The 143,664-nt window shown below is 32.5% G+C and overlaps 10 protein-coding genes and 1 pseudogene across 17 annotated transcripts; 6 read left to right on the forward strand and 5 right to left on the reverse strand.

Annotated features, from left to right (window-relative positions):
- Positions 1-4,698: 4,698 nt before the first annotated feature.
- LOC110653736 (eukaryotic translation initiation factor 3 subunit K) lies at positions 4,699-9,269 on the forward strand. Of its 2 annotated transcripts, none has more exons than XM_021809499.2 (8): positions 4,699-5,030; positions 6,475-6,531; positions 6,687-6,737; positions 6,843-6,905; positions 7,191-7,241; positions 7,312-7,378; positions 7,862-7,977; positions 8,872-9,269. In XM_021809499.2, exons 1-8 carry the CDS (start codon positions 4,905-4,907, stop codon positions 9,073-9,075), a joined length of 735 nt encoding a protein of 244 aa, XP_021665191.2. In that variant the 5' UTR covers positions 4,699-4,904; the 3' UTR covers positions 9,076-9,269. The 2 variants fall into 2 exon arrangements, with proteins under 2 accessions (XP_021665191.2, XP_021665192.2); XM_021809500.2 differs by having other exon boundaries at positions 4,705-5,030; positions 7,895-7,977.
- A 4,877-nt stretch (positions 9,270-14,146) lies between these two features.
- On the reverse strand, positions 14,147-27,358 carry LOC110653735 (phosphoinositide phosphatase SAC3). Its single transcript, XM_058129795.1, has 16 exons — positions 26,822-27,358; positions 26,001-26,205; positions 25,748-25,913; positions 24,981-25,203; positions 24,330-24,406; positions 23,159-23,346; positions 22,985-23,082; positions 22,618-22,751; positions 22,376-22,504; positions 21,376-21,739; positions 20,595-20,716; positions 20,247-20,360; positions 19,578-19,769; positions 18,157-18,327; positions 15,193-15,304; positions 14,147-14,876 (listed from the first exon to the last, which is right to left on the reverse strand). Exons 1-16 carry the CDS (start codon positions 26,933-26,935, stop codon positions 14,757-14,759), a joined length of 2,529 nt encoding a protein of 842 aa, XP_057985778.1. The 5' UTR covers positions 26,936-27,358; the 3' UTR covers positions 14,147-14,756.
- A 6,994-nt stretch (positions 27,359-34,352) lies between these two features.
- On the reverse strand, positions 34,353-36,383 carry LOC110636546 (GDSL esterase/lipase 5). The gene is made up of 5 exons (XM_021786299.2): positions 35,915-36,383; positions 35,713-35,831; positions 35,378-35,608; positions 34,902-35,160; positions 34,353-34,810 (listed from the first exon to the last, which is right to left on the reverse strand). Exons 1-5 carry the CDS (start codon positions 36,177-36,179, stop codon positions 34,518-34,520), a joined length of 1,167 nt encoding a protein of 388 aa, XP_021641991.2. The 5' UTR covers positions 36,180-36,383; the 3' UTR covers positions 34,353-34,517.
- Positions 36,384-37,842: 1,459 nt separating this feature from the next.
- Positions 37,843-49,975, forward strand: LOC110636541 (suppressor of mec-8 and unc-52 protein homolog 2-like; annotated as a pseudogene).
- Positions 49,976-50,653: 678 nt separating this feature from the next.
- LOC110636557 (uncharacterized) lies at positions 50,654-54,546 on the forward strand. Of its 4 annotated transcripts, none has more exons than XM_021786313.2 (5): positions 50,654-51,008; positions 51,407-52,316; positions 52,591-52,791; positions 53,122-53,317; positions 54,098-54,546. In XM_021786313.2, exons 2-5 carry the CDS (start codon positions 51,453-51,455, stop codon positions 54,280-54,282), a joined length of 1,446 nt encoding a protein of 481 aa, XP_021642005.2. In that variant the 5' UTR covers positions 50,654-51,008; positions 51,407-51,452; the 3' UTR covers positions 54,283-54,546. The 4 variants fall into 4 exon arrangements, with proteins under 4 accessions (XP_021642005.2, XP_021642006.2, XP_021642007.2 ...); XM_021786314.2 differs by having other exon boundaries at positions 50,654-50,901; positions 51,412-52,316; XM_021786315.2 differs by having other exon boundaries at positions 50,654-50,901; positions 51,439-52,316.
- A 740-nt stretch (positions 54,547-55,286) lies between these two features.
- On the forward strand, positions 55,287-60,237 carry LOC110636559 (uncharacterized). Of its 2 annotated transcripts, none has more exons than XM_058129796.1 (8): positions 55,287-55,425; positions 56,577-57,424; positions 57,636-57,728; positions 57,881-57,976; positions 58,154-58,219; positions 58,923-58,988; positions 59,246-59,314; positions 59,695-60,237. In XM_058129796.1, exons 2-8 carry the CDS (start codon positions 56,669-56,671, stop codon positions 60,121-60,123), a joined length of 1,575 nt encoding a protein of 524 aa, XP_057985779.1. In that variant the 5' UTR covers positions 55,287-55,425; positions 56,577-56,668; the 3' UTR covers positions 60,124-60,237. The 2 variants fall into 2 exon arrangements, with proteins under 2 accessions (XP_057985779.1, XP_057985780.1); XM_058129797.1 differs by lacking the exon at positions 55,287-55,425 and adding an exon at positions 55,495-55,717.
- A 78-nt stretch (positions 60,238-60,315) lies between these two features.
- LOC110636558 (AT-rich interactive domain-containing protein 4) lies at positions 60,316-69,054 on the reverse strand. Its single transcript, XM_021786318.2, has 15 exons — positions 67,810-69,054; positions 67,501-67,692; positions 66,869-66,922; positions 66,632-66,720; positions 65,848-66,121; positions 65,693-65,749; positions 64,771-64,802; positions 64,425-64,560; positions 64,079-64,252; positions 63,081-63,647; positions 62,745-62,882; positions 62,557-62,655; positions 62,194-62,294; positions 61,999-62,089; positions 60,316-60,759 (listed from the first exon to the last, which is right to left on the reverse strand). Exons 1-15 carry the CDS (start codon positions 67,960-67,962, stop codon positions 60,664-60,666), a joined length of 2,253 nt encoding a protein of 750 aa, XP_021642010.2. The 5' UTR covers positions 67,963-69,054; the 3' UTR covers positions 60,316-60,663.
- Positions 69,055-76,275: 7,221 nt separating this feature from the next.
- On the forward strand, positions 76,276-86,716 carry LOC110636560 (1-phosphatidylinositol-3-phosphate 5-kinase FAB1A). Its single transcript, XM_021786320.2, is given in 13 exon segments — positions 76,276-76,568; positions 77,075-77,757; positions 78,105-78,842; positions 79,419-79,572; positions 79,749-80,093; positions 80,529-81,395; positions 81,495-81,826; positions 81,977-82,100; positions 82,183-82,356; positions 83,672-85,198; positions 85,531-85,797; positions 86,158-86,458; positions 86,461-86,716. Coding segments are annotated over 12 exon segments (5,487 nt in total). The 5' UTR covers positions 76,276-76,568; positions 77,075-77,137; the 3' UTR covers positions 86,499-86,716.
- A 446-nt stretch (positions 86,717-87,162) lies between these two features.
- LOC110636561 (conserved oligomeric Golgi complex subunit 3) lies at positions 87,163-96,386 on the reverse strand. The gene is made up of 25 exons (XM_021786322.2): positions 96,230-96,386; positions 95,921-96,004; positions 95,727-95,837; positions 95,532-95,576; positions 95,365-95,439; positions 95,157-95,252; positions 94,621-94,698; positions 93,795-93,880; positions 93,586-93,652; positions 93,402-93,464; positions 93,200-93,301; positions 92,933-93,037; positions 92,752-92,844; positions 92,567-92,655; positions 92,136-92,355; positions 91,402-91,488; positions 90,618-90,734; positions 90,436-90,468; positions 90,241-90,327; positions 90,096-90,158; positions 89,861-89,977; positions 89,306-89,398; positions 88,769-88,894; positions 87,707-87,807; positions 87,163-87,604 (listed from the first exon to the last, which is right to left on the reverse strand). Exons 1-25 carry the CDS (start codon positions 96,311-96,313, stop codon positions 87,475-87,477), a joined length of 2,352 nt encoding a protein of 783 aa, XP_021642014.2. The 5' UTR covers positions 96,314-96,386; the 3' UTR covers positions 87,163-87,474.
- Positions 96,387-96,498: 112 nt separating this feature from the next.
- On the forward strand, positions 96,499-113,396 carry LOC110636562 (uncharacterized). Of its 3 annotated transcripts, XM_021786323.2 has the most exons (10): positions 96,499-96,678; positions 97,888-97,961; positions 98,071-98,178; positions 98,773-98,818; positions 109,735-109,810; positions 110,500-110,857; positions 111,323-111,572; positions 111,827-112,069; positions 112,143-112,259; positions 112,746-113,396. In XM_021786323.2, the coding sequence occupies exons 2-10, from the start codon at positions 97,890-97,892 to the stop codon at positions 113,192-113,194; spliced, it is 1,719 nt and encodes a 572-aa protein (XP_021642015.2). In that variant the 5' UTR covers positions 96,499-96,678; positions 97,888-97,889; the 3' UTR covers positions 113,195-113,396. The 3 variants fall into 3 exon arrangements, with proteins under 3 accessions (XP_021642015.2, XP_057985781.1, XP_021642018.2); XM_058129798.1 differs by lacking the exons at positions 96,499-96,678; positions 98,773-98,818 and having other exon boundaries at positions 97,940-97,961; XM_021786326.2 differs by lacking the exons at positions 96,499-96,678; positions 97,888-97,961; positions 98,071-98,178; positions 98,773-98,818 and adding an exon at positions 108,612-109,123.
- A 6,648-nt stretch (positions 113,397-120,044) lies between these two features.
- On the reverse strand, positions 120,045-123,220 carry LOC110636525 (pectinesterase). Its single transcript, XM_021786265.2, has 3 exons — positions 122,842-123,220; positions 122,056-122,655; positions 120,045-121,067 (listed from the first exon to the last, which is right to left on the reverse strand). Exons 1-3 carry the CDS (start codon positions 123,137-123,139, stop codon positions 120,373-120,375), a joined length of 1,593 nt encoding a protein of 530 aa, XP_021641957.2. The 5' UTR covers positions 123,140-123,220; the 3' UTR covers positions 120,045-120,372.
- Between the last annotated feature and the right edge of the window lie 20,444 nt (positions 123,221-143,664).

The following is a 143,664-nucleotide window of genomic DNA, read 5'->3' on the forward strand; positions in this document are numbered from 1 at the left end:
TTTATATATATATATATATATATATATATATATATTCTCAATAGAGAAATTCATTGATACACTAGCTTTAAAATTAGGGCTCTAAAGAAATAAGGATTAGATCTGTACCCATTAGTTCGTTGGATACAAGAAAGAAGCCCTTCCAAAAAGAAAATATAAAATTCCTAAGCTATAGATATCATTTAGATTTGAAGATCAACAGAACCCAAAGGCAGCCATCTTCTCCAGCTTCAGGCAGTTAACTCCGGCCCCAAGAACAAGGAAACAACAAGAGACCATAGAAAAGAATAGCCAAGGAAGGAGATGGTGGAGCTCTTCGGCAACTTACTCGCGCCATATGGGCCATATCGAGATTCCAACGAGACACCATCTTCATCCAAGTTGCTTCCTCTCGCCAAGCCCTCACCATTGCGAAATCAGCTGCAACTAAACAAAACCATATTTACATTCCCAATTCAGTGGAAGGGAGGGCAGGAGAAGAGTGGTCTTTCCCTGTCCGGATCAGCAGGAGATGACTAACACATAGAAGAGAAGGCCTTAAGCCTTAGATACTGGGAAACGGGGAGACATCTGCAAAACAGAGACGAAAGGAAAAAGACAATATGAGTGTAACTTCTCATATGTGTTAAATGAAATTACAAAATTAAAGCTATTTTAATTTTTTTTTATTAATTATTTAGTAATTTAGTATATTGGGCTTTAAATATTTTCATAATTTCAATTTAAATATAATATTAAAAGATATTTGTTTATCTAATACATAATTTATAACTCTATTTCTTCTATTCCTTTTAAAGTGTTTTTAGATTTTTATACAAAAATTAAAAAAATGATTGGATAATTTATTTTTATAAAAAAATTTATAATTAATTAAAATCTCTTATATTTAATTAAAATAGAGAAAAATAACAATGAAAAGATATATCATATATGCATTAAAGGTAAAAATGGAATAGCGTAAAATTAGAAAAAAAAAATTAATGCTTCTTTAATTTTTTAAAATGATAAATAAAGTGAGATATTTTTTTTAAATATTATTTAAAATGAGATGGATGAAATAAAATAAATTAAAATTTTTTATATAAATTAAAATTAATTTTATATATTTATTATTATATTTATATATAACTCCGCCTAAGTAGCTTGTGCTTAGCCAGTCCCAAGACCGGATAAAGGAGGAGGGTTGCGGTAGGTGACAACCAGCGTAAAAATTTCGTCACACCTTATGATATGAATTCAAATGATATAAACGTTGGGGCGTCCTCTACTCATAACGCGCTACATCGGAGCCTGGGTGTGGTGAGAAATATGTAAGGGTGTAGGGCGTTCACCGAAAGCGATAAGCTATGCCGACGCTCGGGTGTGGTGTTAAGTGAGCAAGGGTTCCCACATCATGGACGGGTGTGGGTAAAGAAGTTAGTCCATAAGACAGATAGTAGAACAAATAGTGGAACAGAACACAAGATAGACATAAAAAATAATAGAATATATCATAAAATGAGACCAATTAGGAAGGAGCAGGATAGGAGGAGGATCAGGGTTGGTACTTGGAATGTTAGATCACTTACAGGAAAATTAATGGAGCTTGTGGATATCTTGAAAAGGAGAATGGTGAATATTGCTTGCATTCAGGAGACTAAATGGGTAGGAGAGAAAAGTAAGGAAGTGAGTAATTCAAGGTACAAACTGTGGTTTACCGAAAAGGAGAGAAACAAGAACGAAGTGGGCATAATCATAAACAGGACATTAAAAGACGCAGTAATAGCTGTGAAAAGAGTAGGAGATAGAATTATACTAGTAAAGCTAGTACTAGAAGGAGAAACAATAAATATAGTTAGTGCTTATGCCCCACAAATATGGCTAGACAGTGAGAGTAAACAAAGGTTTTGGGAAGACATGGATGATTTAATGCAAAGCATACCGAATGAAGAGAATATTTTCATTGGTGGAGATTTGAATGGACATGTAGGAAGTGAAAGACAATGTTATGAGAATGTTCATAGAGGTTTTGGTTTTGGCAGTCGAAATGAGGAGGAAAAAAGTATCCTGGATTTTGCTATGGCATACGACCTAATACTAGCAAATACCTACTTTATAAAAAGAGAGTCACATTTAGTGACTTTCAAAAGTGGGCAACATAGAAGCTAAATCGACTTCCTCTTAACCAGGAAGACAAATAGAGCTCTATGCAAGGATTGCAAGGTCATTCCAGGAGAGGCTTTAACAAGTCAACATCAGTTGGTGGTCTTGGATGTCAAGTTTAGGAACAATTCAAGTAAGGTCAGAAGAAATAGTGTGGCTCGAACAAAGTGGTGGGAGTTCAAAGGAGTAAAGCAAGTGAAGTTCAAAAATGAGCTTCTCGAGTCCGAAGTATGGATGCTGGATATGGAGGCCAATGATATGTGGATACAGATGGCATCAAAGATTAGAGAAGTAGCTAGAAAAGTGCTTGGAGAGTCTAAAGGACATGGACCACCCTCAAAAGAGAGATGGTGGTGGAATGAGGAAGCACAAAAGGCAGTGAAGAGAAAAAGGGAATGGTATAAGAAATTACCTAAATGTGATAATAATGAGGCATATGAACAGTACAAGATAGCAAAGAAATAGGCAAAAAAGGCAGTTAGTCAAGCAATAGCTCAGGCCTTTGAAAAGTTATATGAGAAACTTAGAACTAAAGAAGGAGAGAAAGATATTTATAGATTAGCAAGGAGGAGAGAAAGGAAATGTCAAGATCTGAATCAAGTTAGGTGCATTAAGGATAAAGAAGGAAAAGTGTTGGTGAAAGATGAGGATATTAAAGAAGGATGGAAAAATTATTTTAATGATCTCTTAATAATAGTCAAAATAGTAATAGCGTGAATATAGACTATAGAACAATAGAAAAGAATGTGAATTATACTAGAATGATTAGATCTTTAGAAGTAAAGGAAGCACTTAAGAGAATGAAAGTGGGTAAAGCTTGTGGACCTGATGAAATACCAATTGAAGTGTGGAAGTGTTTGGGAGATATGAGAGTGGCATGGTTAACTAAATTATTTAATAAGATTCTAAACTCAAAGAAAATGCCTGATGCATGGAGGAGGAATATTTTAGTACTTATTTTTAAAAATAAAGGAGATATACAGAGTTGCTCAAACTATAGGGGAATTAAACTCATGAGCCATACTATGAAGTTGTGGGAGAGAGTTGTGGAGCATCGACTACATCATGATACTTCTATCTCTCTCAATCAATTTGGTTTCATGCCCGGTCGTTCAACAATGGAAGCGATCTTTCTTATTAGAAGCTTGATGGAGAAATATAGAGATGTGAAGAAAGATCTACACATTGTTTTTATTGATTTGGAAAAGGCTTATGATAGTGTTCCAAGAGATGTCTTATGGAATATGTTAGAACAAAAGATGGTATCTATTAGGTACATACAAATATTGAAAGATATATATGAAGGAGCAACTACTATTGTGCGCACAGTGGGAGGGGACACAATAGATTTTCCGATCTCAATTGGATTACACCAAGAATCAGCCATAAGCCCTTACCTTTTTACATTAATTTTAGATGAATTGATGAAACATATACAAAAGAGTATTCCTTGATATATGTTGTTTGCGGATGATATTGTTATGATAGATGAGACACGAGAAGGAGTCAATAGAAAGCTAAAGCTTTGGAGAAGTACTCTAGAGTTAAAGGGTTTAAGTTAAGTAGAACGAAGACAGAATACATGCATTACAAGTTCAGTGAAGGCCAAACTGGTGATAGGGAAGGAGTTAGTTTGAATGAAGTGGTATTGTCCCAAAATAATCACTTTAAATATCTAGGCTCAATCCTTCAGGTAGATAGGGGATGTGAGGAGGATGTTAGTCATAGGATTAAAGCCGGATGGTTGAAGTGGAGACATGCCGCGGGAGTTTTATGTGATCGTAAAATTCCCAATAAATTGAAAGGAAAATTTTACCGTACAGCCATACGACCGGCTATATTATATAGTAGTGAGTATTGAGCACTGAAAAAGTCGTATGTGTCTAAGATAAGAGTTGCAGAGATGAAAATTTTAAGGTGGATGAGTGGCCATACTAGACTAGATAAAGTCCGTAATGAGAGTATTAGAAAAAAGGTAGGAGTGATGTCAATTGAAAATAAGTTGAGAGAAGGGAGATTGAGATGGTTTGGTCATGTGAAGCGTAGACATACGGAGGCTCCAGTTAGACAAGTAGAGCACATTAGGTTAGAGGATAGAAAGAAAAAAAGGGATAGACCTACATTGACTTGGAGGAGAGTAGTACAATATGACCTAAAAGTATTACACATTTCTGAGGATTTAACCTAAAATTGTTTAAAGTGGAGAAAGCGAATCCATATAGCCGACCCTAAATCTTTAGGATAAAAGTTTAGTTGAATTGAGTTGAGTTGAGTATTATTATATTTATATATAAAGCCATGGTTAATTTATTTTATTTATAAATCTAACTTTTAATAAATTAATTATAATTCTATATTAAACATTGATGATATCTATAAAAATTATAATCAAAATTAAATAATCATATTTTTAATAAAAAAATAAATATTTATGAATTAAAAATAAATTATAAACGCATATTAAGTAAAAATCTCAAATCCCAATCCTTGAATTTCAAATTTTCTATTTAAATGCAATATAAAATTACAGAATTTTATTTGTTTTAAATTTATGAGGGGCATATATGTCTTTTCGGCATGTTCATCTTAACGCCTTTGCCCTAATCATCCCTGTGACACAGTGAAGCTAAAGCCCTTGTAGTTCTCTCTCCGGCACGCGCAGCTAAAGCTTGGGACTTCGGACGGAGGAGTGTATATTCAAGCGAAAAGCATCCAAGCAAACGAATAGCAGAAGTATCTGAATCATAGAAACGAAAGGCAAAATGGGAAGGGAGAGAGACACTCAAAAGATGCAGCAGCAAGTCTCCTTCACAGTCGAGCAGCTCGTAACCGTCAATCCCTACAATCCAGACATCCTCCCAGATCTCGAAAACTATGTTAATGAACAGGTTTCTTTCTATTTCAATCTCATCATTGCTTGAGTATTGATCGCTATTGCTTCGTGAGGTTTCAAATTGATAAACAATATATAAAATTGATGTTTGGGTTGCTTTCTGTTATCAGTTTGGACGCTGAGAAAAGGAAAGAAAATCGAAAGTTATTTTTTTTTCTTTTCACGTGTATGAACTAAGTTGGGTTTTTCTTTTATGTACTTATCAAGATATGGAAATTTTTAAATTGCAAAAATTATAAGAGTTTTTTGTTAGTTGTAATACCCTTTTTTTTTGCCAATTTACGAAGTGTTACTTGCTCATTTCAGTGTGCGTCCTGATTTATTCTCCATTTTCCCCCGTATTTGGAACGAATGTTTATGATTTGATCTTGATGTTTTGGTTTCAAAGCCTCCCCAGCTGAATTTTGGTTCTATGAAGAGTTGCTTTTGCAACGAAATTACTTGGATAAATTGACTGATGGGCTGAAAATGAGTTTTCACTTTTGGGCTAATATGGTTTTAATATACCGGTGAGCTGGAGCTATGCTGTGGAAGTTTTTTTGTCTTCTTAATCTGTAAACTTCAATCCCTAGCGCCCTGTTTGTACCTACTGATAAGTAGCTCTATTAACCAACAATTGTGAGTGTTCCATTTTCATGCCTTGTAAAATTTAGCTAATTGCGGGGCTGTAATTTACCCTGTGTTTGGATCCTTAATTATGTGAGGAAATTGGAGAGAAATTAAATAAGGGAAATGAAGAGAAAAAAAAAATTACTTTGTATTGTTTGGATAAGTTATTAGAATAAGAGAGAAATACAATTTCTCTCTTAACATAAAAATAAAAGAGAGGAAATAACTATTATATCCTCTCTTTTTCCTTATGTCTATTATGTTGTAGAAGGATATTTCAGTGTTTTACTATAAATTACATCAATTTCTCCTCATTTCTCTCTATTTCCCACCAATTTGGAGAGAAATGTTATGGTTTAATCATAAGGGACTTGAGAAATGAAATTTCTCTTCCTTTCTCTTACTTTCTCTCCTCTATTTAATGTCCAAACAAGAGAATTGAAAGAAATCAAGTTTCTTTTCTTTGTTCTTCATTTCCCTTAATCCAAATAAAGGGTTAATATAAGGGATCATACTTTCATGTCTTCATTTTCTCTAAAGTAGTAACAAATTACAATGACCATTTCATAAGAGATGTTGAAATAGAAATAGTGAAGTTAAGCACTACAAGAAATAACAACCTATTAATTCATAAGAACTAAGAAGGTGGTGTAACGCCATAACCCTAGTGAATTGGAGATATAAGAGAGCACCAAAAGACTAAAACAATGAAAAGAAAACCCTGATTCCCATATTTTTGACAATTGAAGGGGTTAGTGCTTGAATGTTGTTGTTATTGTATTTTACCTGTTTACTAAAATGGCTGGGATTAAAAGGATTTTCTGTATCAGGTTTCGTCAGAAACATACAGTCTGGATGCAAATCTATGCCTTCTTCGCCTCTATCAGGTTTTTTATTTTTATTTTTTGCTCATTAGAGCAATTAAAATTTTCTACATGGTTCAGTTCATCTGTTTCTTTTCCTTATTTTTGGGGTGTTATTGGTTCATTAGTTTCAGTTAGACTTAAATATGTAATTCCTTACTAAATGTTTATTGTTGCAGTTTGAACCAGAGCGACTAAGCACTCAAATTGTTGCTCGCATTTTGGTTAAGGTCTGGTTAAGCCTTTGCTTAAATGCCTTTAAATGCTTTTGCAGCTTAGTGGCCTATAATATCTTTCTAATATTTTTTTTTGTTTTTGTTTTTTATTTTTACCAGGCACTAATGGCAATGCCAGCCCCAGATTTTAGCCTTTGTCTATTTTTAATTCCTGAACGAGTGGTATCATTCTGTTACTTTTGGCACATTGTTATGCATGCATTTAGACATCCAAGATTAAGCATTCTCCATCAAGTAGTACTATAGTTTATTCAATGCAATAGATGTGGACTAATGCAAATGTATGAGTGTGTGGTCTGTTGAGGGCCAGGGGGAGGTAGAAGGGAGAATGTTTTTGGGTTTACCTCACTGATTTATACTGAAAAGTTTTTCCAGTTTTGTGAATAAATTGAACTTATTTATCACTAATTTATACCTGATACGTATTTATCTCTTTTTGTCTGTCAGCAAATGGAGGAACAGTTCAAGACATTGATAGTTCTCTCACATTATTTGGAGGTATATCTCGCTATGTTACTTGACTAGTATGTATGAGGGAAAGAGAAACTTATAAATACTTCATTTGCAGACAGGAAGGTTCCGCCAGTTCTGGGATGAAGCAGCTAAGAGTCGACACATAGTTGAGGCTGTGCCAGGTAAAAAGAATGAATTGTGATAGCTGCTACTGCTCTCACTGGGTACATCTTGGTTTCTGTTGTCCAATTGGACATGTTGTGTTCAAGGATTAATATTTCAGAGAATGATTGTTATATTTATATAGATTACAAAATGTGGAATTTTAAGGGAAAATTGATAAGGTTTTAAGAATGGAGATTTAATGTGGTCGTTAAATTGGCATTGGACTTAAATCATATTTACAATGGAATGCCTTTGGCACACAGAAACAGTAGTGGGCAGATTGGAGCATTCATAATTTCATACGACTGGTATGATTTCTACTTGTATTGATTTAGGTTAGTGTGTGCATTACAGTTGTTGATTAGTGCATGATATAATCCATTCTGTCCTTCAATTAAATAGTTAGGCTTAATTTGCTGTTACTGTCATGCATGTAATTATACAGCTGCTATAGTTGACATTGTCCTGCTTGTCTGTTTTGTTTCGAGTGTATGTTTAAGATGCGCTGTGGCTTACTAGAGGACAGAATGCAGGTTTTGAGCAAGCAATTCAATCGTATGCTATTCATCTGCTTTCCTTGACCTATCAAAAGGTTCCCCGGTCTGTGCTGGCTGAGGTATGCTTCAACTTCATTCTCATGCCATATATATGCTGTGTTACTTTTGATTTCTGTTCTGTATAATGGCCATTCCATGTTTTGCTAGCATCAAGATGCTGGCAGAAATCTGTCTAGTTGAGAAATGCTGAAAATGAGTTGGTTTTCTTTAGAACTTTCCCTGTGCCAACAAAAATTAAATAACAGGATGTAGGTTCAACAGCATGAGCTTTAGTAAATGATATCTCTGATATTTTCAGAGAGTTTTTATTACATAATCAAATATTTTACCTTTGGCCCAATACATATATTGCCCCCATATAACTGAAGAGTCTGGTGGCCCCTAAGCTCTTATTTTGACCTATTAAACACCTCAATGTCTATTTTTGCACCTATTAAACACAAATTTATTTGGTTTTCAGATTATGTTGATATACACACATAAAGACTAAGCAAAAATAACTATAAAAATGTTGACGTAACCCTTTTAGCAATGCTAATGTGGGTAAGAATTGTCATTTGAGAGTGAGAAATATGGTGGAAATGAGTTAAAAAAAAAATTAAGAGAGAGAGAGAGAGGTTAATATTTTTTTATTTTATTAGCATGTGCGAGAAATGAACCAAAAATTTTCTAAATCTAGGATTTATTGTTTTCAGGAATAAAACTATAAGGGTCAAGTAGATCATAATACAAGTAGACTAGAGGGTACCACAACTTTTTTCATTTGAAGCCCAGAGTCAATTTATGTGTTCAGCCTTTTACCTTTCAATGATTATGCATATGGTTTAACCACGGTAAAACAGGATCATGATGCACCTACTCTGCCCTTTTTGTTTAACTTGTGAGACTTTTATATGCATAGATAATAGAAATGCCAGCTATGTGAAACTTCTTTAAACATTGATGTGTAACAGGCCATCAACATTGAAGGTCTTTCGTTGGACAAATTCCTTGAGCAGCAGATGGCCACCTGTGGATGGAGCATAGAGAAGGGGCATGGTAAGGGCCAACTCATTGTCCTTCCCAGCAATGAATTTAACCATCCCGAGCTGAAGAAAAATGCTGCAGATAGTGTACCATTAGAGCACATCACTCGAATCTTCCCCATTCTTGGCTGAACCGTGTAGGGGTAGGAATATTTAAATTTGCTTTATTTTGCTTTGGGTTCTAAGTTACTCGCCGCTCCTAATACTCATATTATTTTACTTGCTGCTTAATTACATTGGGGACTGCAGTAACCTGTTATATTTTTATATTTAAGATCAAATCCAAACACGAGTAGAACTGAGAAACCTGAAAATTGTTATTTCAATGCTTTGTCCATGCGTGTGCTGGGGCATAAAAATGAAAACATTTAGAAATTTTACATCAAAGTGCAAGTAATTATATTCAAAACCCTTCTCTCAATTTTTTTGGTAATTTCTTATGGTACAAACATTTCACCAGTTCAAGTATCCACAGCCAGAGGGTCAAAAGCATTGTCAAAGGTCCCTCAGATGCTAAATGCGCAAGCTTAGCATAGCATATTTGATGGCATGGCAGTATGGAAACTGAACGTCTCACTAGGTAAATGTTTTATTTACCCTTGTAATGGTTTGATTAATCAATGAAAATTGCAATAAACGTCAATAATAATAATCTATATTATATACATGAATGTATGAAGGGAAATATTAGTTTTGTTGAAATTACCTTTTATTTTTAAAATTAATTATAATTATATTTTTATTATTAAAATTAATTTTAAAGTTTTCATAAATTTTAAATGTTATTTATATTTAACTTCAATTAAATATCAAATTTTATAAGATATAATTAATTAAAATATGAAATTAATAAATAAAAAATAAAAATAAAAAATATTATTATCAATTATTGATAAAAATATAAAAAAAAGTACTTATAGCTATAGATAAAAAATTTATTGCAAAAAATGCATATTAAAGAAAATGCTAATCTATAGAAATTCATCACTAATGATATTTAGCAACAAAAATATACCTTTCTAATAATTTTAGTAATTAATGCCTTCTACGCATTATCGATGCTTATCCTTTAATATGCTAAATCTATAATATTCTATATTATTTAATAATTTTTAGCGATAAAATTATTATTAAATATTTAATAATTTTATTTTTTAAAATTATAATAATTAATATAAATTAAAATTTTAATATTATTGTAATAATAATTTTACTTATACTAAAAAATATATTATAATTCATAATATAATAATTCTATAATTATAATCCTATAAATATTATTAATTCATTAAAAATTTATTTTATTTTAAAAAAATTGAAAAGTACACATATATATATATATATATATAGTGTTAACTATATATTAAAAATAAGAATTTAAATTTTTAATTGAATTCAAGTAGATCAACCACATTATTAGTCATAAATTTATAGTCTTTTTAATTATTTATATTGACAAAAATATAACTTTAACTAAACATAAAATTTATTTTTATATATAAACAAACTTTATTTATTTCATTTTCAATAAGAATAAAAATAAATAATTTTATATTTTTAAATTATTTTTTAATATAATAAATTAAAAAATAATTTGTATTAAAAATTTTAATAAAATTATTATAATTGCATTTCAATTTTGACTAATTTAAGTAATAGAATAAAATTAAACTAATTTAGGTAAATAAAATAAAACTAACACTAATTTTATAATTTTAATAAAACCAATTAAAATTTAAATAAAATTAAAAAGTGCTTTGAATTTTTTTAATTAATTAGTCCTATTTTCAATTAATTTTATTCTTAACATTAATAAAATATTATAATTTATAAATATATTAAAAAAATTTTAAAATTACTATTCATAAAAATTATTTAGTTTTTATTTGGATAATTAATTGTTTAAAATAAAAATAAATTTTAATTTTATATTAAAATATAGAAAAAAATTATAATATCTAATTTAAATGCTTATTTATTTTAATTTTTTTTATTTATATAAATTTTTTATTATTATTTAATCACTAAATCACTAAGAAAATCAAAACTTTTATAAATTTTTTCAATTTTACTCAAATATTTTTATTTTATCAATTTTATTTTAAATTTTGACATTAATTTCAATTTTAATAATTAACCTAATTAAATTACTTAATTAATAAAAACAATTCAAATATTTACATACATTATTAATATTAGTCAATTTTTTTATTTTTATAGTAATTTTAGCAATTATTCTCAAATTAATATAAAATATTATTTTAATAAATTTATCTATTATTTTAAAAATTATAATTACATCTATTTTTATTTTATTTTTATTCATACTTTACTTTTAAATATTTTATTTCCTTTTTTTCCCTTAAATTTGAAATAAAATGATAGAAAAAATGTGAATTAAAAGTATAAATAGAAAGAAAGAGAAAAAAAAATAAAAATTTAAATTATAATATTATATATATTATTTATTTATTATTTTTTATCAACATGATGTTTTTGTTAAAATATTAAAATTATTGAATATATTAATAAAACTAAAAGGAGCATCTAAAATTAATAACAAATTAAAAAATTTAAATTATTTTTACTAATTGATGAATTAATTATTTTTAATTAAATTTATTATTAAAATTGAAAACATTTAGAAGGGTTAAATTTTTATAATCAAAATTTTTTTACTAAAATTGATAATTAACTAAATTTTTTTACCTTTTAATTTTATTTAATTATGTGAATATATGAGTATTTAGAGTTATATTAAAGAATAATATTAATATATGATATATAATTATAAAAATATATTTTTAAATTATATAATTTACTTTTCATCAATATATTTAGCATACATATTTCTTTTTTAAATACTTCAATTTTTTTAAATTTTAATTTATCTTACACATATATATATATAACAATAAAAATTTATTCAATCATTAACCTAACTTTTTTTACTTATAGTGTTGTATTCTTTTTAAATAATTAATTAATAAATATAAAAATATGAATAGAAAAATTTAAGAAATGATTAAATTATTTTATAATTTTTTAATTTACAATAAAAATATTAACATATTAAATTATTAATCTTATTATAATCCTTATTTCGAAAAAAAACTTGTTAGATGAAAATCCTAACTCATAACTAATTTTATTAATAGTAAATGGTAATATGTAATTTAAAGATTTAATATTAAAAAAAATTAAATTTTTATAATTACAGCTAATTTTTTAACAATTTTAGTATGATTTTAAAACTTTTTTTTTTAAATTTATAGTTAAAATTGAGTTAAATTAATTAATATAATATAATTTTGATTGTTGATTTCTCTTCTAATCATAATTTTAACTATCAATTTATTTTAATTTTTACTATTTACTAAAAATAATATGTCAAATCAATATATAAAACTAAAGACATAATTATTATCATAATTTTAACTATCAATTTGTTTTAATTTTTACTGTTTATTAAAAATAATATGTCAAATCAATATATAAAATTAAAGACAAGTAAAAAGGATAACATAATTATTATCAAAAGGTAATCATTTATTCTAATATTTTTATTTTTATTATTTAAATTCAATTATTACTTATTTATTTTTTATTTATTTGATTTTATTAGTATTTATATTAAAGTAATAATCTTTAATTTTATAATTATATAAAAAAAATTAATAAAAAATTACATGAAAATAAATTAAATTACAAACAACAGATATAAATATGCATGTTTAAAAAACTAGTAATAATAATAGTGAGAAGGAAACATTCAGATAAATAAAAATATTTTTCATTGCTTATATTATTTATAAAAATACCACTAAAATTATCTATAACGACAGTTTGTCACTAATGTGCCTGTTTGGTGACAATTAATAGGTCATTAATACATATAACATGTCACTAATAGCACAATAAACACATTGCTGATATTTTTAGCAACGAGAGACTTCTTATTATATTTCGTCGCTAATAGCTTTCAACCATAAAATATTCGTCGCTAAATCCCTAAATAAGAAATTTTAATAACAAGTTTACTTTTAAAAAAAAATCTTATTATAATTTTTAATATAGTAATTCTATAACCTTAATCCAATAAGAATTAGTAATTCACTATAATTTAATTTATTGTAATATAAATTAAAAAAAAACTCAAAACACCAATCCTTTCCATTAATTTATTTTTAAAAATTTTTTAAATATTTACATATTTATAATATTAAATTTTATTTTAATTATATATATATATATATATATATATATATATATATATATATATATATATATATATAGTCTATGAATAATTAAATTAGATTAAGAAAAATTTAAAAATAAAAATGAAAACAAAAATAGATGAATAATTATAACAATTATACGATTGTCTTTTTATTTTAGGCTTAGAATGTTAATATAAATTCAGCTAAATATTAGTCTGTATAGACAATGCATCTACATATATATTAATATTAATAAATAGGAATCACAAAACACTTGTAAAAACTCTTTATTTTTTTAATAACAATAATTCAGGTTAAATTTAATAGTCACTATTCTAACAAGTTGTTCTATATTAATATTTTTAAAATTTCTATTTAATATATGTATATATATAAATTATTTTTATAATATTAAAATTTTAATATAATAGAAAATTAAATTAATTATTAAACATTTCTATTATATGAATTCTAATTATTATTATTATTAACATATCCTAATTTGCTTGAAATCTAATTATTGTGATAATTGAACTGAAACCTAACATCCATTACCATATGCCCACTACTATCAATTACAAAGGAGTTTTTTTATGGTAAGAGTTTGCTCCAAAACAGAAAATTTTATTTTCAATAACCACCATTAATATATTTCATAAGTTAATTGATGCAAAAAAAAAAAAATTCTAATTAATGTAAACCACAGGATCAGTAAGAAAAGACCATTATTTTTCATATGGTGAAGAATTTTTAGTTTATCAATATATTGTCAAATTAAAAATAAAAATAAAATATTTAAATCATATGCTGAGAATAAAATTAAATTCAAATTATAATATAATATAAAAAAAATTAAATCAATAGATGTAAATAACGTGAAACGCACGTTATAATAAAAAAAACTAGTAATAATAAAGCTTTGGGCAACTTTGCGAAAAACTTCTATCAATGCTTGAGATTAGGAAAATGAATAATCCTAAAGATGCAAGTAACCAATGAATCGCCCACCGATTTCTCAATAAGCTTCCTGCTGGAAAACCAGAAAATCGAAGCTATAGAATTTGGACGGCTTAAAGACTATGAGTCCTATAGTTAATTATTAGTATCACGCTCCACTTGACCACAGATAAACATTTAAGGGAAATAAAGAATCGATAGCCTGAAATTCTTCTTAAAGGTGGAGCTCTCAAAGAAAAGAGTTGAATATATTTACAGGACTGAAACCTAGGAAACCCATGTACTACTAGAGGAATGAGAAAAGGAAGAGCTCCAAAAAGAATTGTTTTTTTTTTTTTTTTTTTTAACTGTTAGCTATTTACTCTCTGTACTTCGGTATCAGGTTCCATCGAGGTTTCCACGATGGATTCAACGATGTAAGTCACACATGGGGAATGGGAGAATTTCTTCTCGGATGCATTGTTAGGGACAGCCAAAACACCTGCCTCTCTTTTCTCCCTCTGGTCCGGCCATCTCCCCTTGGTCTCACTGTCCTTGTCACCTCTCTCTACATCAATAGATTCAGCATCTTTAGAGCAGGTCGGGTCACTTGGGGAAAGGAATAAATATTGATTCAGGGCCAAAGCGAGCTAAACTTCAATGGCAGAGTGTCTCTCCATTGTTTACCCAGTGCACAAAGCTATCTGAGAATTCCTCGAGGACATTGGAATTCTGAGAACTACCATAGGATAGCACCGTTCCCGTCTGCTGCCTTCCCTACAGAACATTAACATGAAATAAGGTCATACTAACATGTCAAGTGGCTTGATTGAATTTTCTAAGGAAAAACCAAGCAAACAAACAACCAAAATATATGCAAACTTTCTAGTTAGCTGGAAATAAGAAACTGTAAATGGAGTTGATTTTCATTACTGATTTTAATCAGCTTATTGTAACTATCAGTAAAATTTGCATCCTTTGAAAAGGTTCACAATGATTTGTTATGTTCACAATGATTAGTTATGTCTAACTACTAGTTAGTTGATAAAGAACACCATGAGAAGTGCCGGTTGCACAGTTAGAAGGTACTGACCTTCATGCTGGATCCATATTCACTAGTGGATGGGGTCATTTCACTCATTATTCCATTGACAACATTTTCTGATGACATCCCCGCAATTGGTGAGATTGTAAGCACTGATGACCTGCAAAAGTATGAACATTGATGAGGACATTAGAGTTTCCCTTGTTACAATCAACAGAGCAGATCTATGATGTGCTTAATTATCAAAGGGTCAGTGCTTCCTCTAGCTTCCAAATCCAATTAACAGACCAACTTCTGACAGGAAATAAATGTTCATGGCAAAAAAATATGGGGTGATGAAAATTAAAAAAAAAATTCAAATAAACTTTGAAAAGCTAATTTAAAATGCTTTTAGAGAGAAATAGTTTCGTTTAACTCTTTAACAGCTTATTTGGGAAAAAAGGAGAGGAAGGCAAGAAAATGGGAGGAACAAAAATGAACCGTAAAATGTGAAGAAACAAAAAATGGTATTTTCCACCTATTGTTTGGATAGAAAATAAAAAATACAAAAGAAATTTGGTTCGGAGGGGTAAAATTATGTTTTTACTCTTATATTTTTTCTTCTGGAGAAGTCATTAAAAGGATACAATGGGAATTTTATACACCTTCCTCCCATTTTTTATCCATATTTGGAGTGACAATGTTTTGTCGGTCCCATGACTTTTCCTCCCATATTTTTCTTTCCTCCTATTTTTCCTCATCTCAATCAAGTTAGGTGCATTAAGGATAAAAAATGAAAAGTGTTGATGAAAGATGAGGACATTAAAGAAAGATGGAGAAATTATTTTGATGATCTCTTTAATAATTGTCAAAGTGGTAATAGCGTGAATATAGACTATAAAGCAATAGAAAAGAATGTGAATTACACTAGAATGATTAGATCTTCAGAGTAAAAGAAGCACTTAATAGAATGAAAGTGGGTAAAACCTGTGGACCCGATGGAATACCAGTTGAAGTGTGGAAGTGTTTGGGAGATGTGGGAGTGGCATGATTAACTAAATTATTTAATAAGATTATAAACTCAAAGAACATGCTTGAGGAATAGAGAAGTATTTTAGTATCTATTTTTAAAAATAAGGGAAATATACAGAGTTGCTCAAACTATAGGGGAATTAAACTCATGAGTCATACTATAGAATTGTGGAATATCGACTGCGTCATGACACTTATATCTCTCCCAATCAATTTGGACTCATGCCCGGTCATTCAACTATGGAAGCGATCTTTTTCATTAAAAGCTTGATGGAGAAATACAGAGATGGGAAGAAATGGTTTTTATCGATTTGGAGAAGGCTTATGATAGTGTTCCAAGATATGTCTTATGGAGAGTGTTAAAACAAAAGAGGGTATCAATTACGTACATACAAGTGTTAAAAGATACGTACGAAGGAGTAACTACTATTGTGCGCACAATAGGAAGGGACACGAGATTTTCCTATCTCAGTTGGATTACACCAAGGTTCAGCTGTGAACCCTTACCTTTTTACATTAGTTCTAGATGAATTGACGAAACACATACAGGAGAGTATCCCTTTGTGCATGATGTTTGCGGATGATATAGTTCTGATAGATGAGACACGAGAAGGAGTCAATAGAAGCTAGAGCTTTGCAAAAGTACTCTAGAGTCAAAGGGCTTTAAGTTAAATAAAACGAAAACAGAATACATGCATTGCAAGTTCAATGAAGGCCGAACTAGTGATAGGGAAGGAGTTAGTTTGGATGGAGTGGTATTGCCCCAAAGTAATCACTTTAAATATCTTGGCTCAATCCTTCAAGTAGATGGGGGATGTGAGGAAGATGTTAGTCATAGGATTAAAGCTAGATGGTTGAAGTGGAGATGTGCCACGGAAATTTTATGTGATCGCAAGATTCCCAATAAGTTGAAAGGAAAATTTTACCTTACAGCCATACGATCGGTCATGTTATATGGTAGTAAGTGTTGGGCAATGAAGGAGTCGTATGTGTCTAAGATGAGAGTTGCGGATATGAGAATGTTAAGGTGGATGAGTGGCCATACTAAACTAGATAAAATCCGTAATAAGAGTATTAGAGAAAAGGTAAGAGTGATGCCAATTGAGGATAAGTTGAGAGAAGGGAGATTGAGGCGATTTGATTATGTGAAGCGTAGACATATGGAGGCCCCAGTTAGACAAGTAGAGCACATTGGGTTAGAGGATAGAAAGAAAAGAAGGGGTAGACCTAAACTTACTTGAAGGATAATAGTACAACATGACCTAAAAGCATTACACATTTTCAAGGATTTAATCCAAAATTGTTTAGAGTAGAGAAAGAGAATCTATATAGCCGACCCCAATAATTTTTGGGATAAAGGCTTAGTTGAGTTGAGTTCAGTTAAGTTCCAAACAAGAGAAAGGTGAACAATTCTTTCATTTACACTCTGTTTCGTGGAAGATATTTTTCTGAAAAATATTTTTTACATTTTCTAATGTTTAGGCCACTCATAACAATGGGTCAAAAAATATATTACTAGTTAAAGAAAAACTAAACCATTTTCCTTAAAAATGACGTCCTCTTTTCAAAACAAGAAGTCATTTTCTGAACTTCAATAATCTTATTAAAATATGAAAACACTTGTATATGTATAACATAAACACATACTATTAGTTTAATATTGCAACCAAACAACGGAAAATATAAAATATTTTTCATATACAAATTATTTTCCGCGAAATAAACGGAGCCTTTTTTTCCTTTGTCTTTCTTTCCTCCCATTCCCCTCACAAACATAGCATAAAAGCCTATGTGAACCTTGTTTTGATCATCTTGAATATTGTTTCCATCTTAAGGCATTTCACACAATTTAATTCCTCCTTGTACAAAGCCCATTTCTAATTATTTAAACCTTCCCATAAGTACCATGCAGGTATCCTTAAGCTCAGGAGTTTCTTCTGTGGCTTCCAGTAAACTTCAGAGACATGATTATTACGTCCTAGAAAAAGCAAAAGAACATACCTCTCAAATGGCTCTTCTTCGCATGAATTTCCCGAGGAAGACAACCAGCCTAAATCAACAAAATTTGAGCAAATAAATGTGTCTTCAGAGAAGTAAATATGTTCACTTCCAAGGTACTGCTCTCTTTCCACATCCCCTAAGAGTTGTCTTCGAGGCATTGAAGGAGTATACCTATATGAAGAAATTTACTGCTTAATGAGCACAATCAATGGGAATTTACCAGAAACATCCGTAACTAGTATCAGAACAAGTATCCACCCAGTATAACTACAAGTAGAGGCACACGGATCCAATAAACTAGCACAATAAATCTATTGATTAACCATGATAATGGCAAAAAAACAAAATAAACAACTACAGAGAGAAAGCCAGTCTTCAACAAGTAAAATATCTTTAACAAAATGCTATAATCCAACAATATGAACATGACAGGTCAATCCTGGAAACAACCACACTCACCATGCTCAGCAATGTCCAAGGATTATTCCACTTTGCCAAAAAATAAATATACAAAGAACATTGTCAAACCTCTCATAAGTGGAACCAAATTCATCATACGAAAGTGAAATAAGAACAACTTAATGTAATGGAATTTTACAGATGTTAGAAGAAGATTATGTTGACGACGAAAAAAGAAAAACAAATTTTAGGATATCCTTCTCTTGATTAAGACAGAAAAGTACACCAGAAAACATAACTAATCAAGTAAATGCCTCCATCTTGTTGAATATCAGCCAAAAAGGATCCTTGAAGCAAAAGAGGGGAAAAAGGAAGAGCAAAAAAAAAGAGAAAAAAAAAAAAACCTATCCTGTCCTACAGCAATTGCAAAGTGATATTTTGATTCTCAATTACCAGAGCATCCCACAAAATATGCTATATTATAACAAAAATATTTCAATAATCTCTAAAGATCTTTGCCCTTCCAAAATCCATGCATTTAACTTTTAAGTATGTCCTTATTGCATCTAATTTACCCAACTTCCCTAAAAATGCCAAATAAAAAATTACGAACACATAGAAAGCAGATCAATACAGGAAAAAAAACAAGAATGATATACACTCCCCTTTTCAAGCACAAGACATATCAAGGTGCAAGAGATGAAGCTTTTACCAGGCATCTGTGTCTGAAATGTCACAAAATGACTTCACAATAGCTTTCATTATTGTGTCAATGTCATATTATCAAGAACAGGGTTGACAATTATGTTTACAAACAACTTGAACATTTGACTGAAAGAAAGCACAAAACAAGGGAAAAGGTACAAGTGAACATGCACAATAAAACAGCAGATTTCCATCTACCATATCCTAAAGGCTTAGCCATGAAGAGATATAACACAATCATCAGAAAAGGATACTGACACAGCAAGAAAACAATGGCACCAAATTATACAACAAAGACAAAAGTGAAGCAAGAAAACCTTGAATATGATATGTCAATTTCACAAGTTGATATCGCAGGGGATGACTCAGAAAGGACATTTTTTTCCCCTTCCCATTGATCTGGCAAAACTGAATTAGCAAATTTCTCCTGCTTGACATTCGTGGCTGACATAGGTGAATGGCTTTCATGAAGAATATTTCCATCTGACAAGGATCTTTTGAAAAATGACCTAAATGCAAAGAACTTGACAGTCAAAGATAAGCTGCAGCTACAAAAATTTTACATGCAATAAAGAAAGGAAAATCTTCAAACAATAGAAAAAAAAAATACATCTCCAGAGGACTAGTTCCCCCAACGCACACCACCTCCCCAAACCAAAAAATAAAAAATAAAAAATAAAATAAAATAAAATAAACGCACACGCACGCACATGATAATGGTGAATACTGATCGATGTGTGATCTTGTATCATCTGAAGCGCAAATATTAACCGAGATTTATCAAACACTATTCAAAGTCTAATTATTATTCTTGACAATGAAAACATGGAGCATTCAAATGTTAAAAACAACTAGGGCAGACTGAGATAGAGGGTGCATTTCCCAGGAACAGTCAAGCAATGAATGAAGGAGAAATACATTTTTACACGTTTGATTCACCAGGACTAACTTATATAGTTCAAAACTTTGTTCAGCAGGTAAATTACCTTCTATCTTGATCCACATATGTTTGCCCATTCCTTCCTACACTGTAATGCTGGTCTGAATTTAATTCCCAGAGTGCAGGTTTACCCAGTTGTGGCTGGAAGTGCCCCAAGAATCTGCTCAAATTGTCAATACAAGGTCATACATTAATAGGATAATTGCAGCAATTGCTCAAGGATTATCATAATTCAATCATATAAAATGTTCACCTTTTGAAATTACACAAGTCTTAGGTCGAATGGGACTCAAAAGTAAAACTCATATGTAAACAAAACTCATAGGCAGCTTTTCAGTTATCAAAGATGGCTCTTTTTTTTGCTGCAACTAAAACAAGACCAAGCACAACTTACACATTAATTGCATCTTGTTTCTCTGCATCCATGTATGCATTGTTGTAGTAGCGTTGAAGAGTTCTGAAGAACTCCTGGGACTGGGTTGCTGCTTTCCACTGACCCCTTCTCTGAGAGAATATCTATATGGCATGAAGAGTTCAAAATTTTCAGAATGAAGACTCATTAAGGCTCGTTAAGAACTAAGGTGGTGGATAGAATGACCAGTAGAAGTATCAAGTGAAGAGATTCATAAATGGATGCCAAATTACCAACCAAAATTAAACCAATAATCCTAAGTTTACGACCAATCCACAAGCATGGGTAATTTTTTATGCAGAACAGAAGCATTTGTTTGTTAAAGTTGTCATCTCTCTCTCTCTCTCTCTCTCTCTCTCTCTCTCTCTCTCTCTCCACTTATCCAGAAACACAATTCTTTCAATATCCAGTACTCTTTAACTTTTCGTTTCTGCTTAATAACAAGCCATGCCAAGAATCAATTTTCCATGAAGCAATTTGCTATTTAACAAATTTGCAGGAATAGGAGCTAACAAAATTTTTATCAACTCCCCATACTCTTACAATCAGATTATATTCTACTCAAAACCTGGTTTACAAAAAAGCCTAAATCAAAAGATGCATAGTAAATGATGAAAGCAATCAAATATAGAGGAGTACACTAACAATACTTTAAAATTGCTAATATTGTGGCTTATGTCAGAATTACCCTAAACAGGGTGGAACAGAGGCAAATAATTCATATAGCTGAAAAGTTTAGATGAGTTGTGCATGTCATTATCACCTTGTTATGTGCAGCTGACCCACCATATTGATGGGCTAGAGTGTCACCCATCCTTTCATAAAATCTCATCAATTCATCAGCCAGTGGTGCATCAAGGTCTACCTTTGGGGTGTCTGTAAATCCTATAGCATGAAGTTGCTGTCCAAGTGCAGCCAACCCATATGCATATTGTGCAACATTTGTGCGATCGAGACAGTCTATGCAATTGGTCCTGAGCACACCTTGTTGGAACATTGGAGGCTTGATAGAATGATTTCCATTAGCAACATCATTACCTCCGTTAAATTTCCTCTCTACATCATTGGCATCCTCATAATCATTGCTGCCTGTGTTCTGGGGAGATAGGTGGCCATTCTCAGTATTTCTGCATTATATTCACCAGATTATTACCTTTTTTAGAAATAAACTAAAAAACTATGAAAATCTCATCATAATATTCATATATAAAAGGAGATCTACCAAGCACTCATTTGCCCAATGTGAGCACCCAAATGCAGCAATATTAATGTCCCACCATAATGAAACAAGAAATATAGCCTACATTTCCCTAGACAGAAAAAAGAAAGCTGGGAGAGTGAGCACACAAGCAAATGGAGAAACATGCACACATTCACAAATGCACATGTATAGGAACACTCAAATCAAGACAAAACATTCTGTGAAATCTACAGCCTTATATTTTTTTAGAAAGTTCCTTTTAGATACCAACACCACCATTAATCTACAAGGTAAAATAAACTGATAACTTGAGATTCCGGGTTTCAAGCACTCCTGTAGAATGGAGTTGGTAACAAAGGAATAAATCTTCAAGCATCATGACTCATTAGAGCTTAAATTGGGCAAGGGTGGAGCAATATAACAGACAACAAAACAAATATTACATATCATATAGCTAATAGCTTTTGCTCATAATTTGAATTATGACTACAACTGAAACTTCTGAGCCATAAAATATCATGAATGACACAGTAAGTTAAAGAGATTAGGTGAACCAACTTACACAAAGGAAGGCCAAATTGTACATCCTTCAGTTCTCAAGGCAGGTGTTACTTGACAGTAAAAGAAACCTGTCAGTGTCAAAGCAGATGCAGCCACTTTGCCTAGAAGTAACAGAATATTTGTTGCTTTTCTGAGAGGCAACAAAAAAGAAGCAAACCTCTTCCCATAAGAATCAACTTTTCAAAGTGTCAACAAAAAATTAAGAATTTTGGCAAAAAAAATATTCCACACACACAAATTTACCTTCGAGTATGCTTGTGTAGATCCCAGTGAAGGAACCTTAAACGGTTCTCCTCAGACAAGTCTTTATTAATATAATCAATAGCATTAGCAAACTCTGCACGAAGAATTGACTCCCGAGGCTTCTTCTCCTGTGTCTGTTGATTGGAAAATAATGATCTCAAGCAAGGATAAGAAAACAAAAGGAACTCTGATAATAAGAACAGACATTCATAGAAACAATACAAATGCCCTCATTTTCTGATAGTAACAATATTTTCTAAAGATCTGTTTTTGGTTAACACCGGTTTAAGACATTTGAAGCAGCAGCAAAGAAGAACAAAAACAAAAGAAGGGTGAAAAGGGATGCTCAACCAAATAAGAAAATTACCTTAATCAGGTTTAAAATAATGATAGGATTTCCATATCTCTTGACAAGATTTTTGAAATGTAGTCTGGTTGCTTCATAATTTTGGTCCTTCCTTGACACTGAAAGAGACAAGAAGTTGTGTAAAAATAAAATATATAACGCATTACCATGAAATCCACGAGTGCAAAGACATACATATAATATCTGGCTTGAGATTCAAACGTGAGGTTTCCTGTGACCAAAATAGTGGGATAGAACCACGGTTTTGGATAACAGAGCTTATTTGGATGGGAAAACCTTCAGGAACGTCCTCAAATACAATCTGCTCTGTTTCAACATCATTAGCTACCCTGCCATTCTCATTTACACCACGTTTCAAGTACCTAAATTAAAAAGCACCAATGAATAATTCAGAGCATGTGTAGATTTACCTATGAGAATGTCATCACAAATTCAACTTCCAGACAATCAAAGATCCCCAATATTAATAATGCATTCAGAAAAAGTTAACTGCCGAAAAATCCAAATTGAGATTATTATGATATTGAGGAATATGTACTTAAAACATAATAAAAACATTAACAAAAGATTTGAAGCCAATGCAATTTTAAGCAGCTAGCTCCGCACTCCCATTAGCATTATCAGACAGATCAAACTGAATGGTTGGACTTGGACTGACTAACTGAGAGGTTCTGATTGGACCACTCACAGTCAAAAGTTAGTAAAAAACTTGACCCAGCCAGTTTTTCTGACAACCTATACGCTATACCTCACTTTAAACTAGCAGATCCAGCAAAGGTTTTTTTTTTTTTTTTTTAAATTTTAAAGTCCTTTGGGTCAAGACTTTAACCATGAGAAATCCTAAAAATCACATCAAGCAATTTTTTTAATCCTTTACATTGTTATTCCTTTATTTACAATGGCCAAGTCTTGGTAGACAAGGGGCTGCAATAAGGAATAATTATGCTTTGGTCTTTGACAAACCATTTCCTCAAAAACCTCTGGCTGTCAATTAGAAATTTTGAATTTGAACAGAGTAACTTCTCACTTATAATTATTTTCTTTGTTTATGCTTATATGAATAAAAGATATGGTCATATACAATTTCAAAGTAATTTACTTGATTACACATACAATTTCAAAGTAATTTACAAGTTTAGCTGCAGAGTATAATGTGTTTTTAATTTGTTTTATCCAGTTATTGAAATGATTGTTAACCTGAACTATTCTCAACTTTTGGTATTTCCTGCCTTAGTTCAGTTAGCCTGCTGGTACAACAACTAGCACGTTTTCTGAAACATTTTTACAAACCATTTTGTGCTAAGGACAAATGCCTTGGGAAGAAAAACTACATATATTTCCCTACCTGGTACCAGCATAATGGCGTGAACGTCTTGCAATGAGTGTAAGTTTGAAGTCTCGTCCAGATATAGAAAGTGTGGCCTACATTCATATAGTATGAAGCCATTAGTTAAAAATCAAATTATGAAGCCAGTAAAGGACCAAATAACTCTGTATACTATATAGGGGTAAACAAAATTGAAGAAAGTCAGAGTCAATATGCTTCAACATATTTTCATTTTTAATTGATAACAGCACCCCTCTCCCCCCCTCCCACACAAAAAAAAAAAAAAAGAAAAACCAATTGTTTTGCTTACTGCATAACTTACTTTGGAACTAAAATAGTCTGAAAAGAATTATTAGTTTTACGTGAGCATAATAAACCGCACATATTCCAATTTCTCATGGTAAACAGGAAACCTCAATTAAACAATAAAATTACATGATAATAACAACATAACTTCACAGAAATAAAATAAATCAACCAAAAATGAAGGTAATTTTATGTTAATAAACTCAAAATCAAGAAAATTACACTACTTGGCATGTAACCACACCAATTACATGCAAATAGACAAACTAACAAATAAGCAAGCTAACAACAACAACTATGAAGCCAAGAGGGATAAAAACTACAGAGACTAGCTAACTTATCTCCAAAAAACCCATTACACACCTGTTTAAAGAAACCATACACTAATGCAACAGTCCACAGAGTATTTTGAAGGTGATTTCGTATTCCACGGGTTAAGAACTCATTCCATACAAACATTGTCTCATAGAGGACTTGACCTGTTTCTTTATCACACAAGTTCTTTTGAAGACTACGCATAACATGGTATGAGTAGCTAAAGAAGAAGTCCTTTGTCAGGTCCACCATGCAGAGGAGCTTCTTGTATCTAAGTCATTAATGAAATAAAGATAATCAAATGAGAGAGAGAGAGAGAGAGAGAGAGAGAGACATATCTAAACAATCTGGCAGGAAAAATAATAAAAAATTAAAGAACTAAAGAGCTACCACAGAAATAAAGTATTTTTATTCCCCTAAAAAATGCTTATAAAATAACAGTTGGCAAAAGCATCAATATTCTGTTACCTAAATTGAAGAAGTACACAGCATAGCCATGGAAAGAGGTCTGAGCAATTAATTTGATAATTAAACACTGCTGACTTCAGGCATAATATTGTTCATCTAAGTATGTATTGATAAAATTATCACATTAAAACTCGTAAAAGTGCACAAGTATTCTGACGATGAGAAAAGATATAGCAAGTTAATTGCAAGTTTTGTAAGGACTGAAAGAAGCACAGAAAAACAGAATTGGACAACAAACAACCATTTCTACTAAAAACAATGTCCAAAGGATCTTTCCGAGGACTATTTACAGTTTTCTCCACCAGTACAACATCAAAATACATTTTTCTGCAGAATGGACTAGAGACCTGTTCTCATTATTAGAATTAGTGATGTTGGATTGAACAGAAGAATTTGGAAGTGGAATCATCACGCTCTTGGAGACCGCATAAACATTATGACCACATATTGCACCAATCTGTCTTCTTTTTGTAATCAGCAGCATGTAGTATGGCCCCAGAAATTTGATAAAGCCTAAAACCAGAAAATCTAGATGAGTATGGTGATAGTATTGGTAGTCTCAAAAGGTTGAAAAATAAATGCAAACCAAGATCCACATACCAACAATTCCATAACAAGTTGTGACAAACTTTAGCCCACCAGTGACCTTGTTTCCTTCATGTATTCTCCTCAACAGATCAGAACATTCACTCTCTGTATATGTGGTAGAATCTTCACGAATATTTAGCTCAGAAGGGTCCAGTCGGTCAATCTTTAGTACTCTCCAATATGTCCTACTCTTATCCCTCCCTATCATGTAAAATTTCTGAAGCACAAAGAATTGCAAACAAGCATACAAATGAGTGAACATCCCTAGAAATGGTAAGGTATGATAAAAGCAATCAAAGAATTACAACACTATTAAACAAATCAAAGTACCACATCTACAAAAATTCTTGCACTTTAAATAGCACAACCTCAACTAGTCATTCCAAAAAGAGTAAGAAGTTTAATCTTTAGCAAAAGAAACCAGAGTCATCAAAATGTTATATGTTTGAATATATGGCTTTAATCCATTGATTTGATCCTCCACAGCATAAGCTTCTTGCTGTCCACACAGCATTCAATCACTTAATTTGATATTTCAGTAAAATGCAGTAGTAAGTAATCGATTTTTACAGGCAGAATATAGGGTAATGCACTCAACCCACAATAACAATTCCAAAATTTTCTTACCATAGCCAATCAAGCAGAAACACGTAGACACTAATCCAAAAGCTACCACAACCCAGCAATCCAAATGCTTTAAAAAAAAACACCAACTAAAAGCAACTAGCGCAAAAGAAACGAGTCAATTCAATTACAAGCATTACAACACTGGCAATTAGAACAACTTCAACCCAAAAAATATAATCTCAATAAGATCGAAAGGAAATGAATACCGATCGAGTCTCGTAGAGACTGAATTTCTGCATATAGACCTGCTCGGGACGGGACAGCTCATCATGAATGGTGCAAGGAGAGGTAGAAGGACTCCCATTCTCCATAGATGCCATCCCTCTTATCTCTCTTACTCAAAAAAAAATTCTTTCTTGAGTTGAATTGGATCCCTCCCTGAGCCGAGCCCAGGCTCAGGGAATTTATAGCAAGGTCATGCAAAGAAATAAAAAATTAAAAGAGACAACAAATTAAATTATCCTCAAAGACAGAGCTTGGCTGCTTCAAATACAACATCCTTGATTACTCCTCCATTCCAGTTCCTTCTTCCTTTCCATTTACCACCAATCAAACACTCCTCAATTCTGATCTCCAAACAAATCAATCACAGAGATCCAATGATTCAATGATTAGTTTGGCAATATTGACTATAATCAGAGAGGAAGCTGTTGAAAATGGAACCTATATACGGAGGGAAGGAGAAGATGAGCTTAGAAAGAAAAATGAAAAAAAAAAAATTGGGTTTTTGGGAGCTTTCTAGAAAAAAAAAAAAAAAAAAAAAAAAAAAAATATATATATATATATATATATATATTTTATTTTATTTTTTTTTTTTTTTTGCTTTCTTTTCTCTTCGAGTCACAGCTAATTATTGATGATGTTATTGTTTGTGTTAAGATGTGGAAAAGGCAAAAATAAAAGAAATTAAAAAAACAAAAACTCAGATCCAAACAAAAAACCAACGCCACAACTTCGGTGGCCGCTCCATCCACAGATTACCTTATGTCATACAGTGTGCTATTTATATTTAGCATAAATACAGTTTAGTCCTTAAAATTTTGTTATACTTATAATTTAGTCTACATACTTTTAAAATCTAATAATTTAATACTTAATATTTTAATAAACTTATAAATTAATTTTGATCACTAAAATTTCAATAAAATTACTATTAATTTAGGTAAAAATATCAAAACATCCTTAACTTGAAGATAACTTAATTCCTGAAATTTGATTAAACCTATAATTTAATATCTATAGTTTAAAACTAATTAATTTAGTTTTTGATATTTTAAAACTATCATTAATTTCAATTAAATTTAGTAAAAATGACTAAATGTTTTTAATTTTATTTTTACACTCTGTTTATTTCGTAAAAAATAACTTATATACGAGCGTTCTATTTTTTTATAAAATATTTTTTGTTATCTGCTTGTAATGTTAAGCTAATAGTATATATTTATATCATATATGTATAAATATTTTTATATTTTAATAAAATTATTAAAGTTTATAAAATGAAAATGACTTCCTTTTTTGAAAAAAAATTATTTTTTTAAAAAATTAATTAAATTTTTTTTAACTAGAAAAATATTTTTTATTTACCTTTTTCTTAGTGCTTTAAATATAAAAAAATATTATAAAAGAACTTTTTTTTAAAACAAACAAAACCTTAATCCAAAAATAATTTAGTTCTTAAAGTTTTATTTTATTAACATTTTATCATATTTATATACTTTCTTTTTTATATATAACAATATAATATAATATATAAAAATATTATATATATATATATATATAATCATAATAATTGTAATATTTAATGATCAATTTATAAAATATATAAATAATTGTGTAATTAATTAAAATTAATAAAATAAAATATTAAGTATGAAATTATTTTTAAATTGAAAATAAAATTAATAGCATTTTAATATTTTTACTAAAATCAACAACAATTTAATTGAAATTCTAATTACAAGAGTTATTTTATATATTTATTAAAATATCAAGCTACAGAAAATATTTTATTAAAAAATATTTTTTATCACTCGGGACATTTAAGAAAAATAATCAATCAAAAATATTTTTCAACATAAATTATTTTTGAATAAAATATTTTAATTATTTATATTTATATTTATATTTATTATAAAAAATATTATATTATGTTTATTTTATTATTTTAATTAATAAAATGTTAAATTTTCTATAAAAAAAAGTAAATTATTTTTTATTCAAAAAAAAAATTTTTTTTTTTTCAAGAAAAGCAAATTCATTGAAGGCCTATAAAGGCAAGGCAGTTGATGCAAATAAGACTTGAGTCATGGGATTAAACATAAAATTATGGTCCCAAATGACTTTAAAAGTTAATATATGAGCATATTAAATATTGACAACTCTTCTAACAAATTGAAAAATACAACTATCAAAATTAATAACCAAGGTTAAAATATCTTGAATAATTCTCTGTATCTCTTGAGGTATCCTTCTTCCATTAAAAACATCAATAATAATTTTAGAGTCTTCATACTGTAGAATCCCTTATTTTTAGTCTAAAATTGATTCATAATTTTAAAATCAAATCAAATCAAATTAAAATTGATATTTAGAAGAGTCTATTTTAATTCTCTCTTAGCCCGTGAACTAAACCAATCAAATATTGAAAAAAAAAAAAAACGAACATACGGTGCAATTTGAGTGCATCACGTGACACAATTAACAGATGTCACGTGATACACGTGGAGCATGCTACGTAGCGTGTCTCGACATTGACTTAAAGTCATTGCTCGTAATATATATATATATATATATATATATATATATATATATATATATTTTTTTTTTTTTTTTTTTTTTTTTTCTCGAAAGGTTTGCTTTGATGAGATGTGTTGTAAATTTTTAAAGCTAAAAGTGTATTTTTAAGATATTTTAGAGAAGTGACAAAATAGTATATCTCCGTAAATATTCTCATTTTCTATTTCTAAAACACTCTTTCTATATTTCAATATCCTTTTAATTTTTTAGAGTATGTTTAATTTAATTATTAAATATAATTAATAATTATTAATTAATAATTATTATTGTTAATTGATAATTAATAATGGATGATAGTTAATTTATATTAAATATTTAATAAGATTATATTTAATTATTATTATTGATATGTGAAATGGTTAATAAATATATATATTATATAATTTATTTTATTATTGAAATAAATATAAAATTATAAATTTATTATATTATATTATTTATTTTATTATTAAATTAAATATATAATTATTAAATTAATATATTATATTATTTATTATATTTTTAAAATAAATATATAATTATTAATTTATTATATTATATCATTTATTTTGTTATTAAAATAAGAAAATAATTAAATTTTTTAAAAAATAATTAAATAACTTTAAAAATATAGATAAATTGATAAAATAATTATTATTATTGATAAAAAAACTTATAATTAATTTTAAATTTTTAGATATAAATAAATATTTTATATTATTAATAAAAAATATTTTAATAAAGTTAAAATGCGTAAATTAAAATGCTAAAATTATAAATGAAAAATATAAAAGTATTAATAATATTAATTTTCGAGTTAAATAAAAAAGAATAATATAGTCAAAATAAAAAATTAAAATCAAATCAGCTATAGCTATTGAGAAATAGCTCTAAAAAAATAGCTGATACAAACTGCAGCTGATGGATATCATATCAGCTATCTATCAGCTGTCAACTTCATTTTTTTAAATTTAGAAAACACTTTAATTCACCTATTTGGGTATCTATTAGCTATCAGCTACATCTAACAGGTGACACTCCCTTAGTGCTCTAAGTTCTCTAATTCTTTTAATTTTTTGCATTTTTTTTTTTCACATAAAAAAGAAAATTAAAGTTGGAGTTCCTTAATGTGTCATATATGATGATGAGGGTAAAAAATAAAAAAATAAAAAATATATAAATATTCCTTTGATCCTAATTTTCTTCCATATGAATTGATAATCTTATAAATTATTGGAGAGTCAACTCATGGTCTCTATATTTTTATCCAAGAAAGTTAAATTGACCAATCGGTTAACTAACCCATAATAAGGGAGCGAGAGCGAGCAATTTTTAGTTATAAACAAAAATCCAACTGAATAGAATCATTTCAATCTATTTAGTTTTGTTAGTCAATTCAATCGGTTCAATTAATTATTTTTAAAGAAGTTTTTCTATTGTTCAGCCCACTAAGGAGAGAGCAGACTTCGACTTAAATCAAAAAATTAAATTGAATTGAGTCAATTTAATTTAATTATTTTAGTTTTAAAATTTAATCTGTTCAGTTTAATTTATAAATTATAATAATTTCAGTTTATCGGTTTAGTTCGATAATTTTTATAAAAAAAAAAAAGAAAACAAACCGAACAGAAATATATATAAAGGAAATCCTAAGATTTTTTAGTTTTGATTTTTATGTTTTTTTTAATATTTTTATTATTGAGATTTAATGTTGAAAATATGAAATTTTATAAAATTTGATTTGATCGGTTTAAAATCAAATCGAACCGATATTTATCGATTTAGTTTGATTCGATTTGATTTTCTCTTAATAATTGGTTTGATTCAATTTTTAAAATTTTTTATTTTTGATTTTAGGTTTTATCAGCTCGGTTCAGAACCGAACCGACCATTTGCATACCCTTAAGCCCACCAATTCAAATCTAGAACTTAACATTTGAAAGCTCAGACTTTCTAATATATACGAAACTTAAACTGAAATCAACAAATCCATACTAAAATTTAAATCAAATTTAATCGAATTATACAATTTAATTTGATTCAATTTTTTCTCATTACCTAATTTATTTTATTTTTTTAATTTGATTCAATTCAAAATCGAACTGGCAGAACATTTGCCCGTATTAAAACCAGAATCATCGGGGATGAAATATTTGGGAGTCGACCCAAGGCGTTCTGGTCTCAATTTCCTCTTTTTTCCCAAACCGCAACCGTAAGTTTTAGTTTAGAGCCAACTCATATAGTACCGGATCAACAACAAGTCTAAAGATGGCCATCATTTTTTTAATAACTCTCATTATAAATATGATAAATCTGTAAATAGAGAAATTTAGACTTAAACTTATACTCAAGATTAGGAATGGGAACAAAAGGGTACGGAGAAAAACATCATACTCGAATCTAAGTTTAATTAATATTCTCAAAATTTGAGTTTATCTCAAATTCGATTAAAATTTATTATTAACTAATTGAATCCGTGTAAAATCTGATTATTATTACTTGAAAAATATCCGAACCCATTTAATTTTATATATTTTAATTAATAATCTTTATAAAAAATTTATTTTTATTAATAATTTATATTTTAAAAATTTATTAATTTTATAAAATATTTAAATTCTATTTTACATAAAATAAAATCTATACAAATTTATAAATATTATCATAAAAATATATATTTTATATTTAATTAAATATTTATATACACGGGTTTAATACCCAATGTGCAAAATCCGAATCTGTCATTGGTATTATTATTTAAACTCAAATACATCCCAAACCCAATTATTATCACTCAAACTTATCATATTAGGATTTGGTCGAATCGAATACTTACAAAAACCTAACCCATTGTCATTTTTGTTAAGATCTCTAATTTTTGTATTTTTTAAATTAGAAAAATACTAATAGAATGATATGTGTTTTTTTTTTTTTTTGCCCTAAATAATTTAGCTTTGCCTACTGTTTATCTGCATAATATAAATTAGGAGATTTTGAGGCAATTTGTTGGTTCTAACTGGAGCAGCATATTTGGTGAATGGATGAAGGGGAGGTCAGAATGAAGGGCATGCAAAGGAGTTTTTGTACTATGCTAATATTAAGACCTTGTTTCATAATAATTTATAAGGTAATATTAATTTAGTGTTTTGACTTTAGTTTAATTATTATATTTTGTTATTTATACTGTGTGATGGTATAATATTTATACATGTGTTTAAAGATTAAGTGAGCGGTCCATAAAAGTTATATTTTTAATTTTTAAAGGTTGAGAGAGTGTTTTAACTATGATCAACAAGATGATACTATTATTTTTACATTTAACGACTAATCCAATAATTATTTTTATCGAACACTTTTATTTTAAATTATTATAAAAATAGCTAATAATTAATAATTAATATCTAACAATTAACTACTAATAAAATAATTGATAACTATTAAAAATAAGTGATAACTATTAGAACAACTAATATTATTGAACATGGCCTAATACTAATACTAATAATAATTACTAATAAATATATATATATATATATAATTAATAATTTTATTTATAAATTTAATAAAAATAAAATAATTTTAATGATAAATAATTATTAATTAATTTAATCATAAAGTTAAGAGAGAGAAAGAGAAAAAAAAGATAAAATTGTGATTTTATAATTTTGAGAAAGATGAGTAAAATGGTAGCTCCATTTTTTTTTATAACGTATAAACCTATGTTAAAAGGATTTTTATTAAACAGGATTAAATTTAAAGAATTTTAGTAATAAATTAAAGATGAATGGTAAATTTGAAATAACTTTAATCTATAATAAAAATTATCATAAGAATTATTAATGAGTTGATATAAATAATAAAAAATTTTATATCTCTCAAATAAAATTAAATATTTAATTTTTATATTTCTAATATGAACAAAATTAGGTCTGTGTCAATAAATTAAGAGGTACATATAGTTCACTTAAAAAAAATTATCAGCGCATGGGTAGCCACCTGTACCACCACACAGGCATATACCATCCGGTAAGTTAGAGTCGCAAGACATTCCCATATAAACTATATTATATTAGTTCCCCGTTGAGCGCGTGAATAATTATTATTGGTTAGATGACGTCAACGAAATTGACATGTGATCGCACGTGAATTTCTTCATGTTATTTATTAATTTATTTATTATTATTATTATTATTAGAGTGTAGGTTGTGGCCGGTGTTGGTCGAACTAGGGTCAGTGCGGGCTCTGTATCAAACTGAGTGTCTGTTTGTTATTATATTTGAAAGTTTAAAATTATTTTCTAATAAAAATATTATTTTAAATATTATTAAAAAAATAATTAAAAAATTATTTTATTATTTAATATTTTTATAATTAAAATTTATTAAATATAATTTAAAATTATTTTTTAATATTTTATAATTAATATATTTAAAAAATAATTTTTTTAATATCAGTTCTAATAATAATGCTAAGTAAGTCTTAACATTCATTTGGGTTAAGTTTAAAATCTGTTCATCAAAACTAAATTACAGTTTCAATTTCCTTCTAAGCTCTAAATTAAAATTGAATTAGAATCAGTGATTTAAATTAGAGAGCATTATGTGAATCAAATTTCTTTTTTAATTGTAAGTGAAATCATTAAAAATTAAAATTAGAATCTCTATTGAATCAAACTAGAATCGTGACTTACACAGATTTCTGCTAGAAATCAGTCCAGACTGGACCTATGGCCATGGCAAGGTGGGTATGCCATTCAAGGCTTCCAACTTCTAACATTTAACTTTTCTTATTAATTAAATCTGGTACTTTAGTGTAAATTATTAACAAATTTCATAAAATTTTATATTTTAAATAAATATAAGATTACGAAGACTATTGAACATATATGATTTTTTTTAAATTAAATTTGATCTATTATATATTAATATATAAAATATCAATTTCACCTAGATCTCACATGATCTATGATGGATCAAATTTAAGCAAAAATTTTTCATAACAAGCATTCGAGTGCTTGCAAAATTTAGGAATTAGGAAGGCTAATACTGATCATTGCATATCTCACATGTTGAAAAGACAGACTTCTTAATTATTCAGGACATGCATGATCTTCCCAAACTCTCCTTATTGGAAGTGCTCACCATCAGGTGCATCAACTATATCAGCAATGGTTAGCTTTTCCTTGTTGAAGAAGAGATCCTCTAGATTGTAAGGTCCTACAGAGAATGGGGATCCATTCCACAGAGCTTTTGCAAATTGTTCATGGATCCTCTCCGTTGGATGGAAAGAATCCCACCAAACATGCTCGTCAGCATTATTGCATAACTGGAATTCTGTAACTTTCTTGTTGCCTCCGCAGGTTAAGAGACCCCCATAAGGTCCGCTTCCACAACAAGCATTCACTCCATCTTTGAAACCTGAAGAGTGAAGAAAATGCTTTAAAATTGCAGCTAACTAATTCTTTAATTAGTGTCTAACAAATGTTCGATCTTTTTACATATTACATACCATACTTGGAGGGATTCTTTATCCTGTCATCAAGCCAGTTGTAGAAATTGGAGTTGCAGTACTTGAACCCTTTCAATATATATTCAAGGCTTGTCAGGATAGCTTTCAAGGCATTGTTATGTGCCAATGCTAGGGAAGAACCTGCCTCAAAGCAGCCACTTTCACTGGCTTTGGGGTTCATTGCTCTCAAAACTGGCAGGCAACCTAGAGGACACAGGCTTAGAAAGGCAAATTTTCTAGCCCCCCTCTCATACAAGGCCTAGAATAGGAAGGAAAGACAAAAGAAGAGGCTGATCAATTCAAACTTCTTTTTGTTACAATTAACTTGGATTGAAACTCAAATTCGAGACCTTATAGTCCTTGAGATGACTCCAATACCACTGGATTTCAGTGGAGTTGGAACTCCAAACTAATGGTTGATGGATTCATCATTTAGTATGAACTATGATCAGGTTAATTAACGTAAGATTGATTACCTGTATTGCATTGGTCAAATTACCAATGACCATCCCAACGTAGACTTCAGGGATGTAAGTTTCTTGCATTTTTGGATTACCCAAATAACCACCCAAGTAATCATTACTTCCTATGCTGATGAAATAAACTGCTTCTGATATGAGTTCTGTGGCTTGTGCTTCTCCTAGCTTTTCTGTTAATGATTTCTGCACTTCTTCAAAATTTTTTAGCTGCGTTGGAAGATCTATTACCTAATGACAGCATCGAAAATAACAATGTACTCAGAAACTGCCTCTGCATAAATCTTCATCTGCTAGAGGATTTTAGACAATCCACAGACAGAACGAGTGCTTACCAACCCTTGATTAGTCTCGGGGAGAACACCACCACCGGCGGAGGCAAAGTTAGCACCATGTGTGTGATCAGCAGAAGGTTGTAAAAATGGAGGAATTAATGGCAAGTTTGCATAGTCAGCTGTATTAGGCAGTAACAACTCACAATCATTCAATCAACATCACTCAAATGACAAATGATTATCAGTACAGTATGGATCATACCGATATAATCAACTATGACACGGCCGTCGGAGAAGCGTCCGGTGGGTCCTTCAAAGAAGCCATTCTGGCCATAAGGCTTCACATCAGCTTGGTTTTCAGGGATGGTGGTGATGTAATTATTGTTGCCAACATCAACAGAAGAATCACCAAAGATAAACAAGGCACCAGAAGCAGTCTTCCGTGCTGAACTACTAGCAGATGCCCTGAAAGATTGGAGTATTACAAAGACAAAGAAATAACCTATGCAAGAACTGAGCCTAGCCATTGCAAGAACGAAAATGATTGATTCTTGTTCTCCAATTAACCTCCTTATATTGACTTTCAATAGGCGATTCTTTCAATGCAATGCCGCATTATGGTGGGGATATATTGAAAATTAATACTAAATAGATAATTTTGGACTTTTTCTGAGGAAGGATTAGCCGAATGCCGATAGATTATCTTGTAATCATCATCACTTCACCATAGCTATTGGCTTCTTGTTTTAACCAGCCACTAAAAATTAAATCTTGATGAGAGTTCCTAACCATTATTTGTTTACCAACTTGCAGCTGCAAGGATTTACATTGGCCAATGCAAACAGGGTCCACGTCTGGGGATTGCATATTTTATATTGGTCTTCCCTTTCTTGTTCGTCATTAGTGAGATGATTGAGGATGTCACTTCCCATGGCATGTATACACTTTGTTTAGGATTCTATTTTTCCATTTTCAGAGAATTTTGAGTTTTTCCCTTATCTTTCTTTATTTTGATAGTATTAATTGATCTTTTTTAATTTAAATACTTATTTATTATTAATTCAAACTGTAAAAATCTAAATCACACTATTAAGAAAACTATATATTTTTTTTCAAAAATTTTCAATTATTTTAAGAAAATTTATTTTGTAAATTTGTTCCCTGTATCTATATTCTTTTTTTTTTAATTTCTGAATTTTTTTTAATTATTGCTCTTATTATTTGAAAAAATACTTAATACAAAATACTCACTCTGTCCATAAATAATAACTGCATTTAAAGTTTTTACAATAATTAAAAAAATAATTAAATAACTTTATTTTCATAAAAAAATATTAATAATTTACTTAATTACCCTTTTTTGAAAATTTAAAGAAAAAAATATCAATTCAGCTGATTTAATTAAGAAAAAATTAATAATATTAATTTTAAAAAATTATATAAATATTTATTATATTTTATAAAGATAAAATATAAAATTAAAAAAATTAATTATTTTTTTAATTTTTTAAATATAATAAATAATTTTAAATATAATAAAATATTAAATATAATTATTATCTACGAATAAAGAGGGTGTTAAAGAACCTTCTTTCTTTAGCATTAACTCTGTTTCTATTTTTTAGAAAAAGTTGAACTTTTTTTTAATTATCTTTATTCATCTTGATTGGACTGCTTGGATTTTTTAAAGTAAAAAAGTTAATATTAATTAATATCTATTTATAATTAATTAAAACTTTAAAAGTTTAAATGACACCATCAAGAAAAATTTAATGCTTCCGCATCTAGATTTTTTTTAGAATTTTTTAATTTTTTTTTTAAATCATTATGCAAATTTGTCCATTGTATTTATATTATTTTTTAAAACTTTATTTTTTAATTATTATTCTTATTATTTTAAGAAAATATTAATATAAATTATTAAATTTTTTTATTTAATACGTGTATTTTTTTACATGATTAAATCTATTATTTTACATATGATTTATCACAGATTCAATTTATAATATTAATTTTTTAATTAAATTATATACTATTAATAATAAAAAAATTTCTTAAGTTTACTTCTTTTATTTTTTAATATATATATTTCTAATTTAATAAAAATGTCAATATTAACTTCTCATAACTGAACAGGTTTTTTTTTTTTTTTTTTTTTTTTTTTTTTTTTATACACATTGAGTTAATAATATTAAAATGAACTTGGATATCTTGGATCTCCTTCTGCACCTTCCCTTCTCAATCGAAATCCTAATCGAAGGAATTCTCAAATTCTAACGGAACAGATCGTAATTATCATTAGCATCAAATTCTTACAGAAATTCATCAATGACATCGTCAAAACGACATTACAAAGAGAAATTCGCTCGTCGCAAGTAACAAGCCTTGAGTAGTTTGTGCTCTTCAAGTTTCTCTTCTAACAATGGAAATTTTGCAGAGAGGAGAAACCAGAGGAACCAGAGCCACCGAAATATAGGGATCGTGCGAAGGAACGAAGAGAAGACCAAAATCCCGATTATAAGCCCACCGAATTGGGGTCTTTTCACGCAGTTGCTCCTCCAGGTGCAGTTGATCTCCAGTCAGCTGACGCCCACAAGATTTCAATTGAGAAGAGCAAGTACCTTGGAGGTTGGTGTTTTCGTTATCAAATACTTTGCCAATAAATTGCTAGACTGTTTCTGCCTTTTGGTTTTGGTGCTGAGTGCGGAAAGAAATGATGTTCAGGTGATGTGGAACACACCCATTTAGTGAAAGGATTGGATTACGCTTTGCTTAATAAAGTTAGAAGTGAGATTGATAAGAAGCCAGATGCTGCAGATGATGCTGATGGGAAGTCTAGGTAATTGAATTTCTTATAATTAATGAGAACAAAGTTTTGTATTTAGTAGCATTGGGTTTACAATATTATAAAGTGTCTATAAGTTGAGTAAAATAATGAGACTGCACACAAGATTCAATAAAAAAGGATGGTGGATGGAATATTTATGAAGCTAGCCCGTGAGGAAGCGAGCTACTCATCCATTATGATATGGGATAATCATAATATCATAATTCCATCAAATGCATTCTACATCTTTTCTTTAGAACTTATTGAATATAGTTCGATTATATGTATTTTGGTTGCGATAGTTGTTAGCATTCTGTTACAATTTTCAACTTTCAATGGTTTTGCATAACAGTTGTTACATCTTCTAATTTGTCTTACTACTGTATTATCTTCTTTTCAGATTTTAAAATTTTAGTGAGTTGATTTTAGTTTCTTTGGCTGAAAGCTTGATATTTCTTTTTGCCTTTGTTTGCATTAATATTCGCTTTTTATGGTTGATAGAACATCTAAGGAAGACCAACAATTGTCATTTCGCACGGCAACTGCCAAGGTGTGCCAACTTTTTGTGAATATGTGGAGTTATGGAATATATTCATGTTTAAACATAAACAGTGAGAAGTTAGTTTCATGCTTTGCTCAAGTTCCTTACTGAATGTCATATTTCCCTGTTTCAGTCTGTGTACCAATGCAGGGTAAAGCCTCAAGCTATTATCAAGACAAATGAGATGTTTCTTCCTGGTCGAATGGCATTTATTTTTAACATGGTAAGAATTTGCTTGCTTTCCTGTGCTTAATTAATAATTTTGTAGTGGCTGTTCAACTTAGTGTCTGTTATGGAAAGTCAATCACTATATTATTTCTTTGTATATTCTGTATCCTGTACTCCTATTTAAGATTTCTTATTTAGGATTTCTTCCTAATTAGTAGAACACAATTATAGGAATTAATTGTATATATATACCCATGTACAGATTAATTGAAATTAAGGAGAATAATCTCTTTCTACATAGTATCAGAGCAGGTCATCTATCTAGGGTGACTATTTGTTCTCACCACCCAGCTCAGGAGAGACCTTGGCCGCCGATCAGCCGTTTCGACTTCGATCAATATCGCTGGCGTCACCTCAACCCCCTCATTCCACCACTGTGTGCTGTTGCCTGATCCAGTATACCATCAAAGGACTTCTGAGGTTTGGCTCTCAGATCTTATTTCGGTATTTGCTTGATTTGTGATTTTGGGTTATTTTGCTGCTGTAAGCACTTTGGATTAGCATTTTGGTTAGTTTTCTTTATCTCAACAAATGGCAGACAATAAGAATGTTATTTTTGATGTGATTCCGGTGATGACTAAGATCATAGAACACAAACTTAATGGTTCGAATTAACTGGAGTGGAGTAAAACTGTTAGGGTCTATTTGCGTAGCATTGATAAGGATGATCACCTTACTAAAGATCCACCTACGGATGATACACAACAAACTTGGCTAAGGGAGGATGCTCTGTTGTTTTTGCAGCTTCGGAACTCGATTCACAGTGAGGTAATTAGTTTAATTAATCACTATAAATTTGTTAAGGAATTGATGGATTACTTAAATTTTCTGTATTCTGGTAAAGGGAATATCTCCCGTATTTATGATGTTTGTAAGGCATTCTATCGTGCTGAGAAAGAGGATAAGTCTCTCATGGCTTATTTTATTGATTTTAAACGGGTATATGAGGAACTTAATGTATTGTTGCCTTTTAATTCTGATGTGAAAGTTCAGCAGGCCCAACGGGAGTAATTGGCTATTATGAGTTTTCTTGCAGGCCTTCCTTCAGAGTATGAGACTGCTAAATCTCAGATTCTCTCCAGTTCTGAGATTTCCTCTTTGCATAAAACGTTCACACGGGTCCTTCATACAGAGAGTACCCAATCTTCACAGCCTGCCAGTAGTGCTCTTATTAGCCGTAATCCAAGTGGGTTATTGATTCTGATTCGACAGATTACATGACAGGTAATTCTAGTCTTCTATCTGCTTTTCAGACTAATCTCACTTCCTCTATTGTTACTTTAGCTGATGGTTCTACTTCTTGTGTCATGGGTTTTGAAACTGTGAACCCGATTTCGTTAATTTCTTTGTCATCTGTTTTGTGTCTACCAAAATTCTCTTTTATTCTACTTTCTATTAGTAAACTTACTCGTACCTTAAATTGTTCTGTTTCCTTTTTTCTTGACCAGTGTTTGTTTCATGATCTTACGACGAAGCAGATTATTAGTGGAGGATGTGAGTCAGGTGGTCTCTACATTCTGAAAAATCATGTACCGCGATCGCTTGTTTGCTCTAGTAACTTAACGCCTCTTGAAGCTCATTGTAGATTGGGTCATCCTTCTTTGTCTACCATGAAAAAGCTATGTCCTTAGTTTCAGTCTTTATCAGTACTAGAATATGAGTCGTGTCACTTTGTAAAACATCATCATTTGCCTTCTGTGTCTAGAGTCAATAAACGGGCTTCATCCCCTTTTGAGTTAGTTCATTCTGATGTTTGGGATCCTTGTTCTGTTACTTCTAAAACCGGATTTCGTTATTTTGTTACTTTTGTTGATGATTACTCTCGTGTTACCTGGTTATATTTAATGAAGAATCGTTCTGAGTTGTTTTCTATCTTTGGTGCCTTTTGTAATGAAATCAAAACTCAATTTAATATTTCTGTGTGCATGTTAAGAAGTAACAATGCCAAAGAATACTTTTTAGCACAATTTTAGTCTTACATGATACAAAATGGCATTCTTCATCAGTCTTCCTGTGTGGATATCCCATCCCAAAATGGCGTGGCCGAAGAAAAAATCGGCATCTTCTTGAGGCAACTGGTGCTCTTCTTTTTCAGATGAAAGTTCCTAAACACTTTTGGGCAGATGCAGTTTCTACGGCATGTTTTTTTATCAATCGTATGCCGTCTTCTGTCCTTAATGGGGATATTCCTTATACTGCTTTGTTTCCTACAAAATCTTTGTTCCCTGTTGAACCTCGTATTTTTTGTTGTACTTATTTTGTGCTTGATGTTCGTCCACAGGTTACTAAATTGGATCCAAAGTCTCTCAAATGTGTCTTCCTTGGGTACTCCCCGGCTCCAAAAAGGGTACCGCTGTTTCTCTCATACTTTTAATCGTTATCTTATTTCTCAGAGATGTTACATTTTTTGAGTCCACTCTATTTTTTCCTCAATCATCTGTGTATGAGAGTCAGGGAGAGGAGGATAATCTCTTAATATATACTGTCCAACCAATGTCTAGTCCTCTCCTACAGCCTGTTCGTTCTGTCTCTAGACCTACTCGACCTTCCGTTGTTCATGTTTATTTCAGGAGATTGGAGATTCCTGACTCAGATCCTCCACCAGCTACTTCGTTGGGAGATCCTGTACCTCATACTGATCATGATTCTGATCTAGACTTACCCATTGCTTTTCCTAAAGGTAAACGTTCATGTACTTACCCTATCTCTTCTTTTGTTTCTTATAATCAATTGTCTTCTTGTTCTAGGTGTTTTGTTACTTCTTTAGACTCTATTCCTATCCCTAATACTGTTGGTGAGGCACTGTCTCATCTTGGCTGGTGTGCTGCTATGAAAGAGAAAATGGAGACTTTAGATTCTAATGGTATATGAGAACTATTGCCTTTGCCCACTAGTAAGAAAGCTGTTGGTTGCAAATGGGTATTTACAGTAAAGGTAAATCATGATGATTCTGTGGCTAGGTTAAAAGCACGCCTTGTAGCAAAAGGATATGCTCAGACATATGGGGTTGATTACTCTGACACTTTTTCTCCTGTAGCTAAATTTATTTTTGTTCGCTTGTTTATCTCTTTAGCAGCTACATATGATTGGCCCCTGCACTAATTGGATATCAAGAATGCTTTCCTTCATGGTGATCTTCAGGAGGAGGTGTATATGGAGCAACCACCTGGGTTTGTTGTTCAGGGGGAGTTGGGTAAAGTTTGTAGGCTTCGGAAATCTCTCTATGGCTTGAAACAAAGTCCTAGGGCTTGGTTTGGGAGATTCAGTGAAGTAGTACAGGAATTTAGTATGCAAAAGAGTATGTGTGATCAGTCAGTATTTTATAGGCAATCTGAAGCTGGTCTAATTCTCGTGATTGTCTATGTGGATGAAATTTTCATCACTGGGAGTAACTCTGCAGGTATTTCATCTCTTAAAACCTTCCTCCAAACCCAGTTTCGGACCAAAGACTTGGGATTGTTAAAGTATTTCTTGGGTATTGAAGTTATGAAAAGTAATGTTATGGAAAGTCAATTATTATATTATTTCTGTGTATATTCTGTATTCTGTATTCCTATTTGGATTTCTTATTTAGGATTTCTTCCTAATTAGTAGAACACAATTATAGGAATTAATTGTATATATATACCCATGTACAGATTAATTGAAATTAAGGAGAATAATCTCTTTCTACATAGTATCAGAGCAGGTCATCTATCTAGGGTGACTATTTGTTCTCACCACCCAGCTCAGGAGAGACCTTGGCCGCCGATCAGCCGTTTCGACTTCGATCAATATCGCTGGCGTCACCTCAACCCCCTCATTCCACCACTGTGTGCTGTTGCCTGATCCAGTATACCATCAAAGGACTTCTGAGGTTTGGCTCTCAGATCTTATTTCGGTATTTGCTTGATTTGTGATTTTGGGTTATTTTGCTGCTGTAAGCACTTTGGATTAGCATTTTGGTTAGTTTTCTTTATCTCAACAAATGGCAGACAATAAGAATGTTATTTTTGATGTGATTCCGGTGATGACTAAGATCATAGAACACAAACTTAATGGTTCGAATTAACTGGAGTGGAGTAAAACTGTTAGGGTCTATTTGCGTAGCATTGATAAGGATGATCACCTTACTAAAGATCCACCTACGGATGATACACAACAAACTTGGCTAAGGGAGGATGCTCTGTTGTTTTTGCAGCTTCGGAACTCGATTCACAGTGAGGTAATTAGTTTAATTAATCACTATAAATTTGTTAAGGAATTGATGGATTACTTAAATTTTCTGTATTCTGGTAAAGGGAATATCTCCCGTATTTATGATGTTTGTAAGGCATTCTATCGTGCTGAGAAAGAGGATAAGTCTCTCATGGCTTATTTTATTGATTTTAAACGGGTATATGAGGAACTTAATGTATTGTTGCCTTTTAATTCTGATGTGAAAGTTCAGCAGGCCCAACGGGAGTAATTGGCTATTATGAGTTTTCTTGCAGGCCTTCCTTCAGAGTATGAGACTGCTAAATCTCAGATTCTCTCCAGTTCTGAGATTTCCTCTTTGCATAAAACGTTCACACGGGTCCTTCATACAGAGAGTACCCAATCTTCACAGCCTGCCAGTAGTGCTCTTATTAGCCGTAATCCAAGTGGGTTATTGATTCTGATTCGACAGATTACATGACAGGTAATTCTAGTCTTCTATCTGCTTTTCAGTCTAATCTCACTTCCTCTATTGTTACTTTAGCTGATGGTTCTACTTCTTGTGTCATGGGTTTTGAAACTGTGAACCCGATTTCGTTAATTTCTTTGTCATCTGTTTTGTGTCTACCAAAATTCTCTTTTATTCTACTTTCTATTAGTAAACTTACTCGTACCTTAAATTGTTCTGTTTCCTTTTTTCTTGACCAGTGTTTGTTTCATGATCTTACGACGAAGCAGATTATTAGTGGAGGATGTGAGTCAGGTGGTCTCTACATTCTGAAAAATCATGTACCGCGATCGCTTGTTTGCTCTAGTAACTTAACGCCTCTTGAAGCTCATTGTAGATTGGGTCATCCTTCTTTGTCTACCATGAAAAAGCTATGTCCTTAGTTTCAGTCTTTATCAGTACTAGAATATGAGTCGTGTCACTTTGTAAAACATCATCATTTGCCTTCTGTGTCTAGAGTCAATAAACGGGCTTCATCCCCTTTTGAGTTAGTTCATTCTGATGTTTGGGATCCTTGTTCTGTTACTTCTAAAACCGGATTTCGTTATTTTGTTACTTTTGTTGATTACTCTCGTGTTACCTGGTTATATTTAATGAAGAATCGTTCTGAGTTGTTTTCTATCTTTGGTGCCTTTTGTAATGAAATCAAAACTCAATTTAATATTTCTGTGTGCATGTTAAGAAGTAACAATGCCAAAGAATACTTTTTAGCACAATTTTAGTCTTACATGATACAAAATGGCATTCTTCATCAGTCTTCCTGTGTGGATATCCCATCCCAAAATGGCGTGGCCGAAGAAAAAATCGGCATCTTCTTGAGGCAACTGGTGCTCTTCTTTTTCAGATGAAAGTTCCTAAACACTTTTGGGCAGATGCAGTTTCTACGGCATGTTTTTTTATCAATCGTATGCCGTCTTCTGTCCTTAATGGGGATATTCCTTATACTGCTTTGTTTCCTACAAAATCTTTGTTCCCTGTTGAACCTCGTATTTTTTGTTGTACTTATTTTGTGCTTGATGTTCGTCCACAGGTTACTAAATTGGATCCAAAGTCTCTCAAATGTGTCTTCCTTGGGTACTCCCCGGCTCCAAAAAGGGTACCGCTGTTTCTCTCATACTTTTAATCGTTATCTTATTTCTGCAGATGTCACATTTTTTGAGTCCACTCCATTTTTTCCTCCATCATCTGTGTATGAGAGTCAGGGAGAGGAGGATAATCTCTTAATATATACTGTCCAACCAATGTCTAGTCCTCTCCTACAGCCTGTTCGTTCTGTCTCTAGACCTACTCGACCTTCCGTTGTTCATGTTTATTTCAGGAGATTGGAGATTCCTGACTCAGATCCTCCACCAGCTACTTCGTTGGGAGATCCTGTACCTCATACTGATCATGATTCTGATCTAGACTTACCCATTGCTCTTCCTAAAGGTAAACGTTCATGTACTTACCCTATCTCTTCTTTTGTTTCTTATAATCAATTGTCTTCTTGTTCTCGGTGTTTTGTTACTTCTTTAGACTCTGTTCCTATCCCTAATACTGTTGGTGAGGCACTGTCTCATCTTGGCTGGTGTGCTGCTATGAAAGAGAAAATGGAGGCTTTAGATTCTAATGGTATATGAGAACTATTGCCTTTGCCTACTAGTAAGAAACCTGTTGGTTGCAAATGGGTATTTACAGTAAAGGTAAATCATGATGATTCTGTGGCTAGGTTAAAAGCACGCCTTGTAGCAAAAAGATATGCTCAGACATATGGGGTTGATTACTCTGACACTTTTTCTCCTGTAGCTAAATTTACTTCTGTTCGCTTATTTATCTCTTTAGCAGCTACATATGATTGGCCCCTGCACCAATTGGATATCAAGAATGCTTTCCTTCATGGTGATCTTCAGGAGAAGGTGTATATGGAGCTACCATCTGGGTTTGTTGTTCAGGGGAGTTGAGTAAAATTTGTAGGCTTCGGAAATCTCTCTATGGCTTGAAACAAAGTCCTAGGGCTTGGTTTGGGAGATTCAGTAAAGCAGTACAGGAATTTAGTATGCAAAAGAGTGTGTGATCACTCAGTATTTTATAGACAATCTGAGGCTGGTCTAATTCTCGTGATAGTCTATGTGGATGACATTTTCATCACTGGGAGTAACTCTGCAGGTATTTCATCTCTTAAAACCTTCCTCCAAACCCAGTTTCGGACCAAAGACTTGGGATTGTTAAAGTTTTTCTTGGGTATTGAAGTTATGAAAAGTAAGAAGGATATTTTCTTGTCTCAGAGAAAATATGTCCTTGATTTATTGACAGAGACAGGAAATTAGGTGCTAAGCCTTGTAGTGCACCAATAACTCCAAATTTATAACTGTTAGCAGGGAATAATGAGTTGTTTGAAGATCCAGAGAGATACAGGAGATTGGTAGAAAAATTAAACTACCTTACAGTCACTCGTCCTGACATTGCTTATGCCGTTAGTGTGGTAAGTCAGTTTATGTCTTCCCAAACTATTGCTTATTGGGAAGCCTTGGGACAAATCTTGTATTATCTAAAGGGCTCACCAGGAAGAGGTTTGTTATGTGGTAATCATGGGCATTTGAATGTTGAATGTTTTTTAAATGCTGATTGGGCTGGATCTAAGGTTGACAGGAGGTCAACTACTGGTTATTGTGTTTTTGTTGGAGGAAATTTGGTGTCTTGGAGAAGCAAGAAGCAGAGTGTAATTTCTCGATTTAGTGCTGAATCCGAATACAGAGCCATGGCACAATCAGTATGTGAGGTAATGTGGATATTTCAATTACTAGATGAGATAGGTTTTAAGACCTTCCTGCCTGCGAAATTGTGGTTTGATAATCAAGTTGCTCCCCATATTGCTTCTAATCCGGTGTTTCATGAGCGGACCAAACATATTGAGATTGATTGTTACTTTGTTCATGAAAAGATTCAACAACAGATCATCTCAACAGGACACTTCAAAACTGGAGAGCAGTTAGGAGATATTTTCACAAAAGCTCTGAATGGAGCTAGGATTGACTACATTTGTAACAAGTTAGGCATGATTAACATCTATGCTCCAACTTGAGGGGGAGTGTTATGGAAAGTCAATCACTATATTATTTCTTTATGTATTCTGTATTCTGTATTCCTATTTAGGATTTCTTCCTAATTCGTAGAACACAATTATATGAATCAATTGTGTATATATATACTCATGTACAGATTAATTGAAATTAAGGAGAATCATCTCTTTCTACAGTGTCTTTTGTACATCTTGAGGATCTTTCTATTTTTCTGAGTTTTATTTTTCTTTTTTATTGATTTGTATTTGGTTTAATTATTCCAAAAAAATAGTTTCATTGGTACTTACAGCAATATGGTGCAAAACGTTGAGGAGAAAAGATGAAATTTAGGCTCATCATAGGAAATTGCTTTCTGTTGATTTTTTGCCATACCACTTTCCTGTTTACGTACAATTTTTAGTATCATACAACTTGAAGGGCCTAGATAATGAGCTCTTTCTGAGTTGTACTATGAACAAATTAATTTTCCTTGTTTAGGCGTATGGGATCCTATGTGTCTTGGACTTGCAGGTTGTCATTTTAGGTTATAATGGTGGCATTAAATATCCAGTTACTCGGACAAAACAGGGATATTGAACTTTGATTTACTAAATGGATGTAAGAACGGTTGGCAATTCTGATATGCAGCAACATATGACAGATGTATGAATCAACTGTTAGGACTGGTTGTATAGAAGTGCTCGTATTCACTGTGCTCGTTTGATCTACCTCTTACTGTTTAAGGCATCCTTACTCGTGGCTTATCATGTTCTTTTTCCCCCCAATGTTGGGTGCATTTTAGGAGGGTGGATACTCTCATGATATCCCAACTACGTTGCACCGGAGTAAAGCTGATTGTCCAGTGCCAGAGGTTTGTATTTTATTTATGAATTGTAGCAATCTTGTTGAATAAATGTTAGAATATCTTAGTTGAAGTGTGTTTTTGCAGGAAATGGTTACTGTTAGTGTTGATGGATCTGTGCTGGATCGAATTGCTAAAATTATGTCATATCTTCGCCTTGGATCTTCTGGGAAAGTTCTCAAGAAGAAAAAGAAGGAGAAAGATGCAAAAGGTAATTGTCATGTGTTGGACTTTCATATCAGTAGACAGTAGATATACATATTTAGAATGTATTTCTCTTTCTTTTTTCCTTGATAGATTTTATTTTCTTATATAACAAAAAAAGTGTGTACCATCTTGCGGTACTGTAGGATTTTCTCCGATGAAAAATGTTTCACTTGCTAATCCATATTGATTTCACTCTTGCTTTTGTCATTCTTCATCAGATGCATAGTTCAGTGTGGTCAACTTCTTTATATATTCGCTCATTTGCATGACAGATTTTTTTTTTCCTTCTCATCTTTATTTTATCTTCAGGAAAATTTTCATCTGTTAGCAATGAATGTAATGAAGAGGGTAAGCATTCAAAGCGTAAAGGGGCGGTCTCAAACAATGGAACTGAAAGAGAGATTTTGCTACCATCGCCACCACCTCCCAAAAAAAGTCAGCCTGATTCTTGAGAGAAGCAGAGTCCAGCAGTTGCCAGAGAAGAAGAGAATGACATATTTGTGGGAGATGGTGTTGACTATCATGTTCCTGGAAAAGACATGAGCCAGAGCCCTATTTCAGAGGACATGGAAGAGTCTCCTCGAAACAAGGATAGAATTTCTTATTTCAGTGAATCTGTTTATGGTCCAGTCCCTCCTTCTGGACCTTCTCAGGAGCGGCAAGACCTGGTAAGTAGATAGTCTTGAGAGCTACTGGTGTATATAGAAAAGAATATGAAGTATTTGCGACAATAATCAAGTTATAGGAGGATTATGAAATGCTTCAAATTAACCTTTTTAATTTTGAAGTACCTTACTTTCTAGTGCTTATTGCTAAGGTTTGTTCTTTTGTCTTAGTGCATTATTTCATTGGCTGTTGATTTCAGAATGGATATGATGCAATGCAAGCACAAGCACAAGCACAAGCATTGGCAAATGGCTACCAAGGAGAGTGGCAGGATTACCAATATGCTGAGCAATTGGCATACCCTGAACAGTATCTCCAGCAAACAGTGCAGGCCTACGATGTGCAAGCAGCTTCAGACATTGCACGGGACCCACGCTTAATGACTCAAGAGGAGAAGGATCGAGGTTTAGGGTCGGTGTTCAAGCGAGATGATCAGAGGCTTCAACAACTGAGGGAGAAAGATGCCAGAGAAAAGGATCCCAATTTTATTTCTGAGAGTTATTCTGAATGTTACCCTGGGTATCAAGAGTATAATCGTGAGATTGTGGACAGAGATGATGAAGATGACTTATCAAAAATGGATATGGGTGGACGGGTAAGCAATCTATCTCGTAATCATTATCCTTTGCCTTTTGCTAATGAGAGATGAACCTGCTTGATGGTTTTTGAGTAGTCATATATGCCATATTACCATGCACTTTTAATCTCTTGCCATGGACCTGCCATTGGCTGTGTGTGATGTGAATGAAGATTATCTTGGACGAATCTTATACGACCTTGATAAAAGAATGGATAAATTGTGATTTGTCAATTGAAATTTATTAATTGGTATTAATCCAAAAAAGTTAATTGGTAAATTCTAATCATAGTCTAATTACTCTTCAACAGGCAAAAGGTCGTCTTCATCGATGGGACTTTGAGACGGAAGAGGAATGGGCAAAATACAATGAGCAGAAGGAAGCAATGCCAAAAGCTGCATTTCAGTTTGGTGTGAAGATGCAAGACGGTCGGAAGACACGGAAACAAAACAAGGATAAGAAGCTCAATAATGAGTTGCACCAGATTAATAAAATATGGAGAAGGAGAATGGTGATGGCGGCCATTTTGATGATATACAACTTGCTAAGAAGCCACGAGTATAAAGTTTGGAAGTGGATTGACGTACTAAATATTGCACAAACAATTTATTTGACAATACACCTAATTTTGATGCCCAAAATCAAAAGGATTTTTCTTCAATTTCTTCTTTGGTAGGTTTGTTCTACAACCATTATGCCTTTGTAAATGAATGGGAGACAACAAAATATCTTAATTAAAGCATATTAAAAAAATTAATTTAAAATTAAATATGTTAATTAAAGTATATTAAAAATTAATTTAAAATTAAATTTAATATATTTTGTCATGAAAGCTGTAAAATTATAAAATAATTAATTTTAGCAAGCGAACCAAATGATTTTTTTTTAAAGAAAGAACAAAATAAAATTATGACAAAATGTTCAATTCAGCTTTTGTATTCATTTTTAATTTTTTGTTTAATTTACCTCAAAAATTTTAGATTAAATTTAATTTAGCTTAAAAATTAAAGTTTATGAGTAAAATTTATTAATTTTTTAAATTTAAAAATTAAGAAATTTAATTTTTTTTATTTTTAAGTTAAATTAAACTTAAATTAAAATTTTTGAGTTAAATTATATAAAAAATTAAAAATATATTAAATTAAACTTGTCCAACACAGTATAATTGGGTTTTAGAGTTTTAAGAAAATTATACTGTTATAGAGTTTTCGTAAGGTCTTTCCTATCCTTTGTAGCATGTCTCTCTTCCCGCCACAACACGCATCATTTGTCGAGGGCACTATAGTCTTTTTCTTTTACAGTAAGCCGGTCCAGGTGCTGGCCCAAATAATAGCCCATGAAGTGCGAGAGTGCGACCTGGAAGACCTGAGCCTTGCGTGCCTAAAACGTTATCCGCAGTCTCGGTCCTCCTGAGTTGGATCCTAATGCAAGGCCGACGCCAATAGACATCCATCAAAAATATTAATGGGCAAATTCCGTAACGTGTCTCGACTCTGGGTCATCATCTTCGTTTTTCGTTTTGGTGGTGTGTGGAAGAGGTGGTTGTGGTTGTCGTCGTCGTTATCGATTAAACAACCCCAAAATTCAGCTCATATCGAATCTATTGCAGTAGGAGAAGGTATTGTTGTATAATCTCAATTCACGAGTTTTCAATCATTGGATTCTCTTAAAATTTAACTTCGATCTTAAGCTTCCTAATAATAGATGAGATAACCCGGAAGAAAGGTAATCATTTAATTTTGAAAAACCCTAATTAGAGGCGAATTAATGTTATTCATGCTTTGTACTTGTGCAGTTTTGTGAATTAAAAGCTGCTTTTGTTTGTGATTGGGAATCGATTAGCTTGGTTTCTTTCTATTCTCTCTGTGTATTCTTTGTATTAGCTGGCAATTAATCTCATGGTTATGAACCTTTTGAATAGTAGGGGTAACGGTTCTTATCTAATTTGGATTCTTTGTTTTCTGATCGTAATATGCTTATTGGAGTCTTCATAATAAAATCGGTTTCGTTGCCTTCTTTAATCTATCATTATATTTTCTGCTGCTAAATAGTTTAATTTCCTGTCGATTTATTATCTGGTTTTTCCTTTCAAGTCCCTTAAAGGTAAGCTTTGGTGACTGCAGTGCAGCTCTTGTTATTTTGAACTATTGGTCAGGTTTGGTGTAACATATGGCGACTTTTGAAGGAAAAGTTACATTCGCTTCACTTTCTAAGCAAGGAAAGGAGAAAAATCTATACCCTCATGTCGATGAGTATGGTAATTCTGTATGGCCTGCCTCGAAAGGTGTGGCTGGTCACCAATTAGGCTCAAAGTCTGCGAAAGAAGATTTTTCTATCCAGTTTCCATTCGAGTCTGAAGACTTCATTGATGGGGGATATGATTCAAGTGAGGATCCTTGTAATACAATGCAAATAAGTAGGCCTCCAGAAGTCAACTTGAAAAATGTTTTAAGTGGGATAGTTGCAATTTTAACTGGGCGGAACAAAGGCCCAAGTGTTTCCATGCATCAACAACTTCCAAGTTCAAATGTTTCCTTTCTTGGGTCTGCAAAGAATGGGGACACATATTTGCATTCATCGGTTTACATTCCAAGTGCCCCTCCACTTTTGGAACCAAGTGGGATTAACTATAGTGCGTATAAAGAGGTGTTAGAAGCTGAACCCCCTGAGTGGCTACCAGATAGTTCTACTACAGTTTGCATGCAGTGCACTGCACCCTTCACAGCGCTTACCCGTGGAAGGCATCATTGTCGATTTTGTGGTGGGATTTTTTGCAGAGCGTGCTCAAAAGGACGGTGCTTGCTACCCGTGAAGTTTAGGGAGAGGAATCCACAGAGGGTTTGTGATTCCTGCTATGATAGGCTTGATCCCTTACAAGGAATTCTCATCAATACCATTAGCAATGCTGTGCAAGCAGCAAAGCATGATGTGATGGATTGGACATGCACAAGAGGATGGTTGAACCCTCCAGTTGGTTTGTCCATGGAGCATGAGATATACAAAGCATCAAATACATTGAGAAGCTACTCCCAGGTGTGATTCTGTTTTCATCAAGGTTTTCTTTATATTTAATGCATTGCTCTACTGCTCTGTCACAAGTTCAGATTCCTAATTCATGTTTACTTCCCTCTCCCTCCCTCCCTTCTCTTCCCTTCTCCTCCCCCAACAATCCCACACCACCAACACCCCCCCCCCCCCCCCCCCTTCTTTTATGCAAGGATTATCCTGAGCTTCTTCTGCTTTAGAGATGCAGGTATACTTGTTTGTTATATCTGAACAATTTTGTCGACTTATCTGAAATGGGCAGGTTGCTAGATTAAATCCTGAGAGGTCCATACCTCTAGCAGTTCTGAAAGGAGCCAAAGGCTTGGCAATATTAACTGTTGTCAAAGCTGGTGTGTTGGTTGCTTATAAACTTGGTACTGGTTTAGTCATTGCTCGGAGGTCTGGTGGATCATGGTCTGCTCCATCTGCAATATGCTCAGTTGGTTTAGGATGGGGTGCTCAGGTGAAGTTTTACTGCATGAAATTTCTCAATCTTCAACTTTTGATTGATACTACCATATACCTTTTCATATTATACTGAAGTCTTCTTTTAGATAAATGCTACTGTAGCAAAAAAGAAATTCCAGGAAATTTTTGTCCAGGAAACTGAAGGAAAATATTTTTTGTTATCATTTTCTATGATAGAATTAATTAATTCAGTCTCTTCCTTGTGCTAAACTTGATATTCTAAATAATTCAAGATTTTGATATGTTTTTTTAAATGTAAGCTCTTGGTGGTGATGCTATATTCTATTGCATTTGATGAATTTTGTATTCCCTATCCATTTTCCAGATTGGAGGTGAGCTCATGGACTTTATAATTGTCCTCCATGATATGAAAGCTGTGAAGACATTTTGTAGTCGCATGCATTTTTCTCTTGGAGCTGGTTGCAGTGCTGCAGCAGGCCCTATTGGGAGGGTTCTGGAAGCAGATCTTCGGGCTGGAGATAGAGGTTCTGGCATGTGCTATACTTACAGTTGTAGCAAAGGTAGTGTTTGTGTTCTAACCTTTAAATACTAGAAGTACAAACTTCCCTTTATGAAGCTAGTTTTTTGGATGGCACTATTAACCCTAGAAATGTGAAATTCTTTTTAGTGGTACAAAATCTTAATGCTGGGTTTTAATATACTGGTTTCATAGTTGAGTTGCGGAGACTTTGATGTGTAATCTAGGCTTATGTTTCACCATCTATGTTTAGCTACTCTATAGTAAAAATAATAAACAATGTGACAATATCAGTGAAGTTGATTATGATGGATGCCTTTCATTGATGTTTACCCCAATTTTTCTGGATACTGGTGATTCTCTATTTATTGTCTATGCACATCATTTTGGTAATTGGGGGATGCATGTGTGATGCAGTATAGGCAGATGAGATTTATGAATTATTTTAATTTAATTATTCATTGTGAAATTAGAAAGTTTATATATTTATATTTAGAATTCTATTAGATTTAGAATTTTTAGTTAAGATTAGTTTTATATTCTTAGTTTGTTTTGATTTTTAGTATTCCTAATTAATTATAACTAAACTAGTTGATAAACTATAAATGCCTATGTCTAGGTATTTTGTTGAGAGAGTTTATTATGATATTATTGTTGACATTTAATAAGATTTGTGATTTTGTTTCTCTTTATTCTTTTTCTTCTTGCTCTATGTCAATTTTGTATCGGAGCTTGTTTTACATCAGTTTTGCACAATTTTATTCAGCAATCAGATACTTTGGGAATGAGGATAACTGAGCATGTGTTCTTGCAATTGTAACAGGGGCATTTGTTGGAGTATCACTTGAAGGGAATGTAGTTGCAACAAGGATGGATACCAATCTAAAATTCTATGGTGATCCTTATCTCACTACAAATGACATTCTGCTTGGCACCGTGGACAGACCAAAAGCTGCCCAGCCCTTGTATGCTGCCCTTGAAGACCTCTACTCTAGTCTAAGGTGTTAGTTGCCACTTGCCAGGCTCTCTGATGTGGCCTGTCTCTACTGGCTTATGGATGTGAAGTCTCTATCTCTATCCAATCTAAAGTCTCTATTTGCGTGTGCCATTTATCTGTCAGCGGTTGAGATTTGCGCTTGCTCCTTAACTTGATTCCCCCGCTCTGAATTGTATAGTGGCACTAATTTTGTTGGGTATATAACCCACACAAAGGGAAGAAACATTCATGTGACAGACAAGTTAACATACATGTTCAGTTATTATGAGCTCTCAGTCAATCTGATTATTGTGCTTCGCAAGTAACCAACATCCTCATTATCATGATGTAAATGGACAGTTGTATAATACGCAACTATTGGATTTGAACATGTACAGATGATTGTATGATGATCAACTTCACTTGGTATTTCTTGGTATAAACTAAAGAATAAAAATATATATATATATGAATTAAATAATATATCTATTTTCGATTACTTAATTTTAATTAAATAATAATTTTTCTAAAAATTAAATTTAAATAATCAATTATGTGAAAATTATTTATAAGCGCCCACAAAGTCAATGGCGTGTGCTGGAACAGTGACCAAAGCCCGGGCTTTAACCGCCGTGTGTTGGTCAATTACTAAAATATCTTTGGAGCGAGGCGAATCATCCTGAAACGGTGAGGAAATTTTCGTCATTACGCTTTAGTAGAATCACTAATTCCAAAGGAATCGAAACTTCTCCGCCTTATCCGGGCAATTAAAACGTCTTGCTTACAATGACCAAAATGCACACGTTTATATCATTTTAATTCGAAAGTGGGCAGCCAATTATAAGGGTAAAAGTGGAAACAAAAATACCAGCTTGGATGTCAAGTGACGGCATTTGGTAAAAGCGGGTTGAAACGTTTAGCCTGATGACGAAAATGGAGCGAAAATGAAGCGAACATGAAGAAGAACAGAATCTGATGACGTGGCCCAATATATGAATGCCATGTATCACCTGAGAAAACATAATATAAATAATTATAGCGAAAATTGGTTTTTGGTTATAAATAAATAAATAAATGAGCGGTTTCATTGTCAAAAGAGAAACTACTTTTTTTGGCTGCTCTCTCTCTCTAGCTGGAGAAGTGAAAAAAGGAAGCTTTTGCTTAGTAATTAATGGGTACTGAGACTACTACTCTTCTCTCTTTTAATTTTCTCTCTGTGTGTAGCTTGAATGATGGTCTTTGATGCAGTTTAATCATGGTTTTGTTTTGTTTTGTTTTAGCTGGACAAACTGTTTGCATGAACTGTTTCCTTGAATTATTGAACAATAATTTGCTTGTGAATACCAAAAAAAAAAAATGAAGAGCCGATTTCTGAAGGCTTTATATGATTATAGCTTTGGTTTTCTGGGATAACATGATTGATTGATTACTCTTGACACTACGCTCGATCAAACTGCTCTCAGAAAGGTTTTTTTTTTTTTTTTTTGAACTTCATTTTGTTGAGATTTTTCTGGAGTAGTGAATAAGGAGAAAGGGGGAAAAAGGGTTTTTGTGCGTTGTGTCTGAAATTCTTCTTCTTGTTTTAGTTGATGGTGGTGGAGTACTATGCTTAAATGCGACTCTGTTTTGTTGATTATTTCATTATTATTTATTATCATGTGTTTAATGGAATTGTGGTGAAGAATTTTTATGCCAAAATGACTTCTTTTTGTTCTCTAAATATCTTTTTTTTATATATATATTTTCGTAATTGTTTTGAAATGCTTGATTTTTAGTAGCACAATTAGACATTGAAGTATTAATTGCTCCAGTGGTCAATTATCTTTTCTCTCTGTTATATATTCTTCACCATTTTCTGAATGGTTTTTCTTTTTCTTTTTTGGCTTAATAATACAGAAACTGTACTCTACAGTTTCAATATTTAAAATAATTTGAGTTTATTTACTTGCATCTAATTGTCAAAACATCTGGAGGGTTAAATTTGATACTGTTCTTGGAACAATCTATAATGGAGGAAAGAGTTTTTAACTATGCCAAGCATGAAGTTACTGCAAATGACCGAAAGTGCTTTATGCCACATTTAGAAATGGCCGAGTCATTTTTCATCTAACTTTTCTGCTCTGCATATATCTTTGATCCTTATTACCTGGTATTCTGTGGGCATGTCTTAATTCAGCAATTGTGAATTGCTTCTGGAAGATTATATTCTTATGTACTGCACCTTGCTTTTTGGAACTTGCATTACATAATATTACACTATATTCTTCATATATTATATTATATATTCTTATATATATAATTTAGAATTACTTATTACCATTTGCAGTTCGAGTTCTGACACATAAAGAGAAAGAAAGGAGTTTCTGCTGGGAAGGAGCTGAGTGTTTTGAATTTCATTGGAGAACTGGATAGCAATTAATGATGGATGAGTATATTGATCTTTATTTCCCTTCTGCATCATGGGCAGATGGAGATTTTAAGGAAAAATCATCTTGGGGCTACAGTGAAACTGGTCAACTGAATTTGCTGCTTCCTGCCTCAATTAGACTATATGAAAATGACAAAGGAAACCCACCCTTAAGTATGATTAGTTCAAAACCAAGCGTGGAGTGTATACACACTCCAGATAAGTCACCACTCACTCTTGGTAGTGAGTCAAATTATGCTGTTGACAAATGTCTAATTTCTGGGAACGCTCAATTGCAAAAGGTCAGTCAAAACTGCAGGGGCAAAGTCTCCCCAACAATGAATGGCAGCTTAAAAGTTGGAAGTGTCGGCCTGCAATATGACACATCTCTTCCCACACTGGCGTCATTGAATCTTAGTTATCCAAAGCAGCTTCCAGTGGTTGATGAATTAACATCGTCTCTTTCCCTTACTGAGGTTTCCCTTACTGAGGCAGGCAATGTTGGACACGATGGCCTTGACAGTGAACAATTTGAGTATCACAGGTCCATCAAAGATATGCATAATCTATCAATGGCAAAAGTGTGGCCTTCAGCATCACATGAGGGTGTTTCTTCTATATCTGCTCTGATGGGACAAGACATGGTGCAGCAATTTGGTGTTCAAGAAGGAAATTTGGATGACGAAAGTGACTTTATGAGGAAGAGGCATGTTAGCATGGATCAAATTCTGCAACTTGATAAGTTGTCTGCTACAGTCACAACAAAGGTATTAGCTATCATATCTGGTTTCATTTGAACTCATAGGATTTTTAGAAAATTAGCTGCATAAGATGGAGTTACCTGGTCTCTTGCAGTCGAGATGCTTTTCAGAAAAAACAAAGTCAATAATTTACAGTGGAGTCAAACCATTTCTCAATTAGTTTTCTGAAGTCAAGAATTTCAGTAATTTTGTTTTTCTTTTATATGTAATCTTGCAGGATAAGGAAGATTTGCAAAGTTATCCATTCTCTTCTTTCACAGCTGGGCCAAATATAACAATGGCGACAAATGAAGCATTGTTTCTTTCACAGGTGCTAGTTATACTTAAGTTTTCTCTTGCTTTTCCATAGACTCATCACTTGTCAATTAACAAATGTGACTGCTAGTCCTATCAGCTGCTAGAAATGAATGAAGGGAATCCCATTAAGCTTTATACAAACCAAGCTTACATTTTCAATTGCAGACTACATCAGCTGCTCCTGCTTGTGACAGAACTGTAAAGCCTCGTGTAAGGGCACGCCGTGGCCAGGCTACTGATCCACACAGTATAGCTGAAAGGGTTAGTCTTTCTCATAGGTTCTTGTAATTAAAAGTAGTTTATTAATTTGTTATCTTCAAGCATGGGCTTCACAATGTTGGACCTTGAGGTTGACATGTCACAAGCAATTGAATTTGCTGGTAGTTTTTCAGACACAAATGTTCATAATTTTTGTCTTAACAACATCTAACTGCTCAGCTTCGGAGGGAAAAAATTGCTGAAAGGATGAAGAATCTGCAAGAACTTGTTCCTAATTCTAGCAAGGTAATATTTTCTTTGGTTCTGCTATAGTCAATAAATAAACTGTAATGGATCTGCATGTTCAAAACTTTCAGTAAATTTAAGTGTTTGTTATGGTAAACAATGTAGATGTTTATTTTTTGTTTTGCATCACTAGGCATAAAAATAAGATCTCTTGATATGATCATATGTCGTTTTACTTTTAGCTTCATTTATGCTTTCAAGTCAAATATCTAGATCCTTATGACCCCCATATTGAACTGAATGATTCAGCTTCATAGTAGTCCTAAATTGCTGAAATGCCTCGAGACTGTTGAAGAAATGATAGTTTTTCTAAGAACATCTGATCAAAAGAATGAAAAGAAAGTACGAAAACTCACCTTTTCCAAAATCACTAACCTTCAAATTTGTGCAAACAGCAATCTGGTTGTGTTGTCTTTCACATCAGATTCAGCCTCTCAAGTATTGATCCTTTGCATATAGTGGGCTCAATTAGACAAGCTTTTACATATTTGGTTTTAAGAATTTCAGTGGTTTATATTACATGATAGTTCTGGTATAATCGGATATGGGCTACATATTAGAAAACCATTGAAAAAAGGGATATGGGAATATGAAATTATCTGTCCAGTAGTTCACCTTTAAACATGCACAAGCACTGATGGCTAGTATAACCAGCTAATTCATGCAATGAATAAGAATAGTTAGCTTTATCCTTGGTTTGCAGATTGATAAGGCATCTATGCTTGACGAGATCATAGAGTATGTCAAATTTCTTCAGCTCCAAGTCAAGGTATGATAATCTATTTTACAACATATTTATAGGATTTGTCGTTGTAATCAGGCTTGTTTTGCTTTCAGTTTTCAAAGATAATTTGTAGGTGGTTCCTTTTTGCTTTCTTAGGATTAGTCATAACTTTTTTTGCTCCCGGTTGGCTGTGGGGGTTGGGATGAGGTTAATCCATTCTCATGATATGAGTGAAAATTTTAAGTTATAGTTCAAGGAAGTGAGTTGGGATGTTATTTTCACATGGTTACATCAATATACAGGTACTTAGCATGAGCAGAGTAGGAGCAGCAGGAGCAATCATTCCTCTCATCACAGATGTTCAAGTTGAGGTATTGCATTAAGTACATTTAACCTCTTCTTTTGAACTAAAAACAAGTGTACTGTTGACCAACTGAAAAGTGGCTTTCTAAACCGCCCAAGGGAATGCCACCTCCAATGTGTGAAAAGTCCTGAGACAGAACCATGCCCTATGATATTCTTCATAGTAAGCAGTTTAGGGGTTACAATGCTAAAACTAGGGCTTATATATATTTGACTGTATTAGGCGTAAGATAATTTTTCCTAGAGGAAGTATCTGCATGTTAGACAAAAAAAGATAATTTTGTATAATGAGCTTAACTTAAATATCGCCACTGAGGTGATTCTCGATCACAAAATCGCTGCTGTCTTGTAGTGTTCTAATATTTCTACCATCTGGGTTTATTTTTAGGGTTCTAACAGTCTGTCACTCGCACCATCAGCTGGTTTGGGAATTGATATTTCTCCATCTCCAGACGAAGTTGCCTTTGAGCAAGAAGTGCTTAAGCTCATGGAATCCAATTTGACTACTGCCATTCAATATCTTCAAAGCAAAGGCCTCTGCCTCATGCCCATCGATTTAGCTACTGCCATCTCCAGGGGAAAGGCACCGTTATCATGCAATGGATCTGAAGAGGAGCAGAAAATTAGCTTTGCCAATGATCTTGTTCATAGCAACAGCATCAGCCGCAGTAGAAACTGCAGCTTTTCTGGCACCGAGACCCATCAAGTGTCAAACGATGACAATATTATGACCGAGCAGCTCAGCAAAGGCAACATTTCAAATGTGTGCAATGGGATGGTCAAAGGAGAGAAGGCAAAGAATAATTTTCTCAGATAATCAAACCCTAAAACAGTACTTTAATAATCTAATCATGAATCAAATTTTGAAGCTGAAACCATTTAGATGAGAAATTCTAAACTTTAATAAAGCTTTTGCAGTGCAATTTGTTCACTGTTGCTTTGACACTGGGTTACTTAGGATTCACCTGAATTATTAGTAAAGGAATTATCAACAAGCATTTCACAGAAATAATAAAAGGCAGAACGAGAACCATTCTATTCTGTTCCACTGATTTTTCATATAATCTTATATATAGTTGAGAAAACTACCTCACTGAATTAATTTTAAAAAATATATTATATTCTACAATTACTCTTCCTCGAAATGGCTCTTTCCAGAGCATAGGACAGATGAAGAGGGAAAAATTGGAGAACCTTCTTAATGGCCTAATCTATATGGAAACAACAATGGGTGGGGGGGAAGGATACAATACAATAATTACATTCCTACTTATGCATTTATATGGGAAAAGAAAAGAAACAAAATAAGATGAAAGAGTAAGAAAAGTAGAATGTGGGTCAAGGGCCTCAAGGCCTGTTAATATCCATTTGATGTTTTCTGGGATTTCTTTCTGAAATTTGCAACGCTGCAGTGGGGACAAATGTACTCCAATCCATCTGTCTTGGCATAATCCTGTCATTCACCACCATCAATGTTAGAAACGGGAATCTAATGCAATTTGCTGATCTGCGCAAATGGAAATGAAAAATAAAGCACAAAATGAAACACAAAGTTGTGCATGCTTAAGCATTTGACCAATGTGCAGTATGGATGAATAATTATGATTTAATGAATGGCAATTATTTTCTCCCTTGAAACAATTTCATCACTGATAAATGGTAGCAAGAGCACCAGACGAGATGCTACATAGGTCAAGCTAAATATATATAATTATTTATAAAAAGGAAATAAGTTCAATTTGCCCCCTGTATTTTTTAGGAATGTCCAATTTAGCCCATTTTCAACTTTTGATCTAATTCAACCCTTTTATTTTTGGTTTACGTTCAAATTGACCCAATTGATATGCATGCGCCACTTTTTAATATTTTAACTATTTTTTTATTTTTTAATATTAAAATGTTATTTTTATTTTTATAATTAATTAAATTAAATATCAAAAATATTATTTTTATATTTCATTAATTAAAAATAAATAAATTAAATTGAAAAATAATAGAAAAATATTTTTATTTTCATATAATTAATTAAAATTAAAAATTATGATTATAATTAATTTTAATTATTTAAAATAAAAATATTATTTTATATTTAATTATTTTATATTTTCATTTTCTTAATTAAAATTAGAAAATTATAATAAAAAATTAAAAATATAAAATATTATTTTTTCATATTATTAATTAATATTAAAAAGTTAAATATAAAAAGTTAAATATAAAAAGTTAACTAATTATAATTATTTAATTAACATTAAAAAATATTAACTAAGTAGTTAACATTAAAAATATTTAAAAAAAAAAAAACTCACGCACCAATGGTTAGTGGGTTGCAAATTAGGCTAAATTGGACATAAACTAAAATTAGAAGGGTAAAATTAGACCAAAAGTTAAAAATAGACTAAATTGGACATTCCCAAAAAGTAGATGGAATAAATTGAGCTTATGCCTTTTATAAAAATGGTTCTTGCTTTTGGTTATTTTACATTAACCCAATTCCCAAATGATATAGCATGTAACTCAACAAGAACTTTCCTTGTCCGATTTCAAATGAATCAAGATAACCATTCGTGCCACCATAAATAGTCATTATCTATTCCTCCACCGTGAGAGGAGCTGATTGGGATTGTTAAGCGAAAATAATCACACCAAACAATGCCCAATTATAAGAAAAACTTGATCAACACAACCATACCTTAAATGCGCCAAGCCCCTGCCTCCTGTCACAGCCAAAATGAGCCCATTCACCACATATTCCACAGTTCACCCAGTCACCAGCTGCACTACTGCACAAGCATGAACACTGGCGTGTTAGTACTCTGTTGTGTGTGTGCATAGAGAGAGAGAGAGAGAGAGAGAGAGAGAGAGAGAGAGAGACAGACAGACAGACCTGTGACACAACAGGCAGCATTCTCCATCTACATCATCATGGGCTAACTCATATTCTAAAAGGTAAGTTTCGTAATGTCTTTTCAATGTATTGCCAACACCCTAGTAATCATTAAGCAGACAAAAAGCATAAAGTTACTCCAAAATGGTACATGACAAGCAGTTCACTATTAGTTTGGGAAGCATTAAATTGCCGTTCTCTAATGCTTAATTGTAAAAATTTCAACATATTTATGGTACTCATAGTTTAGGCCAAGCCTTCCAACACTGCCACAAACTCTAAAGCTTACGAGTACGTAAAGCATCTGTAAATTATCAACATGAAAAACTAGAAAGAATTATAGGTAATTATAAGGAACCATACAGTCATTCTATTGGTCAATGTATGATTGCGCATCTTTGAGAAAACCTGTCCTTTCCAGTTGATGCCATTCCCAACATGAAAGCCTCCTCTTGAAACAACCTGAAAACTTAGTTTTCTCCCCTTTTTCAATTTGTTTAACCTGGCGGATTTGGATCATATACAGCAGTATAGCACACTAAAGATCTTACCTCTCTATACAAGTTGAAAAGGTCCAGGCGTTTTGCATTAAGGATGGCATCAGGAAACTCAGCCAGTCCACCCTGTGGAACAAGGCGAGTATGTCCGCGAAGGATCAGGAACTGCATCACATCCCTCAAAAATTCCTCCTGTCAGAGAATTAACACAAGTGGGGGCAAATGTTAGATAAAGAGAGAGTTTGAGACCTACAGATTTTAAAGAGAGGAAGAAGAAGCCCTGAATCAAATTAAAATGTAACAAGTCCAAATGCTTCAATAACTATACATGCACACAGAAAAGTGTATAAAAAACCAAATACAAGTAGAGAACAGAAAAATGACTTTTACCTCTGAGCAAACTTGTATAGGTGCTCTGCCACAACCATGTTTCTTTAGAGGCAATGGATTTAGAGAAATAATCTGCTGAGCCTGATAAGAGCTAGACAGAGATTTCCGATGAGAGACAGGAGCTGGGCCAACAACACCATGCTTTGCAGGAGGAACTGGCAAATTAGGCTTTCCTTGATCTCCATCATATCTTTCGCCCTCAGAAAATCCAGAAAAAGGCAACATCTTATGACACCGAGTGTGAGGGATTGGCCTCATTGCAGCAACATTCAGTTTCTGTTTAAGATTTCCTCCATTTTCTCGTTCATGTCCAATAGAAGTGAAAGGTTTAGTTTCTCTGTATGGCTCAGATCTTTTTCGACTAGGTGCAGGAGGTATCAACCAGCTAGGAGGCTTAGTGAGAACTAAGTTGTTAGCATATAGTTCTTTGCCTTCCTTTGAACAAAAGAAAAGGAGGCGTTCTGCATCATCTTTCTCAAAGGAAGCCACAGACAATCCCTGAATGCTAGCAATTCCTAGCATAACTATGCTGCGGTAAGAAACATCTGGTGCCAGTTGCCTCAAAACCTGCAATTGCAATCATAACAGGGATAAGTTTAAATAAAAGCAGAATTCAAAACATTTTTTGCACATTTCTCAAAGCACAGCATAATCATCCTGGCTCCCTTGATTCAAAATGTTATGATGATTGGTTATCTCTCATGATGATTAATTTCTGCCTACCAATATCAAACAAAATAAAATCCTTCAAGAAGAGGAAGAAACAATAATCAGGCCAATTTACAGCAACTTCTTTTCCTTAGCCATCATAGCAAGTTCTCCCTCTACAAGGAACATCACGAAGAAGTAATTCCCACATTTGAAAAATTAGCCCAATAAAAGGTGAAATTAACAAGCATTAAATGCTACATGAAGAAATATGCAAACCAAGTTCTTATACCAATCATAAATGTGCCAGTTTAACTTTCTACAGAAATGTATAAATAAGAGAATGTCACCTGTGAAGCCCATGTAGGAACCTTCAAGGAAACTTCAAAAACACTTGCTCCACAAGCTATAGATGCAGATTTCCGAGGCTCAGAAGTAGGCAATTTGCTTTCCTCAGAGGTAGGCAGTGCATGGACCAGCTGACTATTCTCTATAAGCTCATTCTTGATATGATTCTCCAAAAGCTAAACCAACAAACCCCACCCAGGAAAAAAAATACAAGAAAGCATCAGCCATCAGAACTATATACCAACTTGGATGAAAACCAAGACAAAAGAAGTGCTAAAATCATACAAGAACCTAGACAAAGAGGTAAGAAGACAGCCAGAAACTCTAGAAACGACAATTTATCCTTGCCTGATCATTAAAACAAGTCTGTGCACTGCCAGATACTAGAAGAGATATATGAGCTGAACTACAGGTAGATAAATCACACCGCATGGTCACTACACCACGAGAAAATGTTCCTGCCTGTAGAGGAGGTGGTGGAGCACTGCAAATAAAAATAACATCTGTGAGCAAAGTTGGGATCGGCTAAGTGATAAATGGGGGAAAAGAAAAAAAAAAATCATATGTTGAAGAAGGTGCTGTATCTTGAAAGAAATTTGAAAGAAATAATGGTTCCAATCACTAATATTGTCCCACTCAAACCAGAAAGAAATATAGCATTATAAAGCAAGAAACAAGAGTCAAAATAATGTACCTTGTCCGATTATGAAGTTTACTTCCACGAATCTGCAACAACATCATCATGGTAAAAAAGAATTAAGAAAAAAGAAAACAAAAAACATAGAATATAAAGGAATTAACACAAAGTAAAGCACTTCAGTACAAATTATATAAATGTGCTTTTTTTTTTTGTAAAATAATTTCCCAAACATACTAGACAGAAAACCTTGCAACAATTTCATAATAAGCAAAAATCCAATTCCAAACCAATATACTTGAAAATATGTAGCATTTTTTAAAAATAGATGTGCGTCAAATTATTGTTCTCATCCTCAGTAAGGATGACACAAACGTGATACCCATCAGCTAAGGTTTTTTTTTTTTTTTTTCTTTTTTTTTCCTTCTATATTAGTTATGGTGGCTTTTCCAGTCTGTGTCAAATTAAATTAATAACTTCACACAACTTGGCAAGTGAAGGTAATCAAATTGGTCAACTACATTGGCGTTGATCTGTTTGATATATTCAGATATGGAAAGTTGATGACTAAATTGCATTATATTCTAGGGAGTAAAAGAAAAGAATGAGGAAACAAAAATGGACGTGCTGGCTTCAATATCATTTGATAGCCTCTTTGCAGCCTTCAAGGTAATATATTATATATAATTATGTATATAAAAAGAGCTCTTTCCAGAAACTAACTCAAAAAAGTGATTTTTTTGTATTTTATTTTAGTGAATGCATTACATTTGTGAGTTTCATATTTACTTTTTTGTGTACATAAAAGATAATAAATTAATATATGTAATTAACCTTAATCTAATATAATTTGAATTTAAGAAAATATAATATATAACTTATGTGAATGATCCGATATTGTATAAATATAGAAAAATAATTCATTTAAATCATTCTAGTCTATATGTATTATGTTGACATGAGCTGACGTTGAACTCACTTCAATGTTTAAGAGAGCATTTAGTCCATCTTCCAATGATCCCAATAAGCACGCATCCTGATGACAAAGCAGACAACCAGTACATAAATGGCACCATTAATTATTGAAACGGGAAACAAAACTAAATAAACTAAACGCTACAAACACCAAAATACCAGTGTGCATGGAAGCCCACAAACAAGAAATTTCATGGTCACATCATCATCATATATCTTTATAGCAGGAAGTGACCCAGAAGAACTTTCTTCATCCTGAACATCCGCCTCAGGAAGAGTAATGTCAATCTTTGGTGGATCCCCAAGTAAGCGTGGTCCAGGTTTACCACTAACTTTTTGGCCATTGGAAGTTAAGACACTGTTGTTTCTGACACAGTAGAGCCTAAAGGATGCATGAGCAAGTTGGAATGCATCACACGTATGGCTGCAAGAACTGCAAACCACAAGAGAGCACAGAACTATTATTTTTAATAACTAAAGACAAGCATGTCATAATGCTTTCCAAAGAAGAATCTAGAATAAATTATATAAGCATTCATATCTTAAGCATACAATCTTAGGCCATAGAACCCTTTTTCAGGGGAAATTATAAGATACCAGGAGCAATGCTCCTTTACTCACATAAATGTAGGAATAGGATCCACCACCCATGATTAGTGGAAGGCCCCACATGTATAAAAGTGCAAGGGGCACTACTTTTCAGTATGCCAGTACCAGAAGTACTGAATAATCTCTCATTTTTTAAAGTATCCAGCTGGAACAGACCGATAATCACGAGAAAAATTCTTTACATCACTACCAAATACTTCCATTAGCTCTAATCTCTTTGTTACTTCACAACATTGACCAGTGAGAAAAAATAACAGATGCTGATCACATATAGTGGCATAGAAACCTACTGTGTTTTTTCTATATGTTAATATATAGTCGTACACGATCATACCTTTGTACCACTGACAATAGAGCTTGACGAAAGTGTGAAGCTGCATAACATGAAAGTGTATTTTTCCAATATATAACATAGGGAACACCCTGCCATAGCAAAAAACCCCAGGTCAATAATTATCGATGAGAAAGACATGCGAATTCCAGCTTCAGAATGCTACTTGGCAATTCAGTTTAAACATCAAGTGCATGCATACACATAAACAGGCACATATACAAATACATGCATGCATACCCTGGAGTGAAGTGCCTCAGCCAATTTTTCACCATTTGGAATCTCTAAATAAACCTGTACAAACATTTGATGATAGATTAGTTCAAATGCTACAAATAATGTCCAATATAATCAGGCTCTAGCAAGCATATCATTGGGGTAAAAGAAAGCATTAACTATCAGCAAATATTAATTATAAGAAATTGTCAGTTCATGAAAAATCTCATTGGATTAAAATTTAGTCCACCTCCTGTTATATAAAACATGACACATGGCATTTATCTATCAAATCAACCTTGTCAAAACAGTAATTAAGTAGACAAATTGTCTTCACTAAAGCTTCTTTCTTGATATTTTTGGAAGCCAAGAGCATCATGCATCTGCTCAAGATATATACATAAATTTTAATTAAAGTATAAAATATAAGATCAAGGATCAAACAATGAATTTGAAAACCAAGCATCTACTTGTACTTATTCAACTAAAATGTCCATGGCACAACACACAAATAAAACTCCCACTCAATTCTAGTGCATGGTATTAGCAATTTGTTGGTGATTACATCATATCATTGTAGAACCAGGAATAAAGTTCTTGTCATTGATTTAAAGAAGCCAGAAACATGACTTCGAAATCTGATAAGAATCACTCACTGTGGCGGGCAATGTGGAACCAAATAATTCACATAAGGCTTCTGAAGTGGACAAGTCAACATCTCCCCATCTCAGGGAACCAATTTCTTCACCATCTTCAATTATCTCTCCTTGCAAGTACACAATATTGGGCTCCGATGACTGAAGCACTCGCTGGAATTCATCAGTGCCTGGATTAGTCAGTGACTGGACCTGCATTCAAACGTATGCATAAGAAAACGCTAAAAGCTTTACAAACAAAAGTTAACGATAAAATTAAATGTCCATTATCATAAATGCAAATATAGAACCACAGATGTAAAAGCATACCTCAAGACGCCCAGAAGAAGCAAGTTCAGGAAAAGGGTATCTGGGTTTATCACCAGAGGGAGGCTGCTTCTGCTTACTATCAGGGGTTTTGGTAGAGAGGACTGCAAGGAGACTGCAATGATTCCTTGAAGGACCTTGAGCATGAAACATCATGCATACATGCCAAGACCCCTCAATATATATTCAAAATTAAGAGAGTAACCACTTCGCCGGATAGCAGAGCCAATTGCACCAATGCCTCCCAAAACCTTAATACCGCTACACAATCAAATCAACAACAAAACCCTAAAATTCACTAGAAATCTATGGATCCCAGATTAAAAATTTCAGCAAAAGCCCAAAACTTTAGCAAAGGAACCCTTAAAAGCAGACCTAAAAAACAGTCTGAAATTGAAGAGAACCCAAGGACCCAGATGAGAAGAAGAATAATAAAATCTAGCAATCTAAATGGGTTAAACGAGGCAAAACTACGGAATTAGAAGAAAAAAAAAAAAAGAAAACCCAGAACTGAAGCAACCCAAGAACAGAATCGAAAACCAAAAACTGGAAGGAGAATAACAAGAGTAAAGTCAAGGAACCCTAAATAGCACTAGTAATAAAGAAATCTCATGAAAACCCGAAAAGACATCTCTTTCTTTCTCTAATAAAAATCTCCCTCACGCACCGAACCAAAAAAAAAAAAATCAAAATCATCCACAAAATAGAGTCACGCAATAAATAAATTGGGAATAGGACTAGTAAATGTTTTAATTGACAATCAATCTAAGACCTTTTTCTTTCAGAGAAAGTGTCAGTTTTTTACTACAGTTTCCACACCCAATCGGGTCAAAACAAAAACAATACACATTAATTAAAAAAAAATTTCCCATTTCCTATAATCTTTTCTTTTTCGACAAACGAGAAATAACCCAAAAACAAATCATAGGATCCATCTAATTACCAATAATTAATTAATTAATTAAAATGAGCTTTTGTGCTTTTGTTTCACATTTGATTGGATAGCTTTTCAAATCAAAACAATCGGGTGCGTGCATATGACTTTTTGCCCACAAGATTCGGACAATAAAAACCCAACAAACAACAACATCATGTTACCGTGTTCTAAAAGATTAATATATACATCTTTCTAACTATATATATTTATTCACTTCAATCTGTATATTATTTTCTTGACTTGCTTAATGAGAAGCTCTTTTCAGTTCTTGGGTTTTCTGGGAACGAAACCAAAGGGGACTTGGAAGATTCTCGTCAAGTTTGCTCATTCTTGTCAGTGTCAATGCATCCATTTCTTTTCTTTTTGGGTTTTGTGCTTGAATTTGAAAACGATCCCATAATTGCATTATGAATCTGTGATCATCAATCAAATATTACTGCGTCTGCGTGCAGTAGTATTGGATAATTAATTAGATAATTAAAACAAGCTGATTTTCTTAGTTTTGGTTAGGATCAGATGGGGCCATATCATATAGAAACTTTGGTCTTTTCATTCTTTTCAATGGTAGAAAAGCTTGAACGTTGAATCTGGGTTATGTAATGTCTTCTGGGTCCCAGTCGTCTGGATCGACTCTTTTTCTGTTTTAATTTGCGCAAGGTCACTCGTGCCTTCCTCCCAATTATCCTCTTTCGCTGCCCCGTCAGAGTGCCAATTATTTATTGCCCTCGTACAGCTCTGTAATGAAATAGTACACTACAGCTCCAAACTTCAACAGCAGTTTGTGTTTGGATAGGAGGACGGAGGTCGGGTGGCCGTGGTTTGGTTTTGAATTGAAATTGAACCTGAACTTATTTGATTAAAATCAGATTAAAATCGATTAAAATCGAAATTAGTTTTGAATTGGACTGAAATTGTCTTTTGTGATTTGATTCAGGTTCATATTTTTTAAGAACCGTGAACCGGCGGTTCTGAACCGGATTAAACCAATAATTTCAAATCCGATTAAATTGATGATTTAAATATAAAAAAATTTAATAAATATGTTACCTCACTCCTAATTCATTTATATATATCATTAATTCTCTACACAATTATTCTCTGTATTTTCTTCAATTCTTAATATTTTTTCAATTTTTTTCAAATTCTCGAAATAATTATTTTCTACATTCATTTTAATTTCCAATACTCTCTCAATTTTTCTACTTTATTATTTTATATACTTACTGAAATTTTCAATACTATCTCAATTACTTTGTTATTACTTTAAATCTTCAATAAAATTTTCAATACCCTCTATTTTAATTTTTTTTCTCTTTTATACTTTTTAATTATCAATTATTATATAATTTAAAAAAAAAGGCAAGTAATAGAATTAGAAATTTTTATTCATCTAAATCATAAAGGGATATTTAGGCAAAATTAAGTTCTTACACTTTTTGCTAATTTCTTTAAAAAAAATTAATTTCATCTCTAGTTTTTTAATCAGGTTCAAGTTTTTATTTATTAAATTTTTCTTAAAGATAAATTATTTTCTTTCTTTTTTTTTTCTTATTTTATTTTGATTGAAAGATTTCTAAGAAAAATTAAAATATTTTTACAAATATAACTTAAATTTTAAATCAATAAAATTTTTTTCTAATTTTTTTTGTCTAATCTACCCTTAAACCATCCCTAAACTACTTACAAACCGTCCTCCAAACTGTCTTGAACCGTTCTTTTTCAAACTGCCCTTCAAACCGTCTAAACCGGGGCTAAAACCGAAACCGACGGTTTAGAAACCATCTTCCAAATCATCCCCTGGCGGTTTGTTTCAGGTTCATAATTTCATTGAACCTAAACCGACGGTTCAGGAACCGTAATCGGCGATTCCTAAACTGTGGCCACCCTAAAACGGAAGATAATAAGAAAAAAAATGAAAAGATTAATAATAATAAGAAAAAATATATTTTTTTCTTTTATGTTTGGCCAAAGGTAAAAAAATATGAGAGAAAAAGTTATTTTATAAATAATAAAATTATAATTTTATTTTTAAATTAAGAAATAAAAATTTATATAATGTGAAGATATGTTTGTAATTTTATATATATATATATTTTTTATTTTTTCTTTATTTTAAAGAGAAAGTAGGGATAGATAAAAAATTTTTATTTTTCTTTCAAATTTTTCTTCATCTCTTATTTTTTCTCTAAATAATAAAAAATAAAATTATTTTAATCTCAAATTCCCTTTCATGTAAAATTTTCTTTACTCTCAAATTTCCTTCCTCTCTTATTATTTTACTCTCAAACATCTAACAGCACGGTAGCTTACTTCTATTTTTAAATTAGTTGTGCTATGTTTGGGTACAAAATGGAAGGAAGGAAAATGAGGAAAGTAAAATATTTTATGTTTTTTATTTTTTGAAATAAAAGAAAAATACTGAGTAAAAAGAAAATAAAATGTATTTTTCTTGTTTGAAAAGAGATAAAAGGAAAAAAGAAAATAATAATTTTTTTTTAAATTTACTATTTTATTCTGAATTTTATAAATTATTTAAAAGTTTAAATGAGTAAATAAGGGTATATAAGTAATTTTATTCAATTAAATAGGCTTCTTTCTCTTGATGAGTTTATTTTCTCTCCAAATTGAAGAGAAAAATAACAAGGGTAAAATAAATATTATTTTCCATCCTTCATTATTTTTCTTTGTAATTTTCCTTTGTATTCCCAAATAAGGAAAAATAATAATCTTATTTTATTTTTCAGTATTTATTTTCTTTCCTCCCTTCATTTCACATATTTAAACGAATACTTAAGGTACTAAATTTTATTTAATTTTCCTCTAATATACCATCCACTCATATCAAAACTAACGAGTTTTAATAAGTTAATACATAAATTATCATTTCAAAAAGAAAAAGTGACTTATAATTTGAGACTCTTAAAATGAGATAAACTGAGTAACTCAATTAGAAGACTTAGATTTGAATCTTCATTTTTCTAATTTCTCACTAAAAAAAGAACCGTTATGTTTCAAGTTTAATTTAGAGATTTATGTATTGTTTAAAGTGTATAATATATAGTTATGTAGATTATACAATTTTATCAAATCATAAAGCTCAACGTATTTGTGGTAGAGTTATTTTAGATATGTAAGTATGAAATGCGTAATATTTTACATTTATTTTTATAAAAAAAAAACACAAGAAAATAAATTTTAATTTTCAATAATATTAATTTCCCCTTTCAATATAAAAGAATTAACTATTTAATTAAAATCATTTCATTAAAATAAATATTGTATTACCAAAATTATATATATCGCTCGCCCATTTATTGGACTGACACCTGGACAGCAGCCTTGCTGGCCCGATTTGATCAAAAGGTCAGCCCAACTCAACAGCTCTAACTCAAAGCATAATTGGAATCAGACCAAAATTAGATTAGTTCAAATTAAAATTAAATTTAGGCTTGAATTGGACAGAAATCACTAAATCAGTCAGTCTGGTTCACTTTAATTTTAGTCACAATTGATTTTTTTAAAATAAAAAATTGAAAATTTTTAATTATTAAAAATTAAAGAGCCTTGCGATTCGATGTCGATGCTTTCGGCTTGAAAGAAGACGTGGCGGACCCTAACTAAAAGTAGCCTGGCTTTCTATTTGCGAATCCATGGCTTTCTGTTATTTCATTTCCATTTAAAAAAGAAAACTAATATTCAGAAATTTAGAAGCATAAGATATATCTATATTAAAGTTGAGTTATATTAATAAAGAGACTTAAAAAATTACCATGTAGTAAAATCTCCTTTTTTTTATATTTCTAATATAAAATTTATTTTATTGTGTTGAATATTAATTTTTTATTTAAATATTTTCAAATTTCAACCATTAAAATTTTATTTAAAAAAAATAATTATCTGATAAATTTTTTACTATATTTTAAAAAATTTTAAAATTCTTAAAATTACACTGTTAAGCATTATAAAATTATATTCATCATATTGATTATATATCTTTAAAAAATAATTTTTAAAATAAATTTAGAAAAATAGTGAATTATAATAAACATTCATTAGAAATTATTTAAAATTTAAAATTATATTTTACAAACATTTTTTATATTTAAATTCTAATAATTTAATAATGATACTTTAAAAATTATCATATGATATATATATATATATATATATATATATATATATATATATATATATATATAAAGTTGAGTCTTGAAAATAACTTTACAAAAAGTGTACCATATAAATTTAATGAGAGTACTTAAAAAATTATACTGTGGTATATCTTAATCTTTTAAAAATTTTAAATTCTTAATTTTACTATTATCATATTATATATCTATAAAAATAATTACTTTTTAATTAAATATTTTGTTAGATTAAAAATGGTAAATTATTTTTTAAAGTACATATATATATATATATTCAATTAAAATTATTCATTAAATTTAAAAAATTAATTTTAAACTCATTTTTTTATATTTAAAGTCTAAAAATTCTAATAATGATATTTCAAAAATTATTATGGCATGATAATTTTTCCTTATATTATTTCTTATTTTATTGATATATGACTATATCAATTAATTTAAAAAATAATAAGAAATAATTTATTAATAATATATTTGTTTATCAATACTTGAAATAAAATTATAATTAATTAAAATTTTATTATAGTAAAATTTTATAATATGATTATGAAAATAAAAAAATTTTAAAAAATATACAATAAATTTTATATTAAAAGAATACAATAATAAATAATTTACGTAACACACATGCAACATTACTAATATATGTTAATTTTTAATATCATGTTCAACCATTGCAAGAATTTCATCATGGGAAACAGATTATATAGATCCCTTTTCATTGTTTTTTCTATTTATTGTGTTTTAAATAATACATTTTTATGCATTTTAATTATTATAAAAATAAAAAATGTGATTAAGAGTGTGTTTTGGGGCTTAACATGCATTGCCGTATGCATCCTCTTTTAATCCCAATAAGCAAAGCTAATCACTTAGACATTCCGCACATGCTCAAGTTTTTGTGGATATCTAATTCGATCAAATCTTAATAAGACGTTTTTTAGTAGTATATAATCGAGTTTGAGACGGATTTGGGTTTGAAATTTAATACTCATGATGATTTCGGGTCGGGTTCAAGTTTTATATGTTGGGTATTCGTTAACTGAACTTGTTTATATAAATATTTAATTAAATATAATATATATATATATATATTTTTAATAATATTTATAAATTTTTATATTTTTATTTTATATAAAATAAAATTAAAATATTTTTATGAAATTATTAAAATTTTAAAATATAAATTATTAATAAAAATAATTTTTATATAGATTATTAATTAAATATATAAAATTAAACATATAAAATTAAACGGATTCGGGTATTTTCGGGTAATAATAATTGGGTTTGGGATGAATTTAGATTTTGAGAATATTAATCGGGTTCAGGTTCGGGTATAGTGATTTTCGAGGGTACCTTACTTGTTGCCATACCTAGCTAAAGATGATTGAGGGTAGTTATTAGACTAAATTATCATTCTATAATATAATTCATATAATTTTTTTTTCACATAAAAATATAAAACATTTCCATCAATGCTATAGATAATTATTTTCTTATAAAATAATTAACTATTCACATTTAAAGAATAAAATTAATGTGGCATTCATTTGTTGTTTATTAAAAAAAAATGTCCAAAAAAAAATGTCCAAACTTTATTAAAAAAAAAAAGTGCTGAGCATTCAATAATGTCCAAAAAAATAAGGCCACACACACATATATATAGAATTATTTGTTGTCAAGGTGGAAAAAGAAAAAAAAAAGAAAAAAAAAGAAAAAATTAAAATTGTGAATTTTTATATACTCATTTAAAAGATATTACATAAAAACGTCCATGTGTATACTTTTTTATTTGTGAAAGACAAAATTATGTTGTTTAATTTATCACGAAAAGAGTTATTTAGAGTACAGATGGAAAGATATTAATTTGCATTTATATAATAGATAATTATTATGGTATTTTATAGGAATAATTAAGTAAAATAATTAAAATTGCATTAAAAAATTGTGATATTAGTTATTTTAGTTGTGGAAATAAATTTACTTTCGAAAATATATTTTTTATAATAATATTTATATATTTTTATATGTTATATTTGAGTAAATAAAATTTAAATATTTATATGTTATAATTATTAAATGACTGTTATTTAATTTTGGAATTACAACTACCCATTAAATTTTAATTTGTAAATATAAATATTTGAATAATTAAATTTTAATTTACTTTTTTTTACTCATTTAATTGCAACTAATTAATTTGATACTTTAACTTAAATTATAATAAATAAAATATAAATTATTAGAGTCGCTAGAAAATTTAATGTCCAATAATGAAAGTTTACAATTTATTAACAATAGTTAATATTTTTTTATAAAATTTTTTGATGGATCATCCTCAGCCAACAGCCTCTCAAACAGGTCCTTCACCGATTACAGATTCTACCAGTGGCACTACAGGGTCTCCTCAAGACCCCCGTGTTAATGATGAACCAAACTTTACATGAGGTATTATAAAATTTTTATATATATTAGTAGAGGTTAAGCTTACCCTGCCCCCTAGTTTCACTCCTGAATTTTCCTTTGTAATTTTCCTTAATACAGTAAAAGGATGAGAGATTCTGTGGCAAGATACATTTTTTTTTTTTAAATTTTAAAAATAAATAATTACAATTAAAATTTTAAAATATTGTAAAACCACATATTAATTTTTATATATTTTTTAATAATAATTTAAATACAAAGTTTATTTTTATTAATAAATTAGTCCTTATTATTAATTATTTTTCAGTTTGAATAAATTTTAAAAATTTATTGTATTAATGAAATAATTCTTATATTTAAATAATTATTTATTTTATATAATTGTCTAATTATAAAATAAATAATTAGTTAAATATAAAATTTTTGTAGAGATTATTTTATTAATAAAATAATCTCTACAAAAATTTTATATTTAACTAATAATCTCTACAAAAATTTTATTTTTGTCAATTTAAAAAAATAAAGATTAATTTATTAATAAAATTAAATTATTATTAAAAAATAATATTAATTTATTAATTTTTGCTTATACCTTAAGAAATTAATTATAAATTATCCAAAAGAAATTGCCTAGGTCTGGAATTATAGCGGGAAATGGGTGAGGTCGAATTGGCAGATGCAGGGTGAGAAAACAGGGACCTTATCCTCATTTGTGTGCACAGGAAAATAAAGGCAAAGGAAACAATAACAAAAAGCAGAACAAGGTAGAATTATTTATTTATTTAAATTGGTGAATCACGTGCAACTCATCCCCAAAAAAACTTCTTTCATTTGTTTATTTTCAATATTAAAAAAATAAAATTTATTTTTCAAGAATAATAAAAAAATAACTGGTTTAAAATGCGACAGCTGCATTCTTAACCGTTTTCTCTCCTTTCCCCTCCATTTAATCATTAGTTACATTACTTAATAATAATAATAATTTTAATATGAAATTTAAATATTTTTGGTGGATGACCTGAAGATCTCTATTCATTGTTTGATTGGCAGAGGGATGTTATGCATTTGAGTGGTGCCGTGTACGGAATTAGAATTGCTACGGGATTTCGCCCACTCTTTAATATGATTTCGATTGAATTCAGTTTTTGATTGATTTTTAGAGGATCTGCTTTCTTTTCAGCTTTGAAGATTTCAGGAATTGAAGCCGCCAGCAATTCTAGGGCTGTTTTTGCCGAGAATCCAATTTGCAGGTTTTATTATTATTATTATTATTATTATTATTATTATTTACTTTAACAACCGCTTCATTCAGTCGTGAAATATTTTGGAACGCTTAAAAAGATTTTTGAACTTTTTAAGTTTTCAGTTTTTAATTTATGTATCATTACATGCATGAGACTCCTATGCTTAAAGGAAATTTTAGGTTTTAATTTGGGTACTAGTTATTGATTAACTTGCGAATAGCGCCAACTTTTTAGTTACAAGACTTTTCAGTTTAATTAAATTGCTGTTGTGATTATGGGTTTTTTTTTTAAAGGGGGGTACATGTTTTTCGAATTGAGTTTGTAAAAGGAAATCTTGGTTGTGTAGTACATTCGTTTGATTAGCCGATCCCTATAAATTTTTTGGTGAGTGAGTTGAGTTGAGTTGAGTACATTCGTTTGATATCGATTTTGGGGTTTGATTTTCACTGGAAATTTTGGTTGTTAGTACATGTTTTGAGAGCAATTCAGCTGAATTTGTTTTGTTGGTGCAGTTGTAAGGCTGTCGCAAATGAGCATTACATAATGAGGTGGAGGTTCGGCTGGGATTGCTGTCAATGGGCAAACCTGATAAAAAAGTATCTGATTTTGTTGATATAGTTAAATCCTGGATACCTAGGAGGAGTGAACCAGCGAATGTGTCAAGGGACTTTTGGATGCCCGACCAGAGCTGTAGGGTATGTTATGAGTGTGACTCCCAGTTCACAGTATTTAACCGTAGGCATCATTGTAGACTCTGTGGCCGAGTTTTTTGTGCTAAGTGTACGGCAAGCTCAATTCCTGCCCCATCAGATGACCCAAGGACAGGCAGTGAAGATTGGGAAAGGGTCAGGGTCTGTAATTATTGCTTCAAGCAATGGCAACAGGGGATAACAGCTGTTGACAATGGGACCAATGTGGGTAGCCCTGGGCTCAGTCCATCACCCTCTGCAACAAGTTTGGTCAGCACCAAGTCCTGCTGCACCTTTAACAGCAGCAGCAGCACTGTTGGTTCAAATTCATACTCGACTGGGGCTTACCAGACTCTGCCATATAGCTCTGGTCTTAGTCCTCAACAATCTGCTTCAATGGATCCAACTGCAGTTGACCAAGAAAATTTAACTTGTGGAAGGAGTTCAGATGCTCCTGCAGCTGCATTCTGTTCATCTGCAAACCAGTTTGGGTATTGCATGAACAGGTAATTGGCCTTCCTATTTGTCTGTGTATTTTACTTCTTTGCTTTCGAAACAGTGCATGCCAGTGAGATTTTTGTTTGAATGCTTTATTAGTAAGTCTGAACTTAGGAGGGAACCAAAAGGACAAAAGATTTTGATGGAGAATTTCTCCTGGTGACTGATACATTCTGTTTAAGATATAGCTTGGCTTCTTTACTAATAGTTATCTTGTGCCGTTGATGCATTTACATATTGGAAGGTTTGTTTTCATTGCATGGTTAAGCATAATTGTTCAAGTTCATAGTATCATGCTTCAGTGCTTTTCAGTTATTGATCCATGATTTATTTCATTCTCATCTTTCTGTATCAGGAGTGATGATGAGGATGATGAATATGGTGTTTATCATTCAGTTTCAGGAACAAGGCATTTCTCTCATGCTGATGACTATTATGGGCCAGACACTGTTGATGATGTTGACCACATGTATGGACCACGTGGAATAATTCACGATAGAGATCAAATCGATACAACAAGCATAAGATGTCCACCATTATCTGAGAATTTTGACACACAGGGTGTAGACAAAATTAAGAATGATGGGGAAGAAGCTTATGGACATGATGGTGATGAGTGTGAAGCTTCTTCCTATGATGTGAATGGTGCTGATGCTGAACCTGTTGATTTTGAGAACAATGGGCTACTTTGGCTCCCTCCAGAACCAGAAGATGAAGATGATGAGAGAGAAGCTGTTTTATTTGATGATGATGAGGATGATGAAGCTACAACTGGGGAGTGGGGTTTCTTACGCCCTTCAAACAGCTTTGGTAGTGGCGAGTACCGCTGTAAGGATAAATCAAGTGAAGAGCACAGAAAGGCGATGAAGAATGTGTTGGAAGGGCACTTTAGAGCTTTAGTAGCACAGCTCTTGCAAGTTGAAAATCTATCTGTAGGTGATGAAGATGCCAATGACAGTTGGTTGGAGATAATCACTTCTTTGTCCTCGGAAGCTGCTACTCTTCTTAAGCCAGATACAAGCACGGGTGGAGGAATGGATCCTGGTGGATATGTGAAGGTTAAATGCATAGCCAGTGGGCGTCGTAGTGAGAGGTAATGGTTGAAAGTGTATAGAATTTGTATAATTTTGACTAACTAACAATGAATTCTGCAATAATATATAAATTATTTTTGGGTATATCTCTGGTTGCTGTACCATTTGTATGTCAGTGATTGTAGTTTTCAGTAATTAAATGGAGCTTCAAACTATCTATTCTGCATCATGAAGATGGTTTTTATGTTCGAAACTGTTTGCATTGAAAAGATGCTTGAAATGTTTCCTTGCACTATACTGTCACTTAAAATATTTGGTTACAGTTGTGTATTTATATACTGTCATGGGAGAATATTCAATTTTGATTGCTGACATGGAAGATTGTGTGATCTAAGGAGTTTGAATAGGTGGTATAGTGAGAGGAATATTTATTTATCATCTTTTTCAATTTTATTGTGATGATGTATGAGTTTCTTTATTATAGTAGAACACTTAGTCTAAATAGGGCAGAGCAACACATCGAAATTGTGTTAATAACTTTACTGGTTCTGTATCTGATTAGTTTACCTCTTTTGCTGCTATCTACAGTATCCATAACACTGATGGGATTTTTATTTATTTATTTTTTTTGCTAGTATGGTGGTTAAAGGAGTTGTCTGTAAGAAAAATGTGGCTCATCGTCGAATGATGTCAAAAATAGATAAACCACACTTTCTAATCCTTGGAGGAGCTTTGGAGTATCAGCGTGTATCTAACCATTTGTCAAGTGTAGATACTTTGTTACAACAGGTTATAATTGTTCTAACTTCAGCTTTGCTTTAGGCTTATACTGAAACTTCAAGTTTTTAGGATTTTCATTGCGGGATTGATGCCTATGGAAACATTTGTTTCATCACTTAATTTTTGCCTTTCATTAAATGATAGGGCTTGCTACCTGTTTTTATGGGCATTATGCTCCTTTTCAGGAAATGGACCATTTGAAGATGGCAGTTGCAAAGATTGATGCTCATCACCCTAATGTTCTTTTGGTAGAGAAATCAGTTTCCCGATATGCTCAAGAATACCTTCTGGCAAAAGACATTTCCCTTGTTTTGAATATTAAGAGGCCACTTTTAGAGCGGATAGCCCGCTGCACTGGTGCACACATAGTCCCTTCAATTGATCATCTCAATTCACAGAAACTGGGTTATTGTGACCTTTTCCATGTGGAGAAATTTCTTGAGGAGCATGGCAGCGCAGGGCAAGGTGGGAAGAAGTTGACTAAGACTCTGATGTTCTTTGAGGGTTGCCCAAAGCCTTTGGGTTGCACTGTAAGTTTTTGCAGTCTATAGACAAATACACACACAAAGTGGAGTTGCATAATTTACAATGCCACTTCTGATCATAGTCAGCAGTGTCGTTTAGAGTACTTCTTCATTGGCCAGAGACATTTCCTTGTAGTTTCATTTATGGTTTCTTTACCAAAATTAATGTATGGTTTCATTTATGGTTTCAATTATGACTGAATTGAGAAACATAATGTAGCATAGACTAGGAAGCAATTTGCAACCTGATTAGTAAGTTACAAGAATTACATTAATTAATCGCTCCTTGCTTGGGCCTTTTGATGTGTTCTCTGATATAAATATGGCAACACCCGTGGAGTAACTCAGCTACTTATTAGACTTGCTTAGGGACTGCAATTTGAGGATAGATGTTGTAAAGATAATTAAGATAGAGTTAGTAATTTTCTTTTCCGTCATCAGATTTTGCTTAAGGGTGCCCATGGTGATGATTTGAAGAAGGTGAAGCATGTGGTCCAATATGGAGTTTTTGCAGCTTATCACTTGGCATTAGAGACTTCTTTTCTGGCTGACGAAGGTGCTTCCCTTCTGGAGCTTCCTTTGAAGTCTCCAATAACTGTTGCATTACCTGATAAACCATCAAGCATTGACAGGTCCATTTCCACTATACCTGGTTTTACTGTCCCTGGAACTAGAAAGCTGTCAAGTTCCCAACCTCCAAGCATAGTACAAAAATCAAACAAAGGTATCATCTCAGATGTGGCCTCACCTACCAATTTTGAGCCTGTTTGCGAGTCAGGACATGCTGATTCTACTTTTCTGTCAAAAAGTCCATCTTCTCAAATTGAGTACAGGAACCTTTGCTCAAGCTCAACTGAACACACTGGTTCCTTGACTTCTTTGTATCCTTTAGGGCAGGACGCCTCAGGTCCTTGCCATAACAAGTTATTCTCAGATCATGTCTCGGGGAAGGATTATAAGACAGAAGCTGAAGAATCCTTTCAGGGCAAAAGAGCCAATTCGGACAGTCCTTTATTTTGTACATCTTTTGGCACCTCAGTAGCATTGGAACAAGATATTGACAGTAGCCATGCTGATGGAAATGTTTTGGCTGTAAAGAATGATGGTAACAATCATGAAGAGATTGGATCAACAAAGGAGGAGTTTCCTCCATCACCTTCAGACCATCAGAGCATTTTGGTGTCATTATCAACACGATGTGTGTGGAAAGGAACTGTGTGTGAAAGGGCCCATCTTTTTCGAATAAAATACTATGGGAGTTTTGACAAACCTTTGGGGCGGTTTTTACGAGGTCATCTTTTTGATCAGGTGTTACATGTCTCTATTCTTGATATGATTCATTAGAAAAACTTTTCCTTTACAATTATAACAATAAGTTGTTGTTTGGTAAACTTGTCTTTTCACTAGAATTACCGTTGCCGTTCATGTGAGATGCCATCAGAAGCTCACGTTTACTGTTATACTCATCGGCAAGGTAGCCTTACAATGTCTGTTAAGAAACTCCCGGAGTTTCTTTTACCAGGGGAACGTGAAGGCAAAATTTGGATGTGGCACAGGTGCCTGCGATGTCCACGGAACAATGGCTTTCCTCCAGCCACTCGAAGAGTAGTGATGTCTGATGCTGCCTGGGGTTTGTCTTTTGGGAAATTTTTGGAGCTTAGCTTTTCAAATCATGCAGCCGCAAGCAGGGTTGCAAGCTGTGGTCATTCCCTTCACAGAGATTGTCTTAGGTTTTACGGGTATGCTTTCTTTTGTTTATGTGGCATTTATGAAGTGCACAAATGTTGAAAGAGGAGTTGTTTTCTTGTATTGCTGCTTTCACTTTCATGTGCAGTTGAATCTTGGCTGATGTCAAGATAATGCTTGCAATTTTGTTTTGACATGAGCAGATTTGGGAGAATGGTTGCTTGCTTCCGCTATGCTTCAATTGATGTTCATTCAGTTTATCTTCCACCACCAAAAATTGAATTTAACTGTGATAATCAGGAGTGGATTCAAAAAGAAGCAAATGAGGTGCAACAATTACTAAACTTGTTATTTTTCAGCAAAAAGTTTTATGTTCATCAATACTTACAAGATTGATATTGTTTAACAGGTACGTCAAAGGGCAGAACTTCTATTTACAGAAGTGCAAAATGCCCTTCATCAGATTTCAGAGAAAACATTAGGTGAAGGATCACAGAATGGTAACTTAAAATCATCTGAATTATCAAGATTTCATGTTGCAGAACTAGAAGGGATACTGCAGAAGGAGAAAGAAGAACTTGAGGTACTCAGTTTGGGAATCCTTCTATCCCTTCTCCCCCACCAAAAACCAAAAAGAAATAACCAAATCTATAGAAGGGAAATATTTCCTGTACATCTGCAAATACAAATACATAATATATGGACGATATGCAAATCAGGCTATTCACTAAGTGATCAAATTTGCAAATAGAGATAGACTCCAAATGCTGTTGCCACTGTTATTAGAATCTTATGATTCTCTATTAAAGTCATGCGATTCGATTCTTCCTCCTACCAATTTGAATCTATGGGGTGAATCACAACGTACCTAAATTGTGACTGAATCTTACGATTCGATAGTGAATCGGGTGAATCAATATGAATTGACCAATTTGGTCGATTCTTTTTAGAGGTTTGTTAGACCCCATAGGTTCAAAATTTAAAATTTCACTTCATTTTTACTGTGAAAAGTGCACATAAAACCTTTCCTTAACTATTTTTCTTCCACTAGCCATTCTTTTCTCTATCCCTCTTCTTTCTTTTTCTTTTTAGTTAATTTACTTCTCTAATTATAGTTGTCAAATTATAACTTTTTATATTAATATATTCTGGCTTTTTAATTTAACTCACCATCCATTTTTATCATTTAATTATTTGATCAAATTTAAATGGGAGTTTCAGGACATGCTCAATGATAATCATTGTTTACAATTCAAGAGTTCATATTTTATAACACAAAACTATGTAACGTAATTATAAAGCATCTTTCTCATTTGCTAAATGACATATATATACATATATGTATATGTATATATGTATGCCATTATGCCATTATGTGTGTGTGTGTATTACTTTTTTTTATAACATATATCATTTTTAATATATTTGGAGAATTTTTATTGAATCTTATTATTCGATTTGATTCTCAATTCTCAATTCACAAAATAAAGATTTCGATTCTCAATTTGAATCTTGATTTGACAACTATGGCTGTTGGCCAGCTTCAACAATTCATTAAAGAGAGATTCAGGGATGATTATCTGATCTATTATCTTCAGATATTGCTAATAATACAATATTTTATTTCATTTGGATGTGGGCATGTAATATATTGTTTTACATATTTGTGCTTGTACCACAGAGACCTTTACTTATTAATCTTGCTTGCATCTTGGTTTATCATATTAAGGAACCATACACAGTCTGAGTTGTGACTAATTGATGTAGAAGGAATCTTACATGTTGTGGCAAAAATGAGGCAGATATATTTCTTCAGTTTACCCAAATTTTACCTTGCATTAGGGGAAATTTATTCTTTAGCTTATCTGGTTACTGATTCAAGCTATTGGCAATTTTAGGAATCTTTACAGAATGCAATATCTAAGGAGGCGAAAGTTGGCCAACCTGTGTTTGATCTTCTTGAGCTTAATAAATTAAGGAGGCAGATACTCTTCCATTCTTATGTTTGGGACCAACGGCTGATTTATGCAGGTAGTTTAAGCAACACCAATCCTGAGGAAGGTCTAAGGAATTTTGTTCCAAAACTCAAGGAAAAACGTGTCAATTCTGTCGAGAGCCTTGTTGAGGTGGATACATCTCTTAAGCCTGGCAAAGGCTTTAGCAATTGTGATTCCATTCTCGTGCATACAAAGCCAGAGCTAAATCTTAATCAAGGAGGAAATGATAGCTCTGTTAGCCAGTCAGTCAGGGTACATGAAGGAAGGGACAGAGATCTGGACCTGAACCTGATGAAGGATTCAGAGCTTTGTCTTTCTTCTAGTGCAAAGAGTAATGAGAAAACTGACCCTTCAGAATCTGGAAATGTTTTGCGGCGAGTCCGTTCAGAGGGTGAGTTTCCAATTGTGGATAATTTATCTGACTCACTTGATGCAGCATGGACTGGCAAAAATCACTTAGCTATGATACTTGAAGAGAAAGGTTTCTCCCTTCCTGATTCAATTCCAGTAAATTCAGTTGCTGCAAATGCAGAATTGGAACATTGTATTGTTGACAAAGGTGGGTTTGAGGTTGTTCATTCTCCTGATTCTGCATTAACCGCAAAGTGGCCTCAAAATGTAGAAAACTCCAGTACAGTGGGAATGCCATTTCCTAATTTATACAGTTCATTCAAAAGAACTTCATTGGATGCTCAAAAGATTGGTATTAGCGAGTACAATCCTGTTTATGTCTCACTTTTTAGAGAGTTGGAACGGCAAAACAGTGCTAAGTTGCTTCTGCCTGTTGGCGTCAATGACACTGTTGTTCCTGTTTATGATGATGAACCCACTAGCATTATAGCATATGCACTTGTCTCACCTGATTATCATCTCCAGATGTCTGAGCTTGAAAAACCAAAAGAATCTGGGGAGACTACAATTTCATTGCCACTCTTTGATTCAGTGCATCTACTATCATTTAACTCTTTTGATGAATCAGTTTCTGATATTTACAGAAGTCTTGGTTCTATTGAAGAAAGCATCCTGTCCATGCCTGGGTCCCGAGGCCCTCAGATTTTGGATCCTCTCTCATACACTAAGGATTTGCATGCCAGAGTTTCTTTTACAGATGATAGTGTTCAAGGAAAAGTGAAATATATGGTGACTTGTTACTATGCAAAGAGGTTTGAGGCCTTAAGGAGGATTTGTTGCCCTTCCGAATTTGATTTCATACGATCTCTTAGTCGCTGTAAGAAGTGGGGAGCCCAGGGTGGCAAGAGCAATGTTTTCTTTGCTAAAACTTTGGATGATCGATTTATCATCAAACAGGTTACAAAAACGGAGCTGGAGTCATTCATCAAATTTGGACCAGCATATTTTAAGTATTTATCTCACTCAATCAGTACTGGAAACCCAACTTGCCTGGCTAAGATACTTGGTATTTATCAGGTATTAGTTGTTTCCTTCATTGAACTTAAGAAAACATAGCAACCTAGATTAAGTTAGCAAATTTTCCAATTGTAATATAGTTATGAACACCCTTTGGAGCCTGGTCCATTTTATATTTTAAGTAGGAGCTTCTAGTCATACCACAATATTCAAAGTTAAATCTCCTGTATTGATGAGGTTTTTGTCAATTTGAGAAAAAAAAAAAATAGAGTTCTTGTGACGCAAGAGAATCTGTTTTTTAGTTCTTTTAAAATAGAATGTAATTTTCACTTTGTAATCAGGCTTATTATTAATGTATAATTTGGCTTTTCTTTTGATGCATCATCTTGAAGGTTTCATCAAAGCACCTCAAAGGGGGGAAAGAATCGAAAATGGATGTTCTGGTAATGGAGAATCTCCTGTTTAAGCGAAATGTTGTACGGCTTTATGACCTTAAAGGATCTTCTCGATCACGATACAATCCAGATACAAGTGGGAGCAACAAAGTTCTGCTGGACCAGAATTTGATTGAATCAATGCCAACTTCTCCAATTTTTGTGGGAAACAAGGCAAAGCATTTGCTAGAGAGGGCTGTCTGGAATGACACTTCATTTCTTGCCGTAAGTTGTCACTGAATTGCAGTGCTTTCTCCCTCTCCTGTGCTTAAATAATTATGTAACTTTAGTGGTTTTTCTTTATATCTTATTTCCTTTCCCTGGAGCACCTGTAATGTGTCAAAGTGTACCAGGTAGTTCCAATTCTGGGAAGGGGAACCGTTATTACTTGTTAACCCTATATATTATGCGATCTCAGTGTGCCATTTTCATTTCAGTTTGAAAGAAAATTCGGTAAAAAAAATCATTGGATTTAAGGCTCAGTCAGTAATTGCTACACCTGAATCTCTTGTGGTGTTCACCATTTAGTGCAGTGTTATCTAGCTTTTATGTATTGTTTTAATTTGTTGTTATATGTTGCTACAGTCGATTGATGTAATGGACTATTCGCTATTGGTTGGTGTGGATGAGGAAAAGCACGAGTTGGTACTCGGAATCATTGATTTTATAAGACAGTATACGTGGGACAAGCACCTTGAGACCTGGGTGAAGGTGAAGGCATCAGGCATCCTTGGCGGGTCTAAGAACGCCACTCCAACTGTGATCTCACCCGAGCAGTATAAGAAACGATTCAGAAAAGCAATGACAGCGTATTTTCTTATGGTGCCAGACCAGTGGTCTCCCCCAACGGTCATCCCCAGTCGGTCTCATTCAGACCTTTGTGAGGACACTTGCAAGGTCAAGCTGGCGCCTCCGTTGATTCGTAGTGCGACACCTTTTGCTTGTACATGCCAAGATGTAAGTTGAGTTTTGATTCCCACCGCCTTCCCTCTCTTCTCTCTCCTTTCTTTCCATTTAATTTTTTTCTTTCTTTCCTGTTGTAATTTTTGGCTGGTTACCACGTTATATCCTCTTGATATAGAATATGTTATTGTCATCGAACCCCTTTTTTTAATATAAGCAGCCGGAAAAGGCTCTTTTAATGCGTCGAACTTTTTCAAGGAAATATGCAAAAATTTTTCTCGCTTTCTTTTGCTATGCAATTCGGTCAAATGCCTATCGTAATTATGATATTGATGAATACTATTTTAACTGTAAAAATGAGAATCCTCAAGTTCATTGCTATTAACATATGAACTACATATTAATTTGTTTATAATCAGCATCAGAGGGTATTCAACAGTTCAATTACAATAAACTCTTGTTCGTATCCACTAATCTCCAAACTTTGTCCAATTATAAACAGCTTGATTCATTAGCATTGCACTTGCAATACGGTGGCAGGGCTAATTTGGCACTGTAGTAGCTTGAAATTGCTGCCTGCCAGGAAATTTCCGACTCGAAATAACTATTTCTTAATTGTAGAAAATATTGCTTTAATTGATGATTACACTATTTTAAGAGGTGAAACGTGAAAGCATCAGTCCGGCATTAAGCATAATCGAGAACTGTTGATGATTAAGAATGCGATGTGAACCATGAAATTTTAAAATTCATAATCGAGTTACAAGATACGATTCTCAAATAATGAATACGATTCGCTCTTTTCTTATTAGTCCTCGACTAATGATTGGTTCATTATATTCCTTCAACATTATTTAAAGGTACAAATGTATGCATATCATATTTAAATTTCAACTCTGCAGCTTTTAATGAACCAGTATGAAGATTTCAATTCCTTCTGACAAACCAAAACTGCTCTACATGTGATCAAGATCTTTAAGAAAAAATTGAGTAGGCATCCTAAAGGAGATTGTCAAGTTGTGCTTGCAGCTCTTGCATGGACACCATATTAATGACGCTTTGTTCTTCAGGAGAGTACTCGACTTTTACAAGGGATTGTACCTGAACATGTGCTTCCACAATATTTGTTCTGCGTATGATACAAGATTTTTATACCCAAGAAAAATGCATATGAAGCTTAAGATGAACATACAACTACTTGAACTGTAGAAACTCAAAGAATTTAACTTACTTTATCGGTTTAAAAAGTATTGTTCTTGTTGATGTGTTCTGCAGATAAAGTTTCATCTTTGCCATCACCATGGGCAATTCTTGCTGAATAGCTGCATTTACCTATTCCAGAAGTGTTGCATGTAATATCAGCCAAGTTCACAAGCATTTTATTTCTTCTCAGAAATCAACTTGAGTTAATCTTTGTTTCCAAACAAGACAACACCGTTAAACAAATATGTGGATGTGATCCTAAATGTCAAAACATTCATGTGCATATGCATGTTTGAAAAGAATTTCCCAAACAAAATCTCGTTAATGATGTTTCCCATTTGAAAAGCACAAGATGTTTACAAGTGCATTCCCTGTCTACACAGCTCTATCACAAAATTCTTGGTTAATTCATTACAAAGCATGCCAATAAAAGATGCCACATTGACAAGGCGACTTGGAAGAAGCACTGCAGGGTGTATTTAACAAGATCCATTTAAACTGACATGTTTATGCTTCTCAGCCAAATGGGCTATGGGACCTTGGACGAGCAAAGAGCCATCCAATAAGAATGGAACTCTTCATGCTTGTCACTGCGATTGTGCTCTAAATAAGCAGCACAGTTGTTCAAGAAAGACACTATTAGTATAATCCTTGGAAAGAAATATCCCCACTCTTAGGTCCATAAATGAAACAGTAATTGATGTCTATCTTGTTTGTCAAGGACAGACTAGGCAAAATTACTGAATCCTTCAATGACTCGGCAGATAATTTGGGCACAGAGCCATAGTTATACAACTTATACGGGTCTTCCTTGGCGGACCAATTGCTTCTTCCACAAGGTGCTCCAAGGCTAACCCTTGTCAACGTAGTTTTTTTGTGGAGTTAATGTATCTGAGATTCATCTTGGTTCTACTTTCATCCCCTTTATCTCACATGGTACGGTTATGTATTGCGGTAAGAACTAAGAAGATAACTAATACATTCACTTGAGAAAATTTAACAATAATTAAAAAAAAAAAAAGTATCCATGCAGACAGTGGATTTGTGAAATTACAAGTAAATATATAAAAAATTAGGTTACATAACATACCTTCTGAACAAGTTCGGCCACCTTATCTGGAGTAGCAAAAGCTTGATCCTTAAGTGGTTTGGCCATGATGGAGTCAAGTTTCTTATTCTGACCGCCAGAAGACAGTGCAACTTTTACAGCAGTAACCTGAAAATACAAAATTAAAAAGTCATACTTGTAAATGGTTATACAATAAACTACAATAAAATTTTCTCATTGTTTGAAAGGTAAAGACCCTCCCAACCTCCAACCACAACCAAAACCCCCCCCCCCCCCCCCCCCCCCCTCTTCTCCCTCGGGGCAGAAAACGAAAAGATTAAAAAATGATAGTAGTTTAGTTGAACTTGTACCCTAAAACTGTGCTGATGAGTATATCACCATATATATCTGGTAAAGGTTCTTTTATTCACTGGTAACTGATCTACTTTCATTTATTAACTGCTTTCATGCTTATAGATCCAGGGTGTTTAGAATCCCAATTTGTCAGCTGATGCCCTTTTATGTATATATATCCAAGAACAGTTAGCTTTTTGCAAGTTAATTATGAGAACAGCAAACCTTGGTAACAAATGAAAGCATCGGATCCACAACCAGCTTAGTGACCGACATGATGAACTCCTCACAAGTTGCTTTTAGGCTTTTCTCCAGTTCCTTCAAATGAAATAGACCCACGTATTAAAGCAATAAAGTGGGGGGAATCAAAACTAACTAGAATGTTCAACTTGATACCCAAATATCACCATAATTTGAGCCATAACTATTGATTAATTAAGAAAATTATATTGTTCTTCTAGAAACTTTTGTCCCGTTTCAGCAATTGCTGCAATGTATTTGAGCTTTGGTCTTACTAAAAAGTAGCCCTAAACTAAGCAAAATGGAAGAAAAGGACCCATATAACTAACACAATTGCATGGGATTAAGGCCAAGTTGAATTGAACTTTTATAGTTTAATGCCATTTACACTTCACTTATTGTCAAGAATATGAATGTTATGGCATCCTAAATATTGTATCCTAACCTGTATACATGCTAAAAAAACTATATAATGTAAGTATACTTATTTTGATAGGAAAACAGAATAAACAAACCAAGATTATAAATCAAATGACAGACCTTCTTGGCATCTACTTGACTTTCTAGAACTCGGGGAGATAAAGTCCTTGCTAGTGAAGTTGATCTCGACCAGTCAAACAGAGAAGCCTGACCTCTAAGTATCCGTCTTAAGTGCTCCTGGTCATGTAAGTCCATGCAAATAAGGCTCTACTTGCATATCAAATAAATGTAAATGCTAGTATATATTAAAAGAAGAATATGGAACATCCAGAGCTTTAGTTTCAGAAAAACTAACCAACAAATGGGAGAAGTCAAGTTCCTTGTATGTGACTGAAAATTCTATATCAAATGGAGCAATCTGGAAGATCATAACTTTTAGAGTTATAAATAGTCACATTTATTAGTAAACACCAAGTAACAAAAGAGGAACAAAGAGAAACCTGCTCCCTTAAGATTAGAAGATGTTTGATAAGGAAGAGCTGCCCATCCATTGCTGTTGTTCTCTTTGCAATGAGTTTGCTTGCTTTCTATAGCAAATATTTGTAGAAAACAATGTAGGACAATGATATTAATGCACAAAAAAATTTCCAAATACCACATATGAAAATATAGACAATTATAGTTTAGCTACTCACTTGGATAGAAAGGGAGCAAACTTCTACTGCTTCCTGATAGAAATAGAAACACAGGAAAAGAATTAGTCAACTGGTTGATAACACAAGCATAAAAGAGCAATATAAGCATAAAAGAGCAATATAATTGGTAAAAATTTATAAAACAAAAATGAGAAAGAGTGATTATCCAAGGATCCAAACACCTGTGCTAAACCAGTGAAAACAGATGGTTCTAGACAACGGTACAACTTCGAAAGGCATGATAGAGTTTTCTCCAAGGGTGGGTACCAAGTTCTAAATACATTGGCAGTTTCTTCAACCTGCAGAATGAGAGAAAACTAAGACAAATAATAATGATGAAAACAAAAGAAAACAATTTTCACACTTACAATGCAAACAAAAAATGATCAAGTGCCACAAGCTGGGAATAACCATTAAACACCAGTTAGGTATAATTCATCTTTGTTTCATTGATACTGCAAATTATGCCTCATATCTGACAAAAGTGTTTATGAATAGACATGCCTACTGGCGTGAATCAAACTAACATGCCAACAAAAAACTACCATGCTGATTAAATCTTTTTGTTGCAGGGTTGCATGACTATTTCAGATAGGTATCCATCTTGGCACATCACATTGAAAGCATGTTTCAATTTAACTGAAGGTATTAAATATTAAAATGACCAAAAATGGATGGTTAGATTGTTCAGCCAGGTTCTGATGTCCTATGTTTGGGAATTAGAAGAACCTCCGACCTAGAGAAAGGCCCATGTTGGGCCAAGTACATGCAACCAGGAAGCAACAAGATCACAGATCCCAGAGAAGACCCATTAGCCAGAGTAGAGACATATCACAGATCCCAGAGAAGACCCATTAGCCAGAGTAGAGACATACTTCTAAAATATGTTTTGTGGACATTTTAGCATGCTTGTCGCACATAGATAAACTGAGTTAGAGAATACAATAGCAGTGAGGGATGCTTTACAGAAGTAGTTTCTGGTTTCTTCTCAACAGATTGCTCAAGCTTTGCAGGGTAATCCAGGTCTTCATTAGAAGGAATATAATTAGCTATCTGCAAAAGAAAAACAAGATAAAATTTCAAAAATAAAAAGGAGATCAATCAGGAGAAACAACTAAAATATGTCTCCTTCTAATTGAATTCTTTGGTACTCGATCAATTGAGATTATTGATTTCCGCCTCAAACTATGGCAGCCCGTCTAAACTTCTCTGACTTTTACTAAAAATAGAGATACTTCATGGAAAATGCAATTCACTTGAAATTGGGTATGACTATGCAATTCTCACAAGTACACTAAAAAATTGATGCTTACCACTTTATCATTCACGTGTTCTCAGTATTCTAGTATCAAGTCAGGAGCAAATATTTCAGAAGAGTAAAGTTTAATCACACACTCCATCTATCAATATTGAAGTGACAAATCCAATTCCCAAGAAAATTGTATAAGAACATGACATCCTAATTCCAAAGAGCAAGGTAGTTGTAAGTAAAATGTATTTATAAACTTTGGTAGACAACTCTAGCCATGGTCAAATTATGAGTGGATTATCTTTTGCTTAGATGTAGAAGAATAACTTTCCATGTGTAATCATGTGAAATTACTTCCAAAAAGAAAAAGGAAATTTCCATACTCACTCAGCAGGCATACACAGTTATTAAAGAATCAATAAGAGTCACTTTTTCAGGGCAAAAAGCACACCTCATCACGAATATGTGTTCGAGCTCGGAAAGTCAGCCGTTCATGAATGTCTGCCAAAATTCTTTCCAATGTAGGATGTAGCCCAGCCAATGACTCACTCCGTCTGCTAAGCTGTTCTCCCAAGACTTCAACTTTAAGTATATCAACAAGCTCACAAAGAAGATCAATATTTGTTTCATGAATAAGTTTTGGGCGCAGTGTATCATACAAGAAAGTAGACCTGCATTATAGGTATAAATTAAAAAAATGAGAGTATAATGAGGAATTTGTCATTAAATTTGGACAGTAGAGGAAGCATGAAGTCAGGAAAGAGTAAACCAAAAGCAAAAATACAAGAACAGCAACAACAAAGACTAAGCCTTAATCCCAAACCAAAGCAAAAATAAATAAGAAAATGAACTTCCCACTATATGAAGGTAGAAGAAACTTACAAAGGATCAAGCAATGGAGCCAAACCAGAAATATCCTCTGAAGAAGATGGGAAAAAGTGATCAAAGAGTTGGTGCTCAAGTTGACAAACCTGAAATTTACAGTTGATTCTGTCACGAAATCCATGACTCACATCCATCCATATTTACTAATAATTACTTCTGTAGTTCAGTGATAGTGAAACTACCTGCATTAGATATGCACATCCAGATCTAGTTAATGATGGCAAGGCCTCTTTCTTGGCAAATTCAGATACTCGTTGAAGTACTATGCCTTTTACCTGGGTAGCAAAAACAAATGGGAAGCATTATTACAGCCAGTGACCCCAGAAAAGTAAAATACTGGAACTATTCAGAAAACAAACTCACCAAAGAAAGCCGCTGTTCACAATACAATTTGTGGCATTCCGCAAGGACTTGAGCATATTCTTTTCTAGATGATCTGCTTTCGATTTCCTCCAGTATGGGCTTGAGCTGCAATAATTATTTTTTAGCTTCCTCTACAGAATAGGCACAGAATTCCCTTCCACATGAAGGACTTTTTCTTAATAAAAATCATTTAAATTCCTATCACCCTACAACTCTGATGAGTAACTGTAATTGAACATTAGAACTTTAGCCAAAACTAGATATTACCTCATTTGCAGCTGCCTTGAATCTGACATAGATAACAGATGCCTCTACACCCTCAGAAACGGATGTCTTGTTGCCACCAGTGCTCCGGATTGCTGCCTGGACCTGAAGAAAGAACAAATAAACAACCATGCCACAGAGCCGAAGTACACACATGTGCATACACACACTGGTTAAAATTTTTAAGTCCATTAGGATACTTTACCTGAGAAGAAGCACCTTTCAGAACAGAAAGTACATGAGAACGAATCATACCCAGGGCTCGAGACTGTTAAAACACATAAATTTTGGTCAATTTTGGGAACTGGAAACAAATCTTACACATTGGTATTTTCCATTTATCATATCAACCACGAATTAAATAAAATTACAATGCATCACTCGTTTACCTGGAGTTGCCGAAATTTAAGCAAATAAACACTAGATTCTGCATATTGTGGATTGCTTTCAACATACCTGAGGTAGAGATAAAAACAATAAATCAATAGTTTAAAAAAGAAAAGAAGCTAACTTCCAGTAGTTCATTAAATTACATATATTTTTCAGAGTAATATCACAGGATTAAATTTGAATATAATAAACAAAACTTGTCACTTACGATATGCACTCATCAAGCCGTTTGAGCAGCGGAAGAAAGTTCTCACTTCCAACATTCACTTTTGCAGAATAAAAATTTCTAGCAATCTGTACAGAGATGGACCAAAACATAATTCATTCATTTCAGAACAAGTGACACACCAATGTTTTATAAAATTTTTTATTGCATGCGCATAAACCAAAACAACAAATCATTAAGAGATATTCTAGAATCCAAATAATATATGTAGATACTCAAAAACAATCAGGAAACTTTAATTACACATCCAACTAAGAAACAAACAAGGCCAGCCCTAGCACTAGAAAATAAGATGAAAACCTTGGGACATATGATGGATCTAGAATTCAAAATGGCAAATGAATAAATAAATTGCAACAATCAATGCATCATATAGTGATCAACGTCAACAAGTTCTGCCCTATATCCCATCTCAGGGATAATTCAAGAATGAACATTCCAGAGAGAGACTTTTCTTCTTTTCAAAATCTTGCAGAAACTTGGACAGATCAGAATATTTACCAGAAATTCTTCCAGCATTTTGGCAATCTTCTCTACAATTCAATGACAAGGTCATGTAGTTGTGATCATTTTTGTTTGTATATGTTGTGGTTCTGTGTGAGCATGTGGGGAATTGCTTAATTGTATACTCCTATCATACACGACTGACTTCCAAAGAGGGATGATTACTTCTAAGGTTCAAAGCCTTGTGAAACTTCTAAGAGGTCAGTCATTGTATACTTAAGACAATAGAACAAGGCAGTAAACAAAGACAAAATGCAAAATATGAATACTTGAAAATCTAGGCAAGATAGCATTCAAACCTTACATTCTCCAATTCATCAAAGTAGTGCAGCTTACTGCGAAGAGCTTCTGCAAACTCAATCAGTCTTTGCTTCTCTACTAACTGCAAATTGATTAGAAGAAATAAGAAAACCAACTCAACCGATATAAAGCTTTATACTAGCATTTACATATTACATTACCATTTAAAATGGTCTCAAGTTACAATTATCAAATAAAAGTCTTGAAAAACACAAACTTAAGACTCTGGATCATAGAACTTATGGCATAGATATAAACAAGGTATCATCTATAGATTTAACTTGATCATGCTATTCCTGGAAATTTGGGACATATCAGCAGAGCTATACTGTAGTTAATGTCATTGCACATTCTTCACCAAGTGCAAGTAAAAGTAATCTCTAAGGACTATACTTTCCAGGTCTAATCAGTCAAAAAAGTTCAACATTTAAGGTTTTCAGTGCTTGAGGGATCAGACCAGAATCTGTGGTTTGTGGAATAAACACAAGTCGATGCAACAAAAATTCTGAGAAGTGAACAGAGAAAGGAGAAAAACCACACCAGTCGATCACAGGCATCATGAAGAGTCTTAGTCTTTGTTGCTACTGCTTGGTGTTGCAGCTGAAGTTCATTAAACAAATCCAGAGTTTCATCCACCTGCGTAATAGAAGCTCAGCAATCTTCATCATATAAGATCAAATGAAAAACAACTATGATAGAGTTTACCAACACTGAGTAAAAAGAGAAAAAAGAAAAAAAAAACACATACTTCATGAAGTATATCATCACATGTCTGTATGCGTTCTGTCAAAGTATTGACATAGTGCTGATACTTCTCTTCTGCCTACGAGTTACGAGTACAGAACAAGTTGCAATAAACAAATGTTCACAAGAACTCCATAACAAAGCATGCTGCACTAAGATACCACCACTAACCTCTGATTTCAGGGCTGATTCAAGATCTGTAAACCATTTGTAGAACTGGCCAAAAAGAAAATTTCAGGTTTTTCACAAATGTCACTTCACACAATCATTTCTAAAACGTAATAATCAAAGAAATTAGATAAATTCAAGCATCATCATGTATTTCAATTTGAAAAACAGGCTAAGGTTATGAGAGAAAGAGCTGACCTGATTTGTATTAACTAAAACTGCTTCTATGGCTTGAGAATCTCCAAAAGCGCTATCCTTAGTGGAAACAGCCAGGCCGCCATTGTCCTGCCTAGATATATGATCTTGGGCCTATAAAGAGCAAGAGCCAATAGATTTTCAGGCAAAATCTTCCATCATAATTCAAGATTAGAAATTAGGCATTGAAGTCTAACCAAATTGGTAGGATATGGTTGCTCAGCAACGGCGTGAGATAGTGCGACGATTGCTGCATGCTGTTGGTCCGACAGAGGAGCATTCTGCAACGCAAAAACGAAAGGAAGAAAGTGAAAACTATGCGTTTGTTGAAATGAAGCATAGATCACACACGTTAACCACAGATGTAAATCTATGCTCAGATGCGGTCAAATTCAATAGTCGAAATGAGAAAGTGTCAGTTGCAGATCTAAAATTGTAATTTTTGTCCACTTGGATAAGCACATGAGGTGAGAATTTTACTTGGAGTAGATAAAAAGAAAACAAACCTGTTCCCAAGTAGAAGCGAAGTTGTATCCTTTGGAAATGGCCACAGATTTGTGGAGATTTGGAGGACTCGCTTTGGTTGCCATTTCTGTTCTAATCAGATAGAAAGAAAAAGATATCCCCTCCTGCTCCTGGACGTCAACAACGGCTGACAAGTCCCTTAAATAGCAGAGGATCCACATAAAACGATGCGCTTAGTAGAAAGTAAACTTGAAACGACGCCGTCTCATTTTATTTATTTATTTATTTATTTTTATTTTTTCTTCTTCTTACTTGTCTTCGAACTGAAGTCTTGGGTTTTCATTCTTTCCTCTACTCCGCCGCTTGCCTGCCTTGCCCTTACTCTCAGACTCTCTGTCTCACTCTCATCTCAGTTCTGGTTCTTGGCTTACTTCTCCACTGTCGTCATTGGTTCTTGGCTCACTGAAAGATTCTGGTGACAAAAGAACAGGTATATCATCTAATGATTTTTCATCTACCAATTCCCACCTTAGGACCAAAATTGTTTAGCTATGGTTTACTGTATTAAGGTAGTGTTTTTGTGAAACAGCTGAGAATGCTCTAGTTTTTCCAATCAGATGGTTTTCCTGATTTGCTCAATTGTATAGATGATGTCGCTGAATTGTTGATGCTCTACGTCTGCTTGAGTTCTTTTCTTTTTTTTTTTTTTTAAATAATTTCCTTTTAGTTGCAGTAGAAGTAATAACTTGCTTTCACGATGGTTTATGGATTTTTGACCGAGAAAGCATGTTTTGCCTGCTATATGTTTGAAGAAATTCCTCTACAACAATGTAATTGTTTTAGCATTAATGGCAAGTAGAGTAGTCCATGTCTACTGAGCACACATAGAAAATGACAAGTGGCTATTGGTATTTGCATATAATAATAAACCCCATATTTGTTTGTAAAATTCTTACAATGTTGTGTACATTTCCCTAAAAAAGAAGATTGATGTGTACATGCGTGTGCAAGCACGCACGCGTGTCTCCGTGTGTGTTTGTGTATATATGCCTTGTGAGCGACTCGCTGCATCACTTCCTTAAATTAAATAGTGTTCTACCTAAAATTATAGACTTGTAGTTTTGTGGCTGTCTTTGGCCTTTATAGTCTTTATGACTATTTCTAGTCTTCTTCAGCCTGATTCTTCTCCTAAAAAGGAACCTTTTATTTTCATTGAGCGGAGTATTTTTTGTTTTGGGATTTTTGGTTTGGTATATTTTGTCTTAATTTCATTTTTGAAGCTTGCAACAATATTTGGCTTATGAGAAAATGTGGAAAACTAGAAAAGACTTATGATTTTCAGCTTCTCATTTAATTTTCAGGTGCCTAACAAAATAAGGGTGTGGGATTCATCATTTGGTTTTTGGGGAGGGGGGAGCAGAGAGAGGGTGAGAGTAGGGGGGAGAGAGAGGAAGCAATTTTTAAAGATTAATTTTTATTTTTATGGTATAATTACAAATGATTTTGCAATCATGGGTAAAATTTGCCCAATTAAGTATTTGAGTAAAATTGAAAAAGCACAAAATGTTGAGGTTTTCTTTGTTCATCAGGCCATTTAAAAATATAGGTGCTGTACTTTTATTTTAATTACATTTCTGCGAGGATTAATTGCTTTAATATAGTTTATGGTTTTCTGATATAATTTTTTGATAATTGGTAGTAATGAGAGAGATAGTGACCGTCCAAGTTGGAGGTTTTGCAAACTTCATTGGCTCTCATTTCTGGAATTTTCAGGTAGAGTTGTATTCTTTGTTCATTAATTTGTGAAAATTGGTTCTTATTTTTGTTTTTGAGATTTTTTTGCATAACATGTGTGATAAATTTTTTGTGCTTAATGGTCAAGGATGAGTTACTTGGGTTGGGTGCGGATCATGCTAGTGATTCAGTATTCAGGAATCTTCATCAATTTTTGAACATGGATGTGCTCTACCGTAATGGTGAAACACAAAAGGTGTGAAGTTTTTTCATTAGACTTCCATTTTAGACAAATGTTTGTGGTTTGCAATTAAATAGAAACTTAAAATATGTTCTAGATGTTAATTTGTTATTAGTGGTGGACATGATATGATGCCTTGGAAGGCATTGCAGTATTAATGTAGTTATAATATATTTTTTGAATAATTTAATACATCATCCTTGCACTGTTGTTGAAGTAAAGCTTGCCCATATTTAAGTTTTCTTTAGGTTATTTGCTTATATGTAATAAAAGTAGCTTGCAGGGTAAAAAACAGAATTCATATTTTCTTTATTTAATGCTAAGGCCTTTGAATTCAGATCATATAACAACAGAAAATTTGTTTTTGTTTTTAATATTTGATATTTTCACTAATAAGTTTCAAATTTTGATGGCTTACTATGTCTTCATGTATTTATTTTCTTCTAATTCTAATTCTCTTAAGCCTTGCATTTTCCTTGGTGTTATAGCATGCTAAACTTCCATGAATTCAACTTGCAACCACTTCACTGACTTTTTATAATCATGGTCGACTTTCATATTTGCAATGGAGATACAATGCTTACAAAAATGGTACTTAACCATTTGCAGGGCATCCTTACCTATACTCCTCGCTTGGTTTCCATAGACAGTCAAGGTAGTTCATTCATGATCAATTGGATCTATTTTATATACTCACATAGTTTAGTTAAACTATGATCAAGTATGTATGTCCTCTTGGAAGATTTTATATATTCTTTTTCTTGGTTCAAGTCTTCAAGAATACTTACTAGCATTCTAGAAGATATGTTTTATTGTGGATAGTTGACTTTTTAATATGAGCATTATCTATATGATAACTAGTGTTGGGAAGTCAATTGCTAAAGGCCTATAGATGTTTCCTTCCTAAGGAGACCTTAGGCTTTACTCGAATCGCAATTTTGACCAATTAATTAAAAAAGGGTTTGCTGCCTTCAAGCTCCTTATAAGGAAAACTTGGCAGCAGTGATGAGGGTGAATGAGAGGTAAATAAAGGTAAGGAGGGGTAACTTGTGTACCTTTGTTTGGAAGGGGGTGAATTAACGGAGAGTAAGGGTGAGTAAGAGTAAGACTTACCCTCCCTTACCCCTCAAATCTTAATTTTTCACATTCAAAATTGGAGTGTTAGGAGGGAGAGGTGAAAGTTATGACTCTTTTTATTTCTACACCCCTTAATTTTTCCATTCTTTCACCTCTTTTCAAACATAAATAATATATATTACCTTTTTTTACCTTTTCATTAATTTACTTGTTATGTAGAAACCCTAACGGAAGATATTCCAGTAGAAGAAGAAGATAGAAAGGTAGATAGAATAGAGAAGAAAAGAGAAAGAAGATAGAAAGATAAAGAAGAAGAGAGAAAAGAAGTAGTATTATTCATCCATAATTTAGAATGCCAATTACAAGTAAGCTAAATCATTTTTATACTCATTTCCTTACTGCTCTAACCTCCTCCAGCTCATTTCCCTCCAATTCCTATAACTTCTCTAACCTCCTCCAACAACTACAACTACTTACAATTTTCCCTCCAATTCCTATAACTACTTCAACAGATTCTCAACAACAACTTTCCCTCTTAAACAACTACTCATGTGCCCATATGCCCATTATTATCCTTATTTCTATATCTTTTTCTCCTATATGTAGCAATACCCCCTCCATGAGAGCATTCTTGACCCCAAGAATGCTGGAAGTCAGGGAACTGGGCCTGTAGAAAGCTTCTGTCTTCCCAAGTGGCTTCCTCATCAAACAAATTAGTCCACTTAACCAAGTCTTGGACTACTTGCTGACTCCCTCTCTCCACAGTTTTGGTGCTAAGAATACCAGCAGGAGCCACAATAATTTCATTCTCATGCATTGTAGGCAGGTGTGTTCGAGGCACCACATTATTTCCTACCTTCTTTTTAAGGAGAGAAACATAAAATACAGGGTGGATGGCTACATTTTCAGGCAACTGCAGCTCATAGGCAATCTGCCCCACTCTCTTTAAAACTTGAAAAGGCCCATAAAATTTAGCTGCCAACTTCAAGTTTTTCCTTAATGCCAAGATGGTGTCTTTGCCCTTTGATTTAGAAAGCTGCTCAATGAAATCCATGGTGAGGTGCTGCCAAGCTTCAGAAGGCAATGGAAGGGGCTGCAACAACCTTGAATAAGTAGAATTATCTCTCTTGCACTGAGCACAATCAGTACACTGTTGCACCCACTGAAACACATCTGAATGCATACTAGGCCAGTAAAAATGCTTTTGCAATCTCAAATAAGTGTTGTGCATGTTAGAATGGCCCCTTATTGCACTATTATGATATTGAGCAATCAGTTTCTTCCTTAAATCCCCACTAATGCCCACATACAACCTTCCTTCATAATACAACAGCCCTTTTGAATTGATACTTGGAATGAGCTGCAACATCTACTGAAAGTTGAGCCACTAAAGTATTAGCTTTATCATCTTGCTCATATCTAGCATTCAAGTGGTTTTTCCAAGTTGGAACAATTACAGAATGAAGTGCATAAGTCCCTTGAGTAGCAGAATATGGCCTCCTAGAGAGAGCATCTACAGCCTTATTATCACTTCCTCTTCTATATAGAATTTTATAGTCTAGCCCCAACACCTTAGAAATTCCTCTATGCTGCAAATTTATGTGAAGTCTTTGCTCCAGTAGATACTTGATGTTTTCATGATCAGTCTTGATATAAAAGGTGCCCTGTTCTAAATAATGTCTCCATTTAGAGACAACATATGTAATGGCCAATAGCTCTTTTTCATAGACTGAAAGAGCTTGATTCCTCACTCCAAAAGCTTTTGAAATATAAACTATAGGATGGCCATATTGTGGCAGAACAATGCCCTTACCCATATTGCTTGCATCAGTCTCCACTACAAAGGGTTGTGTAGAATCTGGAAGGGACAATACTGGTACTGAAGACATAGTTGCCCTAAGCGACTCAAAGCCTTCTGAGCAACTGAAGACCAATTAAACCCATCATTCTTAAGTAAATCAATTAATTGTTTACAAATAACCCCATGTTGTTTAATAAATTTTCTGTAGTAACGTGAGGCCAAGAAAACTCCTCAACTCTTTAACTAAAGAAGGGACAGGCCATGAGAGTATAGATTGTATTTTTTCTGGATTTGTAGCTACACCTTCACTAGAGATGATATGGCTTAGATAATCCATTTGCTCCTATCCAAAAGAACACTTGGACATCTTAGCCAAGAGCCGCTAGTCCTGCAACACCTTGAAAATAGCTTCTAAATTCTCTAAGTGAGATTCTAAGTCTGGGTTGTAAATGAGAATATCATCAAAGAAAACCAGCACAAACTTCCTAAGATATTTCTGTAATATGTGATTCATCAACCCTTGAAATGCAGTACAGGAATTAGTAAACCCAAAGGGCATAACAGTAAATTCATACTGCCCTTGATGTGTCTTAAAGGAAGTTTTTGAAGTCTCCCAAGTCTCCATACAAATTTGATGATAATCAGCTCTCAAATCTGTTTTAGAAAACATCTTAGCACCATGAAGTTCATCCAATGAATCCTCAATCATGGGAATAGGGAATTTATTTTTGACAGTAATATCATTCAATCTCCTATAATCAATAAAACACCTCCATGTTCCATCTTTTTTGTTTACTAAAAGAACTAGTTAAGAAAATGGGCTAGAGCTATGACTTTTGAGGTTAACATATCATTCACAAGTTTCTCTATTTTAGTCTTTTGGTAATGGGGATACTTGTATGGTCTTACATTAATAGGGTTTGTGCCTCGCAGTAAGGGAATGCTATGGTTATGGGATCTAAAAGGAGGCAAGGAAGTTGGTTCTTCAAAGGTATGGTGGTATTCATCAAGAAGAGATTAAATAGGAGGATGTATAGTACCTTTAGAGACTGAACACAAGAAGTTCTCTTTTTGCAGAAAAGAACCTGCAGCAGTTGGTGCCAACTGCTCCACGTAAAAGAGAGATGATTGAAAATCTTGTCCTTGCTTGTGAATTAATTTCCCAAAACTAACACATTCTTGCAATACATAAGATTCACCACCATCCCTTGTTCCTTGTAATGTTACCCTATTTCCATCCTTGGGAAAGAAATCTTTAACCCTTCAAAATAAAAAAGTATAAAGATTAACAGTCTTCATCCAATCCACTCCAAGTGTTATATCAAAACTCTCCAAATCCAAAATCCTCATAGGGAAAGAAAATTGATGCTTCTGGACTTGCCAATGAAAAATATGACACATAGTAGAACTCACTATTGTTCTGCCAACAGCTACTCTCACTACTGAGGGAGGAATCTGCACCAAAGGGATCTTTAATTCCTTAGCAACTCTTTCATCCAAAAATGTATTGTTGCTACCACTATCTAGAAGAATCACCAGCGACCTATCTTTGTAACTCCCAAGAAGTTTGATAGTGTCTATACCCTGACTACCCTCAATTGCATGAACTGAAAGGGTCATTTCAGGTTGGTCCTTATGTAATTCTTCATCTACCATAGGCACTATTCCTTCCTCTACAACATCTTCCTTACTCTCCTGATCATGCTCCTGCTAAGGCTGTTTTAGGCTTACATTGGTGGCCTGGAAAAAATTTGTCTCCACATTTATAACAGGTTCTAGCTGGTTTGGAATTAAAGCCAGGGTTTGGTTGACTGTTCCTAGTTGTACTTTGGTTGACAGAACTGGTACTTGCACCATAAGTAGGTTTTGTAGAATTTGCTAAGATGGTTTTAGGTTTTGAATTATCGTTTGGAGGTTTGGTTGGATAAGGAAAATTGTGATGCAATTGAGAAGTTTTATATGTTAGAGATGGGTTATTTTGAGTGAATGCAGGACTGGTATAGGAAGAAATTGGTTTATAAGGATTGAAACTAGGTTTAGGAGATAACCTGCCACTGTATTGCAACAATTGTTCTTGTAACTTTGCTATTTCGGAGGCATAAGCAAGATTAGTAGGCCAAACATGCTCACCATAGGTCTAATTTCATCCCTAAGACCCCCTATAAACTCTGATAGGAAATAGTTCTCATCCAATGCAGGCAAAACCCTCTCCATTCTTACCCTTAAATCTTCAAATTTGTCTTGTTAATCATTAACAGAACCTTGTTGCCTAATCTTCATAAACTCTTCAATAATATCCTTCAATCCTTGTTCCCCAAACCTTTTGCATAGATCTGTCTCAAACTCTTCCTAGGACTGATTGAGTCTTCCCCTAATCCAGTTATGATACCAAGCATCAACCTTGTTAATTGTTATGGAAAGTCAATCACTATATTATTTTTCTGTATATTCTGTATTCTGTATTCCTATTTAGGATTTCTTACTAATTAGTATAACACAATTATAGGAATCAATTGTATATATATACCCATGTATAGATTAATTGAAATCAAGGAGAATCATCTCTTTCTACTTGGTATCAGAGCAGGTCATCTATCTAGGGTGACTATTTGTTCTCACCACCCAACTCAGGAGAGACCTTGGCCACCGACCTGACGTCCCCTCTGATCCGGTCGCTAGAATCCAAGCGCGTGAGGCTCACGCGCCCAACTCAGGTTCTTGTTGTTTCTTCACTCGTCGGCGCGTGGAGGCGCCTCCACCGGCCGTTTCGACTTCGATTAGCATCGCCGGCGTCGCCTCAACCCCCTCATTCCACCATTGTATGCTATTGCCTGATCCAGTACACTATTAAAGGACTTCTGAGGTTTGGCTCTCAGATCCTATTTCGGTATTTGCTTGATTTGTGATTTTGGGTTATTTTGCGGCTATAAGCACTTTGGATTAGCGTTTCGATTAGTTTTCTGTCTCAACAAATCGCATACAATAAGAATGTTATTTCTAATGTGATTCCAGTGATGACTAAGATCACGGAACACAAATTTAATGGTTCGAATTACCTGGAGTGGAATAAGACTGTTAGGGTCTGTTTGCGTAGTATTGATAAGGATGATCACCTTACTAAAGACCCACCTACTGATGATACATGCATCCTCTTTGCATGAAACGTTCACACGGGTCCTTCGTACAGAGAGTACTTAATCTTCACAGCTTGCCAGTAGTGCTCTTATTAGCCGTAATCCAAATGGACAACAGGGTAATAGAAGAGAAAGTAGAGGAGGAATTACAGGAAACAGAGGTAATTAGCATAATGGGGAGGCTAGTTCTAATCAGGACTCAAGAGGAGTCATTTGTTATTATTGCCATGAGCCTGGCTATACAAAATATAATTGTCCGCAACTTCAGAGGAAAAATCAGCGATCACAGATGGCAAATATGGCAGTAGAGGATTCTACAGTATCTTCCTCTGAGAAAACTGTTTTGATATCTGCAGAAGATTTTGCACAGTTTTCCCAGTATCAAGCATCTCTAAAGTCTACCAGTTCCCCTGTCACTGCGATCGCTGAATCAGGTTAATCCACTATATGCCTTGTGTCTTCCTCATCCAAATGGGTTATTGATTCTGGTGCGACAGATCACATGACAGGTAATTCTAGTCTTCTGTCTGCTTTTCAGTCTAATCTCACTTTCCCTACTGTTACTTTAGCTGATGGTTCTACTTCTTGTGTCATGGGTTCTGGAACTGCGAACTCGACTTCATCAATTTCTTTGTCATCTGTTTTGTATCTACCCAAATTCTCTTTTAATCTACTTTCTGTTAGTAAACTTACTCGTACCTTAAATTGTTCTGTTTCCTTTTTTCCTGATCAGTGCTTGTTTCAGGATCTTACAACGAAGCAGATTATTGGTAGAGGACGTGAGTCAGGTGGTCTCTACATTCTGGAAAATCATGTACCGCGATCGCTTGTTTGCTACAGTACCTTAACACCTCTTGAAGCTCATTATAGATTGGGTCATCCTTCTTTGTCTACTATGAAGAAGCTGTGTCCTCAGTTTCAGTCTTTATCAGTACTAAAATGTGAGTCGTGTTTTTTGCAAAACATCATCGTTTGCCTTTTGTGTCTAGAGTCAATAAGTGGGCTTTATCCCCTTTTGAGTTAGTTCATTTTGATGTTTGGGGTCCTTGTTTTGTTACTTCTAAAACTGAATTTTGTTATTTTGTTACTTTTGTTGATGATTACTCTCGTGTTACCTGGTTATATTTAATGAAGAATTGTTCTGAGTTGTTTTCTATCTTTTATGCCTTTTGTAATAAAATCAAAATTCAATTTAATATTTCTGTGCGCATATTAAGAAGTGACAATGCCAAAGAATATTTTTCAGCACAATGTCAGTCTTATATGACACAAAATGGCATTCTTCATCAGTCTTCCTGTGTTGATACCCCATCCCATAATGGCGTAGCCGAAAGAAAAAATCGGCATCTTTTTGAGGTAACTCGTGCTCTTCTTTTTCATATGAAAGTTCCTAAACGCTTTTGGGCGGATGCAGTTTCTACGGCATGTTTTTTTATCAATCGTATGCCATCTTCTGTCCTTAATGGGAATATTTCTTATACTGCTTTGTTTTCTACAAAATCTTTGTTCCTTGTTGAACCTCGTATTTTTGGTTGTACCTGTTTTGTGCGTACTGTTCGTCCACAGGTTACTAAATTGAATCCGAAGTTTCTCAAATGTGTCTTCCTTGGGTACTCCCGGCTCCGAAAAGGGTACCGGTGTTTCTCTCTTACTCTTAATCGTTATCTTGTTTCTGCAGATGTCACATTTTTTTAGTCCACTCCATTCTTTCCTCAATCATTTGTATATGAGAGTCAGGGGGAGGAGGATGATCTCTTAATAAATACTGTCCAACCAATGTCTAGTCCTCTCCCACAGCCTGTTTCTTCTGTCTCTAGACCTACTCAACCTCCCGTTGTTCATGTTTATTCCAGGAGATTGGAAATTCCTGACTCAGATTCTCCACCAGCTATTTCGCTGGGAGATTCTGTACCTCATACTGATCATGATTGTGACCCTAAACTTACCCATTGCTCTTTCTAAAGGTAAGCGTTCTTGCACTTACCCTATCTCTTCTTTATTTCTTATAATTAATTGTTTTCTTGTTCTCGGTGTTTTGTTATTTCTTTAGACTCTGTTCCTATCCCTAATACTGTTGGTGAGGCACTGTCTCATCCTGGCTGATGTATTGCTATGAAAGAGGAAATGGAGGCTTTAGATGCTAATGGTACATGGGAACTGTTGCCTTTACCCACTGGTAAGAAAGCTATTGGTTGCAAATGGGTATTTACAGTAAAGGTAAATCCTGATGGTTCTGTGGCTAGGTTAAAAGCACGCATTGTGGCAAAAGGATATGCTCAGACATATGGGATTGATTACTCTTACACTTTTTCTCCTGTAGCTAAATTTACTTATGTTCGCTTGTTTATCTCTTTAGCAGCTACATATGATTGGCCCCTGGACTAATTGGATATCAAGAATGCTTTCCTTCATGGTGATCTTCAGGAGGAAGTGTATATGGAGCAACCACCTGGGTTTGTTGCTCAGGGGGAGTTGGATAAAGTTTGTAGGTTTCGGAAGTCTCTTTATGGCTTAAAACAAAATCCTAGGGCCTGGTTTGGGAGATTCAGTGAAGCAGTACAGGAATTTGGTATGCAAAAGAGCAAGTGTGATCACTCAGTATTTTATAGGCAATCTGAGGCTGGTCTAATTCTCCTGGTAGTCTATGTGGATGACATTGTCATCACTGGGAGTGACTCTGCAGGTATTTCATCTCTTAAAACCTTCCTCCAAACCCAGTTTCATACCAAAGACTTGGGATTGTTAAATTATTTCTTGGGTATTGAAGTTATGAGAAGTAAGAAGGGTATTTTTTTGTCTCAAAGAAAATATGTCATCAACCTATTGACAGAGACGGGAAAATTAGGTGCTAAGCCTTGCAGTGCACCAATGACTCTAAATTTACAACTGTTAGCAGGGGATAGTGAGTTGCTTGAAGATCCAGAGAGATACAGGAGATTAGTAGGAGATTGGTAGGAAAGTTGAACTACCTTACAATCACTCGTCCTGACATTGCTTATGCCGTTAGTGTGGTAAATCAGTTTATGTCTTCCCTAACTGTTGCTCATTGGGAAACTTTGGGACAAATCTTGTATTATCTCAAGGGCGCTCCAGGAAGAGGTTTGTTATATGGTAATCATGGGCATTTGAATGTTGAATGTTTTTCAGACACCAACTGGGCTAGATTTAAGGTTGACAGGAGGTCAACTACTGGATATTGCGTTTTTATTGGAGGAAATTTGGTGTCTTGGAGAAGCAAGAAGCAAAGTGTAGTTTCTAGATCTAGTGCTGAATCGGAATACACAGCCATGGCACAATCAATATGTGAGGTAATGTGGATACTTCAATTACTAGATGAGACAGGTTTTAAGACCTCCCTGCCTGCGAAATTGTTGTGTGATAATCAAGTTGCTCTCCATATTACTTCTAATCTGGTGTTTCATGAGCGGACCAAACATATTGAGATTGATTGTCACTTTGTTCGTGAAAAGATTCAACAACAGATCATCTCAATAGGACACATCAAAACTGGAGAGCAGTTAGGAGATATTTTCACAAAAGCTCTGAATGGCGTTAGGATTGACTACATTTGTAACAAGTTGGGCATGATTAACATCTATGCTCCAACTTGCGGGGGAGTGTTATGGAAAGTCAATCACTATATTATTTCTCTGTATATTTTGTATTCCTATTTAGGATTTCTTATTTAGGATTTTTTCTTAATTAGTAGAACACAATTATAGGAATCAATTGCATATATATACCCATGTACAGATTAATTGAAATTAAGGAGAATCATCTCTTTCTACAAACACCACTAACAATGCTATATGGGTCCTTTATTTCAAGAAGTGTGTTTTTTTTTTTTTAAGGTTGCTTCTTTTTTGTACCTTGTGGTTTAGATGCATTTTCAATTAGGTTCATGAACTTAAGTTTGTGACAAGTAGGTATCTTATAATCTGGCGCCGTTAACAATGTAAGAATTTTACACTAACACTGTTAAGAAATGCTGATGTGGAATTAAAAAAAAATTTTGAATTTATATTTTAATATAAAAATGAGATAAATTTTTATTTTTTTGCCAATATCTCATCCCCTCTCTGGAACTCTCTCACTCACCGAGTCAACTCAACTCTACTTGACTGGAATGGCCTCATCCTCCCAGGCTAGGAGCAGCTCTCCATTCTCTTATCATAATCCTCCCAGCCCTTACTGCCACTTCGTACATCTGCAACAGATTAATGCCTCGTTCCTGCTTGTCTTCTACTTTGTTTTTTAACTCCAGTGGTGGACGATCCGTGAAACCTAGATCTGTTAGATCTAAGAGTAGTTAGATTTGAGAGTAGAGGACCAGATTTGTTTCTTGTGTTAAAAATCTGAATCCTTTGGTTTGTTTATTTCCTTTGTTACTTAATGCTTTATTTGGATGATCTATTTATTTTTCCTCTATTGCGTTATTTATTTCCTTTGGTTGCTTTGATTTCAACTCAAGATCTTCTAATACTGAAAGGAAAACAATGAAAGCTCTAGGAAGGAATTATCACAATTAGAAGATATATAGCAGGCCTTAAATTTCGTGTTGTTAATGTTTATGTTTTAATGAGTAGAAGAAATGGAACTTTAATTTTTGGAATTAGCAGCAAATTCATTGCGAGAGAGAGAGAGAGAGAGAGAGAGAGAGAGAGAGAGAGAGAGATTGTTTCTTCAAGACAAAGTGTTGCAAAGAACTATTTAAGAATCAATCCGTCTGAGTTGGGGAAAGAAGAAGATGATGATTCGTTTTTTTTTTTTTTAATTTTATATTTGAAGTGGGACACATTTAATAATTGAAAATTATTTTTAATTAAATATCTAATGCCGCGTCAGTATTAATGGATGGCATTAGGGGAAATGATGCATTTTGCTGATGGCAGATAAACATGGGAACTTTTTTTGTCACAAAGGCTTGAAAAACTTGTCAAACCACAAGGTATATTTTTTGCAATTTTTTTCCTTTTTTTTTCTAAAAAAAAAAAGAAAAAAAGATGCTAACTTTTTATTTAGGTTATCTATTTCTTGATTATTTGCCCTCTGTTTCGAAGAATTGAAAACACTAACATTTTATTTAGGTCATCTGTTTCTAGGTTATCTAAAACCGTTTTCCCCTCCTTTTTTTTGTAACAACAATATCAGTGCTGTTCAGGTTTGTTTGTGGATATTAAAAATCTAGAGTTTGTTTTCAAATGTCCAATATTTGAGTTTATTTTATTTTCTAACAAGTTCTTATAATGTTCTCATTGAAGAGAAACAAGTATCACTGATGGTGAAGTTTGTATTCATTTTATGTATTTTTCTATGTTTATTAATGCTTTATATATGGGTTATTTTGATAAGTTTAGTTAAATAGATCTATGAATAATTTGATCTTAATTTTAATTTTTTATTAAATTTTATTTTTTAAGCCTCACTATATTCAAGTGCACGCCTGTGCCACCTTGCACCTCGGCCCCAGGACTACTTGGCGCCTTAACGTGCCTTACACCTTTAATAACAATGCTTGGCAATGGATCAATTTATTAGGTGGATTCTCTTACATTGCAGGGTCCCTTGGATCTATGAGTTCACATGGTACGCTGTATGATGAGGGTTCATCAGCACCATTAGAAGTTACCACATGGTGAGATGCTGACACCTCTAATATCAAGTTGTATATTAGTTGCTTGAATATAAATTTTATAATTGATGCTCTTTTTCCCTTTAGTAACTACAATGATTATGAATATGAATGATCTTCCATGATAAATTCAATGATGGTTCTCTATTAATTATCTCTGTACATTGTATTGTCCATGAGTTTATTTCTAAATAATATGTACTTTGAAATGCTAAATCTGAATTTCTTGCAAATATTGTGTAAATATATGTATGAAAAGCAAAAGAGAAAAAAAAAATGGAAAGAAGCGTGTTTTAAATTCAGGTTGTGGTCATCCAATTTGAATTTCCCTAATGAATGTTTATTGTTGCTTGTTTATGATTCTTCTTTATAACTAGTTAACAATGCATCATTGATGAATGGATTCTCTCTCTCTCTCTCTCTCTCAACCCTTGTGCTGAAATTTTTTGTTTTGTTACTGAAATTTTATATACCTTTATTGGTTTTATGGCTGTTTGTCAAAATTGAGGCAGGAAAAATGAATTTACTTTTTTCTGTAGCTTAAAACTTTAAGTAAATTTTGGTTATCAATCTACATTTTCTCTTTAATCTGTTAGTGTAATAGGCATATTCGATTTTCCACTTATCTTATGTTGCTTTGGTTGGATATTTTGTGGTGTCAAAATGACTGAATGTCAAAGACCAATTCACAGGACAGGCAACATTTCCACTTGTGCATCTGAACCTCATAAGAAGAATTTGTTCTTGCAAAGTTTGTATGAAGAAGGTTTAGAAGATTTGAAGCTCACTGGCGTCGACAAGAGAGACACTCGAAAAGAAATTCAGGATAAGGACATAGTTGAATGTTTAGAAAATAGTGTCCAGTTTTGGACAGACTTCTCAAAAGTGCACTATCATCCACAGAGTTTATATGAATTATGTGGATTATGGATTGACACAGAGGAATTTGACAATTATGGAGCTGGAAGGGATATCTACTCTGGGGGTCTACGTGGGGAGGAAATAAGTGAGAGGCTTCGTTTTTTTGTAGAAGAGTGTGACCATATTCAGGTATACTTCCTCATAAGAAATTTTGACTGGTGCAAGGGTTTGAAAGTGCCTTTCTTTTTCTTTTTTTTTTTCTCTGTAAAAAAAAATCTTTTCCTTTTATGATGGTTGATTTTTGCTCCTTCTATCTTCTTTGAAGTTTGAGTTGGCTGCTGAATCTGCTAACATATCATGTACAAGAAGGGTGAATGACAAGTGGAGAATTTGCTAATTATTTAATAAGTAAATTTTTACATTTTAATATCCATGACATGTTGAGAAAGAAGTACACCCTCTTTGGTAAGGGATTAGGTTAATTCTATGTTGTCTCTTTAAGGCGGAGGAAATGAGAGTGTGTGTTTTGATTTGATCCTTTGGTTCTGAGTTAGAGCCTCCCTGTGTACTTCTTTTGATTCTGATTGTCAATGTGAAGTTTATTGATCTATCTGTGTTTTTTCTTTGATGCTGAATTTTTGTTGAATTTGACAGGGTTTTCAATTCATTGTTGATGAATCAGGAGGCTTCTCTGCTCTAGCTGCAGATTTTTTGGAGAGTATTGCAGATGAGTACAGTAATACACCAGCTTTGCTCTATTCTGTGAGAGCTCCTAGTTCTCACATGAACCCAAGAAGCCAGAAGCAAGCAATTTCCAGGAATATTCATGACGCAATTTCATTTTCAAAACTATCATCTTTCTGTGAATTGATCGTGCCAATTGGTTTACCCTCCCTAAGCAGAAGTAAGCAGACTTGAATTTAGATGATTCTTTATGCTTCCTCTGCATTTTTTTTAATGCACTGTGGCTTTACATCTTCATTTGGAAGAATTCTGTGTAAACTGGGTTGCTTTACCTGTTTCACTAGATTTTACATGCTTCTGTTGAAGAAACTATTTGCTCATATTTTCTTGACTAATAGCATTGTTATTATTTAATGTTCTTTTTTTCATTAACTGACTATTTTCTTTTCTGGTCATCTTCCCTTGTTATTGAAGGTAAAGCTTCCACATACCTATGCATTGAAGATAAGAAGCCTTACCACAGTAGTGCAATTTATGCTGCTGCATTACACTCCATCAGTCTTCCCTTCCGCATGGAACCACTTGGACCCACTGCAGACTCTTGTTATGTTTCTGGTGCTGTTGATGTTTATGAGCTTGTACAGATGTTAGCAGGGCATGATAGACGGAATACAGCAACCATTCTTGATGCTGCAATGCCTGCGCCTCCTTTATCAGGTATTTATCTAACTTTTTTTTTTTTTTTTTTAATTAATCCCAGGCCTTTATTTTTGTCATTTTGATTGATTAGGGAAACATGTTGAGCAATCCTTGTTAAGGAATTTGCAGCCATTGACACCAGAGATAGCAGATAGGGAAGATTTACAGGCAGTGGAGTCCATGACTGTTCATGGAGCCCTTGGGTCAGGTATTGGCTATAACTTGTAAATGTACTGCACAAAAACGCTCAAAGTTCTTTCTTTCAGTAGCTTGGTTTGGTTTGCATGCCATGCTGGATTACAACATTTCTCTTTCTACTGTCTTTGGCCAGACGTCATATTCTTCCTATGTGCAGTTTTATGATGTACTAAAATATGGAAATGGAAATGTCTTGATGATATTGTTGATTTCACATTGTTGGAGTGGTTGATCTCTTGATGTTATGGTATACAACTATAAGTTTGTTTCTATGCAATACATAGGGAAAAGTTTTGAGACAGGATTTTCTTGAATTAACAAATGGTTTTTTTTAAAAAAAAAAAAAAATCAATAGCCTTCATGTAATCTCTCTAGTAGATTAGTAGTCTTTCTTTCTGAGAGTGGGTTGTTAGCAAGTTGTATGGCTATATTTTGCTCTCTTACTATTCTGCCACTCAATGAGGTTCCATGTGAATTATGCTCTATCCCTTTACAGGAGGTTCCCAGGCTTCAGTCTCTGAAGTGACGGATAGACTTAATGAGGCTTATGAACATTCATCAACACCGCCAAAGTTCTGCCATCTATCAGTTGCTGTTTGCCCTCTTCCCATACCTTTGCCATTTCCTTCAATATTTGGGAATCTGGTTGGCCAACGTGGTGAGCTCTTGAGCAACCCAATCCCAGGTTCCTTATCAAGGGGATCGCTTGATGTCAATTCCATCCCTATGGCAGCTAGACTCCGTTCAAGCAGTGCTATCTTGCCATTTTTGGAGAACAGATTGTTAAATCTTCGTAGATATGGAATTGAACGAGGAGCACCTGGAATGGAGTTACTCAGGAGCTGGGGCTTTGAAAGGGATGAATTAGAAGACATTGAAGAATCACTATGTAAAATGGTTGCAACTCTTGATGATCGATATCAGCTTTCCTCAGACTCGGATTAAGTTCTTTGAAATTGTAAACTATTCACTCATCCTTCTTTTCCTCAGCTGAGAATACTACTTTGTTACACCCTCTTTTTCCCTCAAAGATAACTTTGTAAAGCTGGTTACTGTAGTAACTTTGTATGGGATTTATTTGTATGGGATGGCTATGGATGCAGGAAAAAAAGAAAAAAAAAATTGTATTGCATTGGCTTGTATCCAATACTTATCTTCTATGCATGTTCTTATAGCAGAAAATCAAAATACATAGTTGAAACTTATAAGGTACTTTTGGAAGGAGAAGAAAAATCCAACACAAATTTTCACGATAGGGAGAACATCCAGGCTATGTATTACACACTGTTTTAAACATTTTTGTTCTAAATTACATAGTTGAAATTAAATCTGCTGGCCTACTCATTTTCTTTTCCAATTACAAGATTTTTTTTTTAATTATTCTGCGTCTATTTTTATTTTGCAGAGTAATTAAGAAAATAATTAACTATGCGACAAATAATTTGAAATAAAAGAACAATGATAAAATGATGAAGATAATATTTTAGAAATTTGTAGAGAGAGAGAGAAACAAAATACCTGCAAGCAACGGCTTCATATTTGGTGTCTATTGCAAACGAAAAATTACAAGGTTATGACGTCTCTTGCTTGCAGGTCAAGTTGTAGATACAAATGGAAAATACATGCTGGTGCTGATGATAACAACTTCACAAAATATTTGGGAATCAGTCCTTAATATCAGCTACCCATTCAGCGGAAATTTTGAAACCGTGCTTCAGCTTCAGCATAACAACAAGAACTCATCACTTTACAGATACGCTCCTCGCCGTTTCCCTTCCTTAGAGCAAGCCTACAACATGACACAAATAATAAATTAGCCTCTTTCTCTTTCGAGGGTGATACACAAGAAAAGCACTTCATTTGTGTTTTTTGTTAAATTCTACCGCAAACTTTTAAATTCAAAATTTCAAATTCTAATTAGAAGTTACGTTTGAAATGAATTCTTTATTTAACATGACATAACTTAAAATGTAGATAAATTTCACGTATTTTAATTTATATTTTGTATAATTTTAGAATTGAAATTAAAATTAAAAAAATTACAAAATATAGATAAACTAATAATATAATAATAAATATAAAATATGAGATTTACATAAAAATATAGTTAAATAGTGTAATTATTAAGTGCATAAGAAGTGTAAATACTAAAAAGTTAAGATAAATATAAAATATTATATTTTGTATAGTTGTTCAAACATATTAATGGTAAATAGATATAAAGTTAGTGTGTATTTTTCATCTTATTTAATTAGGAGAAAGCTTGTTAATGAGAACATTTTAATCCAAAAAAATATTATGTAATCTTAAATTCATTAAATTTAATAAAAATTTGCTTTAATTATAATGAATTTCTATAATTAAATTTTAATTTTTTTCCAAATCAAACACATAAAACATAAAATTTAATTCAATTCATAAAATTTTGTGTGTTGGAATTAAATAAACAAACTCTTAAATACTTTGTGGTGGAAGCATCTTCAGGAGCCTTTGTTGCTCCATTTCCAAGAATCTTCTTGCCGAGAGAGAGAGAGAGAGAGAGGTGCAAGTAGGGGTGTCCAATCGGTCGGTTCGGTTCCGAACTGAACCGAACCGATAAAATTGAAAATTGAAAATCAAAAATTTTAAAACCGAACCGAACTGATTGATAAGAGAAAACCGAACCGAATCGAACCGATAAATATCGGTTCGGTTCGATTTTAAATCGATCAAACTGAAATTTATAAAATTTCATTTTTTTAACATTAAATCTAAATAATCAAAACATAAAAACAGAAAAAATTAGAAATCAAAACTAAAAAATCTTAAGGTTCGGTTCGGTTTTCTTTGATTTCGGTTCGATTCGATTCGGTTCGATTTAATTTGATTCGATTTTTTTGATTTCCTATATATATTAATAATTTCGGTTCGGTTCGGTTTTTTTGATTTTTTTATGAAAATAACCGAACCGAACCGATTAACCGAAATTATCAAAATTATAAACCGAACCGAACCGATTAAATTTTAAAATCAAATCGATTGAACCGAATTAATCGGTTCTGTTCGGTTTTTCGGTTTAAACCGAAAACTGCACAGCCCTAGGTGCAAGTACAAACGAAAAGCAGTGGGGGAGATGATGTGCTCGAAAGAGTGTAGGGGGGCGCTAAGATGACATGGGGAAAAGGCGTGTGATGAAAGTTTTCAGCTACACGAGCAGAGCCAGGAAAGAAGAGTAAGTTCGGAACCCATTTAGGTCTGTTCGACCGCAGCTTTTGGGTCAATATTGTATAGGGATGGGATTATCTTTGGGCCCAATACCTCAAATTGGACAAGTACTCGCAAATATTGTATGGTGGCAAGGCCTACTACAGGCCGACTGTGGGCGTATGCGGCAACAAATTAACTTCATGGATGATTTTATGGTATCCAACCTTAAGCAAAATACAATATAGTTACCAAGGCATGTTGAATTTAGTTATTGAAATCAGTTGATAATTGATAATTAATAATTATTATTAAAAACCGATTAACTTTGATAATGATTTTATTGTATCTAACTTGTAAGCTAAATTTAATATTATAATTTGTTCGATTTAGTTGTTAAATATAATTAATAAAAATTTTATTTTAATAAAAACAGAAATTAATGACTCTTTTTAATGAATTGCATTTGACATTGCGCTCATGAAAATGCAACATTTATAAATGAGTTCAATTAATATTTAACTACTTGAGCTCATCTTATTAAATTTAATTAGAAAAATTATTAAAAAAATTATAATCTTATTAATTATTATTTAAAACTTATTTAACATTTTAATGATAGCTTCAATAAATCATAATAACTAAGTTAATAATTATAATTAATACACCATTAATTAAATTATAATGATCATAAATTATATGCAATATTTTTTACATTATAATTATATTATTTATAATTTAATTAATATATACATATGTAATATGATAAATGAGCTAACTTACAAATTTAAAAATAAATCAATACATAATTCTAAACAAGTAGAATAATAGTAAATTTATTAAATAAATTTTTGTTTCTTGTGAAAAATGATCTAGGAACCTGAACTATAAATGCTGGTATCTGTGATATTAGTGCAGTTGACTGAGATTAGGGGTGTGCAAACGGTCGGTTCGGTTCTGAACCGAACCGAACTGATAAAACTGAAAATCAAAAATAAAAAATTTTAAAAACCGAACCGAACCGAACCGATTGATAATAGAAAACCGAACCGAATCGAACCGATAAATATCGGTTCGGTTTTAAACCGATCAAACCGAAATTTATAAAATTTCATATTTTTAACATTAAATCTAAATAATAAAAACATAAAAACAAAAAAAATTAGAAATCAAAACTCAAAAATCTTAAGGTTCGGTTCGGTTTTCTTTGATTTCGGTTCGATTTTCTTTGATTTCGGTTCGGTTCGATTCAATTTGGTTCGATTTTTTTATTTCCTATATATATTAATAATTTCGGTTCGATTCGATTTTTTTGATTTTTTTTATGAAAATAACCGAACCGAACCGATTAATTCGAAATTATCAAAATTATAAACCGAACCGAACCGATTAAATTTTAAAACCGAACCGATTGAACCTAATTAATCGGTTCGGTTCAATTTTTCGATTTAAACCGAAAACTGCACACCCCTAACTGAGATACCTAGACTGTGGATATGTTTGTACCTTTATGATTGTTACCATGAATCGAATGTCACTTAGGATATCTGTACTTACCAAGGCACTGATGAGACTTGAAAACCTAAAAATAATTATTTTGATGTAGATAATTTTAAATAATTAAAATATAAATTCAACTTATTAAACAAATAAATTAAATTTTTATTAAATTAATATTCAAACAATTCAAAAGCGGCTCAACTCCTTTACGCATTTCAAATTAATATGGTTGAGCATCACAATCAAGCTAGCAATTGTAACTTTTACTGCATTGTTAAATAAGTATTCCATATTATCAAATTAAATTAAATTAAATTAAATTTTCAGACAGAGGTACCATTGAAATAGAGACTGATGATGTAGAAGCTCTCAATTCACTCACTGCCCCCACACACCCCCCCTCATCTTATTAGGATGGATTTGATTGCTTAAATAAAATTGGACACAAATTCTATTGCCAATTTGCAATGTAATTTCATTGCTGCCTCTCTACATTTAGATATAGATGGTTGTCTCTATCTCCCTCAATTTTCATGGGCTTAATTTTTCTAATAGAATTAGCCATGTCTACATACCAACATATATATTGGAAAGAGAATATATAATATGATTATTGGATTTTTTTGAAAAATTTAGAAAATAAAAGAATTTAATTTTATTAATTAATTCTAATGTTTTAAAATTTTGAACTTGCTAAAATTTAATTTTTTAAATTACAATTCTTTTAAAAAAATATATAATTTTACAAAATTTTGGTCTCCTATTAAAATTCCAAAATCCTCATATTTAAATTATATTGATTTCTTTATGAATAATAAGCACTCATATTTATTTTAATTTTTAATTAGTACAAATAATAAAATTTAATTATATTTTAAAATTTATTTTCAATGTATAAATTTTATTATTTATTTAAATTAAATTCTTTTAGTAAAATTAAATTATTTTTTTAACATAACATTCATTTCAAATGGGCAGATGAGAATAGTTTATTTATTTATTTATATGATTTTTATTATAATTAAGAAATAAAAATTATTAAAAAAAAATTGAATCTAATGAGAGAATATGGCATATTAATACCATGTATTATTGTTGTGATTATTAATTGTTAGAATTAGGTGACCCCAAAATCTAAATAAAAAGTGGATTAGATTTTGAAAAAAGTGTATCAATAATAGAGCTTAGATTACCACCACAAATGCTATGGAACCATCCCTATTAACAAATAATTACTTAACCATATTCTCATACAAATTAATAGATCCTACAATTAGTTGACTGACTCTAGCTACTTACTTTGAACACGACTATTATTATTATTATTATTATTATTATTATTATTATTATTATTATTATTATTATTTTCCAATTAATATTGACTTGATAACCATTTTTTTTCTAAGACTTGATAACCAATTAGAAGCAAGGAAAGTGAATGTCCTAATATTGGATAAGGGAATTTTTCTTATTTATATCTAATTTATTATGAATTTGAGATACAAGATATATAGTGAAACTTACTTATCTTAATTTTATGATAGATCATGTCTAGGCAATAATTTATCTTTTAGTAAGATATAAACATTAATGAAGACATATGGGTATGCATGAATTTTTCTTATTTAAATTTAGCTCAGTATAGACTTAAAATATAAAATATATAGTGAGATTCATTTATTAAATATATAAATTTAATATATTTATATTTTAGATTCATAATACACAAGATTTAGATAAGAATTTTCAGAACGTGTATAAGCCTAAAACTGCCAATTCAAGGGGTGGGCTAGGTCTATAATTAAGGATCATTAAATGTGAGGTTTAAAGGATAATTAATTAATTAATTGCTTTGGTTGATGATGGACCAATTAGTGGCCGAATGACAAACTAATTATTAGTGATCACCTACATATAACTTAAAACTGTCATCAGCCAAGCAACTTCATTAATCTTTCTATATAATGTCTTTGTCCACCGACACCATTTTCAAAAATTCTCTATATCCATATTAACATATAATTAAAAATTAATATGCTAAATACATATTTACACTCCTATTTTATTTGAAATTAACATATTTAATACCTAAATTAAAATAATAAACTATTTCAACTTAAAAAAATCGGAATAATTAAATATAAATTAGTTACGTTATTGATGATTTATATATAAAAAAAGAGAAATAGATTTATTTATTATTAATTATACTCTAAATTTTATTAATTGTGCTATAAATTTTCATAAAATGACAAAGTTACCCTCTCATAAAATGATTGTCATTGATGAAATTTTAAAGCACAAGAAAATTTAGAGCACAATCACCAATAAATGAGACCATTTTGATTTTTTTTTTCTGTAAGTCATCAATAATATGGTTAATTCGTATTTAATTATTATGATTTATATAAGTTTAAGCGTTTAATAGATTACAATTTTAATTCACATATTTAATGAATTAATCCTAAATAATACAAGAATGTGAATAAGTATTCGGACAAATGAAATTAATATGTTTATGGATCAAAGTATGTAGAATATCAGTGAATTCTGAGCGTGTCCCATGATTATCTCAATCTCTTTGATTTAAAGATATATAGCAATGGCTAAATTACAAAGACTAATAGCTTCTGGCCAATAACTGTTGTTAAAGAGATGATGAATTTTCTGATATACTCACAAGTTACTGTCTAATACGGAAATAGAGAATTAAGGATTGAAATTGAAAATGATGGGTCAACCCCCAATAACCCATAATTTATGAATGACAAGTATTAATGATCTACAGTTTCTTCTATATATCTTTTTTACAGCAAATAAATTTCACCCATCAAGCTACATAATTAATTTTACTATCATGTGTAAAATGTGACAAATTCAAGCTCAGATAATCCATCCAATGCTACTTGGTTTATCTTGAGATGAGGTAGTTAATTCAATATCCAGGCATAATCTTAAAAAGTTTCTTTGATGAGTTGATGTCAGATGAAGGCGTGGGTCTCCACGCCACAGCCTACAGCCACATAAACATATGTATAATAAGATAGCTAGTTCCAAGTTCCAACTCCACAACCACAAGTCTCATGTGGGCCATTTTCTCATAAAGTTGCACTAGAAAATGCCACTATGCATCACTTCGAACTTTTATTATCCCATTTTGGGAAAATTTGTGCCAGATGTGAATAACTAGATATTGTACATAACATAGCCACGTATGCATAAGAAGAACTTGCATTCTTGAAATTACAGTGGCCAATTTAACTAGATTTTGGCTTTTTATAACCTTGATTATTCTTTATAGAATTCAGAATATTTCAGAGACTATAGATGTTCAAGCTTGAGCAAAAATAGGTCTACCCTTCTTTGAGCTCATTGCAATATAGCAGACTAAATGTATATAATCTGTACGTCTTTCGAATCTAATGCATATGTGTATATTATCACTGGAGACCAGAGACAAAAGTTACTCCAGTAGAAGGCAGCCAAGATGTTCCAGCGATAAAATTACCAACAGTAAACTTGACAGCCTCTTGAGTTCCGATAACTCGAAATCCAGGCCAGTTTACCCTATTGGAGGTTCCAGCTCCAGGGCCTGTATTCGAGTACTCTGCATAGTAGAGCGTTTTCCCGTAGGACCCTGCACCAGGCCACTCGATCCAACCCCTCGATGAAATAGCATCATCTATATTCGATTGCATTATGACTGATCTCGAATACTGCTTCCACGGCCTTCCCAGATACGAGTTGAAGCTGTGCTTAACCGGAGAAAAATCTGAGCTCCCAGTGATTTTACAATTATGTAGAGCAAAGCCGGTGTTCTGTCCAGGGTCCGTCCTTCCATTGGCTAGAATTACATTGTAGGCTCCTCTCTGAGGCCGGCGAAGCACCAAGTAGCAATTCTGGAAAACAGCAGCTGCGTTGCCAAAAATGAAGTCTATGGTGCCATAAATGTCGCATTCTCTGTAGAATTGGCGGAGCGCAAGTGCATATAAGGTGTCTTGGTAGCCTGAGATGCTGCATCTGTATAGAACTGAATGATCTGAGGCAATGTATAGAGCCAATGCTTGTTCTCCTTGAGGTCCTGCTGTGTTCTGAAATCCAATGTCACGAGCTATGAATCCATCGCCTGTAATTGCTGCCCAGCCAGAGGAAAATATCAGCCATTATTATGGGATTTATTTTCTTTTATATTTTATTTATTTATTTATTTTTTGTAATTAGTTCCGACTACACTCAAGCTCGCCTCTTTATTTACTTTTGGTACAATTGATTTTATCTTGAACGAAAATCTCATTGTCTTAGAGATTACTCAAACACTACAGAAGTAAAACTCACATATTAATTTTAAATGATATCATAATTACGATAATTAATTATAGTACTTAATGGCAACAATTACACTCTGATTAGAAATATTTTATTTTTTTGGCGGAAAGATAATTTCTTTTTTCTTTTTAGTATGGTTTTAATACTTTAATATAATTTGGCTCAGAGAATAATTATTACTCATTCTGGAATTAAATTCTTTATATTAATATTGATCATGCAGATTAATTCTCCCATTGAATTACTTAAATTTATTATAATTTTTAATAATATATGTAATTAATTATCTTATATATATATTCAATTAATTTATTTTTAATAAATATAAATGATATTTTTAGGATTGTTTATAAATTTCAAAATTATTCTTCAAATGCTATCCATAATAATAAAATCAACTACCTCTCAAAATAACTATATGCCGTACCCCACGAGAATTTATGCACAAATATAATAGAAAATGACTAACCCAGAATGCCGACTCTTCCATCTTGTGGAAAAGGACGTACCGTCTGCCTAAAGTTTCCGGTGGTAATTCTACTAATACGTGTCCACAGAAATTTCGAACTTAGAAAAAAAAAAAAAAATCTTTTGCTTCCATTTCAAAGGGAAGAACTCCTTAAATTCTTTTTGATGCAATAAAAAATATTATATATAGCAAATGTTATGTACAACCTAACTCCTTATCCAATCTTTGACAAGCATGAAGCATTCAAGCCTAATTTCAAACCTGCAAGCATGGGTTAAACTGTATTTATTTAATTTATTAGCAAGTTTAGAGGGAGTAGAGGACTAACTGAAAGTGGCAGAGTCAGGCATGGAAGAACCTCCAGCTACACTGTCATCACCAGCAATAATGGTGGAGTATTTACCATCTCCTATCAAAGTAATACCATCTTTAGTGGTGCGAATTTTCTCTTTGTAAACTCCTGACTTCACATAAATCACAAACCGACCTCCACTAGCTGCTTTGATTGCTTCTGATATTGTTTTATAGTTGCCTGTTCCGTCTTTTGCAACCACTGCATTCGCCTTGATGGTGCTAGTTTGAAGAAGTTTTCGATCTCTCGCTGATACCCACTTGGGAAAATCTTCTACTTCCTCGCCTAGATGTCGACTTCTAGTGTTATTTTCAAGCTTAACACCATTACCAGCAATCCTGTTAACGAGAGCTAAAGGGTTGCTGGCCAATTGAGAAAGATAATCCATTTTACTTGAAATTTGGGAGTTGATATCAACAAGACTGTCGGCAGAATCTTTGCAGGCTTGTTGGAAGGTCAAGGCTGCACTTAGCCAGGTTTGGATGTCGTTCTTTTTTTTTTTTGGAGATTCTCTCAGTGCCAACAGCGACTTGTCTAGCCGTTTGAGAGACATCTTCATGAGATTTTCACAATAATCTGCATGCACAGTAAAATGGGGCTCAGCTTGTGAACGAAAAAGAAAATGACAGACCCACACCAAACAATTTTTAGCCAATTCTTATCTAACAAAAAGTTAATGAGCAATCATTTTAACCCTATTTAATTAGTCAGTATTGACTATATGATTTTTCATATATCCAGTTGACGGATATTGGATGTCACCTGTGATGGATTTGGCAAGTTGAGCATCTTGGATTTCCAATTGGGAGCCAAGTGTTTGGAAGTAGGAGCTAGGCAGCTTGGTCTCCGAAATTGTCTTGTTAACGAGAGCAGACATAATATGAACAGGATGATCCCTTAACTCCATCAGGGTATTTTGACACAGGCTAGGATATCGAGTGAAGCTGCATTCCCTTCGGACCTTAGCTTGGAAATTGACATCCAAGGGAACACCCCAAGACATGGAGGCTCCTAGGGCAGATACCAGTACCCCAAAAACCATCAAATGTGGCATTCCCATATCAAATAAACTAGCTAAATAAGCTAAAAAGTTTAGCCAAAGAGGGATCGAGTGATTCCTTAAGCTATCATGAAAACTTAGCAGAAGGGAGATTGATATTTATAGTGAAGGAAGTTCTCTTTGGGCACGCTTTTGAAAAGTTCCACGGAATATTTTTGTTCGTTCAGTGGTCTATTTTGCTAGAATATTGACAAAGAAGTGGTGCCCATATGCGTAGGGTCTGGTTAGCCACCGGGTCTTGGCCTCAGCAGTAAGCACGTTGTACATTTTGTACATACGGATAATTTTCAATGTTTATGGTTCTGTACAGTCAGTACCCAATAATAATCGAAATATTCCTCCTCTCCTTACTTTTCATACAACATTTGTTCTTTTTATTTAGGTTTGGAAATTCAAAATCTACTACTACAAAATATTTTTTTTTTAATAAATATATAAACTATATTATTATTATTATTATTATTATTATTATTATTATTATTATTAATGTTATCAAATACATATTTTTTATATATAAATAACTAAATAATCATTTATTAATTGATCTCATATATATATATATATAATATATATTCTCAATTAAATTTATATTTCATTAAAAAAAAAACTGTCTTTCCTGTTCTTCAGTTACGAAGATAGATTGGTGAACAATTGGCAGTTCGACTATGTTTGCCAAAAAACTAGAACTCGTCATTCTTCTTGACATCTTCATTTTTCCTTGTTTCTAGGCAATACAAACTCGCAAATGCTTTTTTTATTGCGGCTAGATGTTTGGCTTAGACATTGCTCGAAAGCTTACCAGTGGCTGCTAAGAGTTCGAACGGAGCTGAGTACAGACAATTGGTAATATTGCAACACTTTGATGTAAAATGGATCTAGCAGGAATCTCTAAGAGTGGTAATTCGGGTTGATGGGTAGTGTTCATTTCATGTCAACATGCGATACGAATACGATTAAGATCGAAATAAACATGACACGATTAACAAATTGTGTCAAAATTTTAAACATGAACACGACCCTTCTATTACATGGGTTACACGATATGACACGATTAATATTACATTGTATTAGGTGTATTCAATACGACACGATCCATTTAATATGAAATAACTTATTTAACATGATTTGACACGACTTAGCCCATCTAACACGCTATATAAGTGGGTTCATAGGTCATAGTGGGTCAAATGGATTAGTGGGTCATGGGTCAACATGTGACACGAATATTAAATCGTATCATAAACGTGTTAAATCGGATTAGCGGATTAATCTATGACACAACACGATTATAATTGTGTCATAAATGGATTGACATGAATTCGAAACGAACACGAACAAGCATAACCCAAACCCTATATTTTCGTGTCGTATTTGTGTTGTGTTCATGGGTCATGTCTAAAATTGTCACCCTTAGGAATCTCAATCCAGCGTTGAGTTGCTCTTCATAGATAATTACCCGGTCTCCTCCCTCGAAGTAGTGATCAATTCGGGTATGATCCTCGCATGCTTCTGCTTTGTATAGCTCTTCGAGGATATGATATTGCAACATCAATAATGGCAGTTCAATGGGGTTCACTTCAGTGGTGATCTCATCTATGCTCAAGTGTTCGGTTATGGTTTTTTTGGATTTTGTTTGTTTTTTGGAAGGGGGCACGTGAACCAATTTCATTTCGCCTTGCTAGTTAGTACCCACCATATTGCCACCACCCACAGCATCTTCCATTTCCATCGACAATGAAGGACTGTTAGCCATTTCCACCAGTAGGGAGTCATTGGAGCTGTTATATCTTGGAGCTGTTTCTTGAGTCTCTTGACTATCTCTCTCACTCATTTTTAAAAAAGGAATGAATAAAGAAATAAAGGTGAAGAAAGGAAGGGTAGTTACCTAGTTCTGGTTGTCAGATAGTAACTGGAGATGTTGCATCGTACGAGAGCAAGAGAAGGTATTAAAACGAGAAGAGCAAATGGCTGTTATTTTCTCAAAAATGATTATATAGGAAAATTTTGGGGTTTAAAATTTGAATCAGCTATCAAATATGAGTATATCGAGAATTGGAAGGGACAATAATCTTTTCAGCTTTTTGAGAGACACCTGTCAAATGAAATTAATGGTAGCACATTTCTTTATGCAATATTTCAAACCTAAAGATTCGGACCACAGGGGGGGGGGGACTAATGATATAGCGCGAACTGATTTTTAAACTAAATGGTAAGCGGTTTGGGTTTTTAGGTTTGAAAAAATGATTGAATGCCTATGAAGACAAAGTGGTCAGTTAAGAGACACAGTGCTCGGATAAGACACCTAGTGTTTAGACAAGTCACAAGGTATTCGAATAAAATAGTTGCTCAGACAAAGGATAAGTGTTCGGTATGATTGAAAAGTGTTCGGAGAAAGAAGAATGAATCGACTACATGCTAATAATATGTCTTATATTCCTGCAGGGAATATCATTACATATTAGGTGACACCTTCGCAAAATATGGAGGAAATGATTTGGTATGAGCTGGTGAAATCTCAATTAAAGCAAAAAGGGTACCATCTTTAGCCCTATAAATATGGCTCACAACAATACTCAAGGTATGCAACTCTACACTAAAATTCCTTTTAGTATTTACTTTCTCCTTATCAGGCATTTACTGACTTGAGCGTTGAAGTGGTCTTGGTTAGGCCACCAACCTCACTTCCTTTTTCTATTTTAGGCAATACCCAAATCATTTATCAACCCGAGAATTTCAGGCAACATCAAGAGATTAATATATAAATATATATATTAAAAAAAAAAGTCGATTGACCCCAATTTCTTTGGATACATTCATGATTGTGCTTAAACTACTAGGCCCCAGAGTTACATCAATGCAATCTTCCGTTAAAAAAAAAAAATTCATGAACATGGAATTTTTAACTTTATCAAAAATTTAAATTTTAATAATTAAATGTTTTAACGTTAAATATTTTAATTTTATATCAACAAGTGTTTGGATCAGTGGTGTGAAGCTAAGTGTTTGATGGAAGATTGATGGAAGATAAATTAAAATTTAAAAGTTAATTCTCACAAAAGATTGTTTTGATAAGTGTTTGATCACCACTAACATAGATTATTAAGGAATTATCAGTGCTAATGCACGTGACTATTAATAATTTTAATTTTTATATTCCCTTTTACTTTTAATATATAAAAAATGTAATGTTTTAAATTTTTAATTAATTATTTTAAATTTTATTTTTATTACTTTTGTCTCTCAAATTTCTTAATAAAGATTTCATAATAGAAATAATTAAAATCTATCTATATAAGACATAGATATAAAGAAATAATTAAAATTTATCTATATATAACATAGATATAAAAATACGTAATTAATATATGTTAATATATTGTAAGTTATCTTATAATAATGACTACTTATTATAATATTAATAAGTAGCTATTAAATAATTTATAACTTATATATAATAGAGAATGTTATATGAAAATACCATGAAAGAGAATGTCAAGTATTAGTCATATAGCAATACTATAAAAGAAAATGTCATGTGCCAGATGGGAATTGCCCGTGCTAATGCACGTGGCTTTTAATTATTTTAATTTATATATTTTTTTAATTTTAATATATAAAAATAATATAATGTTTTAAAATTTTTATTTATTATTTTAAATTTTATTTTTGTTACTTTTATCTCTCACATTTTTTAATAAAGACTTCATAATAGAAATAATTAAAATTTATTTATATATAATATAGATATAAATATATGTAATTAATCTATTATACGTTACCTTATAATAAAGTTTACTTCTTATAATATTAATAGGTAATTATCAAATAATTTATAACTTATATATAATAGAGAATGTCATGTGATATTTTTTTAGGAATACTTTTCTACTTTATATAGATATATAGATTAACAACTATACACTTTTAGTGAGTATGATAAATTAATATAAATTATATTAATTTTGGTAGTTTGATTGGAGTAATTATTTGTGATAAAATAAAAAAAATAAAACACTTAGATAATTGTTAAAATTTAAATTTTTCGTAGAAAAAAAATCCTAAATTCAAGGTTTTTTTTTTCTTTTTCTTTTTCAATTAGCCCAACTAGCTAATTTCTAATCTAATAGACTATATCATAAGAAAATCAAAAGAACTTTCTGAATATACACGTTCATGTTCATTTTGTAAGACATTAAAAATTCAAGAGTTAATTATGTTTTGGTAAAAAATAAAGAAAAAGGGGTTGGTGTGGGTTATAAAAACTTGTTGTAGATCTATCTATCCTAACTATGGAATGTAATATAATGGCTCGAATAAAAAGACATCAAAATCACTGCAACTATTACACATATAATAAATTGATTTTGATGAACTCACATGAAATATAATAACACCATTACAAACAATGATTAAATTTTAAAATTTCTAATCACACAGTTCTGATACATGCATTTCATGTAGTTATTTAGGTTAGATTTTATAGTTATTTTATTTTTTTTATTAGTTAATTTTAGTTAATTTCATTAGTTATTTAATTAGTCCTTCATACTTATTAATTTTGGGTTAATTTGTAATTTTGTTTGTATTTTGCAGATAAAATAATGTTTTTGAGGAATACAAAGTAATTGTGCAAGTAAAGAGTAAAATCCACATCCAAAAGTGCCAAAAATGAAGAAGCCTAAAAATTAAAGAATTTAAAGGTTGTCAAAAGTTGCACGAGAAACTGCATAGGCCAGAAAATGAAAGAAATTCTTATCGAAAGTTGCATAGCCTATTGCATAGGCTGTGCACCATTTTATGTGAAAGACCGAAAATATATTACAAACCTATCAAAAGATGCATAGCTTGTGCACCTTCACGGAAGATGAACTTAATCCTATCGAAATATGCATAGCCTATACACTTGTCGAAGCAGTTGACTAGTAAATCTCCCAAGCTTGTCAAAATGTGCATAACCTTCCGTATAACCTATGTACTTGCTTATGCACCTTCACGGAAATTCTCTGAAGCTTACTAAAGCATGCGCAAGGACTTGCATGGCTATTCAAACCTGTCTTTACTCATTCTTTCCAGTTTTGACTCTGCATAAGATATTGTATGGGCACAGTTCCAGTTATGCACTTCTTCATTAATTAGCTGAAGAAGTAGATCTTCTCATACGTGTAGTGACCTCACCTTACACCATTTTTAGTCTATTATAAGGTTTTTATCAGGGGGTATAAAATCATTCTTACCTCACTTTTTGCAATAAGAAGAAAGAATCAAAAAGGAAAGGAAAGGAAGGAAGGAAGGGAGCTGACACATTCCATTTCTAGACCAAAAAATTGGATTCTTTTTCATTCTTCACTATTTTCTACACTTCTTCTATCGGGTTTCTTTAGTTTTAGTTTATTTTCATATTTTATTTCTTCTTTTATTTAGAATCTCTTGTATTAAGCATGGATAGTTAGTAGTACTTTAATATTCTATAACTGGGTATGTAATATTTAAGATATCTTGAGGTTTTGAATTGGTTAACCTAGATTTTATCATTATTATGAGGTTTTATCTATTTTTTTGTGTACTTAATGACATGCTTAGTGTAGGATCCCATTAAGTTATTTGAAGAAATCATTGGTTGAAGCATCGAAAGGAGAAAACCTAGTGATAGATAATAAAAAAATTGGACTTAATTAACTTAGTCTAGAAATAGACTAAGGATTAAGAGGGCTAATAGATGGATTAAAGAGTTTAACGGGTCTTGATTAATTTAAACTCTATGAAAGTAAGATTTAATTAATCAAGGTACTCTTTGTCTCACTCAAAAGAGATTTCAAAGGATTTGAGAATTGATCTCCTTGAAACACATAATTTTCATTTGTTTGGCTAACCAATCAAAATAGCTTAAATATGAACCCTTAGCTCCGGAATCACCTTTCACAGTCATTGCTTGATATTTTACTTTGAAAGCTTAGTTTAATCCATTTTCATTAATTTTCATCATTAATCTCTTAATTTCTTCATTTAGCCAATTATTGAATTAATATTTGCTTGAACTGAGTTTTGTATTTTCATACTTTAAACTTTAATTAGATCCCCAAAATTCTTTACTTATTTGATTGCATTATAATTTTAGTATAGTTCATTTTATATCAGGGATTCGATTTATATCATAACTTTTCTAGAGAATGATATCTTTTTCTATACTACTTGAACGACCGTGCACTTGCTGTTGGGCCACATCAACTACCAAGCTAGCTATATATGTCTTTTACTTTTTGTTCATATGTGGCTTTTCCTAATATACAAGCTCTCTATATATATTTATAATCATTTTGGAAACTTGTTAATTAGCCAACAAGGCTACAAAGCTAGCTAGAGATGATAAAAAAATCAATGGTATTTTCATATGTGCCGGGAAGATACAGATATGGTATGAATTACTATATTTCTTGCAATGAACTTATCAATATGTGTCAATTAAGTGATTATTTGGTGGTGACAGGAATCATATATTTCTTTCTTAGAAGCATTGGGTGTTAGGATGTGACTCAAAATTTTAATGAGATTTAAAAAATAAAAATTTTAATTTGAATAGAAAAAATATTTTAAAATAGAATAGAGTTTTTAAATTGAGTGAGATTCTTATTTAGATTTGAATTAAAGGGATTAATACTATAAACAAAAGTATTGTGGGAGGAAATATTTGACTTTAGTTAATGTGTAGAGAAAGAACATAGAGTTTAAGAGAAAGAGACTCTTGTCTATTATTAAGGGGCTATTGCCTATTTCGTGAATACACCTTCATTAGATGGAATATAGTTTTATTTTTTTTATAAGCAAAAATTTATTATTATATTACTGAAATACAGTTTTATTTGATGGATAAAAGAGTGATTATAGTTTATTATTAATCAAATTATTTAAGGCAAAATGTTCATTTTAGCTTCGGTACATGTTAGGAAAGTTCAATTTAACTCATTTTTAACTTTTTATCTAATTTAATTCAAAAGTTTCAATTTAAGCTCAATTTACTCCCAATATTAAAATTTATGGGCGAAATTTCTTAATTTTGAACTAAATTTTTTGAATTCTTGATTTAAGTTAAAAAATCAAGAAGCTCAATTTTTTATTTTCTTGATTTTTAAGTTAAATTGAGCTTAAATTGAAACTTCTGAGTTAAATTAGATAAAAAAAATGAAAATAAGTTAAATTGAACTTCCTCAATAAATAGAGGAGTGTAATTGAGCTTTAAGCCAATTATTTAAAAAAAAAAAAAAAAAGGTAAGTGACATAGATGGAGGTGGAGAGGGAAAGATGCCTATTATTAATAATAGGAAGGTTTCTCCACCTCAAGTTTCCCCTACTTAATGCAAGCTGTAGCTACTTTTCATAGGAGGGAAGCTTGATAGAAAGGGAGAGCACAGCTTCAAAAAAATTCTATGGTAATAAGAACACACTTCTTTTATGATGAAAGCAAAAGCTGATCACTAAAGAAAGACTTCAATTCTTTTTTTGCTTTCTGTTGAGATGAATAGCTGTACTATTGGGACCCGAAAGCTACCTATATATAGGTCCCGATGACAATATTTGATGAGTCTCCCTCATTAGTTCCACACCATAAATCTCTTTATCATTAATTATTATTATTATTATTATTATTATTATTATTATTATTATTATTACTACAACAAGGAAATTTTCTTTTGGTACTTCTAATATTTTTATAGAAAATTTTATTATTAGGTTTTGAGCTCCTTACCTTGTGTTACGAGATCACTAAATTATTGGCTAACTTACAATAAAGGTTAAAACCCTTTACTAGCCAAAGAAATCTCCAATATAAAATATATTTGTATCGGAAAAAGCTAACTTGATTTGTCATGGATTTAATATATAAATATGTGTAAATATCGATTATTTAGTATGTGAATTTCACCATATATGATGTGCCTTAAATATAAAATAATTAAAACCTAGGCAAAAATTCCGAAACTACTAAAAAATATTTATGATTATCAACCACAATCGACTCAAAACATTTCTTAGATATTTTCAAAAAGAAAAAGGAATAACTATTAAAAAAATTCTTTATTTTTTAAATATTTGCAAAAAACTCTGTACTTTTTAAAATTTTACAATTCTATCCCATATAATACAAATTGTCAATTAAACTTTGAACTTTTTAACTCTTACCAATTCTATTATACGTTAACAAAACTATTATTTTACTAATGGAGATGCCACGTTATGCCAACCTCAGTTTATAATTGGAAAAAGTTAAAAAGTAAAAGATTTAATTGACAATTTAATTACTATAGGACATAATTCCAAAAAAAAATAAAATAAAAGTACACATTTTTTAACAATTTCTTCTAAAATTATTAAATTTTAAAATATAAATTATTAATTATAAATATATATTTTATTATTAATTAAAAATATAAATTTAAACAAGTTCTAATATTATTCAGGTAAAATAATCAGATTTTAGATGAATTTTAATATTTAAAATACTAATTAAATTCAAAATGGATAATTTTTATGGGTATTTTATAGGTTGCCATACCTAGCATAATCAAAATACTAAAAAAATAATTTCTTTAAATATTTACTATAAAAAATTTTATATAATTAATTAAAATATATACAATAGTAATAACAATTAAGTTCCAAAACTATTTAAAGTTGGCTATATAAATCATTTTCGCTATTTAATTATATTTGAAACCAATTTCATATCAATATTCAAAGATTACAATTTTTTTTATATTAGTTTCTTTTATGTCATTTTAGGTCTCTCCCCTTTCCATTCTCATTTTTTTTTCACTATTTTATCATATTTTTGTATCGAAGTATTTTTAGGTCAATCAATTAATTTAAATTGAATTGTTAATAACTCTCAATTTTAAAAGTAATTTGAAGTTTTGTATAAATTAAAATGGATTGGAAAAAATACCAAAAAAATCCTGTATTTAAAAATTTTTTTCCAATTATATCTATATTAAAAAATTACCAATTAAACTTTATAATTTTTAACTTTTACCAATTATACTCTACTGTGGCGTCTTTGTGGCATTTGATGTAGCGTCTCCACTAGCGTGATAACTATTTTGTTAACGGTAGAGTAGAATCGATAAGAGTTAAAATAGTTCAGAATTTAATTGATAATTTTTATATTATGAGTAAAATTATAAAAATTTAATACATGATTTTTTACAGTTATCCCAAGGGAAAATGGTTTCATATATATTAATAGATTATTAGTTGTATAATTCGCTAATCAATTTGCAAAAGTTAACTTCTTGATACGCATTTACACGTTTAATTTTCACCTCGACTCGATAACGTCCACTAGTTACTGTTTTAAATTATATTTAATATTTCTAATATTAAAAAAAAAAAAAAAAAAAAACTAGCCAGCCTCAATATTAATGATTTTGATTTTGAATCCATATTTCTGAATATAACAAAGCAAGCTAATAACTCAAGTGGGTGCTTCATAACTCTCCACTGCCTAGCTCCACCGGAATTATAATATCAGGTATGATGTCTAATCAACATACATAGAAGACAAGGAGCAAAATGCAAGTGCTCTGGTCGTTGAATTAGGATTACAAGCAGCCGACAGAGTGGGGTATCATGAGAGAGGAACCACAAAACAAAACGAAACTTACATGTTATCAACATAAGCCCTGACCTTTTCTGCTCAGTACAAAACTGTTAATCAATCTGCTTGTTTTTCTTGTAAGAATTTATTATATGGACTACTATTAATTATGGGTTATTTTAGTTTGTGAAAACAAACCAAATAAATACAATATAAGAATATATGTATCGAGCCCAATTTTTTTTTTTTTTTTTTTGTGATCACTTGTATAATGGGACGGAGCACCTCTATTGGGCCAATATGGTAAGGTGGTTAAAAGTGTAGGCCTAATCCTATAAGGACTTATGATGGGAAGATCCATAGGATTTTCTATAAAAATAACCTAGGTCCATTCTTCATCCTTAAGAGATAACAAATCGCTTGGCTAATCTCATTGAAAAGCCACTAACGTAAATAAGGAGAAGGAGAAGAAGATCTAGTTTTTATCCTACAAGATCTAATTTTATTTTGAGGAATTTTGTTATTGTAGAAATACAATGAGCCAAATCGCTAAAACTACTTCAAATCTGAAATCAGGTACATAAAATTGTTTTCGCCTAATTATATATATATATTGGTATTTTAAATTCATGGATTAGATTCTAATTATTAATTTACATGTGGTGTCAAAGCTAGGTACATGAATTTAGAACCTATATTTTTTTTTCTTTTCCTTCATATTTAATTTGTGAATTTGTGAATCTGAGTATTACATAAAATGATTGATTTCGAATTTAGGTATTTATTGTTATTGATTTCATTTTCTGTTTATATTATTAAATTGTATATGATAATTCGAATCTTGAATTCGAATTGGACGTGCACACATGAAATCAGTTCTCATAGCCACATGAATTGCATAATTCAAATTAATGCTTTTGGTTGATTTATTTGATATGAAAGAGAATAAAAATAATAATAATAATACTTGCGTCGTTGATGTGGGTGATTTATAAAATTAATTAATTGTTAGTTTGAACAAATAAATTTAATTCAAGGCATATTTGCATTGGCATGTACTTACAATAGAGATATATTGTGATTAGCATCTCATTTGTGTTCTTAAAATACATACATTTGTGTTTAGTATGTATTTTATTTGCAAGGAATTTGTGAAAATCCTTGATTAAGAATATATTTTTTTAAGTCAATATGAATGTTACTGCAAAAGTGAAACACTTGTTGAGATTTATGGATTTATTCTTGATTATTTGTGAAAGGATAATTTTTTCTTTAAAATTATTATATATAATGGCTTGCTCAAAGGAGGTTATTATATATATTAATTTGAAATTTGTGTGTGATATAGAGTATTTGTGTTTAGAGATACCAGCGTAGAAGGTCTATCTGCCCAAAGGGGATGGATTTTTCAAAGTTAGAATAATCTTATTTGTGAAGTCCATATATAAAATAATATTGCATGTACATATTCTGCCCAAAGGGGAATGTCAAGTGTAATGGCCCGGCCCACTAGTGATAATCCACCCCCCTTATGGGACTCAGCGTCCTCGCTGAGGTTTGCCCCACCATCGTTCAAGGTTGCACGCGGAGCAGCTCTGATACCACAAATGTAATGGCCCGGCCCACTAGTGATATTGTCCGCTCTGGGCCGAAGCCCTCACGATTTTAAAACACGTCAATAGGGGTTACAAACCATCAACTTATATACCCAGCATCTCTCCCGTGTTTTGTCGATGTGGGATTTGCCTAGGGTGTTACACGCTAAGCAATTCTGCTTAGTAGTGACAATATAAAATAACATAAAATAAAATGAATATGCAGAATGTGTGTGTTTACATTTTTGGTAGACTTAACTTCTGATATTATTTTCATTATTATTTGATTAAACTTTGGTAAGGTTTATTATCATTGCCCGAGTAACCCATACTAGTTGACTGGACTGGATAAACGGGTAAACTGGCACTGGGTACTAAGTACCTCGGACCATCATACCATCGGTCACATTGTGTCTCCCGGTGTGCAACAGAACAGCTAATAAGCTGTAATAATGATCAGGGTTAAAACCCACGTATATCAACTCAAATCACATAGCCAAAGGCTATTATTTCACAGAATAGCATGAGAAAGCCATAAAACACAGAATGGCATGAAGCCATATACAGTACTGCTAACAGAACCCTATTGGCATGCCAAGCTATCTAAACCAATCTTGTTAGGTATACTAGGACATTTTACACTTTTAAGTTTTACAATTTTTTGAATTTCAAGTTTTTGTGTCACTATTCACTTCATTAGTCAACCAAAATGTTGACTTTTGCATAGGCAATAGGTACATTGGTTCTAATATCACCAACATACCACATTTTTCATTTTAAACTTGTTGGTTTTGGTTGCCAAAACCATTTCTACGCTTAATGTTAATTGAGTAGAATTTTCAGTTTTCATACCTTATTTTTATTGTTCCATTGGTCAATTTTGCAGTGGGAATTTGGCAAAATGATCAATGAAAGTTGTTCCTTATTTTGTCTAGTTGAATTTCTTTTTTTGATTCACTCAATTTGGAGTTTTGTAGCTCAAGTTATGGTCTAAAAATCATAACTGGCCGGATTGGAATTTTTCTGGACTGACCATATCTACAGTGCAATAAACAGTGACTGTAACTCACTTGTTGGATAGGTTCTGGTCATAATTTGGGTTAGGTTCCTTCATGAAAGTTGTTGTTCTATATCTCAGCTTGTTGCTGGTAAAATTTCAGGTCAATTGGACCTTTCTACATTGAGTTATGGCCAAATGAATAATTACTATTATTATTCATTTGGTCATTTTGCAGAAACAGACTGCAGGTCACCCGGATTTAGGCAAGCTTTTGGTCCACTTGGTTTAGTTTTATGGGCATGGTTTCTTCACCAAAGTTGTGCCATTATGTGTCTAGTTTCATGTCCAATTGGCATTGCACCAATTGAACCTCTACAATTCAAGTTATGGCTGCCCAAACCTGCTGGACTCATGTCCAATTCTGCAGGTCACCATGGGCAGCCACACCAACTGCAATTCCCACTAATCAAACCACCTCATTTCTTGTTTACACATAACCAAATGGTCACTAATTGACCATTAAAACTCACTTTCATCATTACATGATTAAAGTCTCCATTTTATAACCAAACCCTAACCCTAACATCTCAAATCATGCATTTAACTTGCATTTCGTCAATCCACTTAGTGGGTACATATTGTGGGCTGCCATGATGGTCTTTTAACTTCATTAAACTCACCACAAACAAACCCTAACCATGGCTGCCAAAAATATAGGGTTTCCATCCAAATGGTATTCAACAATTTTTTCTTTGCAATTTACACATATTCAAAGTTTTTAACATGAATTTAAAGAAAAATTCATGGTTGGGTCACTAACCTCAAAGAAGTGAGATTTTCCCACTCGCTAAAACTCTTGTTTTCCTCTTCTTTTTGCTCCCAAAAGAATCACCAAGGTGTAAGAACAAGTTTTTGTGTTGCTAGGTTAGGGTTTAGTTGGGTAAAAGTGGGGAAAATCAAGCTTTGAAAGCTTGTTCATGGTGGCCATGGTGGGAGTGTTTTACGTCAAGGAGAAGAAGAGAAGAAGGTGTTATGATTTTTCTTTTTTTTTTTCCAGCCCATTTGTCTCTTTTAAACAAAGTTATGCCATGTGTCAACATTGGGTTGGTTGGGTGAGTTTTAATGACATCATGATGATGTCATAAATCCATTTTCTTTCATTTTCTCTCCATTTCTTATCTATTTAATTGCAATTAAACTTTTAACAATATTTAATCATATTTTATGTTATATAAATTATTTATTTAACTGGACAAGTTGGCCAAAAATCATCTCTGAAGACGAAATGACCAAAATACCCTCTGTTTGACTTAACGGGTCAAAATTGTCTATACCGATTGAAAAAATTTTCTAAGTATTTTCTTGGCATTCTAATACCATAAGAACCTCTATGGAGTCCCAAAAATTATTTTATAATTTTTCCTAAATTTTTTTTCTTATTAATTATTTGAGTAAATTTTTGGTTCCTCACTTTAGTTTAAATATTTTTTCGAATGTTCTAGCTGTCCGGACCGACACTGGTTTCCGGAACAGTAGACTGTATGGACTAGCTAAAATGAGGATGTTACAACAATATTCTTCCTTGTCAGGATTTTAGAGACTTAGACACTTGTGTGGATTGCATTAGGGGTAAATTGACCAAAATTAAAAAGAAAGGTGCTAATAGGAGTTTGGTTCTTTTAGAGATCATTCACACTGATATTAGTGGACCTTATTCACCAACTATTTGTAGCAATAAATATTTTATCACATTTATTAATGATTTTTCCTGATATGGTTATTTGTTTTTAATTAAAGAAAAATCAAATGCACTTGAGAAATTTAAAGTTTTTAAAACTGAGGTTGAAAAGCAGTTAGGAAAAGTCATCAAAATTGTGAGGTTTGACTGTGGAGGAGAATATTATGGCAAACATGATGAGACTAGGCAACATATATGACCATTTGCCAAATATTTGCAAGAGTGTGGAATAGTTGCTCAATATACCATGCTTGGTAGTCCTGAGCAAAACGGGGTGTCTGAGAGGCGCAATTGTACTCTCAAACATATGATGAGAAGCATGATGAGTAGGCCTAATTTGCCTGAATTCCTTTGGAGTGAAGCCATTAAAACTGCCCTGTATATCCTATATCGTGTTCCTAGCAAATCTATTCCCAAAACACCTTTTGAGTTGTGGATAGGTAGGAAACTGAGTGTGAATCACTTTTGCGTTTGGGGCTGTCCAGCTGAGGTTAGAATTTATAATCCCAATGAGAAAAAAACATACCCTAAAACTACCCATTGTTTCTTTGTAGGGTACCCATATCATTCTAAAGGATACAAGTTTTGTTCCCCTACACGTGGCATAAGAATTGTAGAATCATGGCACCTAAATTTTCAGAGTTTGATGTTATTGATGTTGATTATTCTCCACAACCTATTGAGGATGTGCAAAATCAAACAGTTTCTCTTTTTTGCCTATTTTGCATGAAAAGATAGTAAAGGTACCTGTCGAGAGGGAAGGTGACATACAAGAGGGTGTTGTTGATAATCCAGTTCTAGTTGACCATCCTCTACAGCCTGAGATAATTGAAGAGCCACCTATTAGAAGGTCTTCTAGGGAAATAAGGTTTGCTATTCCTGATGATTATGTTGTGTATCTTGGTGAGAGTGATTATGATATAGGTCATGTTGTTGATCCAGTAACATTTGAAGAGGCTGTCAATGGCACTCATTCACATTTATGGGTTAATGCTATAAAAGATGAAATGGCATCCATGGCTCACAATGGAATATGGGAATTAGTGGAGCTTCCACCTGGTTATAAGCCTATAGGGTGTAAATGGTTGTTTAAAACTAAGAAGGACTCTAAGGGGACAATTGAGGTTTAAGGCAAGATTAGTTGCGAAGGGTTTTACTCAACGTGAGGGTGTTGATTATAATGAGGCTTTCTCACCAGTTTCCACTAAAGATTCATTCAGGATTATTATGGCTTTAGTGGCTCATTTTGACTTAAAGCTTCACTAAATGGATATGAAAATTGCATTCTTAAATAGAGATCTTGATGCAGATGTGTTTATGGTGCAACTTGAAGGTTCAGGAGAGTGGTAAGGAACATTTGGTGTGAAGATTAGAGAAATCTATTTATGGGCTTAAGCAAGCTTCACGCCAATGGTATCTCAAATTTGATGAAGTAGTAACCTCACTTACTTTTATAGAGAATAAAATTGACCATTGCATTTATCTAAAATTTAGTGGGAGTAAATTTATATTTCTTGTTCTTTATGTTGATGATATTTTGTTAGCTAGTAGTGATATGGGACTACTTTGTGAGACTAAAAAATTGCTCTCTAAAACCTTTGACATGAAAGATCTTGGAGAGGCATCTTTTGTCTTGGGTATTGAGATTCATCGTGATCGATCTTGTCATGTGTTGGGACTTTCTCAAAGAGCCTACATTGATTGTGAGCTTAGTAGATTTAATATGCAAAATTGTAAAGGTGGTGATGTTTCTATTATAAAAGGGGACAAATTTAGTAAGGAACATTGTCCTAAAATTTACTTTTAAAAAGATTCCATGATCGGTGTACCTTATGCTAGTGCTATTGGTAGCTTAATGTATGCTCAAGTGTGTACAAGACCTGATATTGCATATGTTATTGGTGTTCTTGGTCGATATTTGACTAACCCTAGGCCAATGCATTGGGTTGCTATTGAGAAAGTATTAAGGTACTTGCAAAAGACAAAAAGATTATATGTCGGTTTATAGACAAGTTGATAACCTTGAGATAGTTGGATATTCATACTTAGATTTTGCAGATTGTCATGATGATTTGAAATCCACATCGAGGTATGTGTTTATGCTTGCTGGTGAAGCTATTTCATGGAAAAGTGTTAAACAAACACTAATTGCTTTTTCAACTATGTAAGCTGAATTTGTTGCTTGTTATGGAGTTGTAACACAGGTAGTGTGGCTTAAAAATTTTGTTTTTGGACTTCATGTTGCACTCATTTCATATAGGCATTTTAGGGTAGTTTTGCATCCATTTTTGTCCTTATATTTTAGTATATTTTATGTTTTTAGCTTTATTTTAGCCTATTTGTCAACTTTAGTTACTTTATATTTGATTTTTATAATTTTGTTATTTTTGATAGGTTTTTGTGGCAAATTGAGGGCCAATGAGTGCATTAGGAATTGATTTGAAGAAATTTGGAGCCCCTTAAGCATGGAGGAAAGTTTGAGAAATTAAGCCTTAAAAGATCAAGTTAGCCGAAATTTGCTTGAGACTTTGCTTATGATACTGCTCAGGGTATGCCATACTGCTTAACTTTAAGCCGAAAGTCAAGCACAGCTCAAATCCTACACATTCAAGCTTTCATCCCAAAACCTGCCGAGAATTGCTTGAGGTCCTGCATAGGGTAAGCAGCAGTGCTTAAGGTGTAACATAGGTCAAGCCAAAAGTTAAGTATGAGCAGAAAAACTTATTTTATTCCAAACCTATCGAGATTTGCTGAGGGTCTACTTAACCTTAAGCAGACAGTGCAACCACAGGTCGAAAATTGCTGAAGAAGCTGCTTAGGGTAAGCAATACCCTAAGCAGATTGTCCAGAACGTGGATATTTTTATACCTCATTTCCTATCAACTCCTTGGCTCTTATCTATTTTTAGGGTAACTTTTGGGACCATATAAAAACATCATTTTCTAGTTTTTGCGACAAGAAGAAAAGAAGAGAAAACAATAAGAAAGAAAAGGAAAGAAAAATTACAAAAAGAGAAGGGAGGAGGACGCCGTCAATTCTGCAGAAGAGGAGCTACTGCAACCATTTCTGGAAGCTCCAAGACTCAGAGTTTTGCGTTCTTCTACCTGAGTTTTTCTATTTTTAGTCCTCTTATTATGTTTATTTTTACTTTTCCATTAATCTCTCTTATAAATACCAAAATGAGTGAGTAAGCTCTTTGGATTTCAGAGTTGGGAAATATGTTTTAAATTAATTTGTGGATTTAGACTGGTTATTTTCATATTTTATATAAATATGAGTTTTGATTCTTTCCTTGTGTGCTTGATTTACTTGCCTAATGTTGGTACCCATTGGGTATTGTGTTAATCTTTGATTGAAGGACTGAAAGGTGAAGATCATTGATAGATAATCAAGGGTTGGAACTTAAAATTACCTAGATTTAGAAATAAACTAGGGTTTTAAGAGGAATTAATGATTGGTTACAAACTTAATGGATTTTAAAGTAATTAAATATCATACGAAAGTAGGTTTGGTTATTTTAGAACACACTTTGGTTTACTTGATATCAAAGAAATTTAGAATCAATCACCTTCAAACTCTATTTTCCCTTAAAATTGGAATACCCAAGACAAATCCCAATTAATTTATTCATAAACCCCCAACTCTGGAATCATTTTTATCATAATTAGACTTTGATTTAAATTACCCGTTATTAATTTAGTTTAATTGCATTTAGATTTAGAATTTATTTGCTTGCTCTTTATCCATTCCAATTAGATTCATCAATTTACTTTGCTCATTTACATTTACCATTTATTCATCAATTATTAGCCCAAATAATTGCTTCATTCATAGTTTGGTACTCAAACGGCAAATCCTCGTGGGAACGATACTTGACTCATCACTCTATTACTTGAGACGACCCGTATACTTGCGGAGACACGCCATTAAGTTTTTTTTATGTGATCTTGGAGCCAGTGTTAGTCTAATGCCATTATATATATATGAGAAGATGAAGATTGGAGAAATAAAGCTTACCACCATTTCACTACAGTTAACAGATAGGTCTATTAAATTTCCAATAGGGGTGATTGAGATTGTTCCTCTGAAAGTTGTAAAATTTTTCATACCGGTGGACTTTGTAGTATTGGAAATGGAAGAGGATGTACACATTCCTATTATTCTTGGTAGACCTTTCCTTGCTACTGCTGGAGCTGTGATTGATGTAAAGAATGGAAAGCTTACATTAGAAGTTGGGGAAGAAAAAGTTGAATTTAATTTGTTTCAAGCAATGAAAAAGAAAAATGATTTAAATTCATACTTGAGAATTGATGTGGTAGATGAAGTGGTTAGGGAAGTGTTCAAAAAGCAACATCCCAAAAATCCCTTAGAAGCTTGTTTGGTTCACAACATAAAAAAAGGGGATTAGATTGAAGAAGCTACAGAATATGCTCAAATTTTGGAAGGAAATCCACTTTTTCCTATGGCTAGTGTTGAGGAGATTAGAGATTTGAAGCAAGATACAACTTCACCACCAATGCTTAAAAAAAGTGAAGCACCGAAGGTAGAGTTAAAACCTCTTCCAACAAATCTCAGGTATGCTTTTCTTGGTCAAAATTCTACATATCCTGTGATTGTTAGTGCTAAACTAAATGATTGTGAAGTTGAAAAATTATTAAGAATTCTTAGAAAGCATAGAAGGATAATTGGCTATACCATTGATGATATTAAAGGAATACATCCTTCTGTGTGCATGCATAGAATTTTGTTGGAAAATGATCACAAAGCCTCTAGAGAGTCACAAAGGAGATTGAATCCAAATATGAAAGAGGTTGTAAAAAAAGAAATCTTGAAATTGCTTGATGCAGGTATCATTTACCCTATTTCTGATAGCAATTGGGTAAGTCCAGTTCATGATTGTACCCAAAAAGGGGGGCATCACAGTAGTAAAAAATAAAAATGATGAACTAATACCTACTAGGACTATAACTGGATGAAGAATTTGTATAGACTATAGGAAGGTGAACAATGCAACTATAAAGGACCATTTTCCATTACCATTTATAGATCAGATGCTTGAGAGATTAGCTCATCATTTTTATTTTTGCTATTTGGATGGCTATTTAGGGTTCTTTCATATCCCTATTCACCCATATGATCAGGATAAAACCACCTTCACATGTCCCTATGGTACCTTTGTATATCGAAAGATGCCATTTGGATTATGTAATGCCTCAGCTACATTTTATAGATGTATGATGTCTATATTTTCTGATTTCATTGAGGATATTATGGAAGTGTTTATGGATGATTTTTCTGTGCATGGTAAATATTTCGATGAATGCTTATCTAACTTGTTTAAAGTTTTGCAGAGATGTAAAGAATTTAGTTTAGTTTTGAATTGGGAAAAGTGCCATTTTATAGTACAAGAAGGAATTGTTTTGGGACATCTTATGTCAAACAGGCGTATTGAGGTGGACAAAGCAAAGGTAGAAATTATTGAAAAAATGCCACCACCGACATCTGTGAAAGGAGTGAGGAGTTTTCTGAGGCATGCTGGATTTTACAAGAGATTTATCAAGGATTTTTCTAAGATTTCTAAACCTCTTACCAATTTATTGAGTAAAGATGTGGAATTTCATTTTGATACTAATTGTATGAATGCTTTTTGCAGGATAAAGGAAGCTTTGATATCTGCTTCTATTATGCAGCCACCTGATTGGTCATTACCTTTTGAGTTGATGTGTGATGCTAGTGACTATGCCATTGGGGCTGTTTTGGGACAAAGGAAAGATAAGAAGGTGTATGCAATTTATTATGCAAGTAGGACCTTAGATGATGCTCAAATAAATTACTCTACTACAGAAAAAGAGTTTTTGACAATGGTATTCACAGTAGATAAATTCAGGTCCTATCTTGTGGGGTCTAAGGTAATAGTGTACACAGACCATGCAGCTATCAAGTATCTCCTTTAGAAAAAAGAGGCTAAACCTAGGTTGATAAGGTGGGTACTACTCCTTCAAGAGTTTGACTTGGAAATTAAGGAGAAGAAAGGAGTATAAAATATAGTAGCAGATCATTTGTCTAGATTGAGGCAAGAACAAGGAGATAATTTGGGGAAAAAGCTTCCAATAGATGATTATTTTCCTAATGAGCAGCTGTTGGCAACCATGAGTGCAAAGATCCCCTGGTATGTAGATTTTGTGAACTATTTGGTGTGTGAAATTCTTCCACCTGATTTAACATGGCAGTAAAAGAATAAATTTCTTTTTGATGTGAAGGATTATGACTGGGAAGAGCCATTTTTATTTAAGAGGTGTGGAGATGGGCTAATTAGGAGATGTTTAGCTGATGAGGAGATAGAGGATGTCATTAGAGATTGCCATTCTTCACCTAATGGGGGTCATATGAGTGTTACGAAGACTACAGAAAAAGTTCTCCAAGTAGGGTTCTTTTGGCCACATATGTTTAGAGATGTAAGAAAGTTTGTAAATGCATGTGATAGGTGGCAAAGGATGGGAAATATCTCCAAAAGAGATGAAATGCCCCTCCAAAACATATTGGAGGTGGAACTATTTGATGTGTGGGGCATTGACTTTATGGGACCCTTTCCATCATCCTTTG

The sequence above is a fragment of the Hevea brasiliensis genome, chromosome 11, assembly GCF_030052815.1.
Source record: "Hevea brasiliensis isolate MT/VB/25A 57/8 chromosome 11, ASM3005281v1, whole genome shotgun sequence".
NCBI classification, from domain to species: Eukaryota; Viridiplantae; Streptophyta; class Magnoliopsida; order Malpighiales; family Euphorbiaceae; genus Hevea; species Hevea brasiliensis.

Excerpts from the sequence above, each read along its gene's own strand:
- LOC110653736 (XM_021809499.2), top strand. The coding sequence starts at position 4,905 with ATGGGAAGGGAGAGAGACACTCAAAAGATGCAGCAGCAAGTCTCCTTC. Across the intron at positions 6,532-6,686 it reads GCCTTCTTCGCCTCTATCAG|TTTGAACCAGAGCGACTAAG; the intron begins GTTTTTTATTTT and ends TTATTGTTGCAG. Across the intron at positions 7,379-7,861 it reads CATAGTTGAGGCTGTGCCAG|ATGCGCTGTGGCTTACTAGA; the intron begins GTAAAAAGAATG and ends TGTATGTTTAAG.
- LOC110636546 (XM_021786299.2), bottom strand. The coding sequence starts at position 36,179 with ATGGCTAGGCTCAGTTCTTGCATAGGTTATTTCTTTGTCTTTGTAATA. Across the intron at positions 35,161-35,377 it reads ATTTGACCAATGCAATACAG|GCCTTGTATGAGAGGGGGGC; the intron begins GTAATCAATCTT and ends TTCCTATTCTAG. Across the intron at positions 34,811-34,901 it reads AAAGAATCCCTCCAAGTATG|GTTTCAAAGATGGAGTGAAT; the intron begins GTATGTAATATG and ends TTCACTCTTCAG.
- LOC110636558 (XM_021786318.2), bottom strand. The coding sequence starts at position 67,962 with ATGATGTTTCATGCTCAAGGTCCTTCAAGGAATCATTGCAGTCTCCTT. Across the intron at positions 64,253-64,424 it reads AGACTTGTTTTAATGATCAG|CTTTTGGAGAATCATATCAA; the intron begins GCAAGGATAAAT and ends TTGTTGGTTTAG. Across the intron at positions 63,648-64,078 it reads TTCCTACATGGGCTTCACAG|GTTTTGAGGCAACTGGCACC; the intron begins GTGACATTCTCT and ends TTGCAATTGCAG.
- LOC110653735 (XM_058129795.1), bottom strand. The coding sequence starts at position 26,935 with ATGGCATCTATGGAGAATGGGAGTCCTTCTACCTCTCCTTGCACCATT. Across the intron at positions 23,083-23,158 it reads TCTCAAGCCAGATATTATAT|TGTCAAGGAAGGACCAAAAT; the intron begins GTATGTCTTTGC and ends TGTCTCTTTCAG. Across the intron at positions 22,752-22,984 it reads TTATTTTAAACCTGATTAAG|ACACAGGAGAAGAAGCCTCG; the intron begins GTAATTTTCTTA and ends TCCAATCAACAG.
- LOC110636525 (XM_021786265.2), bottom strand. The coding sequence starts at position 123,139 with ATGGGAATGCCACATTTGATGGTTTTTGGGGTACTGGTATCTGCCCTA. Across the intron at positions 122,656-122,841 it reads ACTTGCCAAATCCATCACAG|ATTATTGTGAAAATCTCATG; the intron begins GTGACATCCAAT and ends CTGTGCATGCAG. Across the intron at positions 121,068-122,055 it reads GCCTGACTCTGCCACTTTCA|CAATTACAGGCGATGGATTC; the intron begins GTTAGTCCTCTA and ends CTGGCTGGGCAG.
- LOC110636562 (XM_021786323.2), top strand. The coding sequence starts at position 97,890 with ATGAGAGAGATAGTGACCGTCCAAGTTGGAGGTTTTGCAAACTTCATT. Across the intron at positions 97,962-98,070 it reads CTCATTTCTGGAATTTTCAG|GATGAGTTACTTGGGTTGGG; the intron begins GTAGAGTTGTAT and ends TTAATGGTCAAG. Across the intron at positions 98,179-98,772 it reads GTAATGGTGAAACACAAAAG|GGCATCCTTACCTATACTCC; the intron begins GTGTGAAGTTTT and ends AACCATTTGCAG.
- LOC110636561 (XM_021786322.2), bottom strand. The coding sequence starts at position 96,313 with ATGGCAACCAAAGCGAGTCCTCCAAATCTCCACAAATCTGTGGCCATT. Across the intron at positions 95,838-95,920 it reads AACCATATCCTACCAATTTG|GCCCAAGATCATATATCTAG; the intron begins GTTAGACTTCAA and ends TGCTCTTTATAG. Across the intron at positions 93,465-93,585 it reads TTAAATTTCGGCAACTCCAG|TCTCGAGCCCTGGGTATGAT; the intron begins GTAAACGAGTGA and ends GTGTTTTAACAG.
- LOC110636557 (XM_021786313.2), top strand. The coding sequence starts at position 51,453 with ATGGCGACTTTTGAAGGAAAAGTTACATTCGCTTCACTTTCTAAGCAA. Across the intron at positions 52,792-53,121 it reads GTTTAGGATGGGGTGCTCAG|ATTGGAGGTGAGCTCATGGA; the intron begins GTGAAGTTTTAC and ends TCCATTTTCCAG. Across the intron at positions 53,318-54,097 it reads TACTTACAGTTGTAGCAAAG|GGGCATTTGTTGGAGTATCA; the intron begins GTAGTGTTTGTG and ends CAATTGTAACAG.
- LOC110636559 (XM_058129796.1), top strand. The coding sequence starts at position 56,669 with ATGATGGATGAGTATATTGATCTTTATTTCCCTTCTGCATCATGGGCA. Across the intron at positions 57,729-57,880 it reads AAGCATTGTTTCTTTCACAG|ACTACATCAGCTGCTCCTGC; the intron begins GTGCTAGTTATA and ends TTTCAATTGCAG. Across the intron at positions 58,989-59,245 it reads TTCTTCAGCTCCAAGTCAAG|GTACTTAGCATGAGCAGAGT; the intron begins GTATGATAATCT and ends ATCAATATACAG.